This window comes from Ursus arctos, unplaced genomic scaffold, assembly GCF_023065955.2.
Source record: "Ursus arctos isolate Adak ecotype North America unplaced genomic scaffold, UrsArc2.0 scaffold_33, whole genome shotgun sequence".
Lineage (NCBI taxonomy): Eukaryota > Metazoa > Chordata > Mammalia > Carnivora > Ursidae > Ursus > Ursus arctos.
The window spans coordinates 3,803,709-3,947,887 of NW_026623019.1; the positions used below are offsets into that span (position 1 = coordinate 3,803,709).

General features: G+C 42.2%; 2 protein-coding genes, 1 long non-coding RNA gene and 2 other non-coding genes across 5 annotated transcripts; 3 read left to right on the forward strand and 2 right to left on the reverse strand.

Annotated features, from left to right (window-relative positions):
• Window positions 1-650: 650 nt before the first annotated feature.
• Window positions 651-12,459, reverse strand: LOC113270141 (uncharacterized). Its single transcript, XR_008956904.1, has 3 exons — window positions 7,293-12,459; window positions 6,615-6,758; window positions 651-3,998 (listed from the first exon to the last, which is right to left on the reverse strand). It is a non-coding gene; the product is annotated as an uncharacterized LOC113270141 (long non-coding RNA).
• On the forward strand, window positions 11,778-11,881 carry LOC113270255 (U6 spliceosomal RNA). Its single transcript, XR_003321762.3, has one exon. It is a non-coding gene; the product is annotated as a U6 spliceosomal RNA (small nuclear RNA).
• Window positions 12,460-17,896: 5,437 nt separating the features above from the next.
• SPTLC1 (serine palmitoyltransferase long chain base subunit 1) lies at window positions 17,897-70,690 on the reverse strand. The gene is made up of 15 exons (XM_026519215.4): window positions 70,560-70,690; window positions 67,730-67,837; window positions 65,927-66,021; window positions 54,453-54,546; window positions 53,822-53,894; window positions 47,270-47,402; window positions 40,307-40,436; window positions 36,679-36,768; window positions 31,043-31,150; window positions 29,051-29,146; window positions 28,592-28,688; window positions 27,464-27,518; window positions 23,859-23,976; window positions 20,920-20,993; window positions 17,897-19,319 (listed from the first exon to the last, which is right to left on the reverse strand). Exons 1-15 carry the CDS (start codon window positions 70,614-70,616, stop codon window positions 19,226-19,228), a joined length of 1,422 nt encoding a protein of 473 aa, XP_026375000.1. The 5' UTR covers window positions 70,617-70,690; the 3' UTR covers window positions 17,897-19,225.
• Window positions 70,691-90,108: 19,418 nt separating this feature from the next.
• LOC113270143 (serine/threonine-protein kinase MRCK alpha-like) lies at window positions 90,109-138,070 on the forward strand. The gene is given in 11 exon segments (XM_026519217.4): window positions 90,109-90,179; window positions 92,195-92,323; window positions 92,672-92,791; window positions 94,193-94,257; window positions 96,648-96,724; window positions 109,214-109,324; window positions 122,494-122,577; window positions 124,879-124,984; window positions 126,148-126,284; window positions 126,955-127,094; window positions 137,971-138,070. Coding segments are annotated over 11 exon segments (1,140 nt in total).
• On the forward strand, window positions 117,358-117,569 carry LOC113270263 (small nucleolar RNA U3). The gene has a single exon (XR_003321766.1). It is a non-coding gene; the product is annotated as a small nucleolar RNA U3 (small nucleolar RNA).
• Window positions 138,071-144,179: the final 6,109 nt, after the last annotated feature.

Sequence of the window (144,179 nt, forward strand, 5' to 3'; positions counted from 1 at the left end):
ATTTATATGTGATACACTGTACAGACACAGCTGGACGGAGGACACAGGTTTGGGCTTCCAGTGGCAGTAAATTATGGGATGGTAGCACCATGGAGGAACGTACTGGAAGATCAGGGTCATTTCCTAAGCTCTGTTCACGCGGGCTCATGTTGGTGCCACCTCCAGCTCTAGTCATAAATGCTGTTCCCCCCCTGCTGGTGTGGTAGCAGGGGACACCTTCACAAAGGGAAATGCATGCCCTATTTGAGGACGATAGGGGGAAGACACAGAGGTTTTCGTGCATCTGCAGCTTCTCAATTGCCTTCGGCTCGGAAATAATCCCTATGCCCAGGTGGCGTGTTTGGGGTGTCATGTTCCAATCCCCAGAACATAATATCCGTCTGAGAACGACAGGAGTACCTTGATTGTCCCCTTCGCGGGAGGTCTGGAAGGAAGCAATCCTAAGGTCGGTCTGGCACCTCTCCACGCTCACCAAGGGCCCAGGTGGCTTCCAGCAGTCCACCCCGCCACCTCCAGCGTGTCAGCCGTGGACCGCTTTACCGGGATGAGATGGTCGCACCTGCTCCAAACCTCACATCCTGAGGCACAAGGGGAAGAGCAGTCAGATGAAGCCAACCTCAGCAGGTACGCCCCTGTGCTTCCTCGCTCAGAGCCAGGTCGCACCACACCCCGTCCAGCACCCGGCCAAGGCGTCCTACAGGACCGTGCGGCCCCGTCATGACTCCTCCCACAGGAGGGGCCACACCGCAGGCCTCTGACCTGGGTTCTACTAACTCCCCAGAAAGGGGAAAGGGCTGCTTGGCAGACATCAGTGGCACCTGTCCCAATAGAGGATCCGTGTTTTTCCCTCTGTGGGAGTTTAGGATTTCAGTTCTCTCTGGTGCTTGGGTGGAAGTAGAGAACTCAGAGTCCCATATTCTCCAATTCAGCCTTGGCTAAACATTTGGCTGAAGCAGAAGCGTTTAATGAGAAACCCCAAGAAAATGGGAATCTGCTTAACCAGGTGCTTTTAAAAAGAAAAACCTCGAGCTAGAGAGTAGATATATGGATGGTGTTGTATTAATAATTCCATGCACTGTTTTCTTGTAACCTTGGGACCAGAGTATGTTTGCCACAAGATAGTCCAAGTTTTCAGACTATTTGGTATAGACAACTGTATTCATTCACTTTAAGTTCTAACGATGTTTCTTACTGGAGGCTGACTTTACTCACAACCATGGGGATTCAGTCTGATTCACTCAGCCTCTGTAAGTTGGCTGTGTCGGCCCTCTTAAAGTTAGAACCACAGCTCAAGGCACCACCTTTTATGAATGCTTATTTATTTATGAACTGAACAGGTTAACTTTGAAACACAGTTCGGAAACTCAATTAGCTACGATATGTGAAGTTGCGTAAGGATGTACTTCTCCATAGGTCTTTGAAGCTCAATCTCTGAGGTGTTCAATGGGCTTCCCTAATATGCAAACTCATGTCTCTCGTTTTTGAGGAGGGAGAAGCCTGGGTTATTTATCCATTTACCCAATAATCACTGTAGAAGGTCCAATGCCTAACGAGCAGCTAAGCTTTCAGTTTATTTAACAATATGTTACCAGGGCACCTGGCTGGCTCAGTGGGTAGAGCACGCTGACTCTTCATCTCGGGGTTGTGGGTTTGAGCCCCACATTGGGTGTAGAGATTACTTAAAAATAAGATCTTAAAAAAATAAAAATACATCTCTGTTCTTTTATTCTATACCTTCTGTTAATTATTGTGCCTCCTAGAATGATTCTCTACCTTTCTTACATTTTCCCTGTATTTTCCATGTCTCCATCCCCTTTAGCCCAATAAATCCTTAATTTCATCTTTTACTCCACCTGCTGAACTTGTAAAAAAATTAATTTAGGTTATTTTTGGCCTCTGATGGTTATTCTCAATTCGTGATGCAGAATTTTCTCTTCTCTCTCTGATGGTATCCAACAACAGGTGTATGTGTGGGGTGTGTGTGTGTGGTGTGTGTGTGTGATTTTTTACTTGAATGGTCTGTTTTGTGTGCTCACTTGTTTTGGTTTCCCCCACGATGGTAATACTCGTCTATGTTCGCACTGAAGAGTGGGTGCTAAGACGTGAGCCAGCAGTGTGTGTGAGGGGAACTTGGGGGCTGGTGGCCCTGCTGGAGTGTGCTTGGCAGGGGGCCGGCGCTTTCACGCCACATGTCAGCACCTGGAGGCCTCTCTTCCAAAGAAGGGTCCTGGAGGGGTGGCACCGGGCAAGGAGAGCTTGCCTGCCGGAATTCTAGAAGCAAGATAGGGCGAATGTGCGGGACAGACGCGCCATCCGGTTACTCCTTCCAGGAAGAGCGTGCCGCCCCCAGCTGTCAGCTCCTTGAGGGTCTGCCTCAGTGGCAGGGAGCCCAGTCCCCGGCAACCCCGGGCAGTGCCCGATGGAGGTGAGCACCTGCTGTCTGTGTCCGGGGCTGACCCTGAGCCGCACACCAGGCCTGCTCACTGTGCCGAGAGCGACCAGTGTCACTTGAGGTACCCGGTAAATGCCGAGTTCTTTTGCAAACCGGTAACAGCATTTGTAGCAGACACTACTGATGCCACATTTCCTTGGAGCTCACGTCCGCAGACCCACGATCCCTCCGGCGAGCGCCGTGGCCACGAGAGCTTGCGCTGGGTGGGCGAGGACGTGCTGGAGCAGCCAGAGTGGGCAGGAGTGATGGTCGCTAACCAGCCTCGGACTCACCAAGCAGTCAGCTGGGAGGTCCCCAGCAGGACTGAGCCCCAGCTGCCACAACAGACGCCCTCACGGATGCCGTTCCCTGGAGCTATGTCAGTGCCTCGGCCTCCCCTGCAGGCGCCTCTGGGGATCGCCTCCCAAATAAACTTCTGTCACTGTCATCCTCATTTTTGGGCCTGCATCTGAGGGAGCCCCAACTCAGACACAACCAGTCAGCACCAGGCTAGACACCTGCACGCATCCGCTCGATCAGAGCTGACCGTGAGCGCTCGCGGTGGGCATCCACCCGGACTGGCCGTCTTCAGTGCATCCTATCGCCTCTGCCCCTGAGCGGTCCCCACGCAGCCCTGAGAAGCAGGTGCTTCCACCTCGTTTCACAGAGTGGGGGGCTGAAGCTCAAAATGTTGCCTCAGGCTACACGGCTAAGAAACTGGGAGGCTGTTACTGGAATTCTCTCTTCCCGACTCCAAAGTCCTGCATTCTCAACGTGGGAGAGTCTGCTTGGCCTGCGCAGAAGCCAGAAGAAAAGTCATTCAGAAGCAAGGCCCCAGGAATCTCCGTAGTGTTCCCAAGGTACAAACACCTATTCTGTAACAAATAAATTAGTCTCCTTCACTTTGTGGTTCATAGAAGCCATTTCTGATACACGAAGGGAAAAAACAAATGCCCTAATTCGAAGGGGGACACGATCCCAAAGTTAGCAGTAGAATTTGTGAGTGGGACATAAAGCGTGTTGCCAAGTAGAACAAAGAAAAGTCATGTTGGGTTAGAAGTCAAGGCAGATTCAAGGGCCCTTTGGGACATTAGTGGTTTCCTGAGATTTTATCTTTCAGGACAATGTTTACTCCGTCCTGGGTTAGCTGCGTGACAGCCAGAAAGGTGCAGCAAGTGCGGGTCCCGGGCATCACGAGCAGGTCTGGGTGACACCCCAGCCGTTAGAGTCTCTGTGTCTGCTTTCTCCTCTGTAAGTCGATTCTGTGGGGGTTTACGGGAGATGCAGCTTTGAGACACAACTCTGCGGACGCTGAACTCTTCACCCCTGGCTGACGTTAGGCTGAGACACGGGGAGAGAAATACATGGGAACCAACTGCGTCAGCCTGGCGTGCGTGTGCACAAACGAGGGTCCGCATTCGGATCTTCCTGGTGCAGAATCTCTTCCCAAAACATGTGTCGTTAAGCTCCTTCCAAATATCAAAACAAGCCATTCATCTTTGAGGCATAAGCGTGCATGGAATTTGGCTTCGGTGAAAGTGCCCGAGAAGTGGCCGTGTGATTGTTTCTGAAACAACATAGAAGAGGGAAGACGGACGGTCGGTAAGCTCTTCAGATGTGAAACAGCTTGTTTTCTTTCTCTTTTAACCAGACTCTGATCCTGAAAAATAAACTTGCAGATATAAACATTCCCCAGATCAGAAAACTGGACATATCAGCTGCTGAAAAGTGGGTAACAGCCCAATTTTACCCACTGTTGTCTGACTGCAGATGGCGCGGGGCAGGAGACTGTCTGGCTTCAAACTCCTGGCCACTGGGGCCGCCAAGGCAGCGCAGCCCGTGCGACCAAGCTGGCGGGGAGCCACACAGCTGCCCACAGCACACTAGCCACATTATGAGTGGCAGGTTATTTGGAGTTATTTTTTTATCCATTTAATAAATATTCATCGAAGAGCCTAGTTAGGGTCACTTCCGCTGCTGAGACATTGCCTGCAAATGAAACGCTCCAGGGTTAGTTTATCCTCGGCATGAAAGCCATCATCGCTGATGAAGCACGAAGGGTGGCGTTCTAAAAGCTTAGACACAAGGCGCTGACACAACAAAGCCGAGAATTACAGGACACGTTTGCTTCCAGGTATTTGGAACCCATGCTAATTTCCCGCATCATCTCGGGGTACCAGGTCTGGCTGCAGTAGCAGCTCCATCGAGGGGGGACGCCAGCGCCCCACAACCTCATTTAAAATAATCAAGTCCAGATGCTGGTGCCAAAAAAAAGGTTTGTACCGTTCACCACCGTGACCTGGATCGTATTTCAAAAGTGTCAAATCAAAGCTGTCCCACCAAAGCCTGATTTCTTAATGAATTCCTTATGCATTCATCTCTCGGATACAGAAAGTGGGGTGTCCACTAGGGAGTAAAAGATTTACAAAAACAAAACCCGCGGGTGTGATGCTTTGTGAAGCACACCCTGTGCAGTGGATATCTCGCCATGGAATTATTTACGGCTTCATTAAGATGCATTCGTTTAAAAAGCCACATCTGAGAGGCACTGTAATATTTACGGACAAGAGGGAGCATGCGCTGAAGGAAATCTTATTGAAATCTCAACATTTAGAGGCTTTAAAAAATGCTGATGTTCTGTCGTGTTAATCCAGTGCTGTTAAGAGCAAAATTTTAAAAATTTTGTCATTTCTATATGTTAAATGCTGGCCTCTTTCCTGAAGAAAGATTCTGGCTAAGGGGTTGTCTTTGAGCCCTGACTTATTATGGTAAGTATGTCTGGATACTGAACAAAGCAAGTTTTTTGCTTTTTCAAAAAGAGAAAAGCGGTACGATGCTCAAGGTGATTAGATAAATACCTATATGAGGACAGAGATGGACGGACAGAATGGCAGATGAACAGAGATATGAGCAGATAGCAGTGCGAACAGCTTTTGGAGAATACCACTCTCCCACCTTCAGACTACCAGTTCAACGTGGTTTTTGCTCAGAAAGGTGCAGCCTACAAACCCCGAGAAGCATTCTTGAGTATTCTTGTCCAAGAACTCAGGGCAATGGGGCTCTATCTTACAAAAGCCTTCAGGATACTGAAGGCGGACTGTGAAAACTCCACTCATCATTCACTCAACCAGTAATTACTAGGGTGCCTGCTCTGTGCCAGGGCCAAGCAGTGGCTCTTGCAGCCATGGATTCCAAGTGCTTCATTCCACTTTCTATTTGCAAAATCTTAAATGGTACTTCCAGCTTTCGAACAAGAAAGCATAAATTCACGTATCCACCTTTTTTCTCCCAAATACAATTAAATAGCCTGGAAATCATCTGACAGAAAATGGCAAAGGGACTCTGAGAGTGGAAAAGAAGAAGGGGGACTGGTTGGGGACCGCAGGTCTTCAGGTGTGGTGATGCGCTGAGGTCTTTAATCTCCCATATGCCTCACATGGGTGCCAAAGAGGCCTGAAGCCTGGAACAGTCAATGGGCAGAGACAAACAAACAAGAAAGGCCTGGCAAAAGAACCAGAAAAGGAGGAGCCCAACAGAGCCCAAATGGGGGCTGCTAACCAACCGTTCACAAGAGGACACAGCAGGGAGCCCGATTTGCCTTCAAAGCCCTGGTGGGCTGACCCAACCCCCACTCCGCACTTGGGAACTGCCTGATGGGCTGATCCTCCAAGGAGGCAGCCTTGGGACAGCCCAGCAGGTCTGTGCTCTGCACCTGGTGGCAGGAGAAGACCCAGGCCCAGTGGTTTAAGCCCCTCCCACCTCCCATGGCAGAAGGTGGCCTAGCAACACAGATTGCCCAGGAAAGCAACTTCCACCCTTTAAGGCAGCAACAAGGAGGACTGAGCGAGAGCCCCAGAAGTGCCAGAAGAATGAGCCCAGCCAGTAGCACCGTAAAGGCTCCAAAAACTAACCTCTCCCACAAAAGCAGGTCAGAATGTAGACAGTAAATGTAAACGGGGACACTTGCCTGCTAAAATAGAAGATTTAAATAGCATTAAGAGTGTCCTAACACTAGAACCAAAATTTTGTCCAGGATACAATAAAAATTCACTCATCATACTAACAACCAGGAAAACTAGCTTGAGAAAAAAAAATCACCGGATGCCAATACTGAAATGAAAGGATGTTAAAGTATTTGACAAGGATTTTAAAACTGTAATTAAGAATGTTTCAAGAGGGGCACCTGGTGGCTCAGTCCGTTAAGTGCCTGCCTTCAGTGCAGGTCATGATCCTAGGGTCCTGGGATGGAGCCCCACATCGGGCTCCCTGCTCATCAGGGAGCCTGCTTCTCCCTCTCCTTCAGCCTGGTATTCCCCTTGCTTGTGCTCTGTCAAGTAAATGAATAAAAGTTAAAAAAAGTCTCAATAAACAATTACAAATTCTCTTGAGAAAAATGAAAAAATAAAAAAATCTCTGCAAAGAAATAGAAGTTAGAAAAACTCACTGAATGAACTCAATAGTAGAATGGAGCTGACTTTGGATAGAATCCATGAACCTGAAGACAGATCAATGGAATTTATTCAGTCTGAACAAAACAGAAAAAACAGACTGAAAAAAATGAATGGAGTCTCAGGGATCTGTGAAACAGATGTCTTACTAAGTATCCAAAATATCCAACATTTATCATCCAAGTTCCAGAAAAAAGAGAAAGAGGGTGTGGCTGAAACCGTAGTCCAAGAAACAATAGTTGACATCTTCCCAAATTTGGCAAGAGACATAAAACTACAGATTCAAGATGCTTGGGGGAATCCAAATAGGATAAACCCAAAGAAATTCAATCAAAGACACGTCATTATTAAACTTCTGAAAAACTAAAGACAAAAAAAAATATCTTAAAAACCAGGGACAGATGATGCATTACCTGTACTGGAAGACGGAATTAATAATACCAGATTTTGGGACGCCTGGGTGGCTCAGTCATTAAGCGTCTGCCTTCGGCTCAGGGCATGATCCCGGTGTTCTGGGATCGAGCCCCACATCAGGCTCCTCCGCTGGGAGTCTGCTTCTTCCTCTCCCACTCCCCCTGCTTGTGTTTCCTCTCTCGCTGGCTGTCTCTATCTCTGTCAAATGAATAAATAAAAATCTTTAAAAAATAATAATAATACCAGATTTTGCTTCTGAAACTGTCAAGGCCAGAAGTCAGTGATACATTTTTCTAAAAATAAAAGAAAAGATCTGTCAACCATGAATCCTATATTGGGCAAAACTATCCTTCAAAAATGAAGGAGAAGTAGACTTCTCAGATGAAGGAAAATTAAACGAATTTGGTGCTGGCAGACTTACCTTTAAAGATTGGTAAACAAAACACCCCAAACATTAAAAAAACATGTTAGGGATTGAATTGTGCCCCCTGCCCCCCATTCATATGTTGAAATCCAACCCCCAGTGTGACTGTATTTGGAGATAAGACCTTTAAGGAGGTAGCTAAAGTTAAGTGAGGTTCTGAGGGTGGGGTCCTAATCTGATAGGGCCAGTGGTCTTCACAAGAAGAGGAAGAGGGACGCCTGGGTGACTCAGTCGTTAAGTGTCTGCCTTCGGTTCCGGTCATGAGCCCAGCGTTCTGGGATCGAGCCCCACATCGGGCTCCCTGCTCAGCCGGAAGCCTGCTTTTCCCTCTCCCACTCTCCCTGCTTATGTTTCCTCTCTCGCTGCCTCTCTCTCTGTCAAATAAATAAAATCTTAAAAAAAAAAAAAAAAAGAGGAAGAGATTCCAGGGGTATGTGCACACAGAAGGCATGTGAGGACACAGGAGGGGGCAGCCTACAAGCCAAGGAGAGAGGCCTCAGGAGAAACGATGCCTTGCTGACACTTTGCCTTGGACTTGCAGACTCCAGAACTGTGAGGATGCACTTGGGCTGTTAAAGCCCCCAGGCTGTAGGATGAATCATGGCAGCCTGAGCAGACTAAAGCAGAAAATGACAACAGAAAGATGGTGGGACCTTCAGACAGGAAGACAAGGACAGTGGAATGAGAAGATACAGAGGCAAAGATAACAGACTGCTCTTCACCTCTTGAGTTTCTTTAATTATATTTTATGTTTGAAGTCAAAATTGTAACACCGTTTCATGTGGTGCTCAATGCATGCAGTGGAAACACTTAAGACAATTATATTTAAGAAGTGGGGAGGATCGGGGTGCCTGGGTGGCTCAGTTGGTTAAATGTCTGCCTTCGGCTCAGGTCATGATCTCAGGGTCCTGGGATCGAGCCCCATGTAGGGCTGTCTGCTCAGCTGGGAGTCTGCTTTTCCCTCTGCCCCTCCCCCACTGCTTGTGCTCTCTCACTCTGTCAAATAAATAAAATCTTAAAAAAAAAAAGACATGGGGAGGATCAAAGATCTAAAGGGAGGTAAGGCTTCTACACTCAGAGAGTAGAACACGGAAAGAGCACAGGTAGTGGAATATCACTGTCAAGTAAATGAATAAAAGTGATATGAATAAAAGTGAAATGAATAAAAGTGAAATGAATAAAAATGATAAAAATGAATATCACAGGGGTATCAGGTCACAGCCAGCGAAACTGGCAGTAACGTTACACAAAGTGGCATGTAAAAAATATTATAAATAAAGAAGAATCTAATGCTGAATAATGTTCAAGTAACTGACAAGAAAGCAAGCAAAAAAAAAAAAACCCTAAAAACAAAACAAAACAAAGGAATGAAAAAAGGGGACAGAAAACAAAACACTAAAACAGCAGACTTAAGCTCTAACATATGAATGACTATTTTAAATACTAGTAGTATAAATATACCAATTAAAAGACAGAGATCAATTATTCTTCAGTAAAATTGGAAAAAATTAAGAGTGAAAAAGGTAGAGATAGAGTGGGTAACACACATGACTCAATCACTCGCAGTCTATAAGAAAAATGACTTCACAATAACGCCATAGATACATAGGAAAGAAAAGGATGGGAAGGCTGTGTCATGCAAATATGAACTAGAAAAAAGGCAGAGTGACTATAATAACAAAAAAGGGCATCACAGAACGCTAAAGGGTCAGTCGACCCACCAAGATCCAGCAATCCTAAGTCTGTGTGTAGCACACAGCAAGGTTTCAAAACACACGAAGCAAAACCTGGTGGAAAAGAAAAGAGAACCACATAAATTCACAGTTGAAGCCGAGGATTTCAAGCTCCAGCTTAGAGTATTTGCTAACCAGCATGGCCCACTGGATTTGCCTGACATGATCAAATACTCCACCCAACAACAGCACAGTACACACCCTGTGCAAGTCTCACCGAACACTCACTGGGAAGAAAGGCCATATCCTCGTCATATAACTAACCTTAACCAACCTAAAAGAATTTTAGTTATACACAGTATGCTTTCTAATCACAATGGAATCAAATCAGAAATCAGTACGTTGGCTAATCGAACATAATAAAAATGTTTAAAGAATCAGTAAGTGAAAGACAATAGAACAATCTCCAAATTCTTGGAAATTCAACAACACACTTCTAAATTACCTGTGGGGCAGAGTGGAAGTCTCAAAGGAAACTTAAAAATAAAAATGAATGAAGTTGAATGAAAATTGAAATGAAATTGAAAATACAACATGTCAACGTTTGTGGGGTTCAGCTAATATGGTGTTTACATTAGAAAATAAATGTTTACATTAGAAAAGAGAAAATATATCAATCAATAATCTAAATTCTCAGCTCAAGAGGTTGGAAAAAGAAGAGAAAAGAAAAAATACAGCAACAAAAAAGGAAGTAGAAAGAATGAAATTCTTAAAAAGGGCAGAAAGCACTGAAAATAAAAACATAAAAATGAGAGAATTAGTAAAACAAAAAACATATTTGTCAAAAAAAATCAATAAAATTAACAAACCTTTAGCTCAGCTGACAAGGATAAGAAGAGGGAGAAGACAAATCACCAGTGTCAAAAAGAGAGAAGGGCACCACAAAGGATCCTATATATAAATCCTATTATAAATCATAAATTTGTCACACGGGTCAGAAATTTGACAACTGAGAAGAAATGGACTAATGCCTTGAAAACCACAAACTACCAAAACCCAACAAGGTAAAACAGATACATGAATAGTCCTATAACCTTTAAAAAATAGGATCTGTAACTTAAAAGTTCCTGAGAAAAGAAATTTCCAGGTTCCAGATGTTTTCAAACAGAGAATTTCTCCAGCATAAAGAATTAACACCAATTTCACAAAACATCTGCCAGTGAAGAGAAGAGGAGGGAACACTTCCCAACTCATTTTACAAGGTCACATTACCTTGATACCAAGCAACAACAAAAAGGACCTACACATAAAGTTATACATCAACATCTCCCATGAATCTAGATGCGTAAATCCTCAACAAAACGGTAGCAGAATGAACCCAGCGACGTCTTAAAACAACTATTCACCATGATCACGTGGGCTTTGTCCCAGGGATGCAAGGCTAGTTCAACATGCAAAAATCAACCAATGTAGGGGTGCCTGGGTGGCACAGCGGTTAAGCATCTGCCTTCGGCTCAGGGCGTGATCCCAGCGTTATGGGATCGAGCCCCACATCAGGCTCTTCCGCTATGAGCCTGCTTCTTCCTCTCCCACTCCCCCTGCTTGTGTTCCCTCTCTCGCTGCCTGTCTCTATCTCTGTCAAATAAATAAATAAATAATAAAATCTTTAAAAAAAAAAATCAATCAATGTAATCCGTCACATCAATAGGCCAAATCAACTTGCATGCCTCTTTCTGTCTTGATGTCTGTTTCCCAGGGGATCCAAACTTCATTCATTTGCTAAGGGTTATATCCCAAGAATTCGGCAGCAACTTAAGTTGAGAAATGTAACAGAGAGATTTTAGATGGGTTTTCTTTATAATTCATTACAAGGTAAGGATGCCCAGCGCCGCTGCCACCATTCAACATTGTTCTGGAGATCCTGGGCAATGCTGTAACAAAAGAAAAGGAAGTAAGAAGTATAATGAACATCTACCTAGAAAAAAAACAAAAGAACCACTAAACTACAGTTGACCCTTGCACAACATGAGGGTTAGGGACACTGACGCCTATGCAGCAGAAAATCCCCATGAAGCTTCAGACTCCCCCAAAATTTAACTACTAATAGCCTACTCTTGACCAGAAGCCTTACTCAACACAGTTGATTAACACATATTTTGTCTATTATGTGTATTATACACTGCATTTTGACAATAAAGCTAGAGAAAAGAAAATGTTATTAAGAAAATCATAAGAAAAATACATTTATAGTACTGTGCTGTATTTACTGGAAAAAATCTACATATCAGAGAACCCACGCATTTCAAGCCCATGTTGTTTAAAGGTCAACTGTAAACAGTACAGGAGTTCAGCAAGTTTTCCAGATCAATTTACAAAAATCGGTGGTCGTGCTCGCTTTGGCAGCACATATACTAAAATTAGAACAATATGGAGATTGGCATGGCCCCCACGCAAGGATGACACTCAGGTTAGTGAACTGTTCCATGTTTTTATTAAGGAGGGAGCCTGTGATGAGTACCGTGTTGTGTGTTAAGTGCTGAACCACTAAATTCTACGCCTGAAACTAGTATTACACTGTACGTTAACTAACTGGAATTTAAATAAAAACAAGGGGGGGGGAGGAAAAAAAAAACTGATGGTCTTTCTCCATGCCAGCAATAACTGTACTAAATATAATAAAAGATACAAATTATGATGATAAAGTATAAAATAACTAGAAATTATCCAAGAATCCAAAATCCTTCTATGGGGAAACAAAAACTCTAATAAAGGAGATTGAAATACAAAGATATCCTATGCTCTTAGATAGGCACATTTAATATTATAAGATGTTGATTCTTCCTAATTTAATCTATGAGTGAAATGCAGTATCAAGATTCCAACTGTTTTCAAAGGAACTCAACAAAATTATTTAAAAATACATACAAAGAGATCAAAATCTATGAATATTAAAGTGAATTTTACAGAAAACAAAGGGTGGGTGTGTCCTGCCAGATACTGAGACATGCTACAGGGCCATATTTTATTTTATTTTATTTTATTTTATTTTATTTTATTTTATTTTATTATTTTATTTTATTTTATTTTATTTATTTTATTTTATTTTATTTTTCATTTTTTAAAGATTTTATTTATTTATTTGAGAGAGAGAGTGAGAGAGTATGGGCGGGGGTGGGCAGAAGGAGAAGCAGACTCCCTGCTGAGCAAGGAGCGGGACGCAGGACTCGATCCCAGGACCCTGAGATCATGACCTGAGCTGAAGTCAGACGCTTAACCAACTGAGCCACCCAGGCACCCAAGGGCCATATTTTAATAAAGACATACTGAAATTGACACAAGAACAGACGAATAGACCACGGGAAAAGGACAACTTGGAGATGACCCACATGTTTGTGTGAGACTTGGTATAAGATAAAGTATAAAAATAGGGGCGCCTGGGTGGCTCCGTTGTTAAGCGTCTGCCTTCAGCTCAGGGCGTGATCCCAGCATTCTGGGATCGAGCCCCACATCAGGCTCCTCTGCTGGGAGCCTGCTTCTTCCTCTCCCACTCCCCCTGCTTGTGTTCCCTCTCTCGCTGGCTGTCTATCTCTGTCAAATAAATAAATAAAATCTTTAAAAAAGAAGAAAAGATAAAGTATAAAAATAAATTAATGGGGAAACAACAGACTGTTTACAGAGAATGACTTGGGAATACAGAATACAGAAGAAGAAAAATAAGACTGGGTCCCTACCTAACCCTGGACCCAGGGGCAGACTCTAGATAAAATCCTGAATGTGAAAAACAGAGACTGGAAATCAATAGAGAGCAAAGAATGCTAAAATGGGCTCAAACAAAAGCATAAACTGTAAGGAAAAAAAAATCAATGGCTCTCATTACATCAAAATTTAGGCTTCTGCTCAGTGAGAGAGATACAGCTGGCAGATCTTAAACAAGACGGCTGCATGAAACTATGTGAGTTATTGCCTAGCATAAACTGGGAGCTAATAGAAAAATAAACCGGGGGGGGGGGTAATTCAAATAGAAAAATGGGGAAATGTACAAAACATTTTCAAAACGGGAGATTCTAATTATGACTTCGGGTTGATAAATGAGGAAATGGGGGCATAGAATTATTTAGACAAATGTTTTATTCTCCAGAAGGAACAAAAGGGAAATGCTTTAAGGGGCTGCCTCCTGATAGCGTGGCTGAGCATGGGAACTGCTGGGGTGGAAATCCTTCAATACAATTTGTTTTTTTTAACCATGTGCATGTTTTACTTTGCTGACATTTTTAAATTTAATTTTAAGTAGGCTCCACGCCCAGCATGGAGCCCGACGCAGGGCTTGAACTCATGACCCTGAGATCAGACCGGAGTGGAGATCAAGCGTTGGATGCTTAACCCACTGAGCCACCCGGTGCCCTGACATTTTTATATTTTAAAAGAAAAGAAACTAACAGCAAAGAGTCTATGCACATCGTTCAAAAAGTAATCTCACTCAAGAGTCACCCCGACTGAAAACGTTGCATAAGAATGAAAATTTAAAAATATCCCCCAAATGATGGCAACATGTTCTTCTTCTCGGGATTATATATAATCAACAAACAGAAGCAGCACAATGAAAATGGGATCTTGCATAAAAAGCTGTGTGATTTGGTGTTTTTTTCACTTAGCAGAATGTTTTTGTTTTTGAGATTCATCTATATTTTAACACATTAGCAGTAATTTCTTCCTAATGGCTGAGTTGTATTCCACTGTACAGACATAGCACCTTTTGTTTGCTCGTTCATCAGTTGGCAGACATTTGGATGGGTTCCAGTTTGGGTCTACTACGAGTAGCAGGCTATGAACATTCATGTACAGGTGTTGGTGTGAGCATGTTCTCATTTCTCTTGGGAGTAGAACTGCTGGCTCATATGGGAACGTTATGTTAACTTCTTAAAATACTGCCAAACTAGTTTTCCAAAGTAGTTGCACCATTTTACATTTTCACCAGCACAGTGTGAGGTTTTCATTTGTTCTCTACCTTGCCAATGGCTGGTATGATCTTTTTTATTATACTCATTCTAGTGGGTGTGGTATCTAGTGGTATCTTGGTAGTTTCGTTTTGCATCTTTCTAATGATTAATGATGTTGATTAGGTTTTCATGAGCTTTTTAGACACTAAACTGCTCTTGGTGAAATGTTTTCCACCATTTTAAAATCAGGATTTTTTTTTTCTTATAATTTCTTTACATACATGAATACACTCCTTGATTATGTATGATTTGCAAATTTTCTCACAGTCGTGGCTTGTCTTCATTTCCTTCATTCTGTCCATTTGAGAGCAAATTTAAAACATTTTAAAACTTTTTTTTTTTTTTTTGAGAGAGCAAGAGAGAGAGCAGGGTGGGGGGTAGAGAGGGAGAGGGAGAGAGAAGAGAGAATTTTAAGTAGGCTCTATGCCCAGCACAGGGTTCGATCTCACAACCCTGAGATCACAGCCTGAGCCAAAATCAAGAGTCCGATGCTTAACCAACTGAGCCACATGGGCACCCCTGGAAATAAAAAAATTTTAATGAAGATTATCGATGTTTTTTTTTTTTTTTTTTTGCCCATGCTTTTGGTGTTCTACATTAAGAAATCTTTGCCTAACCAATGATTTAAAAGATTTTCTCCCATGCTTTCTCCTAGAAGTTTTATAGTATAGCCTGATACTTAGGCTTCTGCTCCATTATAAGTTGATTTTTGTAAATAGTGTGAGATAAGGGTCTACTTTATTTTTAAAGAATTTGAGAGAGCAAGCAGTGAGAGAGAGTGGACACGAGAGGCGGGAGGGGCAGAAGGAGAGGCAGACTCCCTGCTGAGATCCCAGACTCTCCTGGGATCATGACCTGAGCCGAAGGCAGACCCTCTACCGACTAAGCCACCCAGGCGCCCAATGAGGGTCTACTTTACATCAAGGTGTCATCAAGGCAACATTCCGTCTGATGGCTCTGGGGGGGGACTCTGTTCCTTGCCCCTTCCGGCTTCTGGTGGTTGTTGGTGTTCCTCTGTTTGTGGCCACTCACTGCAGCCTTTGCCTGTCTTCATACAGCTTTGTCCTCTGGGGTGATTTCCTCTGTGTCCAAGGGTCATCTCCTTTGGCCTCTTAGAAGGACACGTGTGATGGCATTGAGGGTCTTCCTCATTTCTGATACAGGCATTTAAAGCTACAAATTTCCTTCTAACCGCTGCTCTAGTTGTGTCACATAAATTTTGTTGTATTTAATCAGTTTCGAAGATTTAAGAAGCTTCCCTTGTGATTCTTCTTTGATCCACGAGTTATTTAGATACTTGGGGTTTTTCCAGTTTTGAGACTCTCTGACTTGTGTTGTGAACAGAGAACATATACTTTATGATTTCAGCCTTTTAAAATTTATTGAGATTTGTTTTACAGCCCAGCATGTGGTTTATCCTAAAGGCTTTCATGTGCAGTTGAAAAGACTGTGTCCTGGAGTTTCTGAGTAGAATGTTCTACAAATGGAGGTAGGTTTGCTCAAGTTGGTTGATACTGCTGTCCTGCTGTCCAGGCCTTCTTTATATACTAATTTTCTTGCTGGTTGTTCTATCGGTTATGTAGGGTGGGCTTTTTCAAATCTCCGACTATTACTGTTAAATTATCTAGTCTTTCAATTATGCCAGTTTTGCTTTATGTATTTTAGGATTCTGTTTTTAGGAGCATATACACCTGTTACATTTTCACTATGCATTGACACTTCTATCATTCCAAAATGTCTTTATTTGTAGTAGTATTTCTTGTTTTAAAAACCCATTATTTTTCTAATACTGATACCGGTGACTCCAACTCTCTTAGGTTCAATGGCATATTTTTCATCTCCTTACTTTCTACTTATTTCTGGCTTTGAATGTGAAGTATATCTCAGCATAGTTTAAATTTAAAAAAAAAATTTAGTCTGCCAACCTCAGCCTTTTGAATGAAATGTTTTGTCCATTTACGTTCTAATGCAATTATCTATATGGTTAGTGGGGTTTTGCTATTTGTTTCGTATTGATTTTTGTACCTCTGTTCTTCCTTTTACTGCTTTCTTTTGTGTTAAATATGTTTCCGTTTACTACTTTAATTCTAATTTCGCAGTTATTTCTTGATCAGATGGGGCTGTCCCCTAACAGATTCCTCAGGAAGGCTTATGAACACAGAACTGAGCTCTACCTTTAAACTGTTTTTCTACCAACTTCTTACTTGAAAGACCGTTTTTCTGGATATTTGATTCACATTTCTTTTCCCCTCAAATCTCTTGGTAATGTTGCTCCACTTGTTTTGCTTTGTATGTTGCTTTTCAGAGGTGACTTCTTTTATGTGTGTTCCACCATCATTAAACTTTCTAGCCCATTTTCCTCTTTACAAGGCACTAGGTAGGAAAATGAAGTTTAGGTGCTCTCTACAGCATAATCCACACCAAGGGTGTGAGTTATGGATGATTTTATTTGATGTCCTCATAAGGACAGTGTTTTGGGAAGACAGAGATAACTGAGATGTAGGTGGCCATCGTCGTCCTCACACATTCTGTCTTCCGGAACACTACGGTTTTACGTCCACAAGGAAAGAGGGCATCAGGCCTGCACATCCGATGATTACTGTCTTATTTCATAGATTTAAAGATGCACCTGTTCCACACATGTAATATTTCTGTTATTGAAATGTATCCTATGACTGGCATATTACATTCCAGTGGTACATAAAACAGATGCATATTGTCCCGTTTGTAGAGTTCTACCTTTGAAATACTGCTCTCTTTTCTGTCCCAACTTGTTCAGAGCCCCACATTTCCTGAGTTGGAACCTAGCTGTAGACAAAAGAAAGGGAGCAGTTATTTGGCTCTTCTCACGACTGGGCAACTGTGCCGAATGAAAATTGTCCCCAAAAGGCTTCTGCGCTGCTTGCCCCAGCTGGGTCACCAACAGAGCCCTCCAGAACCCTCTCACGGTCTCTCAGAGAAATGTGTGCCCTGCTTCAGACTGGAGAGGAGTTTTCTCTCAGCATTCCACCTCAGTTTTATACAACTTTATTGTTCCTAGCATATACTTTTTGTGGTGTATATAACTGGATGTTGGTCACTGTGAAGTTTTAATAGAAAGACTTCAGTTTTGTTTTTTTGTTCAAAATGCTGATGTTCCCAAGGGCTGAGGTTCAACACCATGTGTTGTTTCCACCATCTTTCCAGGAGCTTCTATCATTTTTAAAACATAGCAATGAATATGTAGATGCTGATATGCTGACTCAGAAAATACGATAAAAATAGCTGAAAAGTTGCTGTCACTGTCTGCTAATGCAAACAACCGCTCAGGCATCCGTGCCGTCGTAGTGGCCCCGGCTCACACCAGTAGGAAGCTAGAGAGCTCCAGACACTACATACTGAAGAAAGGCACTAAGAAATTCAATTACTATTTTCTAAACACAGACACCGAGAATACCACCCTACACATGCAGAAAAGTTAAAATCAAGAGACTATACTATTGAATATATTACACATGGAAAGAGAAGGATTACCAGGAATGTAGGTTTATTTCATCAAAAAATTAAGCAAAAAGATTCATCCCCCAAAGAGAGTACTGTATCCTTTAAAGCAGCAGCAATCACAAGGCACATATGTACGAAATACCTCAAGCAAAATAGAAACTAAACATTAAAAAATATGTTATTTAACAAGATGCTGAAGACCATTTGTTAATATGAACATAGACTATAAAAATGGCATTCTTGTACATTTTTAAAAACAATTTTATTCCTTTACCTCTACTAAGAAAAGAAATAATGGTGTAATATGTATGCCCTACCCTATGTGACCCTGCACAAACATTTACACAAACGAACCTGGTTTGCTAAAGAAAAAACAGATAGCTAAAGTACAGCTTAAAAACTTTATTTTTAGTGCGTTCACATTTTCAGATATTTGAAATTCATAAGCTAAAAGGAAAAGTAATTTTCCTTAGCTTAGAAAAAGACTGTAGTTCTATGTCCCTAGGCAAACCCACTTCACAAAAAAGGAATACATTCAAGATAGTCTAAAATATCAAGGACATGATTTCTATTCTAGGAACATCGCAGTAACCCTCCTCCTAAAACAGATTAGAAGTCAACACATAATAAATGTGAAGGTCAATTATATTAAAATAAAGTAGTATTTGATTTAAATTATTGATCACTTAGGAAATACAATGACTACTCATTCTCTGGTTAGAGATGTTAAAATTAGCTATTAGAAATGGTGTAACACCAATATTTAATATATATAAAAATGCTAGGATTCAAATATATTACAATGAAAAGTTTATCATAATCGCACAGAAAGTGTTTCCTTATATATTAGCCACCACTGAGCTGCACAGGACGAAGGCTGAAAAAGATGCGGTTGAATTAGACCCTCAAGAATAGGTTTTGAGTCCTAGACGATGAGTGTTCCTCCAAGCTCTAATGCTGCAGAGACGTTATTCTAGGAACAGTTAAGAAGTGCTTGCACGCTCTTTACTACCAGAGGGAGAGAAGATAAACTGAAGCTCCATTTTTAAACAACAAAAAAAGAATATAAAATACTAGTATAATAAAACATTTAAATAGTACTAAATAGCACAATTTAAATACCAGTTATACGCTGTCATTAGTTTTCTTCTTAAAAAAATCAGTTCCTGGGCTTTTAGATGTGTTTTCTTTTTAAAAATAACCAGCATCCTCCTCGTGGCTGGGCACCGTCCACACCCATGCCGCCCGGTGGCCACCCTGCAGGTACACACAGGCCTCTCCCAGGTCACAAGGCAGTGACCAGAGGCCTGTGCGTGTGCCGCGTGGCAGCCGCCCGCCAGGCCCTAGGACCCGGCCTAAAGCAGCACAGCCTGGGCCACCTCCTTGATCGTGTGCGCGGCTCTCTCCAGTTCTTCGTCTGTTTGTTCCACTGTGACCACAACCCTAATGCTGAGAAATAACGACACAGAAAATCGTCAAAGGAGAGTCTGCGGCACCTGTTCTGTAAGTCAAGTTCTACTGGAACACAGCCCCACCCATTCGTGGTCCTATGTTTACAGCCACTTCCTCACTATGCAGCAGAGTCGAACAGTCGTGGCAGGGACTCTCCGGACCACAAGCCTGGACACGGACCGGCCAGTTACAGACGTCTGCCCCTCCTGGCCTCACTGGTGGTGCACCTAGTCAGGGAACCTCGTGGTGGGGCTCCGCCTGGGGGCTGCTGGGACCCCTGCCCTTTACCTCATCTACTGCAGCACGCAGCATCAGGCCCAACTCTGGAATTCAACATTTCTCAGATCAATGAGTGCCTGCATGCCCACACCCATTCACAATTCAGTAAGTCATGTGGAAGCTCTGTAACACTTTGAGGAAAGGCAGAAATTTTTAGGTTTTCGGGCAACTGAAGACCAAAACTATCAGTCTGACAGGGCGGTTCAACCTGTTCTCCCCCACTTCCCTCTGCAAACATCTGTATCATCCACTGGACACTTTCACTGAGCTGTACTGTGCTGGGCAGGGAGCCCTGAGGGCACAGAGCAAGTGCAGCCCGTTCTCCTGAAACACAGGATCACGGCTTCGCCTGGGTGTAATCAGTCATGAAAGGGCAGGATCTTTAGGGCACGTCCGAGCTGCTGCCAGTGGTCTTCCAGAATCCCAGTCTGGCCCTGTGTGTCTGCAGTACTCAGGACTCGAGAGTCGCCCCCGACCCCCTGGGCCTTCCCCGTTCTCCAGGGCCCCCTCGCGTGTCCCTCTCACGCTTGTGCTCTAGCTCCCCAGATGCACCCGAGGGTCTCCACACCACTGCACACCTGCTCGAAGGTGGTACCGACGAGTCTGTCTGACGTACTTGACCTTTTGGGCTTGGCTTGAGCATTACCTGCCCTCGGAAGCCTGAGTCCCTTCCAGGCCAGAATGAATCATGCCCTCCTCCTCTGACCTCACCGACCTCGTGCTATGACCCTGAGCGCTTCGTGCTCTGGGCGTCGACCTCCTTCGGCTATACTTGAAGTGCTGATGACTGAGCACCAATCTTAAACCAAGAGTCCAAGTGCTCTCCTCCCATGTGCAGCTTCTTGAACCTCTCTAGATCTTCCCCACTGTTGCCTTCCTCTCCCCGGGTGGTTTATACATGTTTGCCAGCTGAAGTACCATGCGGCGCTCCAGCCAGCAGTGGGGTCAATGCCACCATCCGGATGTGCCCCTCCCACAGGACGGCCCTCACGGCGGACATGGCCGGCACAGCACGTGCAGCTTAGGGTCACGGTAGACCGCTGCGGATCAGAACTTCAGCTGTCCCAGATCAGCCCTGGGGTCTCAGACACTTCTTTGAGTTAAATGGAGGGTACAGTGAGTCCTGGGGGGGCTTTACAGTTAAAAATGTAAAATGGCTAGTTTAAGAACAGGAAACATGATGTACTATACTTGAGTATAGTACGCATTCTTCCTCATCCTGTGACAGTCTTTCAAACATTTTCAGAACAAAACACATTTTATACAGAGTTCTGGAAGAAGGAAAAACAAGTCAGGTCACATTTTAACATCCACCAACCTTGGAGGAGGGAGGCACTTCTCTTCTTTCTCCAGGTAGCGTGCCTGGGTTAATGCGATGCTTCTGTCCATGCACTGTATGAAGAAGAGGGACACGTTTGCAAGCTGGGCCGCGGACGCTGTGCTCATTACATCAGGAAGGTGCTCTGAAATGCTATCCCTAACCACAGCGTTAATTCATTTTTCCAGTTACATCTGCGAGAAGGCAAAACGGCAATACCAGGACACTGTCCGGAGCAGCCCCAAGCGGTACGACGGTCCTGCTGCGGCGCCCTCCTGCAGGACCGCCCAGAGCACCACCGCGAGCTGTGTGGCTGTCCAGCACTGCGAGACAGGGCTCGTGCCACCGCGAGACCCAACTTTTAATTTTACTCAATTTAAATAGCCACCGGTAGCTAGGAGTTTCCATTTTAAACAAAGCAGAAGTAGGACATGTGGAAATAGTCCCAGCAAAGCCCTGGAAACTAACCAAAAGCTGGACTTAATAGTAACACCAGGCGAACGGTTTCAGAGACAAACTGTTCACACTTCAGATATTAGCAATTCCTCTGATTTCCACGGGCTACCTTCGAGCTGGTGCTACCGGGCTAGAACAGTCTGGGTCCATTTTTTGCATAGCTTTTCCATACCTTAACCACTTGTCAATATTTTTTAAAAATTCAAACATTCTCTATCAAAATAAAGAAAGTATAAAAATCAGACTGAAGTCATGGCTTATCAGGGTTTTTTTCTGGTTGATGAAAATGCTTTGGAATGAGGTGGGTGTACAGCCTTGTGAGTGTACTCAAAACCACTCAACTGTATTAGTTTAAACGGGTGAAATGTTTTGGTCTCTGAATTTTATTTAAAAAAGCATCAGTCAGAGCAAGGGGACGCATACAGAAAGGGATAAGCATCCCCAGGGCCGGGCAGTGAGGGTGTCTGGCTGGGGATGGGCCACGCCGTCCGCCGCCAGGCTGGCTTCCCGCTGCCAAACCCCCTTCGGCAAACACCAGCAGGCAACACGGCAGACTCTTACTGATGCTGCATCTGGAGTGTACTTGGAGGAGTTAACTCCTCCCGAAAACATCTGGACTGGCTCTGTTCCTAGCCCTGGCTAGCTAAGAAACATTATAAACCATCGCTCAGTTTGTAAAAACAGTGTCTTGTCAAGCAACTCAACAAGAACTTGGCAAGAGCTCTGCATTCTGCAAAGCTCACGCGAAAGTCTGCACCACAGCCACCTCCTCTCCCCCCAACACGGACCAGACAGTGAAGCAGAGCTCCAGAGGAGGACGTAAAGACACTGCAAGACCTCCCTTTGTTACGCAAATGCAGTTTGAAGACTGTATTTTGTCCCCCCTAACCCCAGGCCCTGCTCTCTGATTCAGCTCTCGGGAGGACTGCATGGAGACAGCCGGCCTCGGGCCGGGGCCTCATATGGAGACGCGTCGGTGAGCTGCGCAGACTCTCACTTTCTCTTCCGTTTTGAGGACAAGACACACAAGTGTGGCCTGTGTATCCGACGCTTCTCTCGCCTGCCCTCTTCAGTGTCTCTGGCACAAACAGAAGGAAGACCCCACTGCTGAGGTCTCTTGAGGAAGGAACTGAGGGGGCTCTCACGTGGAATGAGCGCCCTGGCAGCAGGGATGGCGCACATCCCACGGCGTGGAGCAGGTGCAGAGAGCCGTCCTGAGGGGGGCCGGAGGAGACTGGGGTGATGGGGCTCGCGGCTCTGAGAGGCTGCTCTGTAGCGGTCCATAGGTCCTTAGGGTGTAAGCTCAGCTGTCACACAAAGCCAGTGTGCCAGCTCTTTCACTGCTGTGTCCATTTAGCTTGCATTTAATTTATAAACTATTCCGGTGCCACATCTGTGTAAGAACCCTAACCACAAGGATGATGTACTTCCTTTTACGTCTGCGTATACTCACATGACATTACAGTAAAAGTGCCAAGGCGGTAAAAGTTGCCTCTGGGATGTTTCTTCCCGTGAGAGGGAGTCTGGCTTTCTTCATGCTTGCAGAGCTGTACCCAAGGGGACACCTGTGGCACCTCTGCACTCAGAAGGCGAGAATCACTGCAGCCTGACTGCTCATAATCTCATGCATTTCTGTAGTTAGGAATCTCAGATTCTGTGTTTGGTTTTGTTTTATAAGATGACTGACTCCAGAAGGCCACAAACTACAGGAAGCTCTCCACTATCCGTCCTTCCAGGTGAAGTGGTTCACGCTGTAGGACACAGGACAGCTAAAGCAAGCTGGGAAGCAGAGGCTGGCATCACCCCTGGTCTCCATACTGAGCAGCCATGTGACCAGGGAGAGAGGCCTGACCCCCTGGCCACAGCCGGGCAAAGGCACACAATAGAGGACAGCCATCACCCTGACACCCGGAGGCAGGCCTCGGAGCAGGAGCCCCTGAAAGGAACCGTCAGAATGAGCAGCACAGGGAGGCAGAACGAAGCCTGCTTTCATTCTCAAACGCATGCTAGCTGTACTGAAGAGTCAAGTAAAGGCAGAGCCACTGTGAGGGGGAAGGAGGAGCTGCACGGAGGCGAGTGAGCGGGGCAGGGCTCCAGGACACACAGCTCTACTGAGCACAGAACGGCAAGCGGTCTTCCCCAGAAAGGCATTTCTCAGCTAATAACTAAGGTACAATTAGTAGTAAAATCATTTCCAGGAGAGAAAGATATTTAAATCAACCTCCAAATTAGGCCTGGTAAAGGAGTGAGTGGTCTTTCTTCCTTCCCGGTTACAAGAATACTTTGACCTGTCTCTGGGCTATGTTGGGGGTTCAGCCCAGACAGCTGTCCAGTGCTCTGTGGGATCGTGACTCATAATGCCACCCCACCCACATGTATGAAAGCCTGGCTTTGGACGTGCTAAGCAAATGGGTTTTCTGGAAGGCCAATCATTAGACATTTAAACACTGCGTGGGTTCAGGGTAGAAGAACTACATACTTACATGATTTACAATCTCTTGAAGGAGTTTAACGTCTTTGTCTCGAGACCCAGTGCTGTCTGTTAGTTGTAGGTGAAATGCTGGAGAAAGTGACTCCCCCACAACTTTTAACCCAGAAATGCTGAAAGGAAACACACACGCAAGCATTAAGTCCCTTCCGGGCGCAAGGATATCCCACATCTAAGTAACTGTACAAAGTCTGCATTAATGAATGGAACGAAAGCTTGTGGCTTTTCCAGGAAGCATCATGTGGTGGCTCCACTCCCAAAAGAGACAGCTGAAATCCATGCTCTGGGGAGGGGTCTCTAGTCTAGGATCTGCCTACAGAGCTACTCGAGTGTGGCTGGGAAGGCGGTTCCCTGTCCTGGCGGACACCTCTGACTCACACCTGTGGCTCACACTTGCAGGCCGATCCCTCCTCCTGGGCCTGCAGGCCCCCTCCTCATCTGCCCCTCTCCCTGTATCCTGCAGCTGGCCAGTAAGCCAGATCCCAGCCTGAGGACCACTTCCTGGGGCCTCCCTCCCAAATCACTCCTCTAGGGAAGCATCTATACCACTGTTTCCTATTATTGTTTCCTTCATGACTACTTACTAATGATAATGTTCCCTTGTTCATTATCTCAGTCTTTAGTTGTATCTTGTCTTTCATAAATTTATAGGGATGAATTCTGATATTAAAAACACTGCATTTTGACCATCAGAAGTATGTTTAGATTGTATAGTTCCTCTCTTATTTGCATGTTTTCTGTTAAGTTTTACTTGAATTATGACTATTCTCTTCTTTCTTAGGATTTAACAGCACAGACATCTGCAGCTTCTCAGGGAGGGAAAGAGATTTCTTTAGGGGTGAAATTCTGTATTTTCAAATGATTATTACAGATGTCAAGAGAACTGCAGGTCAAGTTCATTTAAAGTTCATTTTTATCCGACACTAATAATACTTTGATTTTTGACTCATCTCCTAGGCTACAAATGGTGACACATGGCTATTTGAAATTGAGCTCCTAGGCTACAAATCTCCTAGGCTACAAATGGTGACACATGGCTATTTGAAATTGAGCTAACCATTTTTTAATTTTTTAAAATTAAAAAAAAAAAAGCTTATATTTATTTGAGAGAGAGAGAGCACACGCATGCACATGAGCAGGGGGAGTAGCCGGCAGAGGGAGAAGCAGACTCCCTGATGAGCAAGGAGCCCGATGTGGGGCTCAATCCCAGGACCCCAGGATCATGATGTGAGCTGAAGGCAGACCCTTAACCATCTGAGCCATCCAGGTGCCCCTGAACTAATCATTTTAGATTGCCTCCATTTAGCTAGCTTCACTTAGAAATATTTGCTTTTCCCTTAGAATGAAATTAGCACAAAAAGCAATTCGCAGCACATTTGATTCCTTAAACACATTTAGGACTCACCGAGCTTTACTGAATGACTACTGTGTGTCAAGCATCACGCGAGGTGCCAGATGCCAACTTCACCTGCCTTTCAAAAACCACTAATGAGCGCTATAATTTGTGTCTCTTTCCTGGTATCCCACCAGGACCTCTCAATAAACCAGGCTGCAGAACAGTGCAGAAAAAAGACACTGTAATCAAATAGGGATTTACTCCAGAAGGCAAGCATGGTTTAACACCGGAATAATTATAACAATGTAATTCAGCATAAGACAAATCTATGATTTTTTTAAAAAAGCCTCCAAATCTAGGAATAATTTGATAAATACCACTTACAAGAAACCTTATAGTATGACATTTCATACTTAATGAAGAAATGCTTTTATACTGTGAAGGACAGGTGTGTCACTACTATGACAAAAGCATGTCAGGAACCTATACCAACGCAGTAAGAGAAGAAAAATAACTAAGATGTCTAAGAATCTGGAAGGAAGAGCGAACCATTATTCAGATAACGAACTTTTATATACATCATCCTAAACAGAATGAAACAAACCAGTAGAAGGAGTTTGGAAAGACTGCCAGATATCAGGTCATGAGGACAAAGTGCAAACTCCAGCTACACGGAGAGGCAGCAACAGGCTAGCAGCTGGAGGAGAAGGCGGGGTCTTCAAGGGAAAACGGCAGTGAAGAGACAAGAGGGTGAGGTGTACTCAGTGCTAATCAAATGACTCTGGAAAGGCTGACAAAAGAGAGGGGACAGAAAAAGGTGCTGGGCATTTGAGGGGGCAGAGCTATGACAGCAGGAGGCAATTTCTTTTTTCTTTTTTTTTTAAAGATTTTATTTATTTATTTGACAGAGATAGACAGCCAGCGAGACAGGGAACACAAGCAGGGGGAGTGGGAGAGGAAGAAGCAGGCTCCCAGGGGAGGAGCCTGATGTGGGGCTGGATCCCAGAACACCGGGATCACGCCCTGAGCCGAAGGCAGACGCTTAACGACTGAGCCACCCAGGCGCCCCAGGAGGCAATTTCTTCAGCCGTAACCCACGGGAAGACTGGTTTGGATGCCTGCATGTATAGTGATTTGTGAGGGAAGATGCGAGAGACCAAGGGACAGCAATGAAGCCAGGCTGTCTGCTGACATGGGTGGAGTGCAGACAGGGGGCTGGGGACCTGGGAGGGGAGAAACGTGGGAAAGAGTGGGGACGGTGGAGGGATGGGCTTACAAGACAGACATAATAACAGCCCCAGACAGAATGAAGGGCACCTGAGGCTGGTGCTCCTGAATTTACAGTGACCCCACCATGCTGTGCTGTGCTGGCATATTAATATTTTATAAACCAAAGTAACTGGAACCAATACAAATAACATCTCCTAACCATAAATCATGCAAGAACTTTTGTTACTATCATGGAGACACACCCAGAACTTTAATTACCTCTGCCCCTACTTTATCTGGAACAGCTGTGATCTGCTCATTTACTCACTGTCCTTGTCCTTTAGAGAAGCTTCGAGTTTCCACATCTGTCAATAGGCAGGACTTTCATGATTGAAAAGACATGTTTCCACCTTAGGAAAGGCAAAAGGAAATACCTCGGGCAACATGAGATCATTTTCTGTAAGACCAGGAATCTGCCTGAAGGTGTCACCAACTTGAATTTTTTCTCCATTCCAGAGGAATCTTAAAGAGCTACTCTTGTGTAGTCAAGACAAACACAAGTAAAAACCTGTAAGGTTCATTTCAATTTTACCTGTCTTTCTTATAGTAAATTAAAATAAAACTTAGTAATTTTCTAAAAATTATGGCCAGGATGAACCCACTGTCACCTAATTCCATAGCATATAATGGTATCATTTTATCTGTACAGATGTGGAGAGATTCTCCCATGTTTACCCGAGCTATTTCTGGTGACAGCATGTCTGGTGGTTATTTTCATCTTTGTACTGTATGCACTGCTATAGTATCAGTGAGCTTGTATCCTTTCTAGAAAAACAAAGTCATGGTTCTTCAACCACAAAATGGATGTTCTGGCTTCAAGCCCACAGACAAATCTGACTGAAGAGAGTTTCTCCTTCCTTGTTGTAATTCAGTCGAACTGATCCAAGCCTATTAGATATACTCAAAACCAAAGAGGTGACATGCAAAATTTTTCATTAGTTGTTTAAATGTGGTACAGACAGAGTTTAAGCTGGTTGAAAATATATAAAACTCACCCTTGTAAAGCTTTATGAATTCGTGCGCATTTTTCCTTCAACACTAAAAAAATACCTGTAAAAAAAAAATGCACTTGTTAGTATATCTGGAAGATCTGATATTATTCAAATAAAAATATTTTTAAAGATATTTAAAGTTCAAGTTCACCAATTCAAAATGTCACAAACCCTCCTACAGACTACTAGCACACAGACAGAAATACTTCTGAAGGCCCAAGCCCCAGTCTTCAGCACACACGTCCTGGCAGCCCCTCTCCCACTTTCTGCAGAATCTGGGATGAGGTTTTTCACAACAAAACAATGGCTCTTGTTCTCATCTGATTCTACAAATAATCCGGCTAATAAAAGGCTACAAACATATTACTTATTGCTGGACCCTTAACAATTTGGTAAAAGCCACTATAGTAATGTTTACTATCTTGTCCTTGATATTTTCACTTTATTCATGGAAAATTAAAAAACTAAAATATATAATCAAGAGGCAGGAGGGCCAGGCCTTCTGACAAGCAAGCATACTAATGTGCACCCAGGAACAGGCACATTTCCTGATTCTCTGAATTAAAACTATGAAGAATTTAGAAATTTTAAAAATTCTAAATTTAGAAATACCAGGTAAGACTTGCTTTTCATTTCTGTTTTAGGATTTGTGAGGAGTGGTATCACAGCCTAAAGGTACATTTGAAATTTAGTCAAATTGGCCCATTAAGTAATGAAGCTTTAAGGGCTGGTAACTGGGTTTGGCTTTAATATCAACTCATGAGTCAAAGGCTGAAGGAAAAAAAAGGATAAGCTATAAATGATATGTACTGAGAATCAGCAGCACACTTCAGCTAACTTCTCCAGTGACAACTAGTCCAGAGGTGACTCCTCCTCCTGGCGTTGCTGCCCATCCTGGGAGCCAGCCCCACGTTGGCTCTGGCTTGTCTCCTGGGTGGGAGAGAAGCTCTACACTGAATTCCTGAGGCAGGACGATGTCTTCACTGTCACCGTTCTATAAACCCCAGGTAACGTCACTCGGAGGCTCTGTGTGGGAAACACTTTCCCTCTAGTGAATTCCTTCAAAAGCACGCCAACAGCCTGGCTGACGTCACCTTCGGTGCCTGGTATCCTGGGTTCAGAAGATTATACCTGGATTTTCCTCCATGATGTTGAGAGCCTCGATCGCAGCGGCAGCCAACAGCGGGGGTAGCGAAGCTGAAAAGCAGTACCCCTGGCCAGAAAGTCGCTGAGAAGAAACGAACAAGTTAAAGACATAAACACACTTTTTTTTTTTTTTTTTTGGCTAAAAAACCTACAGGCACCGGATCTGCACCACCCCCGAACGGTGTGTACCAACGGTAAGGTGCTAAGATCCACGCGTGTATACGAGTTATACATGTAACACAAGACTTTTTTAAAAAGGGAGATCATTTCAAATGTAAATATTTTGAGTGATTCTACTAACAAATCAACTTTTAAATAAAAACTGTGGTAAACTAAGTCAGAATGAAATTCTGTGACTGGACGTTACATGCTGAGTAACTTCTTAGCATGACCAGTGGAACGACTAGTTTCAGTTTCTGCTTTTGGTTTTTAAAATGAACCCACCTGATGGTCAATCACAAAAGACCTGCCACAGCAGAAACCTCCGATAGAGGCGAGGGAATTCTCCATGTTGGCACTGATAAGATCAATATCATCAATCTGCCAAAAAAGTGGGACAGCAGTAGTCATTCCTCAATTTAAAGAAAAAATAAAGACCAACGTCAAGTCTGCAGACAAAATTTCAGCACCAATCATGTCAACGTCTCGGTTCAAACAAACTACCTACATGCAAATAACGGATGAACCATACAAAACTTATTGCTACAAGGACTGATGTTTCGAAGTGCACCACTGAAAGGGTCTCACTTTACAAGTTTTGGCCATTTCGTCATGCACACACAATTTATTCACAGTGGAAGGAGAGAGAGAAATTAGGAGAAGATGAAATCCAAAACTGCTTCGTACTAAAAATATTCAGAGGTACAAAATAAGACCATTTCCTTACTTAAATAGCGGTCCAGCTGGCCTTCCCCCAGAAGGTACTTGAAATAAATATAAACAAGCTGTCAGAGTTTTGAGCATTTTATCCCTACATTCAATTTACCTTTCAACTTTTCAAAATAAAATCAATTACCCTGTGCCCCGTGGGCTTCCGAGTCCCCCACCATCTTCTCAACTCAGTGCTCTGCTGACCCTCACCTTCCGCACCTGGCAGCCCGGCACCCAGGAGCCATTCAAAATCACTCACTGATGGCCGTGATGACAACTGGCCCAAGCACGTCTGGGCATTTCTAAATGGTCCACAGACCCAAAAAGGAAATCTGTGCACTCTTTTTAAAAATCCTTTTATTATGAAAAATTTCAGTCACATACAAAGGTAGAGAGAATAAAAAATTCTCATCACCAGATTCAGTCGTTTTCACCTCGTGGACAATCTTATACCTTGTATAGCTCCCTGCTGCCCTCATTATTTCTTTGGAGCAAATCCCAGACTTCATATGGTTTCATCTATAAATATTTCAGTGTGCATTTCTAAAGGATACGGACTCTTTCAAAAACAATCACAAAACTATTATCACACCTAAAAAAATGAAAAATTTCTTAACATCAAATATTCAGTGTTCAAATACCTATCTCACGAAGCTTGCTTTCTGCAGTATTTGCTGGAATCAGGATCCAAACAAGGTCCACATATTCTGCACTTTTCCTCAGTGCCTTTAATCACCAAATGTCAGTCTATCTTTGAGGAGTATGTGTCAATCTAATTTCGTGTGATACTCCTTGTGCTCTCCATTTTTCTCTGGACCATATCGGTAGTGGGATGTAGATAATCTAAGGTGATTTTCATGTTCTTTAGTTCAACTTTTTAACATTAGGTTGCAAAACTTTTATACACAGGATTTGCAGAAAAGTTCCCTTCAACTCAACCGGTTACACAGTGGTGGGTGAAGACAGGTCCTGCAGACGGGCTGACACTGTTCCTGCTTGAGGCTCCAGGGGCACAAACCATTAAGACTGGGGGCAGTTGGGGCTCATTTCCCATCAGCAAGAGAACACATGACCAACTCACGCCAGTTGTCTGGAACCTTGAGGCTTTGCACAATCTGTGCCAGCACTGTTTCTGACACATTCTCTCGCTCTGTCTAAAGAAGTCAGGCCTATCGAACACCCCACACACGGAAATAACAGAGGATTCAAAATTCTAAGGACTCAAAAGAACATCTTTTCACTGCCATCATAATACATTCTAAGGACTACTTTAGGGAATTCTTACTAATTTTAAGAAAAATACGTTTCTGGAGAAGAGACATTGAAAACCAAGATCAAATGCTACCAAGTAAACGGACTGCAATTCTGTGAGTAGCCACTGTGCGTTTACAGGCTCCATGGTCTGGCTGACCTGATTCTCTATGGGCTGAGCGAAGTGACAGACCCCAAAGCTGCATGACCCTGCACACTGATGAGGAACGCCGTCTTGTGCCCATGAAACGTGTCCAGCAGGACGGGACCGCATGTTTTGTGTACGAGGAAATGTCCTTGAGAAGGAGAACTTACGCTGATTCCGAAATGTTCAGTGACTCCTCGACCGTGCTCCCCCAGGACTCCGAATGAAAGGCTTTCCTCCAGAAAGATTCTTGCTTTGTATTTGTATTTTAACTTAACCTAAGTGGTAAACAAAACACAACTTTAAAATACTGATTATTAGCACACTAGAGAATATATTGGGAAGAACAAACCTAAACCTAAAATAAAAAGGAAAAAAAAGCACATACAGTTGACCCTCCACACTGGTGGATCTGTACTTGTGCGTCTGCCCACTTGCTGAAGCTTCTTTGTAATCAACACACAAGGCATAGAGAGGGCGGCAAAATCTCTGCACATCCCCAGCTGAGTCTGACTCCTGCTTCTGCTCACACCGTAAACAAGTGTCCTTCTTCATCAGGGTTTCTTTATTGCCACGTTTTTTGCATTTTGTGCTCTTTGCTGGTGATTTTGTTTAGGATGGCCCTGAGCACAGCACTCAAGTGTGCCGTCCAGTGTTCTCAAGTGCCAGAAGGCTACGATGTGTCTCACGGAGAAAACAGTTGTGTTAGATCAGCTGCATTTCAGGCATGAGTTACAGTGCTGACGGCCCTGAGCTCAATGTGAATGAACCAACAATATGTGTTAAACTGGGGCGCCTGGGTGGCTCAGTCAGTTGAGCGGCTGCCTTCATCTTGGGTCATGATCCCAGGGCCCTGGGATCGAGCCACACGTCTGGCTCCCTGCTCAGTGGGGAGTCTGCTCCTCCCTCTGCCTCTGTCCCTGCTTGTGATCTCTAATAAATACATAAAATCTTTAAAATATAATAATAATAAAAAAAACCCAATCCCCCCCAATCTGTGTGAAATACAGTGTCTTTGAACAAAACCACATAAAACAAGGTTATGTACTGGGCAGCTGATGACAATGCTGTGACCCGAGGCTTGCAGAGAATGAACTACATTTGCCTTAGCTATAGTTCAGTATTTGCAGCCTGTATATAGAACATAAGTATGTACGTGCACTTTCTAGAACATAACTACAGGTGGCCCTCGAACAGCACAGGTTTGAACTACACAGGTCTGCTGAGATGTGGATTTTTTCAGTAAACACAGTCCAGCACTGTAAATGTATTTTCTCTTCTCATGATTTTCTTAACATCTTCTTTTCTCTAGCTTGCTTTAAGGATACAGTTTAAGGATACATATGACCTACCAAGTACGTGGTGATCAGCTGTTTATGTTATGGAGAGGGCTTCTAGTCAACAGGAGACTACTAGTACTTAAGTTTTTGGGGAATCAAGAGTTACACGGACTTTCAACTGTGTGGAGGTCAGTGCCCCTAACCCCTGCATTTTTCAAGGGTCAACTGTACCATGATGACGGAAACAGGCTATACTTAAGATGCTCTAAATTTAACTTGATGTAGATAGCACACTGCAAATTTTTAAAGATGGAAATACTAAGATATTATGAATGAAGACATGAAATCTATGTGTTAAATACTGTTTGATTATACATAAAACTCCTGAGGAAATGTGTATCATTCTTCCCTCCGTGGCTGTGTTTTAATTTGAATTCATGGCATTTTTTTTTTAATTCAGAAAAAGCTTTCATTAATATGCTTTCAATTTGTTTTTCTCTTTGCTTTTGGTCTCATAATAAAGTCCTTTCCCAACAAAGATTTAGATGCATATTTATCTTAGGTTCTTCTAATTATTTCATGTTACTTTTTTGTTTACACAGTGGGAAACCTATACATGCTTGTATACAGCTCCCCCCAATGTTTAACTGATTTACCCCTAAATGGTATGAATGTGATCAGTTTCCCAAGTGAATTAAAGTACAGTGATTATCAACCACTACATTTAGATAGATTTTTATTAATAATGAATAAGCTAATTTGGGGAGAATTCTACCTTTTCAACACTGACCGTTTTCCATCTATTAATATGTATGAAACATTATATGAATGAAATATTTTCTAAAAATCATGTTTTAGAAAATTTTAATAATATTATGACAGTACTGGTACATAGACAGATCAGTGAAACAAAACAGGAATCCCAAAGTCAAACCCTAATTTGTATCCCATAATCTTTACATACTCAATGCTAATATATACTCGACCTGTTCCTTACACTTTATATTTTGCTTCATGGCTTGGCTGTATTATCTACCCATCAGCCCTGCCTCACTAGTATAGTCCTAAATATGCATTTCCGCTATCTTTTGGCCCACTATCACCCCCATATGCTTCTATCAGTCTTTGACATGAAAATAAGAAGAGGAAAACGAATACATCTTTTTCAATGACATTTAAGATGTATTAAGATCCTCAAGAAACAGTGAAAAACTTTGAAAACAAGATATGAAATCCTTATTCTGAATCCTTATTCAATAGATGGACTCAGTTTCAAGTTTCAGTGACTGAATGCAAGAGTGGTTCAACACAGGAAAAACAACTATATTAACAGGATGAAGGAAAACCACACCATCAACTCATCAGCTGATACAGAAAAAGCATTTGACAAAATCCAAACCTCTCATGGTATAAACACTCGACATATTAGGACAAAGGGGAACTTCCTCAACCTGATAAAGGGCATTTATGGAAAACACACAGCTAATATCATACTCAGTGTGGCAGCCTGAAAAGCTTTCCCCTCTTGCAACTCCTAGTCAACACTGTACGGGAGGTTCTAGCCAGAACAATCAGGTAAGAAGAAATAAAAGACATCCAAATTGGAAAGGAAGAAGTAAAACTATCTCTATTCATAGATTACGGGAGTTTATATATAGAATATTCCATGACACAAGATCAAAACACAAAATCAGGGGTGTCTGGCGGGTTCAGTTGGTAGAGCATGCAACTGTTGACCTCCAGGTTGTGAGTCTGAGCCCCATGCTGGGTGTAGAGATTACTTTAAAAATAAAATCTTATAATAAAAATAAAATAAAACACGCTACAAATCAGTTGCATTTCCATAAACTAGCAGTTAACAACCCCTAAAACAAGTCCATTTATAACTGCATCGAAAAGAATAAAATATTTAGGAATAAATTTAACAAAGAGATGTCAGACCTGTAGAGTGAAAAACCAGAAAACACTGCTGAAAAAAATTAAAGAAGATCTAAATAAATGGAAATATTTCTGTGTTCATGGATTCAGACTTAGCATCATTAAGATGGAACTACTTCCTAAAGCAATCCACAGACTCAATACAATCCTGAGTCAATACAATCCCTACCCAAATTTCAACGGCATTTTTTTTTTTTTTTACAGAAATAGAAAAGCTGATTCTAAACTTCAAATGGAATCTTCAGGGACCCCGAATAACCGAAACACTCTTAAAAAAGAACAAAGTTGGAGAAGTCACATGTCTTGATTTCAAAATTTACGATAAAGCTACAGTAATTGAGATGGTGCAATACTGGCATAACGCTAGACATACAGACACATGGAACAGACTTGAGAGTCCTGAAATAGAGCCCATCTCTCTATGGTCAATGGACTAGGACCATTCAATGGAAAACAACAGTTTATTCAACAAATGGTACAGGGACAACTGGAAGCCACATGCAAAAGAATGAAAGTGGACACATTCCTCATAGCACATATAAAAATTAAGTCAAAATGGATCAAAGGGGGTGCATGGGTGGCTCAATAGTTAAGCATCAGCCTTCGGCTCAGGTCATGATCTCAGGGTCCTGGGATCGAGCCCCGCATCAGGCTCTCTGTTCAGTGGGGAGTCTGTTTCTCCCTCTCACTCTCCCTTTGTGCTCTCTCTCTCTCAAATAAAATCTTTAAAAAAAGCAAACAAAAACAAACAAAAAACCAAAATGGATCATATACCTAAAACAAAGCTAAAACTATAAAACTCTTAGAAGAAAACACAGGGGTATATCTTCATGATTCTGGATTTGACAACAAATTTCTTAGCTATGACACCAAAAGCACAAGCAATGACAAAAAAACTAGATAAACTGGACTTCACCAAAATTAAAAACTTCAGTGCATCAAAGGGCACTAATCAAAGAAATGACAAGGCAACCTACAGAATTGGAGAAAATATTTGCAAATCATGAATCTGGTGAGGGTCTAGTACCCAAAATATATAAAGAACTCTTATAACTTAACAAGAAAAAGACAAACAACCCAATTTAAAAATGGGCAAAGGACTTGTAAAGACATTTCTTCAAAGATCTACAAATGGCCAACAAACACAAGAAAAGAGGCTCAACATCATCAGTCTTTTGGGAAACGCAAATCAAAACCATGTGTTACACATCTACCAGGGTAGCAAACATTGAACAAAACAACTGAGCGCTGGTGAGGCTGTGGAGAAACTGGAACCCTCCCCCACTGCTGCTGGGAATGGAAAATGGTACAGCCACTGGGGAAAACAGTCTGGAAGTTCCTCCGTAAATTAAACATAGAATTACCATTTGAGCCAGCAATCGTACGGCCAGGAATATACACAGAAGAACTGAAAACAGGGATTCAAACAAATACGTGTACACAAATGTTCATGGCTGCACTCACAGAAAGTGGAAACAATCCAAATCTCCATCAACAGCTAATGCAACACGTCCACACAGTGGACTATGACTTGGCACTCAAAGGGAATGAAGGATTGATACAGGCTACAAACTGGATGAACTATGAAAATATGGGAAGTGGAAGAAGCCAAGCACAACAGGTCACAGATGATAGGATCCCATTTATCAGGAATATCCAGAATAGGTAAATCCAAAGAGACTGAAAACAGACTGGTGGCTGCTAGGAGCTACAGGCAGGGGAAAATGGGGAGTGACTGGTTAGCGGGCAGAGGTCTCACTGGCAGAAAACCAGACAGTTGATGGCTGCATAACACAGTGCCTGTGCTCAATGCCAGAACCGTACTCTCCGAAATCTTTTGTGAACTTCACCTCAATGAAAAAGAAATCTCAACATTCATGGTTTCTAAAAACAGCATATTGCTTTTCCTATTAAAAAAGCTGTTTTGAGGGGCGCCTGAGTGGCACAGCGGTTGAGCGTCTGCCTTCGGCTCAGGGCGTGATCCCAGAGTTATGGGATCGAGCCCCACATCAGGCTCCTCCGCTATGAGCCTGCTTCTTCCTCTCCCACTCCCCCTGCTTGTGTTCCCTCTCTCGCTGGCTGTCTCTATCTCTGTCAAATAAATAAATAAAATCTTTAAAAAAAAAAAAAAAAAGCTGTTTTGGGGACGCCTGGGTGGCTCAGTCAGTTAAGCGTCTGCCTTCGGCTCAGGTCACGATCTCGGGGTCCTCAGATCGAGCTGCCTGTCGGGCTCCCTACTTCTCCCTCCCCCTCTGCCCCTCCCTACTGCTTGTGCTTTCTTTTGTTCTCAAATAAAATAAAAATCTTTAAACAACAATAAAAACCGTACACTTGAAGTAAATGTATTTTATCAGTGTATCAATTACACCTCAGTAACGTTGGTTTTAAAAAGCTGAGTCCTGATTATTCTTTAAAGACCAGGGTGGGCATGTAATGTTAATCTACTTCCCTGATACGGTCCGAATGTATTTATGGTACCTGTTATGCAAAGCAATGCAGACGTTAAGACATTAGAAGTGCTCATAAACAAACAGCATGACTGTTCCATGGTCCAAGTACTGAAATACCGAGCAAATGTGGTTGCTTACCAGTTCTGGAAGAGGACAAATAGTTCCAGTGTTCATATACAGCCCTTCCACTACGATGAAACGTCGTGTGACCCGAGCCTTGCGAGGATTCTTTAAAAGGAAAAAAAAAGATTTTAAATTTCAGTAACTCCAAATGCAGAATCTGTGAGATGCTCCCTAACACTCCACCTGACAAGATCTATTCATCTGAATAAGTAAACAAATAGCCTGGGTGAGTTTCAAGTTCAGGGTTTCATACCCTGTTACTCTGAGACGAAGAACAGTGCATTCTTCTCTCAGGTTTTTCTGTTCACACCATCAACTAGGTGACCACATGCATGTGTGCACACAATTTAGGTGCTCTGAGAATACTGAAACACAAACAAAACCCTCCAAATCCAGAATGACTGAGAAGGAGTCCAAGGGAAATTTCTGGGGAGATGGGCACATTTTAGGTCACAAGGGGCTGTGATACCTGGGTTATCCATTGCGCAAAATGCATGGCTAGGATGTTTTCACTTCAGTGTCTACAGAAAGAACCACACTGATGATGGCAATCATCATAGAGACGGGGAGGGAGTTTGGCAGAGGCTCAGATGACACGAGAATGGCAGAATGTTGGTAACAAAGCTGGGGGAAGGGTGTGGAGGCTTCTTGTACTACTGTACCTTCTTGGGATGCACCGGAGATTTTCTAAGATAAAAAGTTAAACAGACATACCTTGCTCTCCTTCATCTACCAAAGAGCAAATACAATCCTCTCCTTCCTAACTACTGGGTCAAGTAAAACTCAATCATGACCTCATCCAGGCATGCCTGAGGTGGAGTTGGAAGGGCTATTTCAAACAACACACAACCTTCTTGCACCCCACTGATGGCAAGTCACAAATAATACACCATTCATACTAGTCAATCTGTAGATGCTTCAGGCGTGCAAGGCTGAAAAAACACTGAGGTCCATAGGTAGAGTTGGCACCATCTTCCTACTCAAAGGTTTCTTGCCTCTGCGCTTCTCATCAGGGACATTCTAGAACCCACAGCTGTGACACTCAGAAAAGTGTCTGTTGAAATATGCAGAAGTACATGCCACTGAGTGTGCCTGGCCATCTTTACTGTTCTTAACCCAAACCTGATTGCCATGGGTGTGCTGGGGGTCACGGGTGAGGAAGCGAGGAGAGGTGAGCCTGTCCCTACCTTTCCAAAATGAAGTATTTTTATTAAGACTTAAAAAATATTCAATGTAGGAATTTTGGGAAATGGGAAAGTACACAAATTTTTTAAACAGATAAGCTAGTTACAATTCTCATTGATATGCTGTCTTTCTTGTAAATACGTATCTTTATAAATGACTTTGCTCAAATCAGGATTTTACTGCAATAGTGTTAGGACCTGAGTTTAAAAAAATTATTTTGATTAATAATTACTGGAAACATGATTTCAAAGGAGATACACTATTCTACCTGTGGATATACCATACAGTAACTATTCCCCCAATGCTGGATGTAGGCTGTTTCCCTCTTTTACACCACATTGTGACCATCTTCTAGTCTTTAACATCACTTCTGATTCTCTCCTAAAGACAGCACCCCAGATACAGGTACAAGGGTATAGACATGTCAGAATTCGGGAATATCTTTGCCCATTCACCCTCTAGAAAGGCTGTGCCAATTGGCACTCTCCCCAAAGTTACAGGAGGGCCTGTTTCGTACACAGATCAGTGCTGGCACCGGTTATTAACCGTGAAAAATGTTCCCTCATCAGACAGGTGAAACCCCTTGCCTAATTTCACCAATTCTTAGGGAGGCCCAAGTATTTTTCACTTGCTCACATTTATTGGTATTTCTTCCAAGAACTGCTGTTTTTACCTACTGTCCTTTTTTATTTATTTTTTTAAAAGATTTTATTTGTCGGAGAAATAGAGAGCGCATGCACAAGCAGGGGGAGGGGCAGACAGAGGGAGAAGCAGACTCCCCGTTGAGCAGGGAGCCCAACACAGTGCTCGATCCCATGATCCTGAGATCATGACCTGAACCGAAGGCAGATGCTTAACCAACTGAGCCACTAGGTACCCCCCTACTGTCCTTTTTTAAAAGAAATATTAGTATGGAACAAGAGAACCTTATATGAAAGAAAATGAAAAAACTGACACCAAAAAATTTGTTCCAAACCTGGATGAAACCGCATATTATAATTCACTTTCAAATAAAAGGTAAGTGTCTAAGTAGAAAATATTAAAACACTGGGCATTTAGTATTTACTTGGAAATAGAAATTGAAAAAAAATTATTTCCAAAAACCAAAGTGTAAGTTTATTTAGAAAACCTACCCCTACCAAGAAAATGTGGTATAAATTAATTAGTAAAAAGGTAAAAACTATAAAATGGAAATAAATTTAAGATAATTTTCTCATTGTTCATAAAAAAAGTTCTACAGATTATAAATCTCATAAAACATGCACGCACGCGCACACACACACACAACCTATCTTCCAAATCCACACAAACTCCCTTGGGAAAATAAACTCTACGGAAGACTGGTTCATTGGTCACACTGTCAAGTCTGCCTTCTCCAATCTGGTAGATTCTATCACTGAATCAGAATATGGGACATCTTTTTACAATCTGTCAAAAGAAATTTCTCAGTGGAATGGTGTCAATTTTAAGATTTTCCCGACAGATTTTTCTAAACGATAAGACTGCGCAACACTGGCCTACAGCACATGTAGCGTCAAACAGTGAGAGTCTCTGCATATTCATCATGAGAAAGTGTGTATTCTAAGTGCTGCTCTTGGGCTGTCACCTAAGTAAAGAGGACAGAATCTTAAACAAATAATGCATGTATCTGGAAGAATAAAAATTACAAAATTAAGGACCATGATGAGCATTTTTCGTCAGTGACTCTGGTAATGAATGAGTTGCACTGGGAAAGCCCTCTTGCAAGTGGTGTTTGCGACGAAGGATGTAGTGCCCAGGTTTGTACGGCCCACACGCAACGGTCAGAACTGCCTTTTCCACCCGCGTGGTCAGTCAACAAGTACAAGCCCAGTGATGCTCTGGGCACCTTTCCTCCGCTGCACTCTCTCACCAGAACACCGAGGAGCTGGGGCCCCCCACTCCCCACCCCTCAGGGATGCAGGTACAGGTGCTCGGGAAGGAAATCAGGCTGGGGTCACTGTTGCCCACAGACAGCAGCTGCTCGGAGGGACAGAGTCACTTTGTTCATAAACTCATACATTAAGATCTGCTGCCACTGTTCCTTCCAGTTAATTGATACGTGATTTATTCTGACATAAATAAACTTGTCTTGAATCCACAAGGTATATCCTGTCACCACACTAATGTGCTCTGGTGTTATTTCTGGAGAGTGGTGAGTACACCCCCAGCCCCCCAACACGCACACCATTTTTCTCTTCCAGAAAGCTGCCTGCGTTACCTTCCCCCAAAGCTGCCGTATGCAATTATGGCAACGATGAGCAATTACAATCAGACCTGGCTCTCCAACACGGAGTGCATTTAATAAGCAGGGATGCCCTCACTTCATATCCAAATGTGATCCGCAGGCAAGTTTTCATGACAAATTACCATTTCATATATAATTTAGCTGGTTAGCAAGTACAAAAGAACTGTATAATTCTCTTCAAAAGAATCATACCTTTTGATCTTCCATCTCTTGTTCTTTCAGTAGGCGCTCCAGGTCAGCCATATCATTATGTTGAAACAACTTAATGTCACTACGTGATGCCTGTAATCCTTTCTGAATGGCAAAGCAGGCAGCTCTATCTCTGCAAGGAAGAGAGACGCACCAAATTGGGGTTTTAAAAGGCCTTGTCAACATTCTCAGAAAAGGAATGCTTGCTTTTTGTAAGCTGATCAACATCCCCTTGTTAACACGGCAAATCAATAGAACACATCTGACGGCTTACACACCGTTTGCACTTCCCTCTGCATGTGCTTTTCACAGAGCTACCATGTTGATTCTGCTGCACGAAGCACTCCCCTGCCGCATCTCACCCTCTCAGAGGTCAGCATGCACGTCCGCTCACCCACAGCAATCCTCTTTTCAAGAAACACGCACGACGCCGATAAGCTCACCCTCGGTGGTGTCTTGGATTTGACCGGCACACACTCTGCCACTACTTGGCCATGACAAGTACTACTGACTGTTGACTCTGGTTCTTGCCGATGAAACTTCAGTAAGATCTTCTAAACTGAGTTAGTTAGGGAGGGAATATGTTTTTGAAGTTAAGATGTACTATTTAAAAGTATACCCAAGACTTCTTCTGCAAAGATGGAATGGTCTTATTTTCCCTGTTTTTTCTAAGTACAACCCCAAACTTTGGATGTTCCATGTGAAACAAACATAAGAAGACACTGAAAAGTGGGGAGAAATGACAGGCTGGCTGAGGACCTACGAAATGACGTCTCGTGGACTTCCCTGACTTGGAGCTGATGAAGCTGGCCAACTCGAAGTGCCAAGGGGCATGGCCAAAAAAGCTCACAGAAGCCTGCTCTTTGTAGCCAAAGGGAAGGAAAGGGGGCAGCCCAGCAAGTAGAAATGACTCGACTGCAGCCAAACCACAGAAAAACCTGGACCCATTGCCTCCACACCAGTGAGGGCTGAGGGGTAGCTAGATCCTGACCCTCACAAAGCTAAGAAGCACGCCAACAACGGCGGCATCAGAGAAGGCAGCCAGGAGTTTTATCTCCACGGGATGGGAACAAGTGGCCCTCTTTGTGGTGTCCGTGAAGACCACGTGGACAGCCCTAACCTCCACTCCCCTGCAGGGAGGGGCACCCTCCTTTTCTTGGCTCGGGCTGTGTCAGAGGAGGCTCGGAGAGTAGGACTGTCGTTAACACCAGTGGAAAAGAAAACACCCCCACCCTGACGTCAGTGGAGGCAGAAGGGGGACCCTGGCCTTGTACCTCTACCTGGAAGTAATGAGGCAGCAGTGCCCCCCTGCCCCGAATGGAAGAGTGACAGAGAAAACCGACTAAAACATAAGGTTTAAATAAAGCATAAACTATAACAGCAGAATATGAAAATGTCCCAATTTCAAATATTATCACGAACCACGAACCAGAAAGATATCAACGGAATGAAAGAAAATAATCAACAAATGCCAATATTGAGCTGACAGATGTCAGAGTTATCTGAAAATTATTTTTAGAGCAGTCATGATAAAAATATTTCAATGAGCGTTTATGAACATGCTTGGAACAAGGGGAAAAAAAAGAAAGCCTCAGCAAAGAAACAGGAGACAAAGAATCCCACGGGGAAACTAAAACTGAAAAACACAATGACCACGAAAAAAAGTACAGCGGATGGGCTGAGCAGCAGGCTGGGCGGGATGGAGGAAAGACTCGGAGAATTGACAGACCTAACAACAGAAACTAGGCAATATAAACCAGAGAGAAACACACGGCAAAGGAACAGAGCTGCAGGGACCTGTGGAACTACAACAAAAGATGCCACGCTGGCCTCAACTGAGTCCTGAAGGACAAGAGAGATGGCTGGGCTGAAAAGGTACTCAAAGAGAAAAGGGCTGAAACACCTCGAATTTTGTAAGAAGCTGAAACCGATAAAGAAGCTGAGTGAAATTCACATACAGGTACACCCAAACAAATATACACCAAAATCACGGTAAAGCTTCTGATAACGAAAAAATCTGGGACAGCAGCCCCACTAAAATTACACCTTACACAGAAGAGAAAAATGTATGAATGACTGATTTCTCATCAGAAACCATGGAGATCAGAAAGTGTTACAATATATTCCAAATACTTGGAAGAAGAGAACTCTCAACCAAGAATTCTAGAACAAGCAAAAAGATCCTTTAGGAGTAGAGGGGAAGAAACCAAACCATTCTCAGTAAAGGAAACCCAAAAGAAGACGACCCCAACAGACCGGGGGAAAAGGAATGGCTAAAGGAAGTTCTCTACACAGAAAAAAATAAGTAAAGAAAACAAAAGAAAGAATATTAGATTATCAGAAAGGAAGTAAGAACACAGTAAGTAAAAAGTATGAACAAACACACTAGGCTTTTCTTATCTTCCCGAGTTTTCTTAATTATTTTGGATGTTTTTTGTTTTTTTAAGATTTTATTTATTTGACAGAGACAGCCAGCGAGAGAGGGAACACAAGCAGGGGGAGTGGGAGAAGGAGAAGCAGGCTTCCCACTGAGCAGGGAGCCCGATGCAGGGCTCGATCCCAGGACCCTGGGATCATGACCTGAGCCGAAGGCAGATGCTTAATGACTGAGCCACCCAGGCGCTCCTATTTTGGATGATTTAAGTAAAAATTATAACACTGTCTGATGGGGTTTTCAATGTATGTGCAGGAAGTACTTAAAATAATCATAAACAAGGAGAGTACAGAAATGTAAAAGAAGGTAAAGGCTTCTCTACCTGACTTGGTAAAATGACAAGACCAGCAGAATGCTAAAACTTAAGTGTATACATAATGTCATATTTAGAGCAATGACTAAAAACAAACTATGCAATGAGAAACACTCAAAAACACCACAGATAAGTAAAAATGGAATTCTAAAACACGTTCACTTAACTCCCAGAAAGGGAGGAAAAAGGAAACAGAAAAAAAAGATAACAAATAAGAAACAAAAAATAAAATGCCCTCACACACCCAATAATTACTTTATTTATTTTTTATTTTAAAGATTTTATTTATTTATTTGTCAGAGAGAGAGAGAGCATGCACAAGCAGTGGGAGTGGCAGGCGGAGGGAGAAGCAGGCTCCCTGCTGAGCAAGGAGTCTGACGCGGGACTCGATCCCAAGACACTGGGATCATGACCTGAGCCGAAGGCAGACACTTAACCGACTGAGCCACCCAGGCATCTCCCCAATAATTACTTTAAATGTAAATGGCCAAAATATACAATTTAAAGACAAAGATTGGCAGAATGGATTAAACATGGCCCAACAATATAAGAAAATATACAATAAGATATAAAATAATATAGTAGTGAATGTATATGTAATATATGCAATAAATACAGCATGAAAACATTCATCAAGAGAAAACAGAAGTGCCTGTGTTAAAATCTGATAAAGTAGGGGTGCCTGGGTGGCTCAGTCGTTAAGCATCTGCCTTCAGCTCAGGTCATGATCCCAGGATCCTAGGATTAAGCCCTGCATCAGGCTCCCTGCTCAGTGGGAAGCCTGCTTCTCCCTCTCCCACTCCCCCTGCTTGTGTTTCCTCTCTCGCTGTGTCTCTCTCTGTCAAATAAATAAAATCTTTAAAAAAATAAATAAATAAATAAATAAATAAAATAAATAAAATCTGATAGAGACTTTGGAACAAAGAAAATGACCAGAGATGGAGAAGAACACTATATAGTGATATGATCAACTAACCAAGAAAATATGCACCAAACAATAGAGCTACAAAAGGTGAGAAGGAAAATTGAGATAAATGAAAGGAAAAACAGATAAATCACAATTACAGTAACTGTAGGACTACAAGACAGGAAATTAGCAAGGGTAGATTAGACCTCAACACCACCATCAACTAAGAAGATCTAATTGTCACTTATAAAAGTCAACTGAGCAATGGCCGAATACTCTTTTTCACGTGACTACAGAACTATTCCAACATAGTCCACAGCATGAGCCATGACACAAACTGCAACAAATTTAAAATCTCCCAATACTTGGAAATTAAACACACTTTTAAATAATCTGTGGGTCAAAGAGAGTCTAAAGGAAAAGAAAATATACCAAACAATGAAAATAAACAGATCAAGGTGTGAACGTGTAAGTACTGCACAGCACAGCACTAACACATTAGAAAAGAGGAAAAGTCTCAAATCAACAATCAAAATTCCCAACTAAAGGATCTAGAAAAAGAAGAGCAAAAAGAAACCAAGAAAGAGCAAAAGGCAGGAAATAATACCAGAAAGTGACAGGACTGAAAACAAAAACAGAATGGAGAACAATCAATGAAACAAATAGCTGATTCTTTGAAAAGATAAATAAAATTGACCACCTTAGCAAAACTGACCAGAAGGAGAGTAGACAGATTACCGGACAGAAATGAAACGTGTTATCACTTCAGGCTCTGCAGACATTAGAAGAATAAGGAAATATAAAGAACACAACATACAGAAGCTTGACAACTGAGAAGAAATGAACCAATTCCTCGAAAAACACAAACCATCTTAACTCATTAATATGACACTGATAATTTGACCAGCCTTCTAAGTACTAAGGAAATTGAATCCATAATTAAAATACTTCCAAAAAATAAATCTCCAGGCCCAGTTGGCTTTCCCGGAGAATTCTACCAAACATTTAAGGAACTAACAATAATTTTACACAACTTCTCCAGAAAATACAAGAGGGAATCCCAACAGATTGTACGGAGTGGTCTCCTGATGCCAAGACCAAAGCCCAAAAAATGTAAACATCATTTGCCTTCAGGGAAATATAAATTAAAATCACAAGAAGATATCTTTACACACCATCAGAATAGCTAAAATTTAAAAAGAAATGACAACACCAAATGCTTCTGAGGATGTCAAGAAACTACATCACTTATACACTATTTATGGGGATGTAAACTGGTACAGCCACTCTGGGAAACCAGTTTGGCAATTTCTTAAAAAACTATGCAACGCCATATGACCTAGCAACTATACTCCTTGGCATACATCCCACAGAAATGAAAAGTTAGTTTTAGAGAAAACCTGTACATAAATGTTCACAGCAGCTTTATTTGTTATAGCCCCGAACTGGAAACAACGCAGATGTCCTTCAGAGGTGAGTGGTTCAACCAAGAGCGGTGCTTCCGTACCATGAAATATGACCCAGCAATCAAAAGGAGTGAATCCCCGATCTACACATGCATGGATCTCCAGAGAATTAATGCTGAGTGAAAAAAGTGAATCCCCAAATATTCCTCACTGCATGACTGCACTTGTACTAACCCTCCTGAAATGACAACATTACGAAAAAGAAGACCAGATAGTGGTTGCTAGGGCATAAGGAGTGGGGGGGGGGGGGTCGACCATGGGTGTGGCAACCCGAGGGATCCTTGTGGTGATGGAAATGTTCTGTATCCTGACTTTATCCAAGTCCATATCCCAGCTATGAAGTAACCACTGGGGGAGACTAGGCAAAGGGCACACAGAATCTCTGACTTGTCATAAACAGCGACAGACTTAGCACATGAGCACCCACTGTGCCGAGACTACTGCTGGCAAAGCTTACTACTATCTACTAAAAGGAAGAAATTAAGCCCTGGACATACTTTCTAGGCCTAATGAATTTATCAAACAATTTACTAAACACCATCATTACCTCTGGTGTTCCTACCTCTGAATGAATTCCGGGCAGAATATTTAAAATTATGCGTCAGAGAATAATTAAGCTGCCTAACTGAACAGCGACAGAAGCTCTTAGATGCAGTGAACAGCATGTGGGAGTGAGTGTGGCCCAGGCTTCCCGGCAGTTAAAACGGAGAAGACAATACTATGCTCGTGATCCGACAAAGGAAGCAAACAAGTCCAGTGCAGGCCGTGTGTTGGTGCTCCCAGGCTGCTGCGGGGCTGTGGGGAAGCACGGGAGCACACGCACCCCCCCCCCCCCCACCCCGCGAAGCCCAGGCAAAGCCGGTGCTGTGGCGTGAGCTTGAGTTTGCTGCACCGGCAGGAGCCCGCCAGTGAGACTGGACTCTGAAGCCCTGTCGCTCGGACCCCTGTTCTAAGGGCCAATCTCTGTTCGTTTATTCACTGGGCTGGCGTGCACTGAGCACAGCTGGACGGCAAATGCTCTCCTAGGCAACATGCTCGTATAAACCGAGGAAAGCGCCACGAAGGAAGAGCACAGTGAGTGGGAGGCAAGATGAGCAGAGAACAGAGGGGCTCTGTCGCATGTGTGCAGGTGTATGGGCGTGCGCACTTGCGTGTACAGGAGGCCTGAGAAGCAGAGGGACTCTGACAGGCAGCCTGAGCACCCACGTGATCATGGATTCCTCTGGCTGTGAGGTTTTCTCCACATGCGGCAGAGCTCTCCGCTTGGTCTGAGAGGTTAAGGAGGGCTTCCCTGCAGAGGCGATACATGTGCAGGGTGAGCAGGGTGAGCAGGGGTCGGGTAGGAGAGCTCTCCGCTCTTCCTCTCTGAAGAGCGGCCAACGCCACACAGCTAGTGCGCGTGTGCTCGAGTGTGCGGATTTGCTCGTGGCTTCTAAGATCCCAGCAAGCCAGAAAGCACCGTCAGCAGAGACCAGGACTCGGGGTGGGGTGGTGAGCAATGGAAGACTCCACCAGGCAGTCTGAGCGACTGCGTGGGCGGTGACCATGGACTCTCGAGGACACTACACTGTCACAGAACTGCAGAGGGAAGGGAGATGATGGCCCTCACCCAGGGTAAGTTTGGCTTTCCCGACATCAACAAATAAAACCAATCAATAACAAAAAAAAATGTTTTAGGCATCCTTCTAGTGACGGTCTCATCAATGCTGCACAGCTACTTCATGTATTTCTTTAAACAGCAAGTCAGTGTTACCTAAGGCAGAAAACCTCTAACAAAGGAATTCTCCAGGAAGATCACCATTATCTCCAAAGGAATTTTGACTAGAAACACAGTAAAGCTACTCACACAAACACAATGTCCCCTCTCTTAGAATAAGCAGGAATAGCACTGGCTATGGTGGCAAATCCGTATGAGTAGATAATGGCTTCTTCTGTCTTCATAAATTTTGCCAGGCGGTCTTCCAAATCCAAGTGCACATCTATAATAAGATGTTAAATGGTTAAAACATCTTCTAATTCTTTAAGAATAAAGAAAATAATGTAAGAAGTTTAGTTAGTAATACTGTCACTTTATGGCCAAAATGAAATTTTTTTGAGTTATAATTTATATGAGATCAGTGTAGATAATTCCCAGCCAAAACATTTCTAACACCTGTGAATGGAATCGCTACTCCTCTGTCCCTACAGTGTGTTAGTGGGGCAGCTCCAGTTCTGGGTTTGGCTTCTACAGCAGTCTAGCACGGCAATACAAGGCCCAGTGACTTTACCTGCTTTAACTTCCCTCAACCAACCACACCGGGGCTTTACCGACGTGTGACACATTAATTTATTAAAGGCTTTTTGCATTTTAGCAGAAAGTACCACACCAGACATTAAGACAACTGTTAACCAACTTTTAAAAGGAAAGAAAAAGAAGAGTAAAAGAACCCCACATGCTCTGCATCAAGACAGTGCTCCCTTCTCTGACAGCTGTACCTATATGCCCTGTGCACCTGCTCTCGCTCGGCAGCACTGACTTTTCTGTCTGAATTTCTTAAGTGCAGTGGCGACTTCAAATGAATAGTACAAAGAGAAATGCAGTATTTTACAGAAGCCCCTTGAGAAGAATGTTGACGTAACAGCAGGAATGGATTGCGCCTGTTAACCGGGTACCTCTCCTTCTCCTATCGTGGTTCCTTACTACCGTTCACCTTCACAGGCTCAGCACGAGTCTGCACGCCCTGGCATGGAGGGCCCAGCAATATCTAGAATAAACAGTGCACGGACCAGTTTTGAAACTGAAAACTTCAAAGTGGCCTTAAAACGAGGCATTACCCATGAGAGAAGAGGACTTTTAAAACTTCCTCTAGCTCTCTTAACTACACCAGGACCCAGGTTTGAACAACAAATCAGGGTTCTGCCACATGCCCTGTCAAGGGTCAGGTAAGCGTATACATAAAGTGGGCTTTAGTTTATTTTCTGGGTATTGCTGCTCAATTTTCGGATTCCTCACTATCGGTCCTTGCCATCAAACTGGGGTTGAGCTTAGGGCACCTGCACCCTGCCATCTCTCACTCGGTGGCTAGTTCACAACTGAGTGCTCTCAGTCTTCGGTCAGAAATCACCATGCATGTGTCTGAGTGTAGAACGGACTGAGGTACTTCAGGCCAGTAGACCGAAGGCGCGACTTGGCCTCGTCCCTTCCTCTGGGCTCGGAGCTCTGGAGTTCTCCTATGTCAGCTGCTATCTGCTTCTCTCAGCTGTGTCGCTTTGTCAGGTGGCACAAACCTGGTCTTTCTCCCTGACTCTGTGCTTATCGGACTTCAGACTACCTGTCTATGTGATAGTCACTGCATGTTTGATTAATAAATGAACTAACTGAGAACATTAATGGACTCCCCTCATCTAATTACTTTTTCAAATATATTTTTAAGAAGTCCATTCTTTTATTATTATTTGATTGGAATGGGATAAACAGTTCATTTTCACAATTCCTCCAAGACGTGTATGCACAAAGACCAAACATGCTTCTTCCTACTTACAGTTAGAACGTACACCAACATCGTCTACTACGAAAAGCACATGAAGTGCCATTTGATTCCATTTCCAGAAGGTCTTAGTCATTGTACAGAATGACATCGACATTAAATAAGTGTGGGATTTTATAGTAACAAAGTTAAGACGACTATATCCCATTTGATCAAAATGGTATCAAAGGGGTGCTTAGGTCTTCAAGCGTTAGATCTGTGACATCACCAGCACAGAGGACACTACCCTGACCCTGACTGTCCCCCCTCTGCTATATGCTGCTAGTGAAAGGTTTCGGGGAAAATCGGATGAGAATGAGGAAAGCGGCCACACACCGGAGAACCGAGCACCTCCCACGCTGAGCAAGGAGCACCAGCCTCTTCCTTAGAGTGCTCTGTGCACCCTGCCTACAGGCAAGTCCCTGTCACCCCCACTTCTGATCAGAATGAGGGCAGGTACCCTTCCTACAAATGACAATGTGGCCTCTACATTGGGACTATCTACCCCAAATCTCCATAATTCAGCTAGCAACGGACAATCCGAGCCCCAGACCTGCTCTCCTCCAGTACAGAAACAAAAAACATGCTATGAGCACAAACTATTTTTGTTAAATACAAAAAGGATTTTAAATCATTCTGTAGGCTCCACTTTAAAGGACTCATTTTTTTCACTGATGAGCGATGAGAAAGTAAAACAATCCTGGCTTAATTTCAGGGCTTTAGCGTTAGTTACCCAGTTGATGAAAATTGCATGTTAGAAACATTCTCATCGTTGTACATACTCACAACTGTTTTTATATCACTGCCATAAGGTGGTTAAAAAGAATCTACAGTAAGTCCGTGACTTACTGATTCTTGCCTTTCCCAACAGTTTAACAAAGACTGGCTTTTTTCTCCTGGTACCTGAAGACACTGGGTTTGAGCTGATGGCAGCCTTGCAAAGCAGGTTTTGTGACAGGCAGATACGGAGCTCTGCCTAACTTCTCTGGATGTGTGAGAGCTACTCTACGCAATGAAAAAACTCTCACCCCAAGGGAGGGGGAGGCAGCAAACAGGGAAAGTGCCAGGCCATGTTCTCCTCATGTCTCTCTTCTGTGCAGATGACCCATTCCACCAACTGTTGCTACAGATTTGCAAGGAGTGCCAGCAAAGCACGACATCCTCTGATTCCTGGTAGGAACAAACACTGTAGGGAAGAGGCCACGGAGGAAGTGCCCAGAAAGCCTCTGTGTCCCTCCCAGCGCTCGCTGCCCTTTCTTGCATCTGCTCCCTAACCAGAACCTAAGAAAAGGAATTCAAGGCCAGTACAGGATGTCTGGCACCCAGGGTGGGGCCTGGCCATGGCAGTCATTGCAGGGGGTTCCAGATTTGGCCTCCTGCCTCACCGGGTGTGGACCCAGGGCAGGCTTGAAACTGCTCAGTGCCTCTCAGGTCCTTCCTCTGTCAAACAGGTAACAGACCTGCCTCAAAAGATTGTTACCAGAACGACAAGTTAATGCCTATGAAACACTCAGAGTAACGCCCGGCGTGGAAAAACCAATACACCGTTTAAGTGCTTGTACAATTAAATCAATATTTATGAAATAAAAGAAAAGGTTTTCTTTTAAAAGGAAAAAAGCATTTATACTATTTTCTAATTAAGTTGTCCAAATCCCAGATATTTAAGAACTTCATGTTATAGTAATTTGTTCACTCAGCTTCCCACTTATATAATGTCTCCTCTTTTACTCTGCTAAGAGGTATTTCCATTTTCTTGGTTGTCTTCCAAAGGAAAGACTATAAAATAGTCAACTTTAGAACAGTTTAAAAACAACCAACTACATTTTTTCTTAAGGCTTCTACATTTTGTGTTATATACTGTTTTCTTTTTAATCCCTTGAGACTTGGACAACTTTTCTTAAAAGTACAAATAGTATCACTTATGCACTCGTTAGAACATAAATACAGGGCCGAATGTTTTCCAAAATGTTTTATGTGCAGCATCTTATGTGATTCTTGCCAAAATGTTCTAAGCTGTGCAAACAAAGCCTCTTCCCCTCCTACACTGCAAAAACAATCCCATGGCTGGTTGGTAGAAAGAAGTGGCAGATCGAGGAACTTTATGACCAAATATTCTTTCTAATAAAACATGCAGTCATGATTCAGTTGACTGCTCTAAAATAAAGAAAGAATATATTTTGAAAAATAAACAACTGAACAATTTACTTGTTTACTAATGGTTCCTGAACACAATTAAACGCCACCATCCCTCACCATGAAATCCTGCCACTGACTATATCCTGATTTAGTTTAGAACAAAGAGTCAAGTAGGCATTGTATATGCAAAGCAGATCCTGGGGAACCAGTGATAAACCTCAAGCAAAAGAGATCTGAACATAGTCAAAGAAAACAAAGAAGTTGGAAAAGAGATAGTATCAAAGCACATGGGACCCGTTAGCTCTAGAGGAAAGTACGCTCTCTAACCTGACAAATCCACTCGCTCCGTTCTCAAACACACATTCAAACAATAAAATGAGAAGGTGGAAAAACTCCTAATCATATGGTCCTTATATGATTATCAGAAGAACTTGTAGTGTTCTACTTACCAAAGGCAAGAGAACATCCAGCCTAAGAAGCTAGACGAATTTTAACTCAACTGTTGTTTGATTTTTTTTCTGTATTAATCACGTAATGTCATCTAGTATGTTACTGTGAAATAATAAAAAGAACGTTTTAAAAAGGAAATTTACTTTTACTAGTGATTTACATTCGTTCTTGAAAAGTTGAGAAAAGAGCTAAACAAGGAAGTATTTTCATCTTTGAAAATAGATGCCTGAATGTGTTCCTTCCAGGAAAATTAAAAATAACCTTTTGGGGGGCCATGGGTGGCTCAGTCGGTTGAGCATCTGCTTTTGATTTCGGCTCAAGTCATGAACTCAGGGTCATGAGATCGAGCCCCACGTCAGGCTCTGTGCTCAGCAAGGAGTCTGCTTAAGACCCCTGAAAATCCAAATCCAATTTAAATTTCAAACAAACTCACTGGAACAGCAAGGCACAGAACACATGCAGGCTATGTTACCATTTTTGTAAAAATAGAGGGAAAATGTATGTATGGAAGTGGTTTGCATTTGCTGGAAAAAGTCTCTGGAAGAATTAACAAGGAACTACTGATAGTAGCTGTCTTTTTTGGGGGGAGGTGTGGGATAATGGTGGGGGAGGAGACAATTCTCACTCTCTATAAAACCTTCCGAAGCTTTTATCATGGGCTGAATTATTCGATCAAGAATATTAACTTAAAAACCATTCACTGAAGACCTCATGTCTGGAAGCACACACCCACCTATTACTGCATATTACATTCCAGGTAATCCAAACAGAAAGCTGACTGGGCTCTTTTACCAGCCCTGGGAAAACTGGTTTTGAAGAGCTGAAGCCTTTCTTTTTCACGACTTGATTTAGCAATAAATCTGCTATCTGTTTTCTCAAATTAATTCTCAAGCAGAAGCCAAGGCCACACATGCAAATAAAATCCCCTAGAAAGAAAAGCTTTTAAGAAAGTAATTTTTTTAACCCCAGCAAGCAAATCATAGAAAGTCCTGTTGATCAGATTACAATGAACAACCCATAAAAAATGCCTTTCCTAGCTTTCTAATACTACATATCTAGGAAATAATTCCTTACCAATAAAAATCAAGCAAACAACCCATGTTTGCTTTACACTGGGGCAAAGAGGGAGACTGATCGGCGCTCTGTAAGTCTTTGATCTTGCCATAAAGACTGGCAGTCAGGATACTTGGTTTCTAGTCATAGGACTGAAATTAATGAGCTGTGTGACTGTGAGAAAGTCATGTAACGTGTCTGAACTTTCTACGCCGCTTCTGAATGGCTGGGATGCTGGAACACAAGATATTTCAGATCCTTTACACCTTAAAAATGCATAGACGCCTACTCTGTTGTCTGTTTCCAATACAAATAATTTACTAAGCTAGCTAAGGACTAAAGAAAGGTGCTCCCTTAAATAAAAGCACCTTAACTATTTAAGCAAAACACAAAGGCCTAAAGATGGCAATGCAAGAGAAGACAAAGAGACTTCCCTGGGCTCCATTTTCCCCCCATGCTGATATGTGTAAGCCAGAAAGTTATTTGCAGTAACATTCATTTGAACAATGATTTAACATTTTCTCTGAGGACTCTGAGTTAGGGACTTTGTAGTGTTTGAAACCACACTCATCCTAATATGCAGCTGGAAATCAATGACCCTTCCTCTTCATTTCAGAAAGAAAAGAGCTAATCGTCACTCCTTCACCGCCCCCCCCAATCTGTTCTTGCCTTCCTTCTGGCAGGAGGTGGCTGCCCAGCTGGAGCCATCTCCCAGCCCACTCAGAGGGAGGCTTGACCCAGGTTCTGGGCTCCACAATGGAATGTGGGCAGAGTGATGTGCAATGCCCCCTGCCTGCCTCAAGGGGTACTGCAGCCACGCAGCCTGCACCCCGACCCCCACTTGCCACCTGGCTGCAGCCTAGCGGACAAGGACGGTGCCCTCAGTACTAGATGAAGAGGACAGGGAGGAACCAGGTTCCATGACTATGAAGAGCAGAGCCACCTGCAATGGGACTCCCCCTTCCCCTTCCAACAGTCATGCCCGACAGAAACAAACCGGGTCTCCTCATACCACCGCCCTTGGGGCGCCTACAACAGCAGCTCAGGCTCCGCCCTACTGACATGGTGCCCCCGAGGCAGCAAGGCCTTCCCTCTATGAGTGACATCCAGTCCCGGACCAGGGCAGCTCACACAAACAGCACTCACCCACTCGACATCACAACTCATCAAGGATATCTCTTCCAAGCAGTTTTGAAATCAAATTGAATCAATCCTTAAAAGCAGTTAGTTTGAAAAAGACAGCAGGAACATACCAAACGTGCCATAAAATCCTCTAGGTCCACAAGTCCCCACGCCATACTTCTTGAGAGACGCCAAAGCTGCTGCCTTTGTGGGAGAAACGCCAGGTCTTAATACTTTATCTCTCAGGTTCAAAACTGACATTTCCTATTCTTTAGCGCCTCCCTCCCCCAACTAGGTTCCTCCCTTTCTTAGAACCATGGCAATTCTAACAACAGGATATAAAGAGCAAACATATGTAAAGATTTAGGGACAGAACTTAAAACGTGGGAAAGTTCTATTGGTTTGATTATCCAAACGTGGTTAACTCAAGGCCTTTATAATTTTTGCCATTTCTGGGCAGAAGTCTTTTCTCAGAACGGCTCACTGGCTCGCAATCCTCACAGGAGACGAAGCAGTTTCCTGGGCACACCTCTGACTATTACCTGGGGCTGGCTCCCATGGGTTTCTGGATGTCACCGTCACTAAGCCACACCAGACACCCTGATTGCCCACCCTTTGTCGAAACCCCCGTCACAGCTCTGCCAAGAGGAGTCATGGCAAATGGCCAGCAGAGAGAGCCCTTTCTGATGTTCTCCATTTGTCTCTTCCCTCGTGCCCAGCTTCTTAAGTAATGGTGCCGTCGTCCGCACAGGTGCTACTTACCTTGACCCGAGGGTTATCCAACAATCCCAGAAAATTAAATGAGGCAAAGTTCACACATTTTTTTCCATTCACCACAATGTTGTGGCTGGGAGGGCTGGGGAAAGAGAGGACAGTGTTGTACTTGAGCAAGTATTCCCGTTACAGGGCACACATTGTCACATCACCCTGGGGGCACGCAAGACACAGAAGTGTTACCCTACCCTAGTTGCACACCTAGTTCTCTATTTTAACAACTGATTAATTATTTTAAAGAATTATTTATTTCTAGAGAAATAAATGTTTCCGTGAGTGTATGCACGGAAACCGGGGGAGAGGCAGAGGGAGAGACAGAATCTCAAGCAGACTTGGAACTGAGCATGGAGCCCACCATGGGGCTTGATCTCATGACCCTGAAACCGTGACCTGAGCCTTAATCAAGAGTCAGCCACTGAACTGACGGAGCCACCCAGGTGCCCCTCTTATTTTTAAAATGTAAAATCAGAAAGTGGTGTATTACAAATCAGGCTAATTTGTAGTACTTAAAAAAAAAGTGAGCTATAATTCCAACACATATAAATGGCAAATCTTATTTGATTTTAAAACTCATTAAGAAAGAAGTAGCTAAATGAAATGAAATACCTTGGGAAAAAAATATGGAATAAGACAAACAAGATGGAAATATAAAAACATCAAGATCAAAAGCAAGAATGGGCAGAAAAACATATGGCTTTACTGTTAAGTAGTTTAAAAATACATGTAAACTATAGAAAGACACTACAAAAATCAGTGGGCTATGTTTCCAAGCTCTACAGTTAGTGCTGGAATACTACGTAAGAGGGATTCCTCCCCTGCCCCTGGGGAGAAACAAAGACACAGCGTGGCCAGGAGCACAGGTCTCAGTTGGGCTGGGAGAGGAGACGGGCTCTTGAGATCACCAAGTGCTCTGCTGACAATACTCCCACAGGCCAGGCTTCAAAAACACGGGGCCAAACTGCAGGTCATGAGCTAGTGAGGCCAACTGGTCACGACCAGCCTCTTCTAGCTGAAGGAAGCCATGACAAGAGTGGCATGGAACCATCAGAGCACCCGGCACAGGGCACAGGGCTGTGGCACGAAGCTGCTTCCCGTGTCCCCGTGTGCTGCTGTGCACACGGGCTGCTCTGAAAGACACCCTGGGGCCAGAAAAGGCTGGGAAACCTGTTCTCAATACGTGTTCACAGAACTGGTGTTCGAGAAACAGAAGATGCTGGGAAACCCGGGAAGGAAGAGAATGACCACCAGAAGCAGGTGGACCCATACAGAAGGCAGGAGGACTCCGGGAAAAGACCATGGGCTGCAGTGAGGCAGACAGCCTCCACCGGCATCACGGCTCCTCCTGGCTTCAGGAGCTCGGGGAGGCTCCCTGGCCTCTGTGAGTCTCTGCTTCTTAATCTAGGAAGTCGGGAGAGAACCCCCTCTCAGGGTAATTGCTATAAAAGTGCCTGGTCCATAAGAGGTGCTCTCTAAATATTCCTTCCCGCTTCCCTCTGGCCTCAAGGGCCCAAGCACCTGCTCCGATTCCAAATCCACCATGTCATCTAGTTTCCTACTTCTCGGGCTTTCTTACGTTTCCCGATCCTCCTGGTGTAGAGGTGCTGGTGCTCACAAAGAAATGAAAAGACAGAGCCCCTATGAAGACAATGTTATACTAAAGGTTGCTGCTGGAAAAGTCAAGGTCATTCTACAAAAACTAATAGGCTGAGAAATCAAATCATCAAGAGAAAGTACGCCCAATGCCCGTGACCACAGCTGATAAGCTGTCAAGAGGCACCATGATGCAGGGATACAGGGATCTCATTTCCGTCGGCACTTGGAGCAGGGGAAGAAAGCAGTTTCTAGTAAGAAACGGAAGGTTCACATCCTTGCTCCACGCAGGCTTGCAGGGATGTCACACCCGTCACTTACCACGAGAATGCTGGAGCACACGACCCCTCAGAGTCTCTCGCAGAAGCAAATAAAGTCAACCCAGAGACGACTCCACAATCAAGGCATCAGAGGACCAGAAGGAGGAAAAATGAAACCCTTTCCAACCAAAAACCACTACCTCACTATTAGTGAGGGTCAGTAATTACAAAGTGAACTTAGAAATAAGGAGAACGGTGTTTTACCAGGAGCCTAGGATTACAGAACCCCATTAACAGTGGGTTGGCTACCAGTGTGAGAGCAGGCACCTAGAGCAACGAAAGACTCTAGAATTCAAGAGAACTGTGTGTATCCAAACACCTGGCGAATGACAGCAGTTGCCCCACAAACTACGAAATCACACACGTTTCTTTTTCTATGGAGAAAAATAAAGTTGGATAAACATGTACAAAGGTGAATTCTAGACCTATTAAAAACCTAGAAGATGTAACTAAAGAAAACATGGACGAATGTCCTTGTGACACCTTGGAGTAGAAATGATTTCTGAACAAATTTCCCCCCACACACAGAGTGAGACCAAGATGGATGAATCAGAGTCAAAATTAAGAATTTTGGTTGGGGCACCTGGGTGGCTCAGTCGGTTAAGAATCGACTCTTGATCTCAACTCGGGTCTTGATCTCAGAGTTATGAGTTCAGGCCCCGTGTTGGGCTCTATGCTGGGTGTGGAGCCTACTTAAAAAAAAAAAAAAAAAAGAATTTTAGTTCAGTGACGACACCACAGACAGAGTTAACGGATGGATGATATTTACTGTACTTCCCTGAATCTAAGATGCCATCGCTGTTTTTTTAGCTACCACTAAGGAAGGAAAACAGGAAAACACTGCTGATGAAAATGTAATGATGTTTTCTTGTGATCTTATGATTTTTGAGTTTACGTTTAATGAGAAGTTCTATTCGGTATGCTTAGACACAGATTTCTGTCACACCACATCTGTACATCTAAAAGGGAAAACATAAATCAGTCAGCATATCCTTAACCTCTTTAACCGAGTCCCGAAGGTTTTCTCCCCGCTGGTAAGTCACAGATTGCATGTGTATTCCTACAATATTCTCCCTGCTGTGAGGAGTACCCCATGTCATCTAGGAGGATGCTCCCCCATTATTTCCGAGGTTACCTGCCAGGTTAGTGTCCCCCGTGCTTCAAATTTTGATGCTGTAATTATCCACAGGCAGAAGTATGACAAAGGGATGTTCAAAGCCTTAGTCACTGCAGTCTCTGTTCTCTGGCTCAGAGGAGTCTGGCGCTCTCTCCTGCCATCCCCTGATTTTCCTGCCAGCAGCATTCACAACTCAGCTGAAGCGCTGGCAGTAAGCACAGCCATGACCAAGTTCACAGATACACAAGCAAGGACACCCCACCCACCGACAAAGGCTCTCAGCAACCACAGATTCATCCCCGTTTCAGAGATCTTAAAATAGGAAAAATAAGAACGTGTGTCTTAAAATTAGCATAATGGAGTACTACATTGAAAACGGACCATAGATTAAAGTCTACGTGGTACATGGGATTCTTGCTAATCAGAAAACAGGCTAGGAATTCAGGTAAGAAAAAAAAAAAGGGGGCGCCTAGGTAGCGCAGTCATTAAGCGGCTGCCTTTGACTCAGGGCGTGATCCCGGTGTTCCGGGATAGAGTCCCACATCGGGCTCCTCCGCTGGGAGCCTGCTTCTTCCTCTCCTACTCCCCCTGCTGTGTTCCCTCTCGCGCTGGCTGTCTCTCTGTCACAGAAATAAATAAAAAAAAAAAAATCTTTAAAAAAAAAAGAAAAAAGAAAAAAAAAAAAGAGGTAAAAGATAGGAAGAGGCATTCACAGAAGGGGAAAACCCCAGCAGCTACTAAGCAGATGAAATGACACTTACTCAAATACAAAATAAAGCAATGTTGCCAAACAGGGCTGTGGGGAAACCGGACCCCCGTATACTAACTCAGGGGAGCAGAGATGGGTGGGTCACCATGTAGAGAAGCCCCACAGGGAAATGAGACAGGTGTACGTCAGACCCCACTCCTGGCTCCAGAGAGACTCATACAGCTGCCCAAGGGGCCAGTAATCACCAGATGTTGTGTGGCAGTGGGGAGTGGGGGCAGCTTAGGTATCCATCATGGGGAAAGCAGCTAAGTACACAATGGAATCATACGTAGCAGTCAGAAGGAATGAACAAGAAATACATCAAGCCCTCCACATCTTCTGTTTGCCCTGCTTTGAGATTTGTTCATTATCACTTAACACCAGCTAACATTCTATTCATTTCACTGTTGGTTTGTCTGTCCCAGAAAAACTAAGATTTTGACTTACTGTATGTGCTCAGCACATTCCTGGAACACAATGGGCACTCAAACACATGTTCAAAAAAATGAGTGTGAATCAAAAAATCAGAATGAAGCACAAAATTAAAAACATACATTCATAAACCATTAAGATGTGGTTCCAAAGGTACTGGGAAACTGCACTGAAGTGGACTTGGGGTGCTGGAGGGGAGGCTGGAAGGGGGAGCAGCTGGGCTCCATGCCAGTCCCAGGAAGAACTGGGGATTACAGGCCTCTTGCAGAGGAAGAAATCTACAATTACAGGCCCAACCGGGAGAGACAGACACTGTGTCTCCTACAAGAGATCCACCAGCCCTGCAGCTCGGCCAGTGAGAAACCCTCACTGCCCTGGACTCTTGCTTTTCTCCAATAAACTTCCATTAAAACAGCCCTTCTCAATAGCCTCCTCCTTCTCCAGAAAACAACATTCTTCTCCGTTGTTTGCTGGACTTGACTATGGTTTAGCCATAACCTGCAGGTCCCAAACTGCAATATTTACTCCCCAATAAACCCACTTTTGTTGATAAAAATAACTATTTTTAAGGTTAACAATATAAAATAAAAATAAAATGTATTATTTTCATAATTAAGAAATATATGACATCAAGTGACTCATGAAAGCTCAGTGGCAGTATTTCAGAGGGGCGGCTGAGTCGGGGGTGGGGGGGAGGATGAAAGGAGACAAGGGGCAAAGCACCAGCGCTGCCTTGTGCGGGCGCCAACCAGAGTAGGATGGAGGACAGGGTCAGCACCTGTGTCCACAAGGCCCCACGCGGAGAAACGAAGACGGAGCCTCAACCGAGTCGAGTCAGGAGACAAGCCCCCGGCAAAGCTGAGTGAGAGAGGGGGACGCACACAAACACTGCCTGCAGGGGAAACACGACCCCGCAGATGCGCTGTCATGCACGTCTGTACGTAAGGGTGTGTGTTGTACATCTGCAGGCTCCAGAGTCCTAGAAACTGCTTCAGGCCAATACATTCAAAACGGCAAGAAGAAATGGACACTTACTAAATGACAGTAACCAAGATTACTCAAGAAGGAAACCTGAACAGCTTGAAGAATTCACTGAAGACATGAAGTTCAGGACTAAAAATCTAGGCTCAACAGAACCAACAGCACGACAGATGCAGACTGGTTAGAAGGCGGAGGAGGGTCAGTAAAGTGTCCTCCAGGCTGAGAAGGCACTTGAAGACTGAAAACTGAAGCCGGCCACCCCATCGTGTGACGGAGCTTTGCTCAGGGTAACTTACCGACGGGGGATGAGGCAGGTGGGCGGTCCGGTAGTGCGCAGCCACTCTCAGCCCCCATTCTCAGCCCAGTCCGGGCGAGCCTAACCCCCGGCTTTTACGGAGAGCAGGGCATGCGGGTGAGGTCACAGGGTAGTTATCTGAAGTGGGGCCTTCTGCACGCCAGTGATCCTCACCAGTTACCTAAGGTGCCTTGTTTAGGCAGGATCAGAACAAGCCTTCCCCCTTTCTGGTCAGGGCATACATTAACCTCCACGGGGCCCGGATCATGGAGCCCTGAGCGAGGTCACTGCACAGGCACGAAGAAGATGGAGGGCCAGAGACACAGTGCGGTCAGCATGCCTACAATACAGTGGCTAAGAAAAGGGTAAAACCAATTATAACGGATACCTGAACTGGACCAGGCACAGTAAGGGAAAAGAAGAAACAAAACTCACGTTTCAACATACAACTTAAGAATCCCAAACTTTAGCAAAACAAACCAGCAATGTAGAAAAACAAACCAAACAGCCTTATTCCAGGAATGTAAGAATTATTTATTAATAGGAAAACCTACCAGTGGCTTCTGGTAAACAAAACAGAATGAAGGGAAAAACCCATCAAACTCTGGTCCCTTCTAATGGGACATAAAATGCCAAGATGTAAACATCTGATGCTACTAAGACCAGGATGCAAGCAGAGATGACACTCAGCAAACGGCAGGTTGTATGTGAGACGTCAGAGACGAGAGAGAGCACGTCTGCTGGAAGTGAGCAGCTCAGCCACAACTTCGGGGAAATGATCCCACGCTAGGGGAACAGCTCCCTGTGAACATGGGGACTGCCTGGAAACCTTGTAAGCAGCAGCCATTCGCTCAGATCCCTTTCCTGCTCTGCAGAAAGATAGGAGACTTACTCTCTGGAAAAGCCTGAATATCAGCTCAAAGTCCTAAGGACAGCTGAGAGATGGGGCCATGCTGAAAACAGAAATCAAATATAAATCTACATAATGAAAAATGGGACACTAAGCCCTCCTCCTGGAAAACAAAGGAGTAAATCTTCATAATCTTGGATTAGGGAAGGATTTTAGGATCTAATACAAAAGCACAAGCAACAAAAGAACAAAACAGATAAATTGGACTTCATTAAAATTGGAAACACTGATGCTTCCAAGTACACTGTCAGAGAAGTGACAAACCCACAGATTGGGGGAAAATATTTCCATGTCATATATTTGATAAGGGACTGGAATCCAAAATATACAAAGAGCTCTTATAAATCAATGATAAAAAGACAAATAACCCAGTTAAAAGATGGGCAAATGACTTAAATAGGTTATTCTCCAGAAAAGACATATAAATGACCAATTAGTGCATGAAAAGATGTTCAACATCATTAATCACAGGGAAATGCAAATCCCAGCCACAGTGGGATATCACTTCCCACCTAGCAGGATGGCTACAATGAAAGACAGTAAGTGTTGGCCAAGACAGGGAGAAATCATAACTCTCATGCACTGCTGACGGGAATGGAAAACGATTCAGCCACTTTGTTAAACAGACTGATGGTTCCTCAAAGTAAGTTCCCACAAACCTCAACAATTCCATTCTCAGGTGTATACTCAGGCGAAATAAAAACATATGTCCACAGAAAAAATGTGTACAGAGGCACCTGGCTGGCTCAGTCAGTTAAGCACCTGCCTTTGGCTCAGGTCATGATCTCAGGGTCCTGGGATTGAGCCCCACATTGGGCTCCCTGCTCAGTGTGGTGTCTGCTTCTCCCTCTCCTTCTGCCCTTGCTCCTGCTGTCTCTCTCTCTCTCATTCTCTCTCTCATATAAATTCTTTAGGTAAAATTTTAAAAATGTGTACACAAATATTCCTGAGAGTTTATGTATGTATATAATTTTTCTCCTTTCATATACTCCCAAGTGGAAATAACCCTCAACACCCATCAACTGATGAATGTACAAACAAAATGTGATATATTCAGAGTGAAATATTTTATTAGTCAGGAACAAAACTGACACATGCTACTATGACATGGACAAACCTTGGAAATATGATGCTAAGTGAAAGAAATCAGACACAAAAGGCCACATACTGCATAATTCCTTTTATATAAAAAGTCCAGAACAGCAGCCAAAGGCATGGAAAAAGTAGATTAGTAGGTATCAGGGGAAAGTAGCTGGGGAAGGGGGAAGTGGGGAGTGAATGAGGGTGGGTGTGGGATTTTTTTTGGGGGGTGATAAAAATATTCTGAAATTAGATGGAGACAATGGTTGCACATCTCTGTGAATATACTAAAACCCACTTAATTGTGGTGAATTAAAAGAGCAAATTTCATGGTCTGTGGTTTATATGTCAATAAGGCTGTTACTGAAAGAAAAAATCTATCCAAGTTAAGTAAATTCACTTGCTTTCAGGTTAACTCAGCACTGAATGAGCACGACTATTGTGTTCACTGAAAAGTAACTAAGTTTATCAACAACAGCAAAACGTGCTTCAAGATTTTTTGGTGATTTTTGCAAACTGTTTACAAAATGCTGTTAATTACAATGAAAATATTTTATCTAGTGAAAACAGTATAGATGCTAAGGGTCACCAGACACTGAGGTGTCTAACAGATCAGTAAGAACCAATAAAACAATCACTCTGGTGTAAAATAGTAAAATAAAAAACAATTTTAAGATCTGAAAGGTTTAAAAAAAATGTACCTTCCATAGCCCTTCCTCAGGAGGCTACGTGGACTCTAACGCGAGGGAGCAAGCCGGACAGAGCCGGCCAAGGCAGGAGAGGGACAAAGGGAATTCCGGAGCTAGGGCGACGGGAAGGCCCGGGCCGCCCGGGGAGCCACTCGAGGTACCAAGCACCAGTCAGCCTGCGGCACAACAAAGGTTTCAGGAAGGGAGCAAATGAACCCCACAGATAACGTACATGGGGACATTCTGAATGGAGACTGATGCTCCTGGAGGCAGATGACAGGATGAATTAGGTTGACTTGGGAGAGCCAAGCAAGCAAGCAGGAAACGAGGAAAACAAAAGTGTACGAGGGAGACAATATAATTACAATATTCTGTGTAATAAGAAAAATGGATGCTAAGCTTACCTCCTGAATGATACTAATGTGGTCACAAAACTGTCAACACTAAGTAATCCAGGGACACACAGTGTAATAACAAATCTGTGCTGGGGAGAAGGGAGGAAAAGGGGCCTGTGTGTGGCTTGCAGGGGGTGTCCTGTCGAGGAGACCCAGGGAGCCCCACCACAGCCAGGGGTCACAGCAGGCTGCTGCCTTTCCCGGGGCACGGGCCTCCTTTCCTGATCACGCGAAGGCAGTAGAGGGGCGACTACAGCAGGGGGAGGGCAAGTGTGGGTGTGTTTTCAGAGGGCCAGTCTCTGCCTCCTGCAATGAATGGATAAAATTAAAACTGGAAAAGAAAGGACACCACCAAGAAATAGTAGCATAAGCACATGCCTTAGAAAAACACAGGTAAATCCCAGAAACAGAAAGTGACTACTTGGAGATAGTGGGAATCTGGGGTGAGGAATGGTGGCATGGTGGGCTGCAGTCTTTCTCATAAAAACTCACATCTATGCATCATTTAAAAACACCTACCAGTATAATTTAACACAGTAGCTGCCTAGAGCAGAGCGCTCATACCATCATCTCAATAGATACAGGAAAACATGAACATTTAATGTTCTGATTTTAAAAACTAATGAAAAAATTCCCTTAGCAAACTGACAAGAGACAGGAAGGCCAATCACTGGTACAGGTCATCTCTCAGAAGCTACCAGGACACTGAGACCCTGTCACCACTCCTATCCAACCGCATGGGAGGTGTCCTAGCCAGCACAGTAACACAGGAACAGAAGACAAGGATGCTCCTCGTGACAGAAACGAACACGCTCTGGTTCCTAGAGACGAGTCCATTAAAAGACACACAACATCCATGTCCTGGTCGTTAAGCAGGAGTTACCGTGGGCGGAAACTGATGAAGGATAGGTGGGACCTTCCTTACTTCTCACAACTGCATATGAATCTACCATTATTTCAATGTAAAAAGTAGGGGGGAAAAGATAAGCAGTCTTTATGAGGAAAGTGACATAACTTTACTGTAGGACAAGAAAGACCGAAGTGATACACCAGGCACACAGTGAGAAAATTCAGTATCAGCAAGATTCCAGTTAATTCAAATCAGTGCACTGCTAGTCACAAACCCACACTCATTTTTTGGCCAAATGTGATCAGTTAAATTGAAACTCACACAAAGAAACAGAGTTGCAAATAGCCCAAGCAATTCTGAAGGACAAGGAGGTGAAGGGCTCACTCTAGTTAAGGCCTATTCTTAAGCTGTACTATTTATATGAAATTCTGGCACAGGGAGAGACAAATACACTGACAGAGTGGAAATATAGCCAGAAACAGACCTGTTAGGGGGGCACGTAGTATACAAAAAAGGGAAATTTCTATTCTGTAGGTCAACAATGGACAATTCAATTAAGAATGCTAGGATAACTGACCATACAGAAACAGGCAGATTTGACCTCTGGGGGCGGGGAAGGACTTGTTAACCACAGCATTAATGATGAGTAAGTCTGAGTTCAGAACATGTAAAAATTTTGTATGACCACAGAAATCCATGGAGTGAAGAATACAAGCCTCCCTACATCAGACCAGAAGTGGACGGATACACTCAGGAGAATATGCTGCACCACATTTTTAGACAAAATACTGAATAATTTCATGGCATCAGGGATACGTGTTAAAAGTAAAAATGTAGGGGTACCTGGGGGGCTCAGTCAGTTAAGTGTCCGGCTCTTGATTTTGGCTCAGGTCACGATCACAGGGTCTTTTTTTTTTTTTTTTTTAAAGATTTTATTTATTTATTTGACAGAGAGACAGCCAGCAAGAGAGGGAACACAAGCAGGGGGAGTGGGAGAGGAAGAAACAGGCTCCCAGCATAGGAGCCTGATGTGGGGCTCAATCCCTGAATGCCGGGATCACATCCTGGGCCAAAGGCAGACGCTTAACAACTGACCCACCCAGGCGCCCCACAATCACAGGGTCTTGAGTCCAAGCCCCGCAATCAGACTTTGCACTGAGCATGGAGCCTGTTTAGGATTCTCCTTCTCCCTCGCCCTTTGCTCCTCCACATTCTTTCTCTCTCTAAAATAAATGAGTTTTGTTTTTTTTTTTTTAAGTATAAATGTAAGTGAAAGAAAGACATCCACCAACTTCATGGTAACGGTTGTCCTTTGTGGGAGATAAGAGTTAAGTGGTAGATGGGAAGGCGTTTCTTTACCTATATCTGGAATGTTTTATTTCTTTTTTCAAAAGTAGATTTGAAATAAAGATAGCAAAATGTTAATGCCTACTTATTCTGGATGGTGGGTACACATGGGTCAGATATTTCCTGCAAACTTAAAATACTTTTTAATTTAAGAAAGCATACATGGTGAAGCAAAGACAAGCAACAGAAGAACTAAACACAAAGATCAGACCCTGGAAGCAGGGAGAGAGGCAGCACAAGGAAGGTCAAGTTTCAGAATTCCTCCTGTGAGAGTCAAGTGCTGCTGTCTATAGTTAATCACCAAGCAGAAGTGTGAGCACACTATTAATATCTGGTTACGAAGGTAACCTACAACGATCTAAAATCAGTAACAATCAAGCTGAGAAAAAGCAGGAGCGCTGCTTTTCATTTCAAGTGTGTCTCACTATTTGAAATATTATCAGGAGTATGTATTATTTTGCAAAAAAAGATTTTTTTAATGGAACAAAGGGACAAACTGCAATGCCCAAATTGGAGACTATAAAAAATGTCCATACAGCCTTAAAAGAGAGTCATATATTGGGCACTAAAGCAGAGTTTCTGATTGTCAGAGATTTCTGAATATCTTATTTCTGTTAAAAAAGAAACACTACATAAACCTCTGTATGCTTTGGTCAGTATACCTACAGGAAACCAGATACAAGTCCTTTGAGAAGCAAACCACTTTACCCTGAAACGACGTTGTAGTTGAGAGCAGGATGGTCTTTTGAGATGGGAGGAACAAGAGGTTCTGGCTGCCACTCTTCAATCAATTCTTCCTTCTCCTACGGGAGAAAAGAAAAGAAAATACAGCAGAATGCTAGTCACTGGACAGTGACTGTTTTGTTCCCACACTGCTGTTATAAATCAACCAATAAATTCCTCCTCTGTTCCTGCCAGTGACCGAGTGGCAGAGAGCAGCAGCCTGGAAGGCCAGAGTTCATCATGCATACTGTCCACCTGTGACTGTGGGACAGACGTCAGAAGCATCTCAAGATCCCCTCATATTCAAGAAACTGCAGATCCGTACAGCAGAAGGGCAATGCATCTATGTTGCCAGAAGTTAAGCTTTAAAAACACAGTTTTTTTTCTTCCACGGCTTTTAGGGTAAGATGTCCATGATTACTAAATCTTGCTAAGTTCGGCTTTCAGAGGATTACTGTAAAGTTATGCCTAATCATTCATTTAAAAAATGTATATATATGTGGATTGCCAGCTTTTTAAACAAAAACTCAAAATACCAGGAATGATCAACTGCTTAAAAAGCTGAGCTAGAAGCAAGCCACCTGATCATTCACAAGGAGTTCTGAAATGCCAAAGGAAAAAGCAGAGACGGGACCTCTGCCCTGGATGGCCCAATCTTACTGCAATGCTATCCAGAGTGTTCCATGGCACGCTAATCCCACAAGGTAGTCAGGACAAAACGGTGGGGGAGGGAAGGACCTGTGGTCAAGGTGAGGGCATCTCACCAGAGCTTCAAATATCCACTGGCCTACTAAGGTTATATGAAATCATATAATAAGACATCCCCTACTCTGCCTTAGCCAGGTTTCCAAAATGTATCTGCCCTAAGAACCATGTGCTGCATGCCCTTTGGAGGACACACCTGATCACCCTACAGTTAACATGAACGATCAGGACGGCGGCAGCCAGTCGGTGCAATGCAGGGAGTGACTGCCACATTGTTTCATTAATTCCGCCCCATCTCCATGCTGGACTCAGTGCTGCCTTGTGAACCAAAGTTGTAGTAGAGATTTTCAGGGAAAAACCTTTCTCACAGTCACTGGTCTCTCTAAGCATCCTGGCTCAATGCTATAGAGGCTGGAGAGGAAACAGATCCGACGGAAACCACAGTGCGATCAGAACCACTCTTCCCTCTTGCACTGGGGCACCATTCCTAGGTGCTCCCACCGGAGTGAGAAAGATAAACTTCTTTTCCATAAGCCCCCTCATCCTTCAGGTGAACAGGACTCCACGTGGGCAGTGCCGCAGTCCCCTAGACACTACTGCTTCCTAAGGTTCTCCTGGCTTGGGTTTGGACTGGGTCCCTTACCACGGAAAACACATCAAAATTCAGTTTGGGGTGGGGAGGCGGGAGGATTCTTTCCAACTCCGAATTTCCTTTATGAAGAACACTGGGAAAACTTTCCTTCGGGTTTTAGAACAGTGGTGCTCTTCCTGAGCAGCTCACGTCACCCTGCACGTTGAAAATCGAAATCTTGTCACTGCCCATGCTTCCTTCCTACCGTCTGTCCCTGAGACTGCTGCTTCCTCTGACGAAGTGCAGCACTCTGTGGCAGGGTGCTCCTCTGGGTGTCTGCTTTACCCCTGGCTTCTCCATATTTTGCTTCCCTGATATTTCCTTTCCCTTGATTTTTTATATTACAGAAAATATTTTAACATACATAGGTGAACCACCACAAAAAATACTTTTTGGAAGGATGTAGCAACTGTAATCATACACTGATTAATAAAAAAGATTTAATTTCTTACCTTGACTGTAAGATCTGATCGTTCTTGTAATTTGTAAGTTTTAGAGAACAGAAGTCTGATTATCCAGAGAATGAGAATTCCTTCCAAAATAAGATGGTAAGCAGGAGCCTAATAATGAGCCAAAAACCAAAAAAGAAATGAAATAAACACTTCCAAAATCTGCACATAAAATGTAATGCACTCGTATATATTGCCTCCCATAACCTTTAACCTATTACTTAAGATTTATTTTCAAAACTCCTTTCATTTCTACTCATTCCTTTCCCCATTTCTAACAGTCAGCAATTTCTCCTTCACATGGAAAATCTCTAATAGCACAGCTTTAAAATCTCTATAGGAAAGAAATTTAATTCCTAATAAAATAAAATGCAGAATCCCAACATGTGGAACAATATCAACTATCAGATCCTTCAGATAATGTATGTTTCTACTGGAGGGAAAGGACAGTAACCAACATTTCACAGCTTTGCTAGCCTTCTACCACCCCAGTGTACCACGGATGAGTTAGAAGAGTCATCTGAAATTCAGTTTCTACAATTCTTAGAGTTTTGCACATCTTCCTATGGTTTCTGTATCCCCAGTAAGCCTCTTTAAATCCTTCCTGGAACATGGCTGAGGAAAACAAGACTTTATAATAAACGCCTAAAGGAATGGCAGGTTTTTTTCCTACAGCAGTTCCCCAAAAGTATGCAGTGTGTTCCAAGTCAACAGGCATGAAGACACCTTACTGAAACTATCCATGCCAAGTCTTCTTTTCAACTGTACATTTCCAACATAAAGGCTGGGCTGACTTTAATGTTTTGCACAACCAGACACACTAAGTGCATGTGGAAGATTCCGGATAGTGACTAACCCCAGTCAATTACAGAGTGATCTACTCCAATAGACTGTCACTGGAAAGTCATTAAAAAAAAAGGTATAGAAACGTAAATACAAATTATTTGCAAACATTAGACAAAAAGAAAGTGAAGATGATTCACTATAATTTTTTAAAAAACCAGAATGTGGAGACAGGAAAACCGCAAATTCATAGGTAAACTTCTAAGTCAATATACAATTATCTTTCTAACTACGTACATATGTTACATACACACACAATTATTTCTCTTTTTAGAATTCTCCTCAAATTCTAGAGAGTAACTGTAACAAGAATGGAACAAGAATGGAAGTCTCTCTTTAAGATGATTTTTAAATATACTGATCCCCCTTGAAAATAATTCATTTAAGAATAAGGACTCTAGTCTAAGTATTCTTTCAGTTTTCTTGGGATGCCTGGGTGGCTCAGTCGGTTGGGCATCTGCCTTTGGCTCAGGGTCATGATCCCAGGGTCCTGGGATCCAGTCCCGTATCAGGCTCCTTGCTCAGCGGGGAGCCTGCTTCTCCCTCTGTCTGCCGCTCGCACTGCTTGTGCTCTCGCGCGTGCTCTCTCTCTCTGACAAATAAGTAAAATCTTTAACAAGAAAAAATATTGTTTTGGTTTTCTCAATAATTGTATTCTAGTAGGCAAGCATCTGCCCAAGTTACTGAGCATCTCTCTCCACAAAGAAATCATCCTAAGAAAAACTGAGACACTAATTGTCTAGTGACTTAATCAAAATCACAAATGCAGCTTCTTTTCCTGGAAATGTTACATCCAAGAAAATACCTCACTCTTGATCAGTTATGCAGCCCTCAAAAAGGAAGCGACAACATAGAACAGAAAATTGTTAATTTTTTTTTTTACTTTAATTTCAGTGGCTTTTATCTTAGTTACTATAGTTAGGCTCATATTGGCCATCATTTATACCACATCTGTTCTGTCAACTGTTTTTCAGGAAGTCCTGACAAGTCTTGCAGTGGAAGACACCACAGTCTCCCCTGCCAGTAAGCAGCAATGTTCAGTTTTTACAAAATTATCAAAAACTGAGATTCGTTCTAAATGAATACAAGCTCTATTTCTGCCCGTTTGTTCACGGCACTATCCCTAGTGTCTAGATCTGTGCTGTCCCAATACCGTAGCCACCAGTCACCATGTAACTGTGTAAATATATATCTAATTTAAGTTAAATGAAAATTTTAGTCCCTCACTTGCACTAGCCACATGTGGCTGGTTAGCGGCTACTACACCGAATAGCTCAGATATAGATCATGCAGAAAGTTCTACTGGGACAGGGTAGCATAGCTCAGATACAGATCATGCAGAAAGTTCTACTGGGACAGGGTAGCGAAGCTCAGTAGATACATGTCCAGTGAATGAACATTCTCTAAGACTGAAGTTCTGCTATCATATCATATCTAACATACCTGAAATAGCTAGCCTTTCAAAACTCTTACCTACTCTGCCTTTAAAAATCTCTAAAAAGTGTATCTTTACAAGACAGAAAATGGGACGCATGTGGGAGAATGACAAACTATTTCATATTCCCAATTCCTAAATCATTCGGCTTTCGTAACCCCGCGCCCCGACAAAAACAAACTCCAATACACAACAACTCTGTCCCCTTTACCTGCTCCACAATCCCAAGGACCTGAATTCCCTAGGACCTTCCCAGACTGAGATCTTCCACTCTATTTTCACCACCCCGTTTTACTATCAGTCCCAACTCTGGTTTTTCAAGACCAGCCTCGCTCCTGCGCCCCCTCCCACCTGTTTCCTTCCTGAGCCCGGAAGGAGACCCTTGGTTCCCGCTCCCGCCCGTGCCTCCCCCGCGAGCCCCTCCAGCCAGAGAAGCCAAGGGTCGGGGCATGACCCAGCCAACCCCGCCCAGGACTCAGACCACAAATCCACCAGACCCGTCCCACCCCCGCAGGGCCTGGTGTGGTCGTGGGCCGCTCGGGCGGTCAAGCTCACCTCGTAAAGCGCCTGGACCATCTCCACCAGTACCCACTGCTCGGCGGCGGTCGCCATAGTCAGCCACCCGCGCTTCCTTCCGGAAGGCGAGTCGCAGGTACGTCAAAGAGCGCGCGGCGCAGCCCAGTGACGTCTAGCGCGTGGGGCGGGACTGACGAGCGCTGGGCTCCGCCTCCTGGCGCTTGAGCGGGGGAGGAAAGCGGGAAGCCGGGGCCTCAGAGGCGGGGCATGTAGGCCTTGGGGTCTCACCTGGTGGCAGGGCGGGGTGGGAACAGGTGATCTCCTGCGGTTGAGCTGTGCCAGGGTCCATGCTGGGCTCTCCGGATGGAGGGATTAATAATAAATGGCCCCTGCTCTGGGCAGGTAGTGTTCTGAAATTACAGACAGGCTCTTTACTTTTAAATGACAGAAGTTAACCCAGGAATGTACAGAACCTTAAAAGTACAGAAATATAAATAAAAATAGCCTCTTCTTATATAGCACTTAACGATGTGTCCCGCATAGACCAATGCTTGGCAGGAATTAAGTCCTACAGCAGTTTGGTGTGGAATCTTCTAGAACGCTTGTAGGCACATGCAGAGGTGGTGTGCACACTTACTTGGATTGGATGTCTTAAATACAACGGACCCTAGGGAAAATACTGATCTACAACTTGATTTTTTTCTATTTTTTTTCTTATAGTGTTTTTCCACTTGTCTATAAATCTTGTATTTTTAATCTTAAAGAAGACTACGTCTTGGAATAATATGTTATATATACGTATTTCTTGTTCCATTTTACTTAAATATTTTCCTGTTGGTGAACACTTAGGTTGTTTCCCACTTCTATCTCTGTTACCAACAATGCTGCAGCGAACATCTATGGGCATGTATCTTCCTGTTCATGTGGGAATATTTCTGAAGAACTTTCTCAAAGTGGAGTTTTAGTCACAGAGTATGCACAGTATTAACTTTGGGAAATACCGCCATAGTGTTCTCCAGAATGGCTCAGCCACTTTAAAATGTTTGAAAGTGTAGCCACACTGTAGCTCCTTGATGGATATAATCAATCTTTTTAAAACTTTTGCCCATTTAACGGAGACGAAAGGACACCTCACTGAGTTTTCTTTTTTATGCCTCTGGTTATTCGTGAGGTTGAGCAACTTTTTATTGGCATTTGTAGCACTGATTCTGTGAATCACCAATTCATATTCCTTGCCCATTTTCTTTTGCTGATTTTTCATTTTCTTATGGATTTACAGGAGCTCTTTCTACATTCTGAACATCTTATATTTTCCTCTTTCATAGGTGACATTTTTCCCCTGTTTCTTTCTGGCTGTTTATGTTGTCTTCTGTCACACTGACAATTTAGATTTTACACAATGTGTCAGACTGTTCCCTGACTGCCTGTGGATTCAGATCTTGCTCAGAAAGGGCATCTCCACTAGACGTAGGCTATCTTCCACGCTTGCACTGGTTTGTTGTTGCCTACAGTTAGCGTTTTAATTACGCTGGAAACTCTATTTTTGTAGGATGAGATGTATGGGCCTTATAATTATTTTTTCCTAAAGGAACAACAGATTTTCCCAATGCCATTTATTTGAGTAATCTTGACTTTCCCCAAAACTGTGACATGGCACCAGCACCATGCACTACATTTCCACATGGAGTTGGCGCTATGTATCTGATGACATAGGCATTCCGTCGGCATCCCCTGGGATCCAGCACTGTATGTGTGCACGTTGCCTCCCGTAGCTGCTTTTATTTCCAACAGCCAGCACCTGCACCTTCAGTCTGCCAGAACCCTGCTGGCATGTTGGGGTCCCCATGTTTCCTGCCCTCATGGAGGATGTGGGCACATGAATTTTCCCAGACACCCCTTAACTGCATAGATGACTCGTGGCTGCTGGGATGTAAATATTGCAGCTTCCTTGTCCCCCATAGCAAGTCAACTTCACCATCTTCTCTGGACTGAGTTGGCAGCACTATCTGCAAATTGTTTGATATACCCATTAAGAGGTGGAATCTACGCTCTCTTCCCTTGAGGCTGGGCATATCTTTGTGACAATTCTACAGTACAGTGCAGCTGCCGTGTAGAGGGATCATGTGGGTCCACACAGAGGGAGAAAAAGATGGCCACGGGGCCCTGAGCTTCCCCAGAGCCCAGATGTTTGAGTCTTGCTAGTCCAGAGCCAGACACGTGAGGAAAGATACCTTCTGGATGGTCCCAGCTCTTGCCACCCTCTGGTTACCACCACCTGAGAGACCCAGAGACCCTGAATGAGAAATGCCTAGCTAAGCCCAGACAACCCCCAAATCCGTGAGCAAAAAAAAATGTTTGTTTGTTCTCATTTTTAGCCACTGCTTTGGGATTGTTATGTGGCAGTTACCTGCTACAGTAGAGAACTGGAACAGGCGCCTTGTCAGATTTCGTGTTCTGCACGCTTGCTGCCAAAGGTTGCCGTGATGACAAATGATCACAAACTGGGTGGCTTGAAACAGAAATTTACTGTCTCACAATTCTGGAGTCTAGGAGTCCAAAATCAAGGTGTCCGTAGGGCTGCATTCCCTGCAAAGGCTCTGGGGAAGAACCTTTCCTTGTCTTGTCCAGCGTCTGTGGCTCTTCCTTGGCTGTGGTTGTGCAATCACACTCTCTGCCTCAGTCCTGGCATGGCCTTCTCTTCTCCGGCTGCTCTCTGTGTGCCTTTTAACAGACATCTGTCTTTGGATTAAGGGCCCACCGTAATAATCCAGGATGATCTCATCTCAAGGGCCTTAACTTACATCAGCAAAGAAACTTTTTCTAAATAAGGCCATATTCACAGGGTTCAGGATGTAGACATGTCTTTTGGGGGGCCACCACTCAACCCACCGCAGTTCAACCTCTGGCCACCCAATTCACATCTGTCTCATGTGCAAAATACATTCACCCCATCCAAGAGTTCCAAGATCTTAACCCACATTTACACATCAGTAGCTCAAAAAGCCCCAAATGTCATCATCGAAGTCATGAGAATCAGAGATGGATGAGTCCCAGTATCACCCATCCAGGGACAAAGTTCTTCTCCATCTATCGACTTGTGAAACTAGAAGATCTCATACAAAATGCAATGGTGAGACAGGTACGGGATAGACGTTCCCATTCCAAAAGGGAGAAAAGGGAAGTAATAAAGGAGTCATCTGTCCCAAGCAAGTTAAGACGGCAGCAGAACAAGTTTCATTTAGTTTCAAGGTCTGAGAATTACCCTCTGTGGCTTGGAGCTGCATTGTCTGGGCCCACGGCTCCACAGGCCTCTGCTCCCACACCTCCAGCTTCTACCTCTGTGTTCGTGGCTCTGTCCCCAGAATCATTCTTCCTTTTTCTGGAAGGGCAGCATATTCTTATAACTGAGTAGCTCTATCAGCCCATTTTCTGGCTATAGAACTCTGGAAATCTGACAGCCCTCTTTTACTTTGTCCTGTCTCTGTCCCTCAGGCCAACCTGGCAGTGTCCTGCTGATACAATATTCTCAAAAACTGTTGGTCTCCCACGTCTGTCATGCGGTTTCATGCCATTAGACAAGAGGGTCCCTCACACATCCTTCCGGCAAACACCACCTCTACTCCTGGCTCTGCTGAGACAGTTGAGTGGATCCATCAGTCCCCTGCTCATGTCTTCAACAGAAAGTTGTCCAGCCACATCCTGGGTGTTCTCTCTCTCTCTCTCTCTCTCTCTCTCTCTCGCAGTCCCTCAACAGTGAAGCTACTCATTTTTCGTCCTTTGCAACACGGATAAGCCAAGATTCTCCCAAATCATCAAGCACTGGTTTTGTTTTTGCTTAACAGTGCCTTCCTCAACTTACCACTTTCCTCTCCCATTTTATTAGAATCAGCAAGAAGGGACCAGTCCACACCTTCAACGCTTTGCTTAGAAATCTCAGCTAATTATTCAAGTTCATCATTTACAGGTTCTGCTTTCCCCATGACTGCAGGACACGATTCAGCCAAGTTCTTTGCGGGCACACCGCAAGGATCACCTTCCCTCCAGTCCCCAATAACATGTTCCTCGTTTGCTTCTGAGCCATCAACAGACACGCCTGTCACATCCGTATTTACTAACACGCTGTTCATAATGAGCTATGCGTTCTCTGAGAGGACAGAAACCTTCTCTCCGTGCTCTTCATTTCCTTCTGAGCCTTCTTCACCAGGCTGCCTTTAAAGTCCATGTTTTTACTAACAGTCTCTTCAGGAAGTCCAGGCTTTACCTCTCATGCACCTCAAAATTCTTCCAACTTCTACCCAATCGCCTAATTCCAAAGCCGCTTCCACAGTGTGAGGCACTTGGTACGGCAGCACTCGGCTTCCCAGGACCAAAATCCGTAGGAGTTTCCTAGGGTGGTAACAAATAGAGTTCTGGAAGTCAGAAGTTCAAAATGCAGATGTCCACAGGGCTGCGCTCCCTCTGAAGACTCCAGGGGAGAATCTTCCCTTGCCCCCTCAAGTCCTGGTGGCTCCATGCGCCCCTTGGCTTGTGGCTGCATCGCTCCCGTCTCTGCCTCCACCTTGGAGGGGCCTTCTCCTCTTTCTCTATGTGTCTCTCCTCCGTGTTTCTTATAAGGACACTTGTCGTTGGACTTAGGGCCCATGCGTATAGTCCAGGATGATCTCATCTGGGGACCTTAATTACATAACTTCCTTCTCTTCCTGATTCGACCACTCAACCAATATTGCAAAATATTATATAATTATTGTATAATATTATATAGAATATTGTATAATACATTGTATAACCAATATTGTATAACTATGTATATAATAAAGGCTGTACCTATGTACATACTATCACATGAGTGCCTAACATTCAGCTTTTGATGGCGGAGGCGTCCGTTTCGAAAGCCATCCATCCTGAATAAACACACTGCCAGCTGCATCCCACGGCTCCCAGCCAAACAGCTGGAGAGGGAAGGAGGCTGTCCCCACCGCGCAGGGTTAGGGTTTCTCTTTCAGAAAGCCCTGGGTGACCTAGACACCTGGCCACTTGAGTGACCCCGCTTCTCCCTTCCCACACACTCATTCCCTAATACTTGCAAACTGTCTATCTGATGAGAGCTTAATATCCAGAATACACGAAGAACTGCAACTCAATAACAAAAACCCAGATAATCCAAGTAAAAAATGGGCATAGAATTCGAACAGACATTTTTTCCAAAGCAAATATGCAAACAGTCCCTACGCACATGAAAGGGTGATTAATGCTACTGAATCATACACTTGAAAGTGGTTAAAATAGATTTTATTATGTATCCGTTTTACCACAGGAAAAAAAAAAACCCTACTTTTTCTTTATATGTATATATTTATCTTCTATATAAATTAACTTTTTTTTTCAAAATTTCCAACTTTTGTCCTTTCATGCTTCATTGTGGTAACATTTCTGATGTCAATATTCCAGTCCACTAATTTTACCTTCTGCCTTTGCAGCCTGTCGAATCAGTGGTTTCGACTGAGTTTCAGTGACCATTCCTAGGACTGTTAATTAGAATTCGCTTCATTCATTCACCAACGGGTATTTCCTGGGCGTTCTCTTCGGCACTGGAGTCCCAGGACCACAGACAGGTGACGTCCCCACCATCCTGGAGTGTACCCTGTCGTGGGAAGACTGACCATAAACGTGCACAACTAAAGATGTGGACTAAGGTCATGAAATGCTCTGTAGAAGAGGAGAGTATGCACAGAGATAAAGAATTACAGAGTGGACAAGGCAGGCCTCTCTGAAGACATATCATCTGGACAGAACTCAATAGAGCGAGGGAAGGAGACCCACGAGTGTCTTGTGAAGGAGTGACGCAGGCAGAGGGAAATGATGGGGAGATGCTTGGAGGGTTCACGAAACCCCAGATTGTGGCTGGCGTGGGTGAGCACGGCTCCTGCTTGGCCCCCAGTGGCAGGGATGGGTGAGGTGGGAAGTCCTCATGCCTGACACACCGTTTGAAGGCGGAGCTGATAGGATATGCTGCTGTGGGGTGGGAGGGAAAGGGGATCAGGGACACCCCAAGATCTTCCCCAAGACTACACTGTGTGTAGTCACCGTTTCCAAGATGGGGAAGATGGAAGGAGAGGAAGTCTGGGAGTGGGCATCGGTCCCCCACATGGAGACGTGCCAGGGGCAGGTGGGTGTTTGGGTCTGCAGTTAGAGGAGAGGCCGGAAATAGAGGTGTACAGCTGACAGTCTGGTGGCTGGAAGAGATTCTGAAACCCCAGGGAATGAGTGTAGACACAGGAGAGAAGAGGGGAGGGCCTCTGCCTTGGAGAGGCCCTGATCTACTGGGGTAGGTTTTCTCAAGAAGCTCCTGGGTGATATGCAGCTCCCCAAAGAGGGAGCAGACAAGAAAGAAGCCGGCATGGGACAGCTCATTCAGAAAAGAAAGGGAGGAGATCCCGGATGGCAGCCAGGGGGCAGGCCTCCCTACCGTGTGACAAGATCACGATGGATGAGGGGGAATGGACCTGGGTGGGTCCACCACCCAACAAATTAAGAAAAAGAGGCAATTACGCACAGAGAAGCAGGGAGCAGCTAGTCCCATGAGCCAGGACCCCTAACCTGTTACTGTCATTTGGGTGCCCTGTTGCAGACGATGACTTCTCTCTGGTCCTCTGCAGAGGAGGGACAGAGGGACAGGGCAGCTCTGGGGGGCCCTGGGGCAGAGGCCACCCTGGCTCTGAGGCCCCTATGCATCCCCAGGCCAGAAGTCCCGAATCCTTAACAAATCTCTCTCTCTATTCCCTATACTGGGCAGAATATAAAGATTCTTTGAAATGACCGCACTGGTTTTTAGTTGAGAGTCTTCTTTTCATCAGTGACCTTTACTATTGCTACTGTGCAGCCAGGGTGAGTTATCTACAAAGGGCTGCAGGGCCTGTCAGTTAAGTATCTGGAATGTGGAAAATACTCCGAGTGCCTAACATCTCTTGAAGGTTCACTGAGCCACATGGGGTTCCAAGTGAGCCCTGTGTGGACTGTGAGTGTGCTGGTGGTGGCACTGGGGGCAGCACTGGGCCTGAGTGCTGGGCCCACGGGGGGCTCGCCGAGACGGCAGGCCAGGGATTTGCCACCTCCCCGTGAAGTGCTGCCCAGGGTGGCCACTCCTGAATGGGGCCAGGCACGGGCCTGGCACCTGCCCCAACTTCCTCCCACCTCCTGCGGACAGAATTTTACCTGCTTTACCAAGGTAGACCCTGCTCTGTTCTTCCAAAGGGAACAAAATGTAATCAAGATAGAATTTCCAAAACAAAACAATACAGAATCTGATTTCCAAAGTTAAAAATGAAAAGAATTCACCTGGGGTCAGAGGAGTCAACCGAACAATGAATTGGAACTGCTAGAAAGAGAAACATGAGAGATTATGTTTGTCCGTGCAGGCCGGGACTGTCTCTGCGCTGGGCTGTGGCGGCAAGCTGTTCTAGAGGGAAGCCCCGGGATGCTTCGGGCACACAGACGGGATGGTGAGCTGAAAATCACCACGGACCCTGGACCTAGAGCAGAGCAGTGCTGTTTAGATGGGGACCCTCCTGCCCCTCCACGATGTGTGCATCATGTCAAGGAGAGCAGAGGGTGCACAGTGGCTACGTGGACAGGGTCCAGCCCCACATCCCCTCTTCCTGCTGTGTGAACTCGGGCTAGTTGCCAAACCCCAGTGCCTGGTTTCCTCATCTGTCAGGCAGGGATGATGTCAGTGGTCGTCTCCTTGTGTGACCGTGGGGATAACAGAGCTGGCATACGCTAAGTGTTCAGAACTGTGCCCTGCACGAGGCCAACACTCACTGGACATTTTACTGTGCTTGTGTCTGGAAAAAAACCTGGTGTTCTAAAATGAAAAATTTCTACCAAAAACCTTACATTTTTCCTTTTATTTTGCTTCGTGTTCTATGTTATTTTCAAACCTAGTCCCACTAGTCTTCATTTCTGAGCACCCGGCATGTTTTAGATTTGGTTCTGGGAGCTTCCAGGGAGCTTATTCGTGCAGCAACTCAGAACCTCTGGGTCCGTGGAGGGTCCTGCAGGGTTTCAGACGAGGAGAGTAGAATTGTGAGCTTGTGCTGCTCAGAGAGAACCTCCTGGAAGAGAGACGTGAGCTGGGCCACTTATGGAGGTGGCGGAGGAAGCGAGAGAGGCGAGCAGGGGGTCAGGCTCTCAGGAGAGGGAACAGCGTGGGCACGGACAGGACGGCAGGGACGGACAAAGTCCTCCCAGCACACTCGGTCACCTTCCCTGGTGACAGGGAAGAAGAGAAGGCAGAGCTGCTCAGATCCTGCCAGGTGGTCACCAGGTGCCCATGCAGCAGCTAGGCCCACGCTGCCAGCCGAGATGGGTCACTGGCATGTTTCATTCATGAAGCAGCTTTTGAAATTGAGCATTGCCATCCGTCTCAAAATGACTCATGACCCAGGAGTGTGCCTGTCTAGGGCAGCTCGGGGTGTTGTGTGGAAGTGCTGAGTCACTAGACTGTACACCTGAAACTAATATCACTCTGCGTTAGCTAACTGGAATGAGAGCTGGCCCGATCTGTCAGTCCTGGGGGAGGAGCCCGAAGAAGTGGTGGTAAAACCAGGGAAATGCTGCGGGGAGCCCGAGGAGGGGCTCTGAGTTCCTCGGAGTCCCTATCACTACCCCTCCCCACACCCCACATTTTCTTGATTTGGAAAGTCAGCTCATTCTCCGTCTTGCACAAAGTGCCTTACAAAGGCAAGGCCCAGCCCCTCCCAGATGGAGCCTTGAAGTCACTCCTTCATCCCAAATCTGGATTGAGTTGGGTTCAATTAGCTTTTTAATGTGAAACTCAGATGTGCTTTTTTTGCAACCTCAAGCTCTCAGAGTCAATTTTTTTAAAATGTCACAGACTGAAGGAAATTAGTAACCACTCTTTTTTCATTCCAAACGTGTGTGTTCAGGTGTGTGGCAATGCCATCTTGAACCCAGCGTGCATCCTGTTTGGGTGGGAAAGGGTGAAGGAGCCAAGGAAGGTGGGAGTGTCCTGTGTCTTCCTGAATATCTTGATGAGAATTAAGTGCAGGGTTTCTGGAGTCAAACATTCAGGATCCACAAGGAGCAGGACAAGTTTGACAACATCATGTTCTCCTTTGTTAGATTCCTTTGAGTTGGATTTCTCAATAGCAGGTTTGCACAATAGCATTTAAGACGCCTACAGAGCTACCCGTTTTAACACTGTGTTCCCTGTTTATCCCTCTGATTAAATGTGGATTTAAATCCTGGAACTGCATTCTGAGGGAGGGTAAGAGGTTTTCCCAGTCCAAACTATGGTTGTTGACACATGAGTTCTAACACCTTTTAGAATTCCTGAGGAAACTGGAAGGTGGTTAGGAATTTACTGACTAACCTACCTGAAACACTTCCTCCTCACTCCCTATAGGGAAAATCAAGAATGAAATCACCATAGAACTAATTGCAGAACAATGTTGCTCATGTCTTTGTTACTCGTGGTTATGTTTTCTTTAAATTAGTAAACCTTTTGGGAGCAGTTTTAGGTTCATGGCGAATACTGAGATGAATGTACAGATATTTCCCAGCTAGCCCTGTGTTCCCCCACTATAAACATCCCCACCAGAATGGTACGTTCATCACACTTGGTGAACCCACACTGACACATCATGATCACCCAAAGTCCACAGTTTGCCTATGGGTTTAAATGTACGATGACATGTTTCCACCCCTGTAGTAGTACTATGCACAATAGTTTCACTGCCCTAAAAATTCTCTGGGCTCTGCCTATTCATGCCCCCATCCCCCCAGGAACCACTGTCTCCACAGTGTTGCCTTTTCCAGAATGTCACAGAGTTGGAATCATATAGTATGTCACCTTTTCAGACTGGCTCCCTTCACTTGGTGATACACGTGTAAGTTTCCTACATGTGTTCTCATGGCTTGACAGCTCCATTTCTTTTTAATGCTGAGTAACATTCCATTGTCTGGATGCAACATAGCTTATCACTATCCATTCACCCAGTTGGTTGATTCCAAGTTTTGGTAATTATTAATAAAGCTGCTATAAACATCCATATGTAGGTTTTGGTGTGGTCATAAATTTTCAAATCATCTGAGTAAATATCAAGAAGCATGATTCTTGGGTTGTATAATAAGAGTACCTCTACTTATGCCCATCCACAAACATCCATAAATACACATATTAAATACATAGTGGCTGTTATTATTTTGAACAAACTGTTATCAGATCAGTTAAGAATAAGAAAAATAAGTTTTTATTTTACCTTCACTTATTCCTTCCTTGATGCTCTTCCTTTCTCTATGTAGATCTGAGTTTCTGATCTATTTCATTTTCCTTCATCCTGAAAAACTTCTTTAAAGGTTTCTTACAAGGCAGGGCTGCTTGCAACAAATTCCAGTTTTTGTTTGTTGGAGAAAGTATTTCCTCCTCACTTTTATATACATAAGTGTAGTTTTTTTGGACATTTATCCTACTTGTTGCTTTCTGAGCTTCCCAGACCTGTGGTTTGGAGCTTAATGTTAATTTGGGGAGTATTTCAGTCATGACTGCCTCAAATTTTGCTGCTGTTCCTTTGTCTCCTTCTTCTCTTTTTTTTTTTTTAAGATTTTTTATTTATTTATTTGACAGAGACAGCCAGAGAGAGAGGGAACACAGCAGGGGGAGTGGGAGAGGAAGAAGCAGGCTCCCAGCAGAGGAGCCGGATGTGGGACTAGATCCCGGAACGCCGGGATCACGCCCTGAGCCGAAGGCAGATGCCCAACGACTGCACTACCCAGGCGCCCCTCCTTCTTCTCTTTCTGATGCTCCTGTTACACGTATGTTACAATTTTGCAGTTGTCCTACAGTCATTGGATATTCTTTCATATTTTTTCCCAGTCTTTTTTATGTTTGATTTTTGGTTTTGGAGTTGCTATGCTCACATCCCCAACTCAGAGAGAGATTCTTTCCTCAGCCATGGCCAGTCTACTAATGAGCCCATCAAAAGCGTGCCTCAGTTGTGTTAAAATGTTTTGGATCTCTGACTTTTCTTTTTTTCTTTTCTTTCCTTCTTTTCTCCTTTCTTTTTCTTTCTTTCTTTCTTTCTTTTCTTTTCTTTCTTTCTTTCCTTTCTTTCTACCTTTCTTTCTTTCTTTCTTTCTTTCTTTCTTTCTTCCTTTCTATTATGATGTCACCATACAGTACATCATTAGTTTTTGATGTAGGGCTCCATGATTCATTGTTTGTGTATAACACCCAGTGTTCCATGCAATACATGCCCTCCTTAATACCCATCACCGGCCTAGCCCATCCCCCCACCCCTCTCCCCTCTAAAACCCTCTGTTTGTTTCCCAGAGACCATAGTCTCTAGTGGTTCATTTCTTTTAAACCTTTCTTAGAATTTCCATCTCTGCTTACAATGCCCATATGTTCTTGCATATTGTCTACATTTTTTGATTTAAGTCCTTAGCATTTAATCTGAGTTGTTTTATTTTTTTTTAAAGATTTTATTTATTTATTCGACAGAGATAGAGACAGCCAGCGAGAGAGGGAACACAAGCAGGGGGAGTGGGAGAGGAAGAAGCAGGCTCATAGCAGAAGAGCCTGATGTGGGGCTCGATCCCAGATCGCCGGGATCATGCCCTGAGCCGAAGGCAGACACTTAACCGCTGTGCCACCCAGGTGCCCCATCAGAGTTGTTTTAAATTCCCCAGTCTAATAATTCCAACAGCCCACCATATCTGAGTCTGGTTCTGATGCCTGCTCTGTCTCTTCAATCTGTGTGTTTTGCCTTTTGGTATGGCTTGTGATTTTTTCTAGATAGCCAAGCATGATGCACTGGACAGAAGGAACTCCCAGAAACACCCTTTAGTAATGTGGCCGTGAGGTGTGGGAGGAGGGGAGGTGTTCTCTAGCCCTGTGATTAGGTCCCAGTCTTTTGGTGAGCCTGTGTCCCTGGACTATGAACTTCACCAGCTTTTAAAATTGTCCATATATTTACCTTTATTGAAATCTTTATTTCTCTATGTACCCTTGAGTTACTCTTTGACCTTTAATTGCACCTTGCAGGACTCCCTTGACCTTTTTTTTTTTTTTTTTTTTTGAAGGGCAGGTCTAATCACAGCTCCCTCAGCTATTGTTTCTTTCATAATGCCTTGATTTCTCCCTCACTTACAAAGAGTGCTTTAACTAGATATGGGATTTCTTGGTGACAGTTTTCCTGTTTGCACTTTGAATATATCAGCCAACTGTCTTCTGGCCTTCTAAGTTTCTGATGAGAAATCTGCTTGCAGCCTTACTGGGGACCCCCTGCCCTGTGTTGACTCACTTTTTGTCTTTAGCTCTTAGAAGTTTGATTATAGTGTGTCTCATTGTAGGTCTCTCTGAGTTCATCCTACTTGGGGTTCACTGAGCTTCTTTGATGTTCATGTTCATGTCTTTCTTCAAATTTAGAATTTTTCAGCCATTATTTCTTCAAGTATTCTCTCTGCCCCTTTCTCTGTCTCTTCTGTTTCTGGGATTCCCATGACATGTGTATTGGTCATTTTGAAGGTACTGAAGTTCTTCTGGGTTCTGCTTGCTTTTCTTCAATCTTTTCTCCTTTGTTTCTCAGCCTTTATAACATCAAGTGTTGTCTTCAATTTCATAGATTCTCTTCCTGCCTGACTAGCACTGCCTTCCAATGCTTTTCCCACGTTTACCATTTCAGTTACTGTACTTTTCAGTTCCACGGTTTCTTTCTGGTTTCTTTGTAAGTTTTCTGTCTCTTTATTGATGTTTCCATTTTGTTCACACATGGTTTCCTTGACTTCCTCCAAGTCTTCTTTTAGTTCTTTAAGCAACCTTAAGAGCGTGATTTTGAAGTCTTTGTTTAATAGATACTCTGTTAAGTCTTTTCAGGGACAGATTCTGTTGAATTAATTTTTCCCTTAGAATGGGCCATACTTTCCTATTTCTTTGTATGCCTGGAATTTTTTTTGTTGAACACTAGACATTTGAATTTAATAATGTGGTAACTCTGGAAATTTGAATTTCCTCTTTCCCCAGGGTTTGCTATCTTTAATTAAAAAAAATTTTTTTTTAAATTGTGGCCTCTCTGTACCAAGGATCAGCTTGCAGGATAAACGTAATTTCTTCTTAGGACTTTTCTAAGCCTTTCCTTGGGCATACACAGTCATTTTCTGCTTTTTCCTGTATCTGCAGTTGTTTTTGAATGTCCTAGTCTTTAATGTCTGGCTCCTGAAGCAGAAAAGAAAAAAAAAAATGGAGGAGTAATAAAATGGAACTGGTCCTTGAAATCTCCTGGATATGTCTTGAGCCAGGGATTCGCAACACTGGGGGAAGAACAACAACAGTTGTTTGTCTGCACCTCTGTGATCAGAAGCAGCAATCAGGGATCATGGCACAGATTCCCAATATTTGGAGGACAGAGTCCTTTTTGCCTGCTCTACGTCCTGCAAACTGTGTGTGAGCTGTTTCAGGAACACACGCACAGCTGCCTGCCACATGGCTGGGGGTAGGGAATGGGTAGCTGCTACTGTGTTAAGAGCCTAAATTGCTCAAAATTGAATGCAATTTACCACCCAAGCCTTCTCCTGGAAGTTGCAAGCCTTCAATAGACACCAGATTTCCCAAAGAGTTACACTGGACAGATTCTGCCAGTGCAACTGTCATCTAGGTGGGGAGGCAAAACTCCTGGTGCCTCCTACCTCACTGTCTTCCCAGAGACTGCTCCTGCCAGGGCTTTTTCTACAGCAATTGCTGCCTGGTGCATTCCCACCAGCAGTGTAGGAGTGTCCCAATTTCTCCACGTCCTTGCCAACACTTGTTATTATCTGTCTCAATAAATGTTCTTTCATCGATGAACAGGTGAGTAGCAGGGACGACCAGAGGAACAGAAAAGAACTGTTCAGAAGAGAAAGGACTAATGGAAAACTCTGTGAAAAGGGAGCAGGGGGCGGGGGGGGGGGAGGAGTGGCAGGGAGCAGAGGGCCAGGGTATGAAAAGGCTGCAGAACACTAGGGCGTGAACAAGGGCAAACAAATGGAAGGGGACAGACAAAAGCAAATGGGTGGGCTGGGACAAGGCCACAGATGGAGGAGCAACTGGACAGATGTGAGCATCAGGACCTGTGGACTGGAGGCCAGAGGCCGGGGCTGTCGGTGAGTGTGGCTGCAGCTCCACTGACAATGGTTTGGGATTCTGTTAAGAAAACTCAAGCCTGCCTGGTGTGTAGTGGATCCATGGAAAATACTACTTTGCAGGACAGAACTTTTGGCCATTTGTGCTGTAACAATCCTTCCTTCATCATGAAAAACGTCGATCTGACAAACTGGCACTTGGGGAGCCCACAAGGCTGGACTATTCTCTTCCCAGGAGACAATTTATACGAGTTACAAAGGAGGGAATGGAGGTCTGGTGAAGTCTGCATGTCTGCCTTTTGATGCGAGAACTTTTAGATGCTTCCTATTTGGTGATGTTTCTCTTAGAGGTGGCTCCCCTCTCAGTTCCAAATGAGAAAGAAGGAGTTAGGATCCGATGCCATTACTCTCAGTCATCTCAGACATGAATGAGGGAGGCAGGTGCTTAGCCTCGAGGTCAGGTGTGTGGACACACACTTGCCTCTTTGTCTGCTTTTCTAGGAGGGATGGGTGGTGGCTCTTTCTGTGAAACCACTCAAGGAAAGAAATCTCACTAGCAGAATATCTGACTATTACTTAATGTGTGTGGAAAACTGAACAAGTGTGGCTGAAAAAGTCTTCTGACGGGGCCTGTTCCTTACTGTTCTAGGTTTTTCCATTCCCTGCCTGCCTGGGAGAAACGAGCCTCTCTTAGGTCCAGTGCATTCACCTCAGACCTTCTGGCAGTCAGGCTGTAGCAGAAGGCCCTGAGGAATGGAGCACCTTTGCTGTGGGGCTGGTCCTTCCGTAGATTTGATGATAAAGTTGCTTAAAATACAGTGGGTTAGTGTGTTTCTCCTTTCTCCTTTTCCTTTGTTGTATTTGGTGATCTCTTAGAACAGTCAAAATGGAGGATAGTGGGACAAGGCTAAAGGAAATCCCCAAATAAGAATTTTCTCTCCTCTAGTGGCCAAAAAGGAGATCAGTTCATTGAGCCAGAAATGAGTCAAATAGAAAATGATTCCAAGGTTACCCACAACTGTAGGGAAAAAGAAGTTTTAAGAATTCAGAGAAGCACCACAACAAGATACACATCAAATGAACCGTCCTTGAAGATCCCCTGTGTTTCCTGACTGCAACTTAATTTGTATAATTTAAGAATTTTACAGACAAGGGGCACCTGGGTGGCTCTCAGTCGGTTAAGTGTCCAACTCTTGATTTCGGCTTAGCTCATGATCTCAAGTTTGTGAGATCCAGCCCTGTATCGGGCCGTGGGGAGTCTGCTTCTCTCCATCTCCCTCCACCCCTACCCGCTGCTCGTGCTCTCCAAAATAAATATCTTAAAAAAATAAAAATTTTACCAACAGTAAGTCAATATTATTTTGGGTATACAGTTGTGTGAGTCTTAACACATGTACAGATTACTGTATCAATGGAATCATACAGAGGTGCCTGAGTGGCTCAGTTGATTGAGTGTCTCTTGATTTGGCTCAGGTCATGATCTCAGGGCCGTGGATCAAGCTCCAGGTCGGGCTCTGCACTCAGTGTGGAGTTTGCTTAAGATCCTCTCTCTCCCTCCCCCTGTGCCCCCGCCCTCCCCTTTCTCTCTCTAAAATAAATAGATAAAATCGTTTAAAAAAAATGTAGTTATATGGGGCGCCTGGGTGGCACAGCGGTTAAGTGTCTGCCTTTGGCTCAGGGCGTGATCCCAGCGATCTGGGATCGAACCCCACATCAGGCTCTTCTGCTATGAGCCTGCTTCTTCCTCTCCCACTCCCCCTGCTTGTGTTCCCTCTCTTGCTGGCTGTCTCTATCTCTGTCAAATAAATAAAATCTTAAAAAAAAAATAAAAAAAATGTAGTTATAGGGGCGCCTGGGTGGCACAGCGGTTAAGCGTCTGCCTTCGGCTCAGGGCGTGATCCCGGAGTCCTGGGATCAAGCCCCACATCAGGCTCCTCCACTGTGAGCCTGCTTCTTCCTCTCCCACTCCCCCTGCCTGTGTGTTCTCTCTCTCTGGCTCTCTCTCTCTCTGTCAAATAAATAAATAAAATCTTTTAAAAAATGGAATTATATACTACGTAACATTTTGAGAATGCACTCAGTGTAATGTCCTCAAGCTTTATCTAATTTGTGATTAATGATCACAGTGGGATTACCATGATTTATGAAGAGAGCTGTGTATAAACATTTGTGTACAGGTTTTGGGTCACAGCTTTCACTTGCCCAGACTGAATACACAGAATTGGGATCAACAGGTCAAATGGTGTGTGTGTACTTAACTTCCTGAACTTGCCAAGCTATTTTCCGGAGTGGTTGTGTCATTTTACATTCCCACCAACAATGTGTGAGAGTTCCAGTTACCCTGTATGCTTGCTAGACGTGGTACTGACATTTACAAAGACTTAAGCCACTCTAATAGATGGGAACTTGCATCTCATTGTAATTTAATTTGCATTTCCCAAATATCTCAAAGATTTGCCCATGAGTTGCAGGTAGTCATATTTTCTCTTTCTCTTTGTTATTGTTTCTCGTTTGAATATCTCATACTTATAAAAATGTTTCCTACTTTTGATGGATGTCTGGATGGTTTCTAGTTTTTGACTATTATGGAAGAATCTGCTGTGAACATTTATGTCCATGTTTTGTCTCCAAATCTTGACGTTTGTACTGTGTTCCAAGAGGAGGCATTGCTGGATCACAAGCTGTGCGTGTCCGGCTTGAGAAGATTCTGCTGAAGCCTGTGCCAAAGTCGTTTTATTTACACTCCCACTAGCAATGTGTGAAAGTTCCCGTTCTCCCATATCTTCGCCAACTCTTGGCCCATTATGTCTTTTTAATTTTAGCCATTTTGGTGGCTTTGTAGTAGTATCACACTGTTTTTAATCTGTTTTTCTCTGATGAGCATGAAGTTGATGTGCTGTTGTGCCGCCTATGTTTTTCCACTGACTCTACACACACGCATAATCTGTATTATATATTAAGTGCATATAAATGATATGGGGCATGAGGTCACAGGTCATATTAACATTGGATAGGAGACCTTCAACAGAAACATCAGCTACTGATCTCTTCTATCCTCAGGCTTCCCTCTTTGCTCTCTTATCGGTGTCTTAGGATGAATGGCAATTCTTAATTTTAACATGGTCCAGCTTAGCCTTTTTTCCTTTATAGTTGGTACTTTTTGTGTAAGTCTTATTTGGGGAAACTTTGCCCACATCAATCATAATAATTTCATGATTTTTCTTTTAAATGTTTTCTTGTTTTACGTTTCACATTTAGATTCATAATCTGTATGAATTTTAGAATTTACTGACAGTGTGAGGACCTTGAAACACTAACTCCATTTAGCTCCTTTCTGCCACTCCTGGACTGTCATTTATTTTACTCCCACGCATATTTTAAAGCCCATATTAGTTTTCCCGTTTAAATAGTCAGTGTTGGGGCGCCTGGGTGGCTCAGTCGTTAAGTGTCTGCCTTTGGCTCAGGGCGTGATCCCGGCGTTCCGGGATAGAGCCCCACATCAGGCTCCTCTGCTGGGAGACTGCTTCTTCCTCTCCCACTCCCCCTGCTTGTGTTCCCTCTCTTGCTGGCTGTCTTTCACTCTGTCGAATAAATAAATAAAATCTTTAAAAAAAAATAGTCAGTGTTTACTTAGATTTATCCACATATTGACCTTTCTGCTTTTCTTCTTTCCTGCATTAATTACCATGTTCCCATCTGTAATTCTTTCCCTTAGGATTCAAACTTCCACATTTCTTTCAGTGTGGATCTGTGGAAATACATTCTTTGATTTGTTTGTTTGTTCATTTGTGTGAAACATTTTAACCGCCTTCAGTCGGTTCCCACTTTTACTGAGCTACAACTGACAGCAAGTCCAAGCCTCAGGTGTACAGCAGGAGGACTTGACTTACATGTAGGGTGAAAGGAGGACCACAGCCAGTCTAGTTAATACCCATCACATTAGATGGACAGAAAAAAAGATGTTTCTTCCTTGTGATGAGAAGTCTTGGGATCTGCTCTCTTCACAACTTTCAAATCACCACCCAGTAGTGTTGACCACAATCACCATGCTCTATCCCCGGCAGAGGCACCTCCATATTGGAAGTCTGTCCCATACGGGCTATAGAATTATCAACTGGCAGTTATTTTTACCAAGCACTTCAAAGATGCTGTTCCATCATTTATTTTCTCAATTTTGTAATTTTTGTAAAAAATCTTACTGTTATTCCTTTGAAAGTAAAATGTCATTTTCCCCCTCTTCGTCAGTAACTTAATCAATGGTGTGTCAATGCTGAAGTTCCAGGTTTTTTTTTTTTAAAGATTTTATTTATTTATTTGACAGAGATAGAGACAGCCAGCGAGAGAGGGAACACAAGCAGGGGGAGTGGGAGAGGAAGAAGCAGGCTCATAGCGGAGGAGCCTGATGTGGGGCTCAATCCCATAACGCCGGGGTCACGCCCTGAGCCGAAGGCAGATGCTTAACTGCTGTGCCACCCAGGCGCCCCTGAATTTCCAGGTTTTTATCCTGGTACTGTGGTTATACAGGAGGTGTCCTGACTTTTTTTTAAAGCTTATTAATTTGAGAGAGAGAGAGGGTGCACGTGAGTGAGCAGCAGTGAGGTAGGGACAGAGGGAGAGGGAGAGAATATCCTGAAGCAGACTCCCGACGAACACCAAGCCCAACGTGGGGCTCGATCCCATGACCCTGAGATCATGACCTGAGCGGAAACCAAGAGCTGGCCACTTAACTGACTGAGCCACCCAGGCACCCCAGAGGTGTCCTTATTCTTAAGTATTTAGTGTCTGCACCTTATTTTCAAATGGTTCAGAAACAACATGTACATATTGCATATGTGGAGAGAGAGATAAAGCAAATGGGGCAAAATGTTTAAAATGGTAAATCTGATAAAAGAATTCATAGGAGCTCTTTGTCTATTGTTATACTTTTCTGCAAGTTTGAAACTATGTCAAAATTAAAGGTTACCAAAAGAAAATCTCATGGTTAAGCAAAAAACTTACAAAAAAAAAACCCTTATGATTCCTATTATCCTGTATGTACACACATATTCATGTATATACATCTTCACATATATGGAACTCTATCTGGATATATATCTTCATATACATATGCATCTGAACACTCATAATTCAAAGGCTGTGACAAACAGTCCAGTATCACAATGTCATCTCCCGAGGGCCCTCCCTGATTTCTCCCACCCTACTAGCCAGGGAAGGATGAGCTCCTTCCCCCAGGCTAGACTATTACACATGGGTGCCCGTCCAGCCTGCACAGCCGAGCCACCATGGGTAACTGCCACTTGGGCAGGAGCCGGCCTCGGAACCCCTGGGGAGCAGCAGTTGGGCTGCAGGCAGTGGCTCCTTTGGGCTGTTGAAGGGCTAGGAACTAGGCTTTCAGGACTTCCTGGTCCGGCAAGATCTCCAGGAGGGAAACCCTGGGAGTATTCACATCACTATGAGCAAAGAGAGAACTCCGTCCTTCTGCAGGATGAAAGGTTAGAGGCCCCTGCGGAATGCCTCAGGAAGGTACGTGGGCCCCTGGCTGTAGTTCTTTCCCTGTTAATTCACTAACTATAACCTAAGCACACTTTCTTATATATCTAATAGTGTCTGTACTCAGCTGAGATCAGGGCTTGTGTTTTAAAATGTGTATTTCTAAGATACATTTCTATTTGCTTCTCTTACAAATTGCAACAGAAAATCATGCTCAGAAATGCAGGTAACCTTAGGTTTAAAATACATCATGAAATTAATGAATTCGGAAATTAACTTAATTTATAATTCCTAAACATTCTTCAGTTCACTTTCCTGAGTCATCAAGTCTAAGGTTTTGACTGAAACTTAAAATTAATTACAATTTCTGTAAGCTAACTGTTTTTTGGTCTGTATTTAACAATACACAGTTAAAGCTGTGTGCTCAGAATGTTCAGGCGTCAGAAGATCAAAAGACGTGTGTGTGTGTGTGTGTGTGTGTTTATATTTTGGATGCTTCTAATAACAATGCCCATCATATGTGCATTAATAACCCATTTCACGCTTTCAGTTCGGAGATGTTTTGTACGTCTGGGCTCTAACTCCTTGGAGCTAGACCCGATGGTGCTCAGGACCACATGGCCTAATGCCTTACGATTTTCACTGTTATGTTTCTTCCCTGCACAGATCTTGGTTTGTGTCTGAATTGTCTAACATCTTTTCATTGTGATTTGTTCATGGGCACTTATTTCCTTTTATTTCCCATAAGAATCTGGTCACGTGTTGTGCCCAGTTAGCTTCTCTGATTAGTAACATACAGGAAAGAAATATTTTTTCTCCTAAAAGCCTCTCCTATCATGCATCCCCTGTAAATATATTTGAGATGCAGCCTTGTTTCAACAAGTTCCAATACAGTTACATGTAATATAAAAGCATCGTAGTTGGCCCCAACAAAGTCTCTGTAGATCAGATTTGAAGAAATAAATTCTCCAAGCACATCAAGTTCAGTGATGAGAATCTGTGACATTTCCTCTTAGGGTAAGGATACAAGATGCTCTTGTTCTCATTAGCAACAAAAATATTCAAAATCACGTAGCTGGTTTCTAAAGGGCATATCTTCAAGGGCCTCGAGGAAGGCGCCTGTTTCCAGGTGGGCGCTGGCTGGGATCCAGAAGCAGTGATCTGTGAGGACTGCCGGCTTCCCGGAAATCACGGAGCAGGCTGCACTCGGCCTGTGTCTGCTCCGCGCCAGTCCCAGCGCTGGAATTCCCCGGGGCGTCAGAGGCAGATCAGCATTCACTGACAGTATTTTACACTTAACTGTAAGTGACTAGTTAGGCTGTCACTCTTCTTGGGTCCTTTGTCTCCTTCTTTCCTGAAGTCAGATTTTGTTTTGTACCGGCAAGCATCGTGGAGGAATTTCAGAAAAGTCTATGTGTGGTAAACCTTCTCTCTCTCTGCATTGCAAACGTGTCTTTCGTTTCTTTCGCACCCGAAGTGCCATGTGCCAGCCTCAGAACTTGCTGCGGAGTGACAGGCCCGTCCAGTGACGGGACGATCCTTCTGGGAACAGAGGCCTAATGCTGTGACATTACTAGGTGGTGGGCACTGTACAGACTGCTCGGCGGTCGACTGTTCCACCGACGGGTGGACTGTAGAATTTCAATGCCTATGCCAATATTTAAGTTAATCTCTAAGAATAAAATGTTTAGAACAGTGCCCTTTCTTAATCAGGTCTGTAAAACTGTCTTTGCCTTGAAAGAAGGAATGGTTTCTCCAACCAGACACATGATCTGAGTCCAGGAAGTAGGCTGCTCCTGCCCGATGTGTCTCAAGTTGACGCTACCAGTGCACTTCCTAGGAGCTTTGTCAAAACCCAGGGCTCTACGTTTGCACTGGTAGCATCTCGAGGTTCTTACTCTTTTTTGCTGGTAGGAAAAAAAAATTCTTTAGGACTCTTTCGGTAGTCTCATGCTATGATTTACTGTCATGTGTCTTGGCTTCTACCCTTACGCTGATTTTCTTTTTTCCACATTAGCATTTCATATCTTTTACTTTCTACATTCTAGCTTCAGGGATGAAAAGGATACTCAGGGCTTGACCTTAGAAATAACCAAAGAAGTGGAGTCTTTAAGAAATTCCCACTGGGTTTCAGGAGCAAGGGTGGGTGTCACTCACAGGCCAGCACGGCTCACAGGGTGGAAAAGACAGAAGCTGGAAACCACGATGATGAAGTGCTGCACTATGTCAAGATATATGGGTCTCAACCCACAAAAAGCCTTTTCCTAAGACACCTGCCCCGCTCTTTGCTGGCGGGGGACAGCTATCATGGTGATAAGGATAAAAATGAGACTGTTCATATGACTCTTTAATACTATGCCCAAACTTAATAAAAAGTAACGGGTTTTAACAAGCAATTTTCCTGTTTACTATTCAAGAAAAGTAACAGTCCTGAGCACCTCCTCAATCTTTCTGGATGTGATTTAAAACATCATAAATAGAAGACAAATGAAAACCTACTTAACTGATTTTGTAGAAAACACCAGGGCGATGGAGCGATTTGATACACTGGACGTGTCGGCCTTGCTTCAGCTGGAGTCGGCTCCGGGCAGAGCGCGAGCTTCCAGACAGGTGCTCCCAGACGCTGCTCCCTGCACTCCAGACTGGTAAGCCGGCTGCGCCATTCTCAGAACCACGTAAAGTCTGGCTGCAAAGTGCTCATGGCGTGGTGACAGACTCTTCCTATGACATCAAGTTCAGTTTTCAAAAAAAAAAAAAAAAAGATTTCTTCTATGAATGGAAAGTTATGAAAAATTTGAAAGCAATTGGTTACTTTGAGCATACATAATTTCAACAAGCTTTCGTTGATTCCGCATCTATGGAGATAGATGGCGACAGCTTCTCCTCAAACTGCTATCAATGCTTCTGAAAACTGGTACATTTGTGAATGAGGTTCTGTTGTTTCTTCTTCCTATTTGTAAAAGTTACCGATTCCCAAGCACCCAAATCTTCCTGTAAGCAATGCCCTGTATATGCAGAAAAACACCTGTGAATGAAAACAGGATGAGGGAAACTAAAACTTGTTGCCTATTTCCCACAGATCTTTAATTTCTGAAGGGTCTACTGATGTTGGTTTTCACATGTTTTTAATTATAGCTTATAATTTATCTTGTATACTGCAATATGTGTATGTTTTTAAAAGTGCCTCTCCCCATTCTGCTTAGTGGAGAATTTTGTTCCCTTCTTAACACAAACATAGGGCAAATTAAGCCCCAACAAGGTGAATGACAATACAATAATCATACAGATAGACAATAATCGTAGCTAATGATACGTCAGTGTAGGTGAGATGGTGTAATGGTGCAGAATAAAAGGGAAAAAAAATTCAAGCCAGCGTAAAAATATAAATATGACATCGATTTCCTACATGGACGTGCTCTAAAAGAATCACTGAGCTGGAAAGAAACACGTGCCCGTGAGAGCCCCCTTTGTGCCTAAAGCCGGGAGCATCTGACGGTAGTCATCAACGTCTGGATGAACTTCAGTGCAAGAAGGTGAATTACTGAGAGCCAAAAGCTTCGTATGTTACAAATGACTCAGCTATAAGAAGACCAGTATCCTTTATTTAAAGGTGAAAAGGAAAAGACATTTCCCAGTATGAGAATGAGACAGTGTACAAAACTATCAATAACTTCTGTTATTGATAATTATTTCTTCATTTCACAATAAACATGTATTTCAAATTATGCCCCGGGCATCTCAATTCATACCTTCGCTCAAAAGCAGGAATGAGAATCAGATGAAAAACAGTATATATATTCATTTATTTGTTCCATTATGTATATAGTCACTATTCATTTTTTGCTCCATTATTTTGGTTCCCTATTAAACCACCCTGATGCAATTGTCAAATCTCTTTTATTTGGAATGTTTTAAACACAAAGTTGGGCTTGACTGAGGATCCTAACCGAATTAGCCCCACACTCCAGTTATATAGGGTCCAATTACAGGTCAGTCTCCAGCGCTTAGCGCCTAATGACATCTTCCCTTCTTTCTGCCTCTTTTAGTAAAATGAAAGCCAAAGAGAAGTACCAGTCTGACGTGTGGTTAGAATTTGAACACCTGAATAAGGGTGAGGAGCTCAGATCTAAAGGGTATGGGGCTAGCTGTTGCCTAGGTCAGGACCTATTGCCCTCCACTCCCATGGGTCCCCGAGGCCACGTGAGAGCCAGCTTACTGCTCAAGTGGGAGAACAGCAGCCTGAAATCCCAGGTGTGTGTGTGTGTGTGTGTGTGTCTTTACTCTTGATAAAATGTCGAAACAGCCATTTTGTTTGGTCTAATTTAACACAATTTAGAGATTTTTCTATCACGGTAAAAGCTTTAAATGGAACGCCCTCTTCTCAGTGCCGTGAAATAGTTCATAAAAATGTTTTTGTCATCAATACAACCTTTTTTATTTTGCCCAAGTCACTCCCCGGTTTTGGAACGCTGCCATGTGTCGCAGCCTGAGGCGAGGCCGCTCTGGCCGTCTGCAAGTCGGCTACGGGGGAGGCTGGGTAGGGCTGGGCGACACGTGTCTGCATGGTCCAAGCTGTGTGAGGTCGTGTGGGGAGACACCAGACTCACTCAGGCTCGCATCGGGGTGTTTGTAATCGTCCTCCACATTTGATTCCTGGAATATCTGTTTCCAGCCATTTTCAACAATGTATTAACCCCCCCTTCTTTTTCCCCGTTAAGATTTCCTGGACATTTTCCCATGAATCAGGAAGCTAATATATGAATTCCTTAAATTTTCTTCCACTATGACAGTATTACTGATATGAGAATTTAATAAAAGTAAGCAGTGAATGTTACCTTTAATGAAGAGAGATTCTGTGCTCTTAACGAGGCCATTTCTTATACACATCAGTTAGAGGACGTTCTACGTGCCTGAGCTCACCTTTCTGTTCACCGCACCGTTCTGCGGCTCACGCTGGACTGGATCACAGGGGGCTTGCACCAGCCGACGAATATTCTGGAAGGCAGGGAGCAAGCTACTAAGGAACTCGAGATGGGCAAACTCTGGAAAGCAGTGGCTGTTGAAGAAATATTTGTGTATTGGCGTTTTTGTGGACAGTAGATGGAACAGTTAAAGAGAACTCTAGTGCCCTTGTGAAAATGAGAACCAGGACAGGTTCTAATTCGAGAGAGATGTGAAGAGGCACTGAGTGTGGGATAAGACAGCATGCAGGGGGTGGTGGCCCAGGGGCGGCTGCTCCAGCAAAGTCAGGCCACACTCTTGCCCATTGCAGAACACCCCTGGATGGGGTACGCTGGGTGCCAAAACACTGATTGGTGGGAGTCCTGATGGGCTTGACATTTTTAAGAAGGAACCTAAAAAAGAAAGGCCGCATATTATCATCATGTTTTATGAAGTTAACATTTTCACCTCAAGTTTTATTTTTACCATTATTTTGTCTCTGACTGCCGCAGAGCAATGAAATCTTTGTTCAGTGTTCTGTGACATTTCTGAGCACACCTCCTTATTTGACGATTAAGCAGTCATGTTAAGGATTTATAGCTCAAAAACACACTTCTAGCAATGTCACTTGCTAAAGGTATGCTTGCTAGAGAGTTTCAATCTGTGCTTTTCCATCTCCGATATTTAAATTGAATTATAATCATACTTCAAGACCTCATTTTGAATACAGTGTATTTAAAATTAGTACAATTGGTAGATGATAAAGTATGGAATTTCTTTAAAATTCCTTTGAGGAGGGGTGCCTGGTTGGCTCAGTTGGTAGACCATATGACTCTGGATTTCAGGGTTGTGAGTTCAAGCCCCATGCTGGGTGCGGAGCCCACTTAAAAAAACAACAACGACAACAAAAAAAAACCAAAAAACACCTTTGAGGGAAAAATAACCTCATAGTTGGGTACTGTATTCTGTCTAAATAAATAATATCTTGATACTATGATAGGAGTTTTGAGTATCACTAATATTTGTTCTCTACCTGCCTGTGTTCTTACTACAGATAGCTTAGGTTAAAAAGTACACACTAGGTATGTGGAGTGTGTGGAGGGGGTAATGTGAAATTGATTCCTGGATAGAGGACAAGCTGGCCCAGAAAAAGCAGCCATCCTTTGCATGACCATGTTTCTGAAATCCCCTCGGGTCTTCCAAAAATATGTTAAGTTTTGTTTAAATGTAATACTTTTGGGAAAAAGAAAGCAAAGATGTGATATACAGGAATTAAATTTGTGAAAACTTAGATAATTTATTTCTGTACTTTCATCATAATTTTAACATGAATTTGCTAAAAATTGCTACATTTGAGATGCAGAGTTCTAAGATACAGTAAATGTGCTTAATTTATATGAATAAATAGAAACATTTTGATTTAAATATGTATACATAAGAAATCAGATCATATCTGAAAAATACAGGCTGAGAATAATTTTAAATAGATTGAGACCAAAAAAATTGCATGAACATTAGTTTTAGTTTTCTGGCTTAAACCTGTTTGCCATTGTCTTCCAGGGACAGTGCAAGAAGACCCTAGGTCATCCTCTGTGGCACTCCGTGGCACAGCCACTGATGCTGCACCTCAGCGTGAGGTAAGCGCAAAGCTCCCGAACGATGTTCTGCAGCCTCGTCAGAAGTTACCGATGTTCTCAAAATCACACCTGCCTCTTGCACCAAAACCGCTGTAACATCCTTCCAAGGGAGAGGCCCAAAGGCTTGACGCAAGCACACGGGAAAGACACGGGTGTGGTGGGAAATAAGGCTACAAGTTTATGTAAGATGTAAAGTCATTTTAGTCATTCGATTACAATAACGAACAAAACATTTTACATGGTGAACTATGACCCACGTGCAGAGACGTGCCTCAAACAGCCATGTGACCCGCACTCAGGGGCACACGGAAGCTTGGCTGACGCTCAGGGAGGCCCGCTGCTGGGCCGCAAGCCCTCCCCCTCTGCGGGGGTCTCCCTGCTGCTCAGGGCCGGCCCCCTCACCTCTTGGTATGTGTTCACGCTCCACACAGGACTCTACTTCAGCACGCGTGTAGTGGAGCCACACTGTGTGCCACGGTGCTGTGTTTGTGAGGTCATCCACGTGGTATGTTCCTTCTGTGCGGTGGTCCATGATGTGACTATGGTGGAGTGGGCGTCCCCATTCTACTGCTGAGAAAACTCTGGATGTGTGTCTGGCTCCAGTCAGGAAAACAGAAGCTGTATCAGTTATTTTAAAGATTTCTTTATTTATGACAGACAGAGAGTGTGCACGTGCACAGCAGTGGGGAGAGGCAGAGCGGAGAGAGAATCTCAAGCAGACTCCACGCCCAGTGCGGAGCCCAATGCGGGGCTTGATCTCACGACCCTGAGATCGTGACCTGAGCCAAAACCAACAGTCGGACACTTAACTGACTGAGCCACCTATGTGCCCCATGTATCAGTTATTTTAACAGAGACATTTTATTTTATTAATTTATTTTAAACAGCTTTATTTAGGTGCAATTGATATGCAGTCGACATACATGTTTAATGTATACAATTTGACGCACACAACTGTGAAACCACAGTCAAGGTAACAGATGTACCCATTACCTCCAGAAGCTTCCTTATGCTCTTTCTCGTTGTTGTGGTAGGAAGAGTACACACGAGATAAACCCTCTTCACCATTTTTGGGTGCACAATACAACATCGTTAACTATAGGCACAGTGTTGTGCAACAAATCTCTAGAACTTATTCATCTTGCATAACTGAAACTTCATGCCCGTGGACTGACATCACCCCATTCCCCCTCCCCGCCCAACCCCTGGCAAGCACATTTCACTCTCTGCTTCTGTGAGTGTGACTATTTTAGATTCCTCGTGTAAGTGGAATCACGCCATATTTGTCCTTCTGTGACAGGCTTATTCTATTTCGCATGTCTCTGGGTTCATCCATGTAGTAAAGACATTTTAAAACAGAGAACTGATTAAACAGGCATCAGAGGACTAACAAGGCCAAAAACAAACAGTGAGGGAACACCGAGGCAGCAACTGCAAGGAGTAGCTACCACCTCTGGGGCTTACGAGGCAAATGGACGGGGCTGGGGTTTCAGAACTCGGAAGCCTAGAAGACAGGCTGGTTCACGTTCACAGAGTGCCAAAGGGAGCTGCAGACTGGGCCAATGACCTCTGGGAGGCAGGGCTCTGCAGGCGATTATAGAATCGCTATGCTGTGGACAAGAGGAAATACCCGAGTCAGAGATTGTCAATGCTAATTCCTTGGTCCCCCACCATGGTCCACCAGTCAGCATGGAGCTGTGGCACACAGGGTGGCAAATGACATGACATTTTGGCCGGGGACTGTCTCTCAGTGGAACCAGTGGTCCATGCCTCTAACTCACAGTGAGTTCCATAGTCATTGAACATACGATGGGACTAAACATACTCAAGACCTGATATGACCCATGGCCTGGGGCTGTTCCTTGTAGAACAGTCTTGTAGGCAGGATTCTACGTGATCTCTAAGATCCCTGCCACCTGCTGTACAAATGCTATAAAATTCCCTCCCCTGAGTCCGGGTAGGACGAGTAGAATGAGATAAGACTATCAACTCCCATGGTTGTTACTAATCAGTTGACTTTAAGTGAATTAAAGGGGAGATGACCCTCGGTGGACCTGACCTAATCAAGTGAACAAAGTGAACAAAGGAGTTTGTGTCAGAGAGACATTCTCCCATTGACCTTGAAGAGGCAGCCCCTAGGAGTTTGATAGCCGCAAGGAAAGGAATTCTGCTAACAACCATGAGAACCACTAAAAGGACGCCAAGCCTCAGACAAGACCCCAGCCCTTTCCAACACCTTGATTTCAGCCTTAGGAGACCCTCAGTGGAGGATCCCGCTCTGCCGCGCCCAGACTCCTGACACGCAGAACTGTGAGATAATGGGCGGGTATTGTTCGAGGGTGCCCATTCTGTGCTGATTTGTGGAGTCGGCAAGAGGAAGCTAAGACAAACAGTAAAGCAAGAGCAGTGCCATGTCCAGGGCCAGTTGAAGAGTGCCATGCAAAGACCTGAAAAACGGTGGGCTACTTGTCTTCATCAATCCTCCTCCATCGCCTGTTTCTTCTGTGCAGAAGCACACAGATCTTGGAGAATGAAATCGTTCATCGAAACTTAGTCACACGGTGACTCCAACTGCAACTCCTATTCCGTATCTGGTATCTTTACTGGAGGAAAAGATCTCTCACACCTGTCTTATACTTATCTATCTTACAAATGCTTTTTTGCCTTTTAAACCAATTTCTAACTTTCATTTTGTACACATATTAATGATCTCTATGGTCTTTTGGCGGATAGTAATTATGAAACAACATTAGCTTCCATATATATATCTATTTCAGAGATATTAAAATGTAAAAAAAAAAAAAAGAGTGCATCTTACAGTTTGTAAAATATGGCCAATGACAAACCTGAAAATAACTGCAGGGAAAAGCAATAAAATGTGGCATGCCGTATTCAGAAAATGATCAAACAGATCTCCTGGAAATGAAACTTAGCTGGCAGGAAAAATGAACAGAAGGGAGAATTAGTGAATTGTAAGACAAATCAGAACAGGATGGAGAGAGAAAATTCTAGAAAATATAGCAGAGAGGATAAACATAGCAGGAGTGAGGTGAGAAGTTCTAACCAGCATTCAGTCCAAGCTCTGAAGGGTGAGTGGAGAGAACACAGCAATATAAAAAGGCCAATATAAAAAAGGTGATAAAAAGGACATCACATAGTTAAAGATAATGTAGTACATAATAACTTTGGACCATTTCAAAATATGAAAAAAATTTCATATCAATATGTAAGAAAAATCTGAACAAATTATTAGAAAATATCACTTATTCAAATCAACTCAAGAAAAAATGTGAAAAGGCTGAATATTCCTATAGTTATTAAAGAAATTGAATCTGTTGTTAAATATCTTCCCACGATAAAACTCTAGGTCCAGATAGCTTCTATCAAACATTCAAGAAGAAATAATTCCAATCTTACTGAAATCTTTCAGAGAACAGAAAAGGAAGAAACACTTCCTGTGATGATTGATTTTGTGTGTCAACTTTACTGGGCTACAGGGTGCCCAGACAGTTAGTTAAAACATTATGTCTGTGAGTGTGTTTCTGGATGAGATGAACATTTGAATTGACTGAGTAAAGCAGATTGCACCCCCATGTGGGTGGGCCTCATCCAATCAGTTGAAGGCCTGAATAGCTCACATAGGCTGACCCTCTTGTGGATAAGAGGGAACTCCTCCTGTTTGACCAAATGGGCTGGGCATTGGTCTCTTCTTGACTTGAATAGAAATGTTGTCTTTCTTGGGTCTTAAGCCTGCTGGCTTTTGGACTGGGACTTACACCATTATAGCTCTCTCAGACCCCCGGCTTGCTGACTGCAGACCTTGGGACTTTGCAGCCTCCATAATCATGTAAGCTGATTCCTTTTAATAAATTTTATATATCTACAAAGTTAAAATGACTCATATAAAAATAAAAAGATATGCAAATAAGTAAATATATATGTGTGTATGTATGTATGTATGTATGTATTACAAGGAGTTGGCTCACATGATTATGGTAAAGAACCAACGAGAGGTAGACAGAAGTAGATAAATGGACTTCTCCTGATGGATCTTTTCCTCTGGAGAGCCCTGACCAACAAGGATTTTGATGCCCAGAAGTAAAGTGCTGCTCCAATAAATACCTAAAAATGCAGAAATGCCTTTGGAACTGCGTGATAGGTGAGGCTGGGAGAGGCCTGAAGCACAGCTAGAAAAAGCCCAGATTGCCACGAAGGCTCTGTGAGTAGATTACAGGTGTTCTGGGTGATTCTGGAGAGAGCCAGGAGGGAAAAGTGGGGAGCTGAGGAAAAGGCCTCCATCTTCTTAGAGAGCACATAAATAATCACGACAGAGCGCTGGTGGAATATGGATGTGAAGGGCTGTTCTAGACAGTTCTCAGACAGAAATGAGCAAGAGCTTACTGGAAAGCCAAGGGAAGGCAGACTTTGTTGTAAAGTGGCAAAGAGCTTGGCTGAACTGTGTTCTAGGGTTTTATAGAGGGTAGAACTTGCCCTATTTAGCAGAGGCGAGTCCTCATTACAGGAGAGAAAGGAGTTGATAGAAGGAATCGTCAAGCAGCGAGGAGCCAGAGGGGAGAATACTGTGTGGAGGGGCAGAGACCCAAAGGGAGGAAGAAGCCCAGGAAGATGGAAACAGACGTTGGAGCTATGCTGCTGTGAGCGCGGGCTGCCTGGGGCCACGGTAGCTGGGACGGCGAGGAACGATCCTCCCCTGAAAGCCTCCGAGGAGCCTGGCTCTGCCTGCGCGCTTCTAGCCTCTAGAACTTCTAGCATCGTCAACAGGTCGCTTGCACTTTCCCTGTAGGCTTGTCCGAGGCTCTGCCACACACTATAGACACTGCTGAGCCTTCAACAGTGAAGGACAGTGAAGGCCTCATGGAAACAAAGACTGTAACAGCTGAGAAACAGATGACTCACGAGATCAGCCTGCTCTCTGCCCAAGATCCAGTGGAACGAGAGTTAATTAGGAAGTGAATGAAGTGCTGAAGGAAATCGAGCTACGGTCACTTTTTATGGAAAGTAGGATGGTGTTGTTGCTACATGTTCGCTGTTCTGTTTTGATGAGTAGAAAAAAAGCCTTTTCTTCTTGATCCATTTCCACCCCTGGATTCAACAGACTATGCTTTTGCAAACTGAAATAAAACATTTTTTAAATTAAAAAAAAAGGAATGAGAATTTAGAAGTTTGGAAAATTCTCAAGCCTAACCATATTGCAAAAAAGGAGAAAGCTTTTTTTGAGGACACCAAGGGTATTGCTGAATCACCATTTGATAAAGACGTCATGGCTGTGACTCGCGAATTTAAGCAGCCCTGTCTGCAAGGGCCGGGAACAGAGATGGCATTAAAGCAGCAAGGACACTGTCAGTTTGAAGCGAAGGGGACCGAGAAGGCTGGCGGAATGAAGGACTGGATTTGACAGTGCTGGACAGAGCACTAAGCTCTGAACGTGCACTATTCCTTAGGAAAGGGAAAAATGACCCTGAACGCAATTCAGAGACCACAAGGGCTGGGGCGCCTGGGTGGCTCAGTCAGTGAAGCGTCTGCCTTTGGCTCAGGTCATGATCTCAGGGTCCTGGAATGGAGCCCTAAGTCTGGCTCCCGCTCAGCCAGACTTCTCCCTCTTCTCCCCAGCTGGAGCTCCCTGTCACTATTTCTCTCTCTCAAATAAATAAAATCTTAAAAAAAAACAAAACAAACCCAAACCAAACAAACAGAGACCATAAAGGCTGACCCTCTCACCGCAAGCTCAGGGGGCAAAACTATGTCTGTCCTCCTTGGTTTCAGAGGGCAGAGTGGCTACAGAGTACCAGGAGGGGATGCTGTCACCTCGGTGGGCCTGGATGGGAGGACGTGGAGCAAAACAGATTATTCTCGCTTCTTAAGATCTACTGGAATTTGCCTGTTTGGACTTGCCTGGGACCTGCCACTCCTTCCTTCTCTCCTGTTTCTCCCCTTTCGGAGTGGCAAGGTCTGTCCCCTGGGCCTGTCCCACCAGTGTATCTTGGAAGCACATAACTTGTGTAGCTTCACAGATTCATGGCTGGAGAGGAATTTGCCTTGGGGTGAATCTACTTCCGGTCCCTCCCAGACCTGATTTAGGTGATACTGAGACAGGACCTTGGACTTCCGACTTAGAGGTTGTGCTGGAATGAGTAAAGGCTTTCGTGGATGTTGGGGTGAAATCCAAGAATTCTGTATGTGAGAAGGACATGAATTTGGGGGGACCAGGGACTGTAACTATAAAATGAATTGTGTCCTCCCCCGCCCCCAATTCTTATGTTGAAACCCTGATCCTCCATGTGACTACCTTTGGAGATAGGGTTTTTATAAGACTATTAAGGTTAAATGGGATAATAAGAATTAGGGGCTCTACTCTGATGGGATTGGAGGGCTTCTCTCCCTCCTTCCCTCCCCTCTACCTACCCCCACCCCTCAGTGAGAATGCAGTGAGAAGGCGGCCATCTGCAAACCAGGAAGAGGCTCTCACCAGAACCCCACTGTGCTGGCACCTGGTCTTGAGCAATAAACTCCAGCTGCAGGAGCCCCCCACTTTGCAGTATTTTGTTTTGGCAACCCTAGTTAACTAAAACACTCCCAGATCATTTTAAGTGGCTAATGTAACTTGATAAGGACACTACTAGAAGGAAAGATTACAGTCTAATCTTAACTATGGATAAAAAGAATTCTTTTTTTAAAAAATCGGTATTTTGTTGGTTTTACATCTGCTGTGAAAAATACAAGTTTTTGTCTTAACTGAGAACAAAGCCTTAAGTTTTAGCCACAGATTTAACAGACTGTTGAGGGTAAGCTTATAATAATGATGCTCCCTTGGTTATTAAAGAAAATTGTATACAACCCAGAATTCTGGCTGAAAATACAGAAGCATCTTTGAGCTGTAGTTCTGAATTTTCACAAGGACGTGCATGGTTTCACCTGTGCTGATAGCAATGGTAGTCCTTGGAACAATTCAAAGATAATATACATTGTTTTCCATATATTTCATTGTTATCACCGAAAGGTGGAACAGCTTTGTGAAACACCAAATCTGACCTTTTGAAAGACCTTAGCTATACAATGGTAAGTCCCATGAAATGTTGACCATGAAGAATTCTTTTAAAAAATTGCTGAACTGAATCCAGTTATATACATTTAAAAAAAGCACAGAATGACTGATTTGGTACTATCCCAGTAAGGCAAAGTTTGACACTAGAAAATGAACCATATAACATATTAACAGATTTCAAAAAAACCATGAAAATATCTGATTAAATTCAGTATCTTTTTAACATACAAAAACAAAACCCATCAACACAGCTGGATACAGAAAAGAACCCTTTTAATCTCATAGAAGGTATCAGCAACAGCCACACAATCCTCAACAAACAGCCTTTTTAATGCTGAAATATTGAAACATTTCAACTTTTTCATTTAAGAACAGGATAAAGATGCCTGTTATGACTATTTCTATTCGATATAATACGTAGGGCCCTTTCAATATATTATTAGAATTAATAAAAAAGTTTAGCAAGATGGTTGACTTGCTAATATACATATACAGAAATATTTACAGAAATCAATATATGAAAATCAATATTTGAAATAAACTGTACGTCTAGAATATATGGTATATGCAGAATATATTGAGACTGCCATGTCGATATACAGATATCAAATGGATTTCTAGATGTAGTTGAGAAATATTATGTAATTACCTTTTTTTTTTAATAGACATCATTAACAATAGCATAAGAAATCGAGTATTTAGAAATAACTCTAATAGTAGCTAAAAGACCTCCCGGAAGAAATATTATAAAATTGTAAAGAGAGACATTTGAAAAGGCCTAAATGAAATAGAGAGTAACACTATATCCCTAGACCGAAAGTCTTGATATTGTAAAGATCTCAATTCTCCCTTAACTGATCATGTATCAGTTCAACCAACATTCTATCAAAATTGAAGATTCAATAGACTATATCAAGATTCAATATAGTCCTGATAAAAATCCCAATTTTTCCCCATGGAACTTGAAATGTATATGGAAATGCGAAAGAGCAAGAAAGTAAGGATGTTTTTGAAGATGAAATTGGCTGAGCTTGCTCTACAAAATGTCAAGACATTAAAGAACTACAGTAATTAGGGGTGCCTGGATGGCTCAGTGGGTTAAGTGTATGCCTTCAGCTTGGGTCATGATCTCAGCGGCCTGGGATCGAGCTCTGCATCGGGCTCCCTGCTCAGCGGGGAGTTGGCTTCTCCTCCTCCCTCTGCCCCTTCCCACAGCTCCTTCTTTCTCTCATAAATAAATAAAATCTTAAAAAAAGAACCACAGTAATTAAAACAATATGGTACTGGCAAACGTGTAGATACATAGACCAAGAGAAGAGAACACTATCCAGGAAAAAAGATAACCTGTGGATACTTGACTTATTATAAAGCTAGGACTGCAGAGCAGGGGAAAGACTATGAAAACACAAGCGTCCAAGTGGAGAAAGATGCTTGCACCGCAACAACTAGCAAAGGCTCAAATGCGGAGTCTACGAAGAACCCTGTAGCAATAGGAAAAATTCAGTCAGCTCAGCAGGAAAGGGACAAAAAGCTTCACAGGCAATTCATAAAAGAGGAAATCCAAATAGACAATACACACATTAAAAGTTCTAGACCTCCTGAGATAGCACGACACAGTGACTGCGGTGCAAGGCAAGCAGGAATGAGGACGGCATTGCTTACTATACACTCAAGCAATCCTGCACATCTGTGCCAGGAAATATGTCTAAGGATGTTCTTAACAGCTAAAACAGGAACAAACCTGTTCAACCGGGGAGTGAATAAAGGAATTCCAGCATATTCGTACAATGAAATACTGCAGAGCAGTAAAGATGAGTAGGCCACAGCTATACACAACAGCATGGACGAATGTCGTCAACACAACGTTGAGGGATGGGGTCACTGGGTGATGGGCATCAAGGAGACACGGGACGGAAAGAGCACTGGGTGTTATATACAACTGATGAACCTCTGAAACTAATAGTACACTATATGTTAATCAATTGAATTTAAATAAAATAAAACTTAAAAAGTCTCCACAGTGTTGAGTGAAAAACACCAGACACACAGGAGAACACAGTGGGAACAAAGTGAAACTGTGGCTGTGTCCCGGTCAGCCGATCAGCAGGGATGCTCTCTGCTACGCCGGCCTGGGGCGCTCAGCTGGGCCTGCATCACTCGTGGAGAGCCCTGCAGACATTTCCCACAGCCAGTGCTGCGGCTGGACTGGCCGTCGTGGTTCTCATTATGATTGCAGGACTCATTTCAGCAACAACCTTCCGGGAACTCTGAGGAGCTGAGACTGATCACTGACAGTCCTGCAGAATACATACAGAGCAGGCCCAGGGCCACTTTCTATAGGCGAATTGAAAGTATAAGCCTAGGAATGAGGGTGTGGGAAGGGAGAAGCAGGGTCACTCAAGTGGCCAGGTGTCTAGGTCACCCAGGGCTTTCTGAAAGAGAAACCCTAACCCTGCGCGGTGGGGACAGCCTCCTTCCTTCTCTGGCTGTTTGGCTGGGAGCCGTGGGATGCAGCTGGCAGTGTGTTTATTCAGGATGGATGGCTTTTGAATGGGAGGCCTCCGTAATCAAAAGCTGAATGTCAACCATTTAAATTACCATCAGGCACTTACCCCGCAGGAGTGTTCAGGGATGCATACCGAATGTGGTAAACCTCTAAACAAATGCAAAGAGGTGATTATTGTACCTAGGATGGTGTCCTGTAGGGAGGAAGGAAGTTGTGCCTGGGACACAGGAGAGACTTACGCCCTTTTCCCTCTACTTGCTACATCTCATGCTGAAAAACACAGTTCACTGAACAAAGAGGGAGAAGACCAATGTCAAGGGAATAGCTGGTGTGGTAGAGGACTGTGAACCCCTGCGGCTGTGATCAGAGGTTGGGAGGGTGGAGTGTAGGCAGCACAGCGAGTGAGGCGGGAAGACTTGAGTTGCCAGTGTGCACCGTGATGACAGCTGGATGAGCACAAGGCACGAGGACCCTATGGGGGAATACATCTACCAGCAGTAAGTGACGGGCTGGCTTGCTGGTTTTTGAGTCCTAACCTTCAGCGACAGGCTTCATGACTTTGTTGGGAACCTTGCTGATTTCTTAAATATTAGCCACAGAGAAAATGGAAATAATGAATAGGAATTAATCCAAAAGCGGACTTTTAAATTCTCCACACCAGAAAAGCACCGATCAAATATTACGTGAATAGTGTGTCCTATTTCACAACCGGGGTCACACGAATTTACGGTTGAAGACACTGTCTCCAATTTGAGGAAAAAACCCAGGGCATCTGGGGACTTAAGCCATGTACCTGATGCTGCCCTGAACTGAAAACAAGTTCAGGAAAAAATTTACTACGCAGCAGAGATTTCTGCTTTGCACATCATCAATTATTTCTGCTTCTAATTATTTGGCCTCTCTGAAGAGTTTGTTCTGCTGGCCCAAGAATGTGCTCAAACAAAGCCTTAGGCTTTTCTTCATCAGTGAAGGCTCCAAGACTAAGGGCTGCTCAGGCCACGTTTTCTGTAATGTCTCCCAGCTCCCCCAGAATCCCTAAGTCCCCAGTTACAGCTGCCATCACCACCACAATCACCACAGGCGTAATTTTATGTGTATTATCAAACAACGGAAATTCAACTGAGTAAATTTAAAGGTCTAATTGGCTTCATTCAACAATTTACGAATCAGACTGCATCTCATGTAACAAACAGAAGGGAGCCCGAGGAGTAATACACAACGGAGGGACTGCATAGGCAGAAACAGGTGGTGCAAGGACTTTATTAGCAAAAGAAAGACAGGGTCGTGTCAGGGAGGTCACCTTCTCTTAGCAGGAAGGGCATCAACAGTGTGATGAGGGAATGCCAGACTGACTGGCTTACAATTCCACCGCTGGGAGAGGCTGAAACAGCACTTAGATTACGTGTGAAGCCTTGGGGGAGCTTAACATAAGTGACTCTATTTCGAGTATATTGTTTCTTTTTAAAAACATCAAATACTAAGTGTACGAAAATAGCAAAACACTGTTTTTCTTCTCTAGTATCCTACAAAACACTGTGAGCACCCAACCCCAAGAAAGCTCCCCCTTGTCTTCGGACCCATCCTCTCCTACACAGAAATCCTGCAGCTGTCTCTGCATTTTAAGACATTTTATAACTTTGGAAATGACTAAATTACGTATTATATGATCTTCCAAACTCGATTTTAAAAATTCCTTATTAACGTAAAGGGTGTTGGTCCTGAGTGCCAGTGTTTCTGTGCTGTTAAGGAAGCAGGGGTTTGTCTTTGCAGCATGTCATGAGGCTGACTAGTTTCCTGCACTCTCGCCTACTGCCTAACGCAGCATAGGGGAGGAACAATTCTCCCCTCCTCTGTCTCTGGGTCTCTGGCTGGTCCTGAGAATTAAACTGACATAAGAGATTAACAAGAGAAAAACACACAAATTTCAACTGAATGTTGACTTGTACATGAGAGTCTCCCTAAGAGAAGCAGTGGCCAGAGCAGGAAGCTCTTAGACCTTTTAGACCAATCCTATACGGAGACTTGACATGATAAAGGGGTTGGGGCAGTGGGCAGTGAATGCAGAAGTAAATAGGAAGATACGGGCTAGTTAAACAAGGTTTGTTTATACAGCCTTCCTGGTCCCAGATATCCCATCTCTGTGATAAGGATGTCTTCCCTCCTCCTGGTACAGGGAGGGCACCTTTCCCAGCGGAGATTTATCGCCAGCTTTTAGGAAGACAAAGGAGGGCCAGAGTGTCCTTCTTGCACTGTTTTTCAAGTAACTTTAATTCAAAATAACCAATACGCCAAATTGGCATACCTTCATTAGGGACCCCGCAGACAGAATTCCTCTCTTTAGTTTCTGGCTCATTTCTCTATTACCTACTCTGAGTGGAATCCACCTTTCTTTTGACATCTTAGCACTTGCTCTTTTCTTTCTTTTCTTTTCTTTTCTTTCTTTTTCTTCTTTCTCTTTCTTTCTTTCTTTCTTTCTTCCTTTCTTTTTCTTTCTTTCTTTCTCTTTCTTCCCTCCCTCGCTCCCTTTCATTTTTAAAAATATTTTACTTATTTATTTGAGAGAGAGAACAAGCATGAGCAGGGGAGGGGCTGAGGGAGGAGGAGGGGCAGGGTCCGACCTGGGGCTCCATCCCAGGACCCCGCGATCATGACCTGAGCCGAAGGCAGACGCGTCACGGACAGAGCCGCCGGCGCCCTGCGCCCGCGCTCAGCAGTGGAACGGAAGGATGCGTGTGTGCGTGCGGAGCAGTGCTCGTGCTGCGGTGGGAGCAGAATGCTCCTCTCAGCAGCCTCTCATGTTGAAATACCGCTAACAAAAATACTCAAATTATAGTCTGTTGTTGAGAAAGATTGTAATCTTCACGACTGACATTAAGAACTGTGAATTCTAAACAACGAGCTTCTGATTTTTTTTTTCTAGACAGATCCTGTTGAGAACATATTTGAGCAGAACCTCAAGATCCAGTTTTACATCAGTTCTGGGTCCACATCTCCGTCCTCACACAGTGGCGACGAAGCCGACCCAGTTAAGGTGCCTCCCTGGGGTAGCTCTGCTCCCAAACTCTTCCCGTGTAACAAAACAAAGGGAGAACGAACCCCACTGAGAAAGAGAGAGGCGTTTCTCTCTAATCAAATACACTGCTTGCTTGGCACAGTCCCTTAAAGGGTATTAAGGTTAACTGATAACACTGGAAGATTTGAAACTCACATGAGAACACTATTCCCGAAAGTCAGTAACAAATGACAAAGCTTCCACGGGTTCTTGAAGAACAGGCTTCATGACTGTGTCTACTGTGAACATTCAGGAGTCAGGATAGAGCAGGGACTTAAATATTATCACATCAAGTTTGGGGTTATGTATAATTAGTAAGCTATAAACATTTGCGACAATGCTTATTAAAATTTGAGATATTTTTTATTTCTATACAATGGTACGCAAAACAATGCTTCATTGGCCCTTCCTTCATGTTAATCAGAGACTGTGAGTCTCTGCAAAAGAAAACATTCCCTCCAGAGGTCCAAGGGTCTGGTGTCTCTCAGCTCGCACGCTTCCTGCTCAGAAATGCCACTCCCCTCCTGCTCAGCATCTCCTTCACCCCTACTAATCTGGGCAGGGATTCTTTCCTGCTGGCCTAGGAATCCGGGGGCTGGGCCGCAACTTGCAAGGGGAATGTGTAGTTTAGTTGGAAAAGTTTCGGAGGCCCTTGTGGCCAGGCCAGACATTATCTGCAAATTCTGCGCAGAGCCTCTGCAATTTTGATAACAATTTTATCTTAATTTTAGTAACAATTTTATCTTACTGTTTTAAAAGTTTAATAATGAAGTATTTCCATCATAGATCTATCACGAATCCATATAGCTACTAATGTACCCACAGCTCACAAATTTAGCAAAACAGGGCCATTTATGTGTCAGATAAAAGGAATTAAGATGAAATGGCAAGCACCGCACACATGAACCGCACTGTCCTCCCTCCTGGGAGGTTAGCGGACACCGGCCGACGTGGGCATTCTTCCCGCCGCCTTCTTGCACTCTACGTCGCGTGCATGTGTCCTTCAAGTGTGGGGACTGCTGAGCTGGCTTGAAACGCTCACACAGTCTCCCCACCACTGCACAACTAGCCATGCTGAGACGCGTCATTCATTCCGACTACGGTGTGGTGTTCCAGTGTATTGGTACACTTAGATTCACAGGACAGTGCTCCTTTTGAGGCACATCTGGGACGACTCCATTTCTCACTACCACAGTTTCTCCATTATAACGAGACTGCCGGGTACCTGCTGTTTCTACGGTGGTCCCCTCCCCCCCAATCCACTGTTTCAGTCATCTGCAGTCAACCAGGGTCCAGAAGCAGATGACCCTCCACCTGACCCGTGCTCAGAAGGTCAGTAGTCCCCTGACACCAGGTCACAGTGCCTACAGCATTCACCTCGCTTCATCTCATCATGCAGGCATTTTATCATCTCACATCATCACAAGAAGAAGGGTGAGCACAGGACAAGATGTTTTGGTGGAGAGAGAGAGAGAGAGACTACATTCACATAACTTTTATTACAGTATATTGTTAAAATTGTTCAATTTTGTCATTAGTTATTGTTGTTAATCTCTTACTGTTCCCTATTTATAAAGTCAACTTTTTCATAGATATGTATGAATAGGAAAAATACAGTTTATATATAGAGGGTTTGGTACTATCTGTGGTTTCAGGCATCCACTGGGGGTCTCTATACATACGGGAGAGTTGTTAGTTATTTTCACATATATGCATATTTTCAATGTAAATTTTTGGCAATAGAGTGCTTTAATTTTGGGGAAATAGTTATACATTTTATGGAAACTTTGCAGGTACAATATGATTTATTTTTACTAGACTACTGAAGGCTGCCATCTGATTTTCTATCACCTCTAACACTTCAGCGTGTATTTCTTACAATTAAGAATATTCTCCTACACATACCATAAGAGACTCTTAATCATAGGAAACAAACTGAGGGTGGCTGGAGGGGAGGAGTTGGGGGGATGGGGTAACTGGGCATTAGGAGGGCACGTGATGGAATGAGCACAGGGTGTTATATAAGACTGATGAATCACTGACCTCTACCTCTGAAACGAATAATACACTGTATGTTAATTAATTGAATTTAAATAAAAAATTAAAAAGTTAAAAAAATACTCCTACATATATATACACCCACAGTACAACCACGGAGCCTCATCATGATGCATTCCTGACCCCGAGGCCCCACTCAGGTTTCACCGCTTGTCCCCGTGGCTCCCATCACAGCAAAAGGGTCCTGTTTAAAATCCTGCTTTGCGTGTGCTTGTCATCTCTCTTTGTCTCCTCCCATCTGCAACCATTTCTTAGTCTTTGTTTGATTTTGTGACCTTGACTCAAAAGCCAGAGGCCAGAGTCGAGTTGAACGCTCCTCGTTTGAAAAATCAAAAGAAGTTTCCTCATGGCTTTATGCAGGTTATGCATTGCTGGCCAGAATATCCGAGAAGTGATGTTGTGGTTTTTTTCACTGTCCTACCAGGCGGGATGTTTGCTTTGACAACTGCACTAAGGTGGGAGTTTTCAGGCCTCTCTTTTCCTTTGTAATTGATAAGCATTTTGTAGAGAGGTACTTTGAAAGCATTTAAGTACCCTATTGCTCACCAAACTTCCCGTTTATTTATATCTGTATGGACTCATGGTTTCTTATTTTATTCAATGGCTTACAATCCCTTAGCATCATTGTTTATTCTGGTGTTCATATGGTCGCAGACGTGCTCTGTGTGAGCCCTTTGGTACTGTGTCCTTTTGACGTGCCTTCATCATTCATTGAGCACCTTCTTTCTATCTGGCAGAACACGATGCATCAGCTCATCTAGAAGGTATTGGCCCAGCCCTACATTCAGCCACTTCTCCAAGGAACACGGATTGCTTTTAGTGGAGAACGGTCTTTGGAAGTCTTGCTCTGAGTGTTAGGTGTGCCCATTGCGATTGGAGTATCACTATTCCAGGCCCTTTTACTAGAGAAAATTTGTACATCAGTCTAAATGTAGAAATCTTTTTTTTCTTTTTAAGATTTATTTAAAGAGATAAAGAGCGCGTGTACATACGTGAGTGAGCACAAGTGGGGGGAGGCAGAGGGAGAGGGAGAGAAAGAATCCCAAGCAGACTCCCTGCTGAACACAGAGCCCTACTAGGGGATCGATCTCGTTATCCCCGAGATCACGACGGGAGCTGAAATCAGGAGTTGGCCACTTAACTGACTCAGTCATCCAGGTGACCCAAAATCAATCAATCTACCTACCTACCTAAGAACACTGAGTTCGTGCACACATAAATAACTAATTCCAATCCAACATCATAGGGTTCATTCCAGTTTTGTCTCTTTCCACATTTCTAACTTCCTTCTGTGACCAGTCTTTCCCATCTCTGCAGATAGCCTGTCCTCACCCCACGTGGGCTCTTCATCCACACTCCAGGCCCTGCATGTGCACACTCTTCTGCCTGGACCAGAGAGTTTTTGAGAATCAACTTCCACTTTTACTTAGCAACATGTAAAAATTCTCATTTCCTTATAGCCATGTCAACACTAACTGCCACCAGACATTTGAAATTTGTAATTCTGATGGCTATAAAGTGGTATCTAACTATTGCTTTCTTTTTGTCACGCAGAGGTTTTTAATTCTAACACCATAAAATTCATCAGTCCTTTCTTTTATTGCTTGTACTTTTTGAGTGTTTTCTGAGAAATCCATTTCTATCATATCCTGCTATCCCAAAAGTTCCAAAAAGGTTTACGATTTTGTTTTTCACATTTGGGAAATTCGATCTTTGCTTGCTAGGAAATACAAATCAATTTTTGCTAGCATGATAATTGTCCAATCCCATTCATTGACTAGTCTATTATTTCCCTGGTAATTTGTACAGGTAAACCTCCTTTTCCTGTGCTTTGCTGCACTGCACTTCACAGATACTATCTTTTACAAATTGAAGGTTTGTGGCAACACCGTGGCAAGCAAGTCTCTTGGTGCCCTTTTTCCAATAGCATTTGTTGATTTCTTGTCTCTGTGTCACATATTGATAATTCTTGCAATACTTCAACTTTTTCATTATTATTATATTTGTTATGTGATCTGTGATCAGTGACTATGACTTCCTGAAAACTCAGATGATGGCACTTTTTAGCAAGTATTTTTAAATTAAGATATGTACCTTGTTTTTTCTTTTTTTTTATTATTGAAGTATTGTTGGCATACAATGTTATATTAGTTTCAGGTGTACAACATAGTGATCCAACAATTCTATACATTACTCAATGCTCACAGCCATAAATGTAGTCACCATACATTATTACAAAATTACTGACTATATTCCCTATGTGGTATTTTTCATTTCCATGAGTTATTTATAACTGGAAGTTTTTATTTTTTATTTTTATTACTTTCTTAAAATTTAAATTTAACATACAGTACATCATTAGCTTTTGATGTAGTGTTCGATGATTCATTAGTTGTGTATAACTGGAAGTTTGTATTTCTTGATCCCCTTCACCCATTTCATCCATCCCACCACTCGTCTCCCCTCTGGCAACCACCAGTTTGTTCTCTGTATTTATTAGTCCATTTCTGGTTTTTTTGTTTGTTCATTTGTTTTATTTTTTAGATTCCACATATAAGTGAAATCATATCGTATTTGTCTCGGTCTTATTTCACTAACTACTCTTTAGGTCTATCCATGTTGCTGCAAATGACAAAGATCTCATTTTTTATGTCTGAATAATAATTTGTTATATATATACATATTCACATCTTCTTTATCCGTTCATGTATTGATTGACACTTGTGTTGCTTCCATATCTTGGCTATCGTAAATAATGCTGCAATAAGCATAGAAGTGCATATACCTTTTCAAATCAGTGTTCTTGTTTTCTTTGGGTAAATACCCAGCAATGGAATTACTGGATCATATGGTATTTCTATTTTTAAATTCTGGAGAAAACTCCATATTATTTTCCACAGTGGCTGCTCCAGTTTGCATTCCCACCAACGGCCGATCAGGGCCCCTTCTCTCCATATGCTTGTCCACAATAATTTCTCGTCTTTTTGATAATAGTCATTCTGACAGGTGTGAGGTGGTATCTCATTGTGGTTTTGACTTGCATGTCCCTGATGGATGAGTGCTGTTGAGCATCTTTCCATGTGTCTGTTGGCCATCTGCATGCCTTCTTTGGAAAAAATGTCTATTCAGGTCCTCTGCCCATTCTAAAATCAGATTATTTGGTTTTTGGTGTTGAGTTGCATGAGTTCTTTATATATTTTGGATATTAACCCTTACTGGAGATAGCATTTGCAAATATCTCCTCCCATTCACTATGTTGCCTTTTCATTTTGTTGATAGTTACTTTTGTTGTGCAAGTTTTGTTTTTTTTTTTAAATTTTGGTGTAGTCCCAATAGTTTATGCTTGCTTTGTTTCTCTTCCCTAAGGAGACATGTCCACCAATATGTTGCAAAGTGTGATGTCCAAGAGATTACTGTCTGTATTTTTCTTCTAGGATTTTTATGGTTTCAGTTCTCACATTTAGGTCTTTAATCCATCTTGAGTTTATTTTTGTGTATGCTGTAAGAAAGTGGTCCAGTTTCATTCTTTCACATGCAGCTGTCTAGTTTTCCCAACCCCATCTGTACCATCCTTTTTGTACTGAATGGTCTTGGCACCCTTGTTGAAAATCTGTTTATCATATAAGTGAGGGTTAATTTCTGGGCATTCCACTGGTGCGTATGACTGTCTGGATGTCAGTACCACACTTAACTTTCTAAGTGTGAGACCCCCAACCCTGTTCTTCTTTTCAGTACTGTTTGGGCTACTTGGATCCCTTGAGAGTCTATATGCATTTTCGGGTAAATTTTCCTATTTCTGCAAAAATATCTCTGAGATTTTGATAAGAATTGCACTGAATCTGTGGATCGTTTTGGGTAATATGGACATTTAACAATATTAATTCTTCTAATACATGAATATGGGATATTCCATTTATTGATGTCCTCTGGATTTCTTCACCAGTGTTTTGTAGTTTGCAGTGTACAAGTTGTTTGCCTCCATGGTTAAGTTTATTCCTAAGCATTTTTTTTTTCCTTTCCATGCTATTACAAATGGAGCTTTTCTTTCTTCATATATGATCATGTCATCTGTGAATATTCATATATCCTCTTTCCACGTAAATTTTAGAATAATATAGTTTATATCTATAACAAAGCCTTATAGTACCAGTATTTTCAAAGAACTGGCATTAAACCTGTATTTAATCTAGAGCGAATTGGCATCTTTCCTATGTTGAGTCTTCCAATTCATGAACTCAATATGCCTCTCCACTTATTCAGATCTTCTTGGACTTTTCTCAACAGCATTTTGTGGTTTTGAGCACACAAGTCTTGGATGTGTTTTGTAAGATTTATATCTAAGGTGTTTTTTTTTTGTTTTTTTGTCGGTTTTTTTTTTAGCAATTGTAGATGGTACTATACTTTAAACTTCAATTTACATGTATTGTTGCTAGTATTGTTGAGTATTGATTTTTGTATGTTGACCTTGTAACTTGAGAACTTGCTAAATTCATTAATTTCTAGGACGTTTTTGTTTGCGTGTGTGTATAGATTCCTTGGAATTTTCTATGATCATGTCATCTGAAAATGGGTATAGCTTTGTTCCTTCCTTCTTAATCTGTATGACTTTTATTTCCTTTTCTTGCCCTACTGCCCTGGCTAGATCTTCCACTGCTCTCTGATAAGAATGGACATCTCTTGTACTCACATTAAGGGAAATCAATTCGATCTTTCACCATTAATTATGATGGTAGCTGTCGGGTTTTTGCAGATGCTCTTTTTTTTTTTTTATCACAAATGGATGTTAAGTTTTGTCAAATGCTTCTTCTGCGTTAATGTATTATATCATGATTTTTTGTTCATTAGCCTATTAATATGATTGGTAACATTGATTGATTTTCAAATATTGGATCACATTTACTTTCCTGAAATAAATACAACCCTCATAATGTATATGCTTTGTATATATTGTGGAATTCTGTTTGCTAATATACAGTTAAGACTTTTGTATCCACATTAATCCAGAATGTTGGTCAGTAGTATATATGTGTGTGTGCTGTGCTTGTCTGGTTTTGCTGTCATAGTAATACTGGCTTCCTAAAATATGTTGGGAAGTATTCTCTTTTGTGGAAAACATTATGGGGAGTTATTGATAATAATTTTTTTTAAAGATTTTATTTATTTATTTGACAGAGATAGAGACAGCCAGCGAGAGAGGGAACACAAGCAGGGGGAGTGGGAGAGGAAGAAGCAGGCTCATAGCAGAGGAGCCTGATGTGGGGGGCTCGATCCCGTAACACCGGGATCATGCCCTGAGCCGAAGGCAGACGCTTAACCGCTGTGCCACCCAGGCGCCCCTGATAATAATTTTTTAAACAGTTGCTATAATTTTCCAATAAAGCTATTCTGGAGATTTCTTTTTTTTTTTTTTTAAAGATTTTATTTATTTATTCGACAGAGATAGAGACCGCCAGCGAGAGAGGGAACACAAGCAGGGGGAGTGGGAGAGGAAGAAGCAGGCTCATAGTGGAGGAGCCTGACGTGGGGCTCGATCCCATAACGCTGGGATCACGCCCTGACCCGAAGGCAGACGCTTAACCGCTGTGCCATCCAGGCGCCCCTATTCTGGAGATTTCTTTTTGGGAGTTTTTAAATTACAAATTTGGTTTCTTTAATAGTTATCAGGCTACTCAAATTACTTATTTCATATTGGGTGAGTTGTAGTTGTTTGTACTTTTGGAGAAATTGGTCCATTTCATTTAAGAGATTTCATTATGGATACATAATTTACTACTATATTGTGTCAACAACATGTTATCTGATCAAATGAAGTGTGGCAACTTCACCTCCCTTTACATCATTTTACTCTTCCCTGTTTGTAATATAATTGTGTTACCTATTTCTCTCTATGCACTGAGGGATATTAGTGTTATAATGTTTGCTTCAACCATCTAACATAATTTGGAAAATCCAGCAAGACTATACTTTCAGAGATCATTTCTATAGTCTGTTACTAGAGAAGTTTCTCTGAATGTGTAGAGTACCCGAAACCACAAGAAGGAAACACAGTGTCCCTTCCTGAGGGTGAAGCGGCTCCGTATGTTGTTTCTCCAGCTGCCCTTTGCTATTGATGATCGTTTTTCTCCTCCTTTGCGGAGTAAGAGGGAAGGGACACCTGTTGAGTGGTTTCTAAAAAAAGCAAAAAACAAAACCAACTATCCTATTTACCCATATTTTCACTCCTTCCATGTTCTTCCTTCATTTTGATTCCTTCATCTCCTTTCTGTGTAGAGAACTTACTGTAGCTATCCTAGGTATACTGCAGACAAGTTCTCTTAGAGTTTTTGAGAATGTTTTGATTTAAAAATCACTTAAAAAATTAGTGGGCTTTAGGGACACCTGGCTGGCACAGTCATTAGAGCATATAACTCTTGATCTCAGGGTTGCAGGTTCAAGCCGCACACTGGGTGTAGAGATTACTTAAAAATAAAATCTTTTTAAAAAATATTTTATTTATTTATTTGACAGAGAGAGAGAGAGCGAGCACAAGCAGGGGGAGGGGCAGAGGGAGAGAGAGAAGCAGGCTCCCCGCTGAGCAAGGAGCCCAATGTGGGACCCTGGGATCATGACCTGAGCCGAAGGCGATGCTTAACTGACTGAGCCACCCAGGCGCCTCTTAAAAATAAAATCTTTAGAAAAAATTAATGGACTTTATTTGGTGGTGGTTTTACATTCACAGAAAAATGTAGTGGCAAATACCAAGTTCTTACTTACCTGTCTCACCATTACTCAGCAACCCCCTGCCCCAGTTTCTTCCACTATTAACAACTTACATTAGTGTGGTACATTTGTTACAGTTGTGGGCCATTATTATTAACTGAAGTCTATCGTTAAGGTTCACATTTTGGATTATACATTTTACAAAGGTACAACTGGATAAATGGCAAATGGGTAATGACATGTATCTATCACCATGGTATCAGAAAAGTGCAGTTTCACCGTCTTAACAATTCCTGTGCTCCGCCTACTCTTGCCTTCCTTCCTCCTCCTGCAATCCTGGAAACCACTGATCTTTCTACTATCTTCATAGTTTTGCTTTTTCCACTGTCATATAGTTAGAATCATACAGCTTTTTTAGATTAGCTTCTTTGATTTAGCAATGTGAATTTAATATGTTGTTTCTCTCTGGCTGCTTTCATTATTATTATTTTTAAATTTAATGTAATTTTTTGCCTTTAGTTTCCAGAAGTTTTACTACATTGTGTCTTGCATGTATTTCTTTGGGTTTATCCTATTCGGAATTCAGTCCCCTTCTTGAATCTATTGTCTATGTCTTTAGCCAAACTTAGGAAATTTTCAGACATTATTTCTCTGAGTACTATCTCAGCCTCACTCTTTATACTCTCCTTCTGGGACTCTGATGTTAGATCTTTTGTCATAGTCCCATTTTCCTGTCTATTTTCTCTCTGATGTTCATATAGGGTAATTTTCATTGTTCTACAAGTTCATGAATTCTTTCATCTGTCTTCTTCATTCTTTTATTGGGCCATCCATTGAATCTTTAATAGTGATTACTGCATTTTTTTACAGTCTCATATTCCACTGGTTCTTCTTTGTATCTTCTATTTCATTACTGAGACTTTTTACAAGTTTTTAAAAAACGCTTTTGGCATTCTAGTTTCTTTGATTCCATATAAAAATTAGAATCTACTCATCTATATCTACAAAAACTCCTTCTGGGAGTTTGATTGGTATTGCATTAAATGAACAGATTACTTTAATGAGAATTAATATACTAACTATATGGCATCTTCCAGTTCATGAACATGATATGTCATTCCATGTATTTAGGGCTGCTTTAATTTCTGTCATCAGTGCTTGCTAGTTGTCAGTCAACAGATCCTGTGCATGTTTTGTTAGGCTTATTTACATATATAAATATATATATATTTATTTATTTATATATATATTTAAATTTTAGAGGTACTATAAATAGTACTTCATTAGTACTTAAAAAATCAGTTTCCTATAGATTCAATGCAATCCCAGTCAAAATTCTGGCAATGTTGAAAAATTGATTTTATAGTTTATACAGAGAGACAAAAGACCAAGAATAACCAACATAATATTGAAGGGGAACAACAAAGTTGGAGGACTGATGCTACCCAATGTCAACCCCATGTCAACACTTACTATAAAGCTGCAATAATTAAGACAGCGTGGTATTGGTAGAAGAATAGACAAACAGATCAATAAGACAGAACAGAAAGCCCAGAAATAGACCCACATAAATATAATCAACTGATCCCTGACAAAAGAGCAAAAGCAAAGCAATGGAGCAGAGACATTCTTTCAACAAACAGCAATAGAACAACAGGACATGCACACACCCACACAGACCTCACACGCTTCACAAAAATTAACTCAAAATGGATCACAGATCTAAATGTCAAATACAAAACTATAAAACTCATTGAAGATATCATAGGAGAAAATCTAAATGACCTTGAGTTTGGCAATGACTTTTTAGATACAATACCAAAAGATAAGCTGGACTCCATTAAAATTAAAAACTCCTCTGTAAAAGACAAGGTCAAGAGAAGGCAAAGACAATCGACGGATTGGGAGGAAATATTTGCAAAAGGCAAATTTAAACTGCTATCCAAAATATACAAGGAACTCTTAAAACTCAACAATAAAAAAACCAAACAATTCAATTAAAAATGAGCCTAAGACCTAAATAGGTACTTCAACAAAGATACATGGGTTACAAATAAGCATATGAAAAGACTTTTCCTATCATTCATCATCAGAGAAGTGCAAATTAAAACAATGAGATACCACTACACACTGTCAGAATGGCCAAAATCTGGAACACTGACACCACCAAAAGCCAGTACAGCAACAGCAACTCACATCATTGCTACTGAGAGTGCAAAATGGTACAGCCACTTTGGAAGACAGTCTGGCAGTTTCTTACAAATCTAACATACTCTTACCATACTATTCTGCAACTGCACTCCTTCATATTTACCGAAATAAAACAAAAACTGATCTCCATATTGAATTATGTACATGGATGCTTATAGCAGCTTTATTCATAAATGCCACAACTTGAAAGCAATCAAGATGTCCTTCAGCAGGTGAATGGATAAATGGCACGTCCAGACAATGGAACACTACTCACTACTAAAAAGAAATGAATTATTAAGCCATGAAAAGACATGAGGAGACCTTAAATTATTAAGAAGTAAAAGAGCTAATCTGAAAAGGCTACATACTGTACGATTCCAACCATATGACATTTGAAAAAGGCAAAACCACAGGTATAGTGAAAAGATCAGTGGTTTCATGGTTTGGGGGAAAGGGATGAATAGGTGAAGAACGAGGATTTTCAGCTGTGGAAATAGTCTGTATGATACCATATTGGTGGATACATACCTATACATTTGTCCAAATCAACAGAATGTACAACACCAAGAGTGAGCCCTAATGCAAACCATAGATTTTGAATGATTATGATGTGTCAGTATTCCATTGATTCTAATTCTGGTGGGGGATGCTGATAATTGGGGAAGCTATGCATGTGAGGGGGCAGGGAATATGTGGGAAATCTCTGTACTCTCCCCTCAATTTTTCTGTGAATCTTAAACTGTTCTGAAAAATTGTCTTAGTAAAAAAAATCAGTTTCCAATTATTTATTGGTGTTATACAGAAATATGATTAATTTTGTGTTAACCTCGTGTCATTATGATGTTACCAAACTTAGTAGTTCAAGATTTTTTTCCTTTGACATTCCTTGGAATTTTCATACAATCATGTCATCTGCAAATAGGACAGTTTGTTTTCTTCCTAACGTGTATACCTATCTTTTCCAGTTCTGCCTGGCACACTGGCTAGGATTTTCAGCTCGATGTTGAATAAAAGTGGTGGTAGTAGTCACTCTTGCCTTATTTTCATTCTTAGGTGAAAGCATTCGATTTTTCATCCTGAGTGGTAATGCTTGCTTTTGCTTTTTTTAGGTGCCTTTTATCAGATTAAGGAAGTCCTTCCTATTCTTAGTCTGGTGAGAGTTTTACCATGAATGGATGTTGAATCTGTCAAATGCTTTTGCATCAACTGGTATGATGTGGTATCTCTTCTTTAGACTGAAGACAGTCTCTTTTTAAACAAAAGAAAACTAAAACAAGGGTAATTCATCGATACATGTATCTAAGATTTTTAAGAGGGAATCTTTATCATGTTCGTTTTTATAAATTCATATGAAAAAGTCTATTTAATGCAATACATAGTAATTAGCATAGTGAAACATCATCAACTTTTTAAAGTATTTTTGGCAAATGTCCTGAGTCTCCTGCATTTACTACCAAACTTGTATGTTTTCTCCATGGTATCTGCCATCCTGAAAGGAGGGACATCCTTCAAGTCTGTATACTTACATATTCTGCTTAACCTTTTAACATCTTCCTTACAACTAAGCTGTACTCCCCAGTAACACCCACAAGCATCCAGTTCTTCCCATTTCAAGAAATATCTTCTATGAGTTCCCAGGAAAGAAATGTTTTATATCATATAGGCAGCAAAATTTTATATAGTTGTTGAAGCCTAACTACATAAAGGTGATCTAGATTACCTAAGAATATTTTTAGATAGATCGTTAGTATTCACAAAATCTTGCTGAACTCTCTGTAATTGATTTTAATATATTTCTATATATGTACAGCCATAAAATCCCCACTTACACTTCTAAAACAGGTATTTCCAAAAGTCTTTTGAAGATTCTGATCAGATATCTACTTATTAAAAGTCCCTTTCAAATATACTTATGATAAGTATTCTTTTAATGTAGTCTACATGCTATGACATATTATTTTAAAATAGCCAACTTGCAATAAATTGTACAAAATATATATATATATTGTTTGTAGAAAGTGAAGGATATATCGAAATTACTTAAAATATCTTTTCGCTACTGTAAGGATTTTAATTTTTCTATGTTTTTGTCTATTAACAAGTATAATTCTTTTGCCTCACTTGAGGAATTATTTAATTCTTATAATTTTGGAGATATATGTAACCTGCCCTTGTTTATTTTCATTTCCTTGATTCAGATTGTGGATTCTGCTCACCTACCGGTTCACACACCAACAATACAGAGAAAGGAATATCATGGTAGTACCCTCTTTCCAACAAAGGTACTTGATTTAATTATAAGCTTAGTGGTGTCCTGTCAAAATGGGAATAAATTGGTTTTGCTGTTACTGTCTTGGCATTTACCAAAATATTTTGCAGTTACATTCATCAAACCTCCAATCGAATTTAAAAATTAACACAACAGAAAATTCAACTATGAAAATCTTCTTAAGATTTGCATACAGCCAACACAGGGGTAAAACATTTAGTGACAATTTCAGGGGAATGTCTTTTCTATTAAATGGGTTTTGCTGTGTCTGTCAAGTCTCATTTAGAAATTATAGATGATGGTAAGCTAATTAACTGAGCTTTGCCCTGAAATCCGCTCAAGGGATCCACATCCTGTATCTTATAACTTACTCCCAGATAAATTCTAAATTCAGTCGTAATTCAAATGTAAAACTGAAATCACGTAAGTACTAGAAATGTACTAGAAAGTCTTGTAATTTTGGAGGAGAAAAAGTGTTTGTTTTTTGAATCAATGTACTGCCTGTTTAACAAATAATTAAAAATGACCAAAATATTCAAAGCATTCCTCTTTATTAGCAATAAGTAACCAGAGGCTGTAACAAATAGCAATAAAAAGAAAATTCATAAATACAATAAACCTGTTTTCCCAAACCTGATAGCAAATACTATCATAAATGATGAAACACTAAATCTTTTCAATTAAAACCAGAAACAGTATCGAATTACCCCATATCACCATTAGTATTCAGCAGTTTCTAGGAAATACAATAAAAATGAAAAAAAAATGACTGGAATAAACATCGGAATATAAAAGTCTTTCATAAGATTGATATGATTGTTTGCCACAACACCTAAGAGACTCTGGTTTAAAAAAAAAATAAACTACTAAAATTAACAAGGTAATTTGAACATAAGGTAAATCTAAGGTAACACGGGTTATCTCTGTTATATAATGAACACCTAGAAAAGAAATAGAAGATATTTATATGCCAAGATCAACAAAAATGTATGTTAAAGAAAACTAAGAATAAAATAAACACGAGCGTTTTGTCCAAATTAATGTATTATGAGGCAATATCAATTAGAATATCAAAAGTATTTTATTTTCTTCTTTCCTGTTTTCCTCCCTTTTTTTCCCTGGGGTCTTGTGGTTAATCACAGTATATTAAAGAAGGCATACATCTCTGCTTTCTAATGAGAGCCAATAAAGGGAGAAAAAAGTTCAGGCAAATAAGTCGGCATAAAGTTGGAAGATGAAAGTCAGGGTGAGATTAGCCGGAGTTGAGAAATCTGCACGCCCAGTGACGGGGAGGGCCTGCCGAAGAGTCACAAGACAGTCGGTCCCTTAGAAGCCTAGAAGGACTCAGGGATTGGAGGCATCAGGTCCCGTGGGAGGCGAGGGTGATGTACAGCTCTGTAAACAGGCAAACTGAAGTCCTGAATAGGGAGCAGGGAGCCCCGTCCACACACAGTGCCCACGGCAGGGATTGTAGACTCTGCCCTACTGTCCACCTTACGACGAGGAGAGAGATATACAAAGAAGGAGAGCAAAGCTGCCGACTAGTGTTTGGAGAAGCCAGAGTTTGTTAGGATTTACATATTGCTAATTTATGATAACAGTAATTTTGAGGGCAAAGAGGCCCTTGAAGATCATGAAATGGATAATCCTCGGTGGGTGACTGATTTGTTGCCAATTCTGTGCCAGCATTTGCAGCTTTCTTTGTCGGGGCTTCAGTTAGAAATTTCAGGATGCCCTGTCCCAGAGAGTGACACTGCCTGCTTCACTGGACCTTCCAATTCATGATTATTTTTTTATTGATAGTAGAAAATAAAACACACGATTTGCCAGAGAGGGAATTTTGAAATTATTCTTTCCTTCCAAAGAAGGTATAAAAACCGGGTTATTTTTTGCTTATCCTTTATCAATAAAACATATACACAAAGGCAATTCTCACTCCACCGGCTGATAAGGAATCATTTGAAGGATCTGTCAGTCGAGAAAGCATCTTTGCAAGGTTCAGGATATATTGGCCCAAATAAAAGCCAGGCTTGATTTATTTGGTTCCAAACTGTATTAATGAATATGTGATCACCAATGAAATAACTCTCCTCCTCCTCCTCTTCCTATTCTTGGTAGTTTTGGGGGGATCTCTTGCTCAACATTTCCTAATTATGAAGTAATGAAGGGACAACAATCTTCCATTCTGGTGAGAAAGTGGGGAAGCTGCTTTTCTTGGTACATAAAATGATATTTGGGGCAAGGATCTGTGACCAGAATCACCTCTTCACCATTATGTCGCCTTCAGTGCTTGGTTGGTCTCTCTGTCTTGCAGAGCAAGAGCCACCGGTTTTTCCTCACGTCCTTCACTGCCCCCACCAAGTGTCACCAGTGCACGTCTCTGATGGTGGGTTTGATAAGACAAGGCTGTGCCTGTGACGGTAAGACCCGGGGAAGAGAGGTGCGGGGGGCCGGGGCCAGCATCTCTATACTCTCGCGCCCTAGTCCGCAGGGGCTGCCGCGGCAAACACACACCCCGCGTGGCTTATAAACCGACAGTGTATTGCTCACAGGCCAGAAGTCCGAGATGAGGGTGCCAGCGTGGTCCGGTTCTGGTGAGAGCTCCCTTCAGGGGGGCAGACTGCTGACGTCTGCTTGTACCCTCCTAGGGCGAAGGGGTCAGGGAACTTTTGGGCACCTCTCTCACAAGAGCATTCATCCCATTCGTGAGGGCTCACCCTCAGTTCCTCAGCACCTCCTAATACCACCACATTGAGGGGTACGATGTCAACATACGAATTTTGGGGGGACACATTCAGTCCATTGCAATACGTTATTAAGCAAAAATTTTGTTATCTTCGAATTGCAGAAGCGTGGCAGTAAAGCGATCCCTTTGCTAAAAATCTCTGAGTCTGTTTCATATTGGAAAGACTGGACCCATGGCCATTGGGAATGTTTGGGGGGGACCCTGGCACTGCGTGACTCCAGCCTTTTCAGTCCGTGAATGCTGTCCCTGGAAGTCCTGCTGTGTGGTCTGCAGGCAGGGCCGCGTCTATTGAGAACACGTATTTAGATCTTTGTTCTCTGTAGCACTGGCACAGCATGAGGACGAAATTCTCTAGCTAGTGCGGCAGGGAAACGGAATGCTGGCGTGAGCTGTAATGGCTTTATCCGACTCATTTAATTTATTGCGGTAAATATTATTTTAAGGGAGCAATGTGCTTCTGGAAATATCAAACAGTGGATCACTGTGCCCTCAGACAAGGAATGAGGAAAACATCTAGGGAACAGACTCTGTGCCCGTGGGTTCCCTCAGCCAGTCCTGTCCAGTGCTCACTCCAGGACACCACACTGAGCGGGACAACTTTCCTGCCCTCCGCACTGCCACGGCTGAAGCCACCTTAACCACAAACGCAACCTAGTGCATGAAACAAAACAGGATTTAAAACGGGGAATTAGGCACTTGGCATATCCTTCCAGGGCCTCGGAGCAGGCTTTGAGCTGAGTACTCAGGAGTGTCTCCTGCCTTCAGTGCGGCTGGGTCTCCGCTGAGCCTGGTATTATGCATCTATTGGTATGATGTCTCTTTATTCCCTTCAAAAAGCATGTGGGTTCTCATGTCACACCACCTGTGTAGAAAAAGCTCCAAGAGCTTGTCCAGTGCCTTCTCAACAGAAGAAAGGTGCCCTCTGTCCAGACGCACAGGAAGGCATGGGAACAGCCTATGAAGGCCATGTCTGGGTAAGTGTCATTATTTGGGGTTTAGATGAACTCTTGATAAGTTTATTAATCACCTCGCACTCCGTGAGCACATTTGTAAAAAAAAAAAAAAAAAAAGGATATAACAGATTATACAATACAAATTATATGCAAATGAACGTACTTGTTCCACCTTGAGAAGATAGTTTGAGAACAAATTTAGCTGTCCCCGGTAGGATATTTTGAAATGTTGCAAAGTTTTCTGTTCAAGCCTTACCCTGTGATGAACAAATGTTGAAAACTAATGATGGAACTTTGAATTCCAGTCAGCAATGACAGATTTTGAGACTACAAGTAAAATAACCTTTTTGAGAAATATTTAAAATCTGAGTTGAATTTCAGGCATGGTGTTACCAAATTTGAATTTAGTGTTACCAGAGACAAAGAAATTATTTGAATAAATTGCTAGTGTTAATCGAAATGGTGTCAATCGTATTTTCTCCCGAGATATTCAGTCTTCACGGGAATTTCCTTGTTTTTTTAAAATTTCAAGTATGTTATACACAGTTCTGTTCCACATCTTTAATAAGAAAAGTGAGAGATTTATAACATGTTTATTATTTTAATTTTATATGTAATAATTGGATAGTATTTGATGTTTCAGCTCAGATTGTTTTTGTTGTTATTCTTGTTTTTTAAATCAAAACTGAAGATCCCAAAGAAAGCAGGGGTGAAGAAAGGATGGCAGAGAGCACTGGCTATAGTGTGTGACTTCAAGCTCTTCCTGTATAATATGGATGAAGAAAAAGACTCAAAACCCAATGTTGTCGTGAGTCAAGTGATTGACATGAGGTAAGCTTTGAAAGAGAGAATTTTTTTATTAAAAAAAATGGGAATAAAAATAGCTTCTGATATTTTCTTTAAATAGTGTTGTCATTAAAATTTAACTTTATGTTAAAGTTCCTAATTTTCTCCATTGCCATGTAAATGTCAAAGTAGAAGTTTTTTGCCTAAGTTTGCATCACCATCCCTAAGGCATGGATTATAATTCAGTGTGATATTTTAAGAGTTTTTTACTCAAAAGTTATCTTCTTGTGTGTGTGTGTGTGTGCGTGTGTGTGTCCGGCAAGAGAAGAAATATCATCTCAAAACCAGACACTCTTCGTAGTGAGATGTAATTCACACACCATAAATGTCACCATTTTAAAGTGTGCAATTCACTGGTTTTTAATATGTTCACAAGGTTGTACAACCATCACCACAATCTAATTTTAGAACATTTTTGTCATGCCAAAAAGAAACCATATCTGCATTAGCAGTCATTCTACCTTCTCCCTTGCCCCAAGCCCCTGGCAGCCACGAACCTGTTTCTGTCTCTATGGATTTACCCACTCTGGTTATTTCATATAAATGGAATCATATGTGAGGCTTGCCATTAGCTTCCTTCACTGAGCATACTGTTTCCAAGCTTCCTCCATGTCGCCTGTATCCATATTTCATTACTTTTTATGGCTTATGCTCTTTTTCAGGTTGAGGAAATTCCCTTCCATTTCTAGTTTAAGTGTTTTTATCGGGAAAGGGTGTTGGATTTTGATAAATGCTTTTGCTGTGTCTATTGAGGGGATCATATGGTTCCCCCCCCTTTATTAACATGGTGTATTACATTGATTGATTTTTTAAATATAGAACCTAGCTTACATTCCTGGGATAAGTCCCACTTGGTTATGATGTGGGAAAATAAGGAATACCCTTTTTACATGCTGCTGGATTGGATTTGCTGGAATTTATTAAGGATTTTTCCATCTGTATTAATATAGAATACTGGTCTATAGTTTTCTTTTATTAGATATTTTTGCCTGGTTTTGGTGAGAGTAACAATGGCCTCAGAATGAGTTAGAAAGTACTCTTTTCCCTCTTAATTTTTGGAAGAGTTTGTGAAGGACTGGTATTAAATATGTTTGGTAGAATTCACTAATGAAGCCATCTGGTCTTGAACTTTTATTTATGGGAAGTTTTCTGATTACTATCTCAATCTCTGCTTGTTAAAAATCCATTCAGATGTCTGTATCTTCCTGAGTTAGCTTCAATACTTTGCGTTTTCTAGGGATTTTTCTATTCTTTTAGATTTTCTAATTTTTTGGGCATGTGATTGTTCATAGTATTCCCTTATGCTTCTTTTTTTCTGAAAGGTCAGTTAGTTATGTTCCCTCTCTCATTTCTGATTTTAGTAATTTGAACCTTCTTTCATTTTTTTCTTGGTTTAGCTAAAGGCTTGCCAATTTTGTTAATCCTTTAAAGAACCGACTTCTGCTTTTCTTGATTTTCTCTTATTTTTCTATATTATGTTTATTATTGTTTAATTTTCACTCTATTCTTTGTTATTTCCTTCCTTTTGCTTATTCTGGGTTTAGTTTGCTCTTCTTTTTCTAGTTTACTAAGGTGAAAAAGTTAGGTTATTGAGTTGAGATCTTCATCCAATTTTTCCTTTGTCCCCTTTTGTCTCTTCTCTTACTTTGGGATTCCCACGATGTATATCTTAGCATTATTTATGGTGTCCTGCAGGTCTCTGAGGCTCTGTTCGTTTTTCTTCATTCTTTTTTCTTTTTCTTAGATTGGATAATATTAATTGACCTATCTTCAAGTTCAGTGATTTTGTCTTCTGCCTACTCAAATCTGTTTTTGAGCCCAATTAGTGAATTTTTCATTTCAGTTATTTTACTCTTCAACTTCAGAATTTCTATTTGGTTCTTTTTTCTTTTTTACAATTCTGAATTCCTTATTGATATTTTCTATTTGGCGAGACATCATTCCTAAAGTTTCCTTTAGTTCTTTAGCCATGGCTTCCTTTAGGTCTTCAAGCATATTTAAAATAGCTGATTTAAATCGTTGTCTAATAAATTCAATGTCTGGGTTTCCTGGGGAACAGTTTTTACTGGCTGCATTTTTCCTGTGTATTGGTCATGCTTTTGTGTTTCTTTGCATGTCTTATAAATTTTTCTTAAAAACTGGACATTTCAGATAATGAACTTGGCAACTCTGGTAATCAAATTCCACCCCCTCTCCAGGATTTGTTGTTGTTGTTACTTGTAATTGTTGTTTGTTTCTTTGGAGACTTTTCTGAATTAATCTGTAAAGTCTTTATTCTTTGTCTTGTGTAGTCACTGAAGTCTCTACTTTGGTAGCTTAGTGGTCAGCTAATGATTGTGCAGAGATTTTTTTAAGCATGGGATCCAGTATATCTCCCAGTCTTTGTGGAAGGGCTTTGTGTGCAAATTGGGGCACTCCTTCAGTACTCAGCCAGGCAGCTGACCACATTGTCTTAGCCTTTACTTTGTACTTGTACAAGTCCTCAAGAGTAATGGAAGAAATAATGGCTGAAAACTTCCTAAATTTGATGTAAACATTAATCTATACATCCAAGTCAGCAGGAAGTGAGAATGTAAGGCCTTCTTAGGTGTTCCCTGAGTATAGCACAGCCCCAGGGATGCTCATAGCCTGTACATGTGCATCGACAGCTAGATTCCTAGCAATGTGCCCAAGCTTTTCAAAGACCCTATGGACATCTCACTTCCTACCTCATCTTTTTAAGATTTTTGATTAATCTCTTTTTTGTTAAAAAAAAAAAAATCTCTGCTTTGTTAAACACTGCCTAGGCAGCTGGGTAGTTAAGATGCTTCCATGTAGTTGTTTTCTTTAAGTGCCCCCTGAGGATAGATTTTTCAAGCTTGGAGAGCTCTGGGTTAAGTCAAATACACCAGTTTCTTTCTCATACCTCCTCCTCTTTTCTGCAACCTCACCCCCCCGTATCCACTGGCTTCTAGGATGCACTGTAAATGCAGGATGCCATTTTTCAAGGCTACTAAGGAGCTGGAAAATGGAGTATGCAACTAGGGCAAGTTAAATTACCACAAAGCTCATGATTCCTACCAAGATTTAGCGTTTTTTTGTTTTGTTTTGTTTTAATAAATCCTCCTCAGATTGCCACAAACTTTGGTTAATTTATAGAGTTCTGAAACAGTTGATTCTGATGAATTTTACCAGTTTTTTCAATCTTTTTTTTTTTTTATGAAGGAGAGAATCTTCAGAGATCCTTACTCTGCCATTTTTGCAGATGTCTCTTTAAGTATTTATTATTAAAAAATACTGAATCAGTGAACCTGTAGCAAGTATATCTTATTGAAAGAAATGCAATAATATGTTCTCTCCTCCCCCCTGCTTGTTCTGAATCTTTAAAGCCCCTTTACACATTCCTCTTATTGTATCTGCGTATCTGTCCTTGGCCTTTTACTCTTCCCCATCTGCACACACTCAAAGTGATCCCATCATTTCCTGGAGCTCCTGGTATCACCTGCACCATGATGACATGCTCTGCCTAAAAGTTCTATCACAGATTATTTGGGTCTCCATATTCATCCTGTCTTATTTTGATTCCTTACTCAAAAACTCTGTACTATATCCTTCACACTAGTTAATGTCACCCTTGTCAGATATTTGATAGTACCTTGAATAACTGGCACAGGAAATCAGATTATCTTGAAGATGACTTTAAAAGATTAGTCTGGCAGTAGATTTTTTTTTTTTATAAGATAGCGATAGAGAGAGAGTGTGTGTGTGTGTGTTTGGTGTGGGGGATGGGAAATGAAAGCAATGCTGGAGTCCAGTCCAGCTTGCAATCATCCATTCTTCAGACTGAATGAGTGCCTGCACTAATGTGATGGCTCCAGGAATTACAAAAGAAGAGATAGGTACAAGAAATACTACTAAGGTGATCTCATAGAGAAAGGAAAATGAAGAAAAGAGTAATAATAATAGATGGTGCCAAGGTTTTAAGTGATGAAGAATAAGAAAGGGTGACAGCAGTAAAGTTATAATGGAGAATGATCATATTGGGTGAAAGACATAACTTAGTTTTAGATGTTGAAGAAGTAGAAAATTACCAAGTGAGCCGGATCAAACAGACTTCTACTTTCAACCAAAATGGAGTAACAGGCTCAGAGTGCGGGACTGGCTCAGTCAGAAGAGCATGTGACTCAATCTCAGGGTTGTGAGTTTGAGCCCCATACTGGGTGGAGAGATTACTAAAAATAACTTTTTTTTTCTTTAAATGGAGTAACAGGGACCATATTTAACCTTCTCTCTGAAACAACCAAGAAAGTGATTTAAGGTGCTAGACATCAGATAATAAAAGGCAGTGACCCCTAAAAAGTGGAAACAAATGAGGTGATCTCTATATTTGCCTCAAGTTACTGCCTTGTGAGAGTTTCTGGGAAATAACACAGGAAGCGGAATTCCAGGCAGAGCCAGGTAGATTCCTAGAGTTGAAGACAGGGAGCCGAGAAAGAGACAGAGAAATCTCCAGGGATCTACATAAGATCTCATTCAAGGAGTCAGCAGATTACTGATCAGCATACGCATGTGAGGAAACTACCAGAGGCCAGTGAAAGAACCACCTGAAGGATTAGAGAGAAGAGTGTGTATTCCAACCAGCCAGACTGGAAACCTTGAGATAAATGAATAACTCTGTAGCTACTAAGTAATTGATTTTTAATTAAACATTATCCCAGAAAGAAAATTCCAAGTCCAAACAGTTTCACTGAGGTTTTTTTTTTTTTTTTCATTTTTGACACAATACCAATTCTACATAAAATTTTCCAGGAAATTGAAGAGCAGGTTCCTAACTCATTCTATGGGACCTGCATTACCTTGATACCAAAGTCAGACAAGAAAAGTACAAACCTTTCTTCTCAAACTATTCCAAAACAGACAAGGGGAAGGAAAACTGCCAAATTCATTCTATGAGGCCAGTATCACTGTGATACCAAAACCAGATAAAGACACCACTAAAAAAGAGAATTACAGGCCAGTATCTCTCATGAATATAGATGAAAAATTCTTCAACGAAATATTAGCAAACCAAATCCAATAATACATTAAAAAATCATACAGCACACATCAAGTAGGATTAATTTCTGGGACACAATGGTGGTTCAATAGTCACAAAACAATCAACATGATATGTCACATCACTGATAGGGTAAAAACCATATGATGATTTCAATAGATACAGAAAAAGCATTTGACAAAGTACAATGTCCATTCATGATAAAAAACGTTCTGCAAAGTAGGTCTAGAGGGAATAAAGCTCAACATAATAAAGGCCTTATATGGAAAACCCACAACCAACATCATACTCAATGATGAAAAACTGAGAGCTTCTCCCCTAAGGTCAGGAACAAGACAAGAATGTCCACTCTCACCACTTTTATTCCACACAGTACTGGAAGTCCTAGCCACAGCAATTAGACAACATAAAGAAATAAAAGGTATCCAAACTAGTAAGGAAGAAGTGAAACCCTTGCTATTTGCACAAGACATGACACTATATATAGAAAGCCCTAAACACTCCACCAAAAAACTGGTAGAGTTGATAAATGAATTTGGTAAAGTCACAGGACACAAAATCAATGTATAGAGATCTGTTGCATTCCTATATACTAATAATGAAGCGGTAGAAAGTGAAATTAAAAAAAATAATCCCATTTACAATTGCACCAAAGACAAGAAAATATCTAGGAATAAACTTACCCAAAGAAGTAAAAGACCAATACCCTTAGAAAACACTAAAAGAAAGAAATTCAAGACAATGCAAAGAAATGGGAGCATATTCCATGCTTTTGGATTGAAGAACAAATATTGTTAAAATGCCTATAGTACCCAAAGCAATCTACAGATTTAATGCAATCCCTATCAAAATACCAGTAGCATCTTTCACAGAAGGAGAACAAACAATCCTACAATTTTTATGGAACCACAGAAGGCCTCGAATAGCCAAAGCAATCTTGAAAAAGAAAAAACTGAAAGTATCAAAATTCCAGATTTCAAGTTATATTACAAAACAGTAGTAATTAAAACAGCATGGTACTGGCATAAAAATAGGCACACAGATCAACAGAATAGAACAGAAAATCCAGAAATAAACCCGTAATTATATGGCCAATTAAACTTTGACAAGGGAGGAAAGAATATACAACAGGAAAAAGACTGTCTCTTCAACAAACGGTGTTGGGAAAACTGGATAGCCACGTGCAAAAGAATGAAGCTGGGCCACTTTCTCTCACCATCTGCAAAAATAAACTCAAAATGGGTTAAATACCTCAATGTGAGACCTGAAGCCATAAAAATCCTTGAAGAGAGCAGAGGCAAGAATTTCTCTGACATCAGCTGAAGTAACTCTTTTTTAGATATGTCTCCTGAGGCAAGGGAAATAAAAGCAAAAATAAACTGTTGGGACTACATAAAAAAAAAGTTTCTGCGTGACAAAAGCAACAATCAACAAAATTAAAAGGCAACCTACTGTATAGAAGATATTTGCAAATGGCACATCTGATAAATGGTTAGTATCCAAAACATATAAAGAACTAATACAATTCAATGCCCCAAAATCAAATAATTCAATTTAAAAATGGACCGAAGACATGAACAGACATTTCTCCAAGAAAACATCCAGACGGCAAACAGACATATGAAAAGGTGCTCAACATCACTCGTCATCAGGGAAATGCAAATCAAAACTACAATGAGACATCACCTCCCACCTGTCAGAATGGCTAAAATAAAAAACACAAGAAACCACAAGTGTTGTCAAGGATGTGGAGAAAAAGGAACCATCTTACATTGTTGGTGGGAATGCAAACTGGCACAGTCACTGTGGAAAAAAGTATGAAGGTTCCTCAGAAAGTTAAAAATAGAACTACCCTACAATCCAGTGATCGCACTACTGGGTATTTACCCCAAAACACTTTATTCAAAGGAATACATGCATCCCTATGTTTATTGCCACATTATTTACAATAGCTCAACCAGGAAAGCAGCCCAAGTGTCCATTGACAGATGAATGGATAAAGAAGATGTGGTACACACACACACACACACACACACACACACACACACACAGAGGAATATTATCCGGCTATAAAAAAGAATGAAATCTTGCCATTTGCAACAACATGGATAGAGCTAGAGAGTATAACGTGAAGCAAAACAAGTCAGTCAGAGAAAGACAAATCCATATGATCTCACTTATATGTGGAATTTAAGAAACAAATGAGCAAAGGAAGAGAGAGAGAGAGAAATCAAGAAAAAGACCCTAACTATAGGGAACAAACTGATGGTTACCAGAGGGGAGGTGGGTGGGAGGAAGGGGGAAATAGGAGATGGGGATTCAAGAGTACACTTACCATGATGAAATAAAATGAGATAAAATAAAATATTTAAAAAAGCACAAACCAATATTCTTTGTAAACTTAGTTGCAAAAAGTCTTTACAAAATGTTAGTAAATCAAATCCAATGTTAAGTAAAAATTATATTGCATTATGAACAAGTATAACTCAGGAAGGTTGGATTAATATTCCAAAATCAATTTACTATGTTAACATAAGAAAAAAAGAGCATTCCAACAGATACAGTAAACGCATTTGACAAAATCACATTTATTCTTGATGAACTCTTAGAAGGGAGCTTCCTCATCCTGATAAGGGCATCTATGAAAATCTTGTTAACATTACAGTTAGTGGCAAAAGACTCAATACTTTCTAAGATCAGAAGCAAGACAAGGATGTTTACTCTCACCACCCTGATTTATTTAACATTGTACTGGGAATCCTAGCCAGGGAAGAAAAAGAAATAAAATACATCCAGGTTGGAAAAAAGGAAGCAAAGTTATTCATAGACAAAATGAACATCTATGAAGAAAATCCAAAGCCATTTATAAAAAAGTTATTAGAACTAATATATGAATTTAGCCAGTTTGCATGATACATGACCAATATATAAAAATGGACTGTACTTCTTTATACTAACGACAACTAATCAGAAATTGAAATTAAATAAGCAGTACCATTTGCAATAGCATCGAAGCGTATTAAAAGTTAGGAATCAATCTGACAAAAGATGTGTAAGACTTGTACACTGAAACTATAAAATATTGATTAAAAAAATTAACAAAGACCTAGGGGTGCCTGGGTGGCACAGCGGTTAAGCGTCTGCCTTCGGCTCAGGGCGTGATCCCAGCGTTATGGGATCGAGCCCCACATCAGGCTCCTCCGCTATGAGCCTGCTTCTTCATCTCCCACTCCCCCTGCTGTGTCCTTCTCTCGCTGGCTGTCTCTATCTCTGTTGAATAAATAAATAAAATCTTTAAAAAAAAAAAATTAACAAAGACCTAAATAAATGGAGAGTGACTGTGTTCATGCATTGGAAAAGTCAGTATTTTTAAAATGTGAGTGTTCCCAAAACTGATCTATATTTTCAACACAACCTTAATCAAAATTCCAGCAGGTTTTTTCATTTTTTTAGAAATTGACAAGTTAATTCTAAAATTCATAGGGAAATGCAAAGAGGTAGAAATGCAAAGAGTTTCAAAACAACTTTGAAAAAAAGAAGAAATCCAGAAATACATACACAAATACATGCATGTATAAAACATTTATAATATACATACAAAATATATTTGCAAATATACAAAAATATATTTACATATATATACGTAATAGATTTGTGTATGTATTTCTGGATTTTCTATTCTATTAATGGACAGTTGATCCCAGAACAACACAGGTTTGTACCGCGCGGGTCCACTTAACATGCAAATTTTTTTTGATAAATACAGTACAGCATACTGTACTGTAAATGTATTTGCTTTTTCTTATGATTTGAATAACATTTTCTTTTCTCTAGCTTTTTTATTATAAGAATTTAGAATATGTGTTATATATAAAATATATGTATATTTTATATATATATAATACAGAATATATGTTAATCTACTTGTTTATGTTATCAGTAAGACTTCCAATCAACACTAGGCTACTAGCAATTAAGTTTTTGGGGAGTTAAAAGTTATACATAGATTTCTGACTGCATGGGGATGGTCAGTGCCCCTAACCCCTACATTGTTCAAGGATCAACTGTATATAATATTTTCTACAATTTGTAAAGGCTATCAACAAATGATACTGGAATTTTAGATATTTGTATGCAAAAAAAAACCCCAACTTTGATCCATACTTTTTAACATATACAAAAATTAACTCAAAATAGATCATAGAACCAAATGTAAGACCTAAAACTATAAAGTACCCAGAAGTAGACATAGGAGAAAACCTTTCTGATCTTGGATAAGACAAAGAATTTTTAGATATAACACCACAGCACAACACGTACAAGAAAAAAAACTGATAAACTGGACTATGTCAAAATTTAAAATTTCAGCTCCTTGAAGTACACTGTTAAGAGAAATAGCAAGCTGCAGAGTGGGGGAAATCAAACTCCTGACAAGGACTTATATCCAAAATGTGGAAAGAATTCTTAAAACTCAATAATAAGAGAATGAATAGCTCAATTTTTTAAAAATGGGCAAAAATTTGAAACAATACTTCAACAAAGATGATACCCATATGGCAAGTAAGCACACGAACAGATGCTCGACATCCTTCATTATTAGGGAAACTCTAATAAAACCACCATGTGATGCCACCACACGTCCGTAAGAAAGGCTAAAATTGAAAAGACTGACCATTTCCAGTGTTGGGAAGATGTGAGGACCTAGAACATTCTTACACTGCTTTGTAGATCGAGTAACTGCTTTGGAAAAGTTTGGCAGTTCCTTGAAAAGTTAAATGCACACCTATGATATCATGAGAGACTGGAATACCCGGAAATACTCCCAGGTATTTCCCCAAGAGAAATCCTATGTCCGTGAAAGATACACATGAATATTCATAACAGCTTTATTCAAAATAGCCAAACTTGAAAGGACCCAAATGTCCATTATTGGGTGAATGGGTACGTTGTGGCATAGCCATACAATGGAATATTGCTCACCAATAAGAAGAAGTTTAGTATTCATCGTGCAACATGAATGAATCTCAAGATAATTATGCTGAGAAAAAGCAGCCAGGCAGAAAAAAATACATATTGTATGTCTCCACTTATATAAAATGCCAGAAAATTCAAATTAATCTGAAGTGCCAGGGAGCAGATGAGCGACTGACTGGGGAGGGATTACAAAGCAGTCCCAGGCAACTTTTTCAGGGGATGGACATGTTCATCATGGACGTTTTGTGGTGATGGTTTCATAGGTGTATACATAATCAAAACTTTTTTAATTGTTCACTTTATAAATATATGCAGTTATATGTCAAGTATAAATTAGTAACATTAAAAAAAATCTGTCAGATCAGCTGATCTGAGGGCACAAGGCCCTTATTCTAGGCAGTGGCTTTGGAGTCAGTCAGGTGCTCTATTCCAGTCCGTGAGGACTGTCTGAATTGGGGTCAGCCTAGAGTTTACTTGGGTTTTCTTTCTTTCTTCCTTTTTTTTTTTTAATTAATTAATTAATTTGAGAGAGGGAGAGAGTGCATGAGTGAGAGAAAGACAAAGGGAGGGGGAGAGGAGAATCAGACTCCCCACTGAGAGGGGACCCTGCCATGAGGCTCGATCCCACAACCCTGAGATCAAAACCTAAACCAAACCAAACTCAGCCATCTGAGCCACCCAGGCTCCCCTGCTTGGGTTTTCTAATATGCTGCTGGCTGAGCACTGCTGATACAATATTGTGACTGCTGTCAGTCACTACAAAAAAGAGGGTCCAAAATCAATGAAATTGAAATTGATGATTATGTTTATATATTGTTTTACTCACTTTTAGGTGATTCTACTCACTTTCAGTGTCTTGCTTTTCCTTCAGGGATGGAGCATTTTCTGTCAGTTCCGTCTGGCCGTCCGATTTTATTCCTGCACGGAGAAAGGAAATGCCCCGTATGTTTAAAGTAAGCATGCGTGCTGCCACTGGATCTCTGATGGTACAGTTTGCTTCAGCCCATTCTCGGCTGTCGATAGAGGGTCAACGCCCTTTGTGCTGCTGAAGGTCACTGGAGGTTGAGATTTCAGAAGTGCTGGGGGATCATGTCCCCCTTCCCACCTCCCACTTGCCACAATAATTCTACCCCCCTATTTCTATTTGGGGATAATGTAAAGAGCTTTCTACATGAGCCACGGTCTTTTCATCCTACAGTTAAATCTAAGCCTTAAAATGCAGATGTTCCTGAGGAGGTCTGTTCATCCCACACAATAAGGTAAAAGGACAGATACCAGGTCTATAGCTGAGAACAGAGGCTTACACAGCAGAGTGGTATTGGGAGTACGAACAATAGGGGAAAAACAATGACAAAGTGAGACGCCCTCCTTCAAGGTTATCATCGTGGACCTGAGTGTGCGGCTTCTGAAACTAGAAGCACTTTGTAAAATTGTTTCCTTTGAGGCAACCTTCTGAAGTCACTTCCAATTCAAACCAAGATTACAAAACAAAAAATCAAGGATGAATGTACTTTAGCAATCTTTTAAAAAAAAGATTTATTTATTTTAAAGGGAGAGAGAGAAAGTGCCTGCACAGGGGGTAGGGGCAGAGGGAGAGGGAGAGAGAAACACAAACAGACTCTGTGCTGAGCATGGAGCCTGACTTAGGTCTCCATCTCACAACCCCGAGATCATGACCTAAGCCAAAACTAAGAGTTGCACATTCAACCAATAGTGCCACCCACGCACCCCTGCAATCTCTTAAAAAATAAACACTCCGCTCTTTAAAATTCATATAAAAAATTAAAGTGATTTTGGAAGTGATTCTCTATCTATAAAGTGACAGAGAAAGCAAAGGACTGCAGTCCCCTCGTGACCCAGGTGGTTACAGTCAACCCATGACTCTTGTATTTAACAAAGGCTGCACAAGGGTATCCTAGTTCCTCAGTCCAGGGATAGAAATCTATGTAGACTCTACCCAACCACCCAGAAACCCTACAAAGGCCTGGCCATTGGTACTGACTTAGGAAGCAGGAATTTATTATGCTACTGCTGCTTAATTGATGTTTACAAAAGAAAGTTTTACATATGAATTTAGAGTGCTGCTAGGCTAAGAATATATTTTTAAATTTAAATTTTATTTGCCATTCACTAGTAGTGATGTAAATCATTGGCACGTAGCAGCCAGGAAAGCATAAGTACTTCTAAGTATTTGTGACTTAACAACAAAAGACCCCTGAATGTTGCATAATATCCAAATTGATTACGATGACTGCAATTAAGACACATTGCCTGATTGCAATTAAGACATTTACCAAAAGGTACAAAGCTGTGTCTAGAATTGAAGAAACAGAGAGGCTCAGAGTGGGGGTTCTGGCATCATACTGCTAGCAATTTTCACCACTGTGCCTGTCTTCTCACTTGTAAAATGGACAGAACAGTGGTGTCCCCCTGTTGAGTTTTCCACGGGGATTAAATCAATTAACATATGTACATTCCTTAGAGCAGTTCCTGGACAGAGTCAACACTCAATAGATGGTAACTATTTTCATTATGAAGCTCAATATTATTTGGACAGAGTACCCAGTATTTTTATGAGGATCAAAATAGAAGTGATTCTGACATTTTGCTTTTGGCCTGGGTTCTGATGCTCACGTCATTTATTCTACTAACCAGGGACAGGGTGATAAACAGTATTACAAGTATCATCTACCCATGGTGATATTGATGAAAAACTCTAAACAGGCTGGCATAAAGAGTTCTGCTTTCTTATAACTGAGATATTCCTTAAATCATTGCAGGTCACAGCTTCTCAGTTCTCAGCGCCTGGCAATAGGTACTCAGTACCAATCCTAGCAGACAGCGAGAATGACAAGTGTGAGTGGGTGGGAGTGCTGAGTGACTTGCACACGATGCTGAGAAAAAGTCACTCCAGAGACCACTCAGTCTATGTGCTGAAAGAGGCTTATGATAGCAGTCTGCCCCTTATCAAAACCACCCAGACAGCTGCAATCATAGGTATGGATTTACAACATTTATGCCCGAGGTTCGTATGCCTCACCCCAATCTCCACATCGAGATCTGAAAACCATCCCTTTATTCATAACTCATGTGTCAGCCAAGCCTGACTGACTGGGGCTGTTGGGGGTCTTCCCCACAGCCCACCCACCCATTACTACTCTGCAAAAATATTAATATCCTTCATTCTATGATGGTTCCCCAGGCCCTGTGCCAAATGACGTCTCTTTAATATACAGTAATACCTTTCTTGAGTCTGGATAATTGACTCCCCAAACCCATCTGGCTCCAATGCACCAGCGGTGTGACCCTGTTTAGTCACTGTGAACTATCTACCTCGAGGGCAGAGACTATCTTTCATACCTGTATTCCCAATGCCCAGAACTCAATAAGTAAATGAAAAATAAGTGACCAGATGAGTGAATTGCCAAGATCAATATTCAATAAAAAATTTTTATTTCCCAAACATCATTTCTTTTGCCTTTGCTATTTACTGCTGTGTAACATGGAACCTGTTACTACCGTGCTCATGCGTTAAGCGCAGATAATTCCTGCTTTCCAGTTATGAAGAGGATTAAGTAAGCTAATACATGGAAAGTTCTGTGCTTTGAATTTAAGGCATTCGCTCAATAAATGCTATCCTTGCACTCTGAGTTGTAGTTCTCGCTGTGTTCTTACACACCCCCAATGCTGTTACAGTTCAGGCCAGGAGCACCCACAAATTAAATGATACAATTTTTTTCTATTCATGAGACAGTTACTTACAGATAGCAAATAAAGAAATACACCATTGCTTAGATATTATCTTCAAGTATTCATAAAGATAATGATCTTTCTAATGAGAAAAGTCATGTTTTATTTTTACTTCTATAATCTGAAAGAAAACTACTGCAAATTATTATTATTGTTTCTTTTCATTTTTATATATGCTAAATATGTATCTAATTTGACTTTTAAACTTCTTCCATACTGATACATTTGTCCAGTTTATTTTAATAGCTTTACTTAATGTTCACCGCCCCCACATAAAAATCCTTGACGTTTATATTTATGTGTCAAATATAGATCACAACAGAATCGCTCTGGGAAATGAAGAAGGGTTATTCGTGGTGCACGTTACCATAGATGGTAAGGAGAGTCTTTACTGTCCTGGAGTTATAACTAAAAATAACAATATCAGATTTGTTCTCTTTCATTCTGTAAAAGAAATCTTCCAGATCTGGTTTGATATGTTTTCAAGTCAAAAGACGACTTTTCTACTATCTGGAGATCCATAATCCCCCAGGGTCTAAATATCTTCACAGGTGATTTTATATAATAAGTCCACTGTAAGAACTCAGTTTACTGTCTTCCAATTGGCACCTGAAAAAAAACACAGCTTCTGCTTGTTACCCCCCCCCATTACATCAGCACCACAATGAGTAATAACATATAATTGGGTATTTCCTGGAGAAGATAGAAGAGTTCTTTGTTTTTGTCTGGTGCTCATGGTTGTTTGAAGGAGAAATGGAGGTCCAGATGAAGTCAAACAGAGCCATTCTATACTACTGTCCTCTTGGACGTCTGGCACCTATACAATGGCTTAGCTAAAGAGAACCCATATTTGACGGACCCCAGAAATGGACCCTCAGCTCTTTGGGCAACTAATCTCTGACAAAGCAGGAAAAAACATCCAGTGGAAAAAAGACAGTCTCTTCAATAAATGGTGCTGGGAAAATTGGACAGCTACATGCAAAAGAATGAAACTTGACCACTGTCTCACACCATACACAAAGATAAACTCCAAATGGATGAAAGACCTCGATGTGAGATAGGAATCCATCAAAATCCTAGAGGAGAACATAGGCAGCAACCTCTTTGACATCGGCCACAGCAACTTTTTTCATGACACATCTCCAAAGGCAAGAGAAACAAAAGAAAAAATGAACTTATGGGACTTCATCAAAATAAAAACCTTCTGCACAGCCAAAGAAACAGTCAAAAAAACTAAGAGGCAGCCCACGGAATGGGAGAAGATATTTGCAAATGACACTACAGATAAAAGACTGGTATCCAAGATCTACAAAGAACTTCTTAAACTCAATACACAAGAAACAAATAAATCAAAAAATGGGCAGAAGATATGAACAGACACTTTTCCAATGAAGACATACAAATGGCTAACAGACACATGAAAAAATGTTCAAAATCATTAGCCATCAGGGAAATTCAAATCAAAACCACATTGAGATACCACTTTACGCCCGTTAGAATGGCAAAAACTGACAAGGCAGGAAACAACAAATGTTGGAGAGGATGTGGAGAAAGGGGATCCCTCCTACATTGTTGGTGGGAATGCCAGTTGGTACACCCACTTTAGAAACCGGTGTGGAGGTCCCTTAAAAAGTTAAAAATAGAGCTACCCTATGACCCAGCCATTGCACTACTGGGTATTTACCCCAAAGAGACAGACGTGAAGAGAAGGGCCATAGGCACCCCAATGTTCATAGCAGCATTGTCCACAATAGCTAAATCGTGGAAGGAGCCGAGATGCCCTTCAACAGATGACTGGATTAAGAAGATGTGGTCCATATATACAATGGAATATTTCTCAGCCATCAAAAAGAACGATTTCTCAACATTTGCTGCAACATGGATGGGACTGGAGGAAATAATGCTAAGCAAAATAAGTCAAGCAGAGAAAGACAATTATCATATGGTTTCACTCATTTATGGAACATAAGAAGTAGGAAGATCGGTAGGAGAAGAAAGGGAAGAAGAAGGGGGGGGTAAACAGAAGGGGGAATGAACCATGAGAGACTATGGACTCTGGGAAACAAACTGAGGGCTTCAGACGGGAGGGGGGTGTGGGAATGGGATAGGCTGGTGATGGGTATTAAGGAGGGCACGTATTGCATGGTGCACTGGGTGTTATACGCAAGTAATGAATCATAGAACTTTACATCAAAAACTAGGGATGTACTGTATGGCGACTAACACAATATAATTTAAAAAATTATTTAAAAAAAGGAATAACAAGTGTTGGCAAGGATGTGGAAAAAAGAGAACTCTTATATGCTATTGCTGGGGATGTTATTTGGTTCAGCTGCTGTGGAAAACAGTACAGAAGTTCCTCAAAAAATTAAAAATAGAATTACTATATGACTTAGCAATTCTAGTTCTGGTGATTTATCCAAAGAAAACAAAAACACTGACTAGAAAAGATATCTGCCCCTATGTTCACTGCAGAATTATCTGTAATAACCAAGATATGAAACAACTTAATTGTGCATCAATGGATGGATGGATAAAAAATGTGGTATTCTATAAAATGGAATATTATTCAGCCATAAAAAGAACATCTTTTCATCTGTGACAACATGGTTGGACCTTAAGGGTATTATGCTAAGCGAAATAAATCAAAGACAAATATCATATGATGGCTCTTTAATGTGAATCTAAACAAACAAGCAAAAAAACACACATATACACACACACAACACACAAATATCATAGATAACAGAGAATAGATGGGTGGTTGCTAGAGGTGGAGAAGGGAGGGTGCAAAATGAATGAATGGGGTCAAAAGGTACAAGTTTCCAGTTATAAAATAAATAAGTCTTGGAGGTATGATGTTTAACATGATGACTCCAGTAATACTGTATTGTACATCTGAAAGTTGCTGAGAGATTAGATCTTAGAAATTCTCATCATAAGAACACAAATTTTGTTAACTATGTATGGTGCTGGATGTTAACTAGGCTTATTGTGGTGATCATTTTGCAGTATATACAAATACTGAATCATTCTGTTGTACACCTGAAATTAATAATGGTATACCTCAATTATACCTCATTAAACATTTTTTTAAAATAAGAAGACATTGCTAACTTGAAGGTGTCTTACCATCTTATTTGTAAAGAATTTATTCACATTAATAACATTAAGACTTATGAGCTCATTTTTATGGACATTTTTTCAATTGCTTTTGTGTAAAATTGAGGAGAACATTCAAAATAAATAAATAGGGATTATTTTGAATTTGAAAATGACTTAGAACTATGTTTATTTGTGTAGAAATTATT

Excerpts from the sequence above, each read along its gene's own strand:
- SPTLC1 (XM_026519215.4), bottom strand. The coding sequence starts at position 70,616 with ATGGCGACCGCCGCCGAGCAGTGGGTACTGGTGGAGATGGTCCAGGCG. Across the intron at positions 28,689-29,050 it reads CTTTTGTGATTGACCATCAG|CGACTTTCTGGCCAGGGGTA; the intron begins GTGGGTTCATTT and ends GTTTCTTCTCAG. Across the intron at positions 20,994-23,858 it reads TTCAAGAGATTGTAAATCAT|TGCATGGACAGAAGCATCGC; the intron begins GTAAGTATGTAG and ends TTCTTCATACAG.